Source organism: Lynx canadensis, chromosome A1, assembly GCF_007474595.2.
Source record: "Lynx canadensis isolate LIC74 chromosome A1, mLynCan4.pri.v2, whole genome shotgun sequence".
Classification (NCBI taxonomy): domain Eukaryota; kingdom Metazoa; phylum Chordata; class Mammalia; order Carnivora; family Felidae; genus Lynx; species Lynx canadensis.
Genome location: NC_044303.2, coordinates 231,775,441 through 231,917,980, shown reverse-complemented (window position 1 = coordinate 231,917,980; position 142,540 = coordinate 231,775,441). Strand labels below are relative to the sequence as shown.

Genomic DNA, 142,540 nt, shown 5'->3' with positions numbered 1-142,540 from the left:
AAGCATCATGGTGCCAGTAGCTGGCACACAGTGGGTACTTAACAAATGTTTGTGGGACGAGCGTTAATGAATAACTGAATGAAAAGCGCTGGCAGTTATGAGGCCCTAATTAAAATTGTTCTAATTTAACTCTCCCAGCCTGGACCAGCTGTGCTTTCCAACGTCACCCGTGCAAGGCGCGTGCTCGCTCGGTACCTGGATTTGACCATAAGGAGGGAAAAGGCAGAATAAGGGACAGGCTGACGCTGCTCACCCGCCTCGGGCAGCTGGACCTGCCCGTCCCGGCCGGACGTCTGCCCCCCCCCCCGCCCCCCCCCCCCCCCCCCCACACCCGGGGCCTCCTCACCATCGTCACCGGCAGGGTCCCAACCCGAGGGCCAGGGGCTCCGAGGGTCTTAGAATGAGGCTGTGGAATAACAGAGCAAACTCGTGCCCCCCTTCACCCAAACAGCACCTGAGTGGCAGGCGTGGCCTCTCGGGGACGCCATCGCGGGTGACCTCACCTGGTCATGGGCCCCGCGCGCTGGCAGCTCCTGAGGCCAGACGGGCTGGGCGCCCAGCTCGTGCACTGGCGGAGCCCGTCGTATTCCACCCCTGCGGCTTTCCGGGCAGGCCCGCTTCTTTCCAGTCTCCCGTGGGAATTCTTCTGCGCCTCCAGGAGCTGCCTGGTGCTCTGCACGCCTCTCCCCCCGGGGAGGGTGGGCCTCCCCAGCGTGACCGGCCTCGGGCGGGCGCCACCGCCTCATCCGCGGCTGGAGAGGACACATCATGATTATGCAACTGATCCTTCACAACCTCCCGGTCCCCCACATCCCCAAGAGGAGTCACCTTGAGAAGCGAGATGCAGATTTCAGCGTCCGTGATGCTTGAACTGCTTTCCCACCTTGTGGCAAGTTGTTTTGAATACATTCCCACCAAAAAAAAAAAAAAAAAAAAAAAAAAAAAAAAAATCGAAAACCTTCAAACTCTAAGGGTTGACGCCAGAAGAAAGCTGAGTCACTCAGAGCTGAGTCCGGGAAGCGAGGTGAATGATCAAATTTGAATAAAGAAGGCATTTTTAGGTGAAAACCGAGGGCTGCCTTTAAAGAATCAAACTGGTTTTCACATGGGACTCCTAACCCGAATTTAGTGAGTACCTCATAGGTGTCTTGGGCAAAGACAGCTGTAAAACTGAAAAGCACTCTTTCCCAAGATTGCCCACAATGACTTCCACTGAGATGGGCAAATGTGGGTGTGTTCATTTATTGCCACAACAAATACTGTCTGAAAACAAATCTGAATAAGCCAGGATGGTCAAGGAAGTGTGCCCCCAGCAGGTATCAGACCCCCCCCGTTCTGCAAAGCTGTCCTGGCTTTTGAAGCTAAGAGTTATTCTGTGTGTCTGTGGACTGTTTCCCACTTTCTTGCCTTCGGGTCTCCACAAAAGTCACAGGGGCCTCCAGGACGGGACTAGGCCTTAGTCCCTAATATCCCACCGAGGCTCCACACCAGGCTATTTCCAGCCTCTCTCCTGAGTGTCTACCCCCAGGTCATTCCGAGTTGTTATGACAGACCCAGTAGCAATGTGCCCAACACCCATCCCTGCCCTCTGCCTTGTTGGCAAAGAATCGCCATTCGACCCCAATATACATCCTTCTTGCAGCCGGAGGCCCACTGCATGAAAACAGAAGTCACCTGGCTCTTACAAAATGTTTAGCTTTCTTTTTTAAAAAAATTTTTTTGATGTTTATTTATTTTTGAGAGAGAGAGAGAGAGAGAGAGCATGAGAGGGGGAGGGGCAGAGAGAGAGGGAGACACAGAATCCGAAGCAGGCTCCAGGCTCCGAGCTGTCAGCACAGAGCCCGACGTGGGTCTCCAACTGATGAACCATGAGATCATGACCTGAGCTGAAGTCGGATGCTTAACCCCCTGAGCCACCCAAGCGCCCCAAAATGTTTAGCTTTCCTGATGAAAGGCCCAGACGTGGCCACAGCCTCCTCTTGTCTTCCTTCTTGCTGTCTTGAAGTTAACGTGATGTCTGGGGCCGCAGCAGCCCTTTTGAAACCAAGAGGAAACGAGCCTGAGGATGAAAAGGCAACTTGATAGGGATGGGGGTGAGCCTGGGTCCCTGATGGCATTGTTCAGCAGTGAAAGCAAGACCAGTGACCTCAGACTTCTGGGCTTCCCAGCATCCAGGAACCACACGACCATTTGCTACGGCAGCCAGGCTCTCTGTTCCTGGGAGCAGACACAGCCTGACCTAACACACCATCCCTTTATTCAACAAAAGACGTGGCGAACACAGCTGTGCGGCAGGATGGAACATTCTTGATGGAACATCGAGCCTGATGATTCTGGTCTTGACAGAATTCTGGAGTCAATAGTTGTAACACAAATTTGGTTTCTTGTGTAAAGTGCCCTAAAGCAATTGTATATTAATAGTTTGAATTCGCAAATGACTCATGTGCTTGGGAGGCCATAATCTTTAGTGGGTGGCGGGGGGAGGGGATCGGATGCTGTTAAGACCCTCGCTCAGGGGAGAGATGAAAGGAATCTGGTGTTTAGCCTGTGCTGCTGTGTGCCCACGCTGTACCACAGACTCCGCCTACATCACTTCATGGAGTTCCTACACCCACTTTGACAAGGAGGTCTTATGCTCTCTCTTTTATACATTTTGAACACGAGTCTCAGAGAGGGTGAGTAATCTGCTCAACGACACACAGCCGGTAGAGCAGATCGCAGGCATGCCTCACCACGAGCAGACTTGAGTCACAATTTCTTGATAGAGATCTATCAGAGAAGAGCCCAGTCCCAACCTTAGAAGCATCCAGTTTCTTTGGAGTGAGTGGGGAGGCGGGTACAAAACTTGTAACTTTAGAGGCTCCTGAATTCCTCTGATGCATTAGCCTAAGGAAATTGCTGGGCTGCTCTCTGGCATGTTTAGAGAGAATGCGAATTAAGAACTGTTGAGAGACACATTAATAGATGTGAAGTTTTTGTCATGATTTAACCAATGCCGTGTTCGTAAGAAACAGACCGAGGCGCCCATCTGTGGAATTCTCCTCTCTTCTTGCGAGGATACAGCGGAAATGTGATTGAGTCACCCAGCCTTCCTCCTGTCTTCTGTGTGGAAAGATAGCTCAAGGTCGGTGTCTCAGGTATTGTATATAAATATCCCATGACCCCACACTTTTTTTTTTTTTTTTAAGAGAGAGAGAGAAGGCGCACACATGCTGGGGAGGGGCAGAGAGAGGGAGAGACAGAATCCCGAGCAGGTTCCACGCTGCCAGCACAGAGCCCGAGGCGGGGCTCGAACTCCCCAACCATGAGATCGTGACCTGAGCCGAATCAAGAGTGGGACGCTTAACCGACTGAGCCCCCCAGGCACCGCGCCTCCACAATCTTTCCAATCAGCTTCATTTCTACCAGAAAAAATCCTCGAGGTCCTACTGCAACTGAGTGAGGGCGTCTGGGGGACAGTTGGTGCGCAGACAAGGGCTGAGCACGTCTAAACTTACGTCTTCTCACGCCACCCTCCCGAATAACCCGAATAATCTGGAGGAAGCAGCGGGGTGGGGGGCGGGGGAAGAAGATTAGGCTGTTCCAAGTTATGGGCTGAATTTCGTGTCCTCCCCCCCCATTCATCTGTTGAAATCCTAAGCCCCACGACCTCCGAAAGTGACCTTACTTGGAAACAGTGTTGTTGCAGATGTACTTAGTTGAGATGAGGTCATGAGGGCGGGGCCCCAACCCTGTAAGACTGGTGTCTTTCAGACAAGGGGGGGGTGAACTGAGTCACGGAATTTGCACTGGGAGGTGGGCACACGAAGATAAAGATGGGGATTAGGGTGAAGTGTCCACAAGCCAAGGAACACGAAAGATTTCCAGCACGTCCCCAGAAGCAGGGGAGAGGCGTGCAACAGAACGGGGTGCATACGTGTGTGCACGTGTGCGTATATACATGTAGATGTGTCTATATGTGTGAGGGTGAGTGTGCATATGAATGTATATATGTGTGTGCATACGTGTGAGTGTGGATGTGTGTGTATATGTGTATATGTGAGTATGTGTAGGTGTATAAATACGTGTGTAAGTTTATATGTGTGTGGATGCATGGGTGAGTGTGCTGGCAGATGAGAATGGTGTGGATGTGCCTGTGTTCCTGAGTGTTTGTGAATGAGTGCCAGCATGTGTGTTCGTGTACATTTGCGTGCACATGTATGTGAGCGAGTGAGCATGTGGGAGACAATGAGTGCTGTGTGTGTGTGTGTGTGTGTGTGTGAATATGTACATATGTGAGATTGTATGTGTGGGAGTGAGTGGTGTGGGAGATGTCACAGTAAATCTGTCTGAGGTTTTGTCATCCGTCCGTCTCCTAGTAGAGTCTGAATTCACCACTAGAGAAAAGACCAGTGAAGGGTTCCCGCTGTCCCTGGAGAAAGTTTGGGTCTCTGATCCCCACTTGATCCTTGGTGCCTGTAGACAAGGGTGGTCCTAGGCCCAGATTCCCAGGACCCACACCACAAGGAAGGGAAGAGGCCGGTCAAGCCAAAATTTTCACAGGATGGGAACACTTAGGAACACCTCGTTGGCCCGCCCTGGGGATAATTAACGGCACAGCACGTGGCCATTGAAAAGTAAGTTCTCAAGAGTTTTTAATGCCCGTGAAAGCTGCTTGTGATGGATGAAAAACACCAGGGTTCAAGAGACAGCTGTGGTGTCATGAGACTCAGGAGCCTGGCATACTTCCTGGGTTCAAATCCTGGGTTCAGAGTCAAGGTCGCCATTTCCTAGCTGGGTGACCTGAGCAGGTAGCTTCCTTCCCTCCCTGGGTTTCTTCATCGTAAAGCGGGAATGACGAGAGTGCCAACCCCTAGGCAGTGGTGTGATGTTAAAGGGGCTCCGGATGCAAAGCACACCCCAGATTTGTGGCACTGCTGAGTTATTTTGGGAATCCAGGTTGCCCCCGCTATCCAAACGTGGAGCATTCCTATGAAAATGTTCATAAGCCGAAAAGCAAAACAAAGAAGCGATGACCATTAATTGATGTTAAAATTTTTTTTTTTTTATAATTTTTTTTTTCAACGTTTATTTATTTTTGGGACAGAGAGAGACAGAGCATGAACGGGGGAGGGGCAGAGAGAGAGGGAGACACAGAATCGGAAGTAGGCTCCAGGCTCCGAGCCGTCAGCCCAGAGCCCGACGCGGGGCTCGAACTCACGGACCGCGAGATCGTGACCTGGCTGAAGTCGGACGCTTAACCGACTGCGCCACCCAGGCGCCCCTTGATGTTAAAATTTTTTGAACCATCCCAGACCGACCTCCGAAGTAACCTCTCTTAGGCTTTTCTAAGCCCTGGGGGCACAGTGCTAAGAGATGCATAAAATACCTGGAGATAGGGTCCAGATGCTCACGGATGGACGCAGTTCAAAGCTCCGGGGGCTGGGCGCTGAGACGCTGGGTGTGGTTCTGGGGAAGGAGCTGGGTGGTACCCCTCGAGGCTGCGATGCACGCTGACACCAGCTCACCTCGCTGTGAAAGCAGCGCTGGCCGCTGTTGCTGTGTTTCCCCTGCTCTCGTGAAGGTGACAATCCTCTTTGGGTATCTTTCGGTCAGCCCAAACAGGTACTAGCAGAGGTCTCTCATAAAAGCGAAGCGAGGTCTTTCGAAACACAAATTTTCGACAGGTGGGAGGTACCTGTGCTGCCATAATGGCCAATTTCAAGCTCCAGATGGTTAACGACCGACTCACGAAATTCTTGAGAACTTGAACTATCAACTTCGCAAGCCAGGTGAGGTGAAGTGGAGCTGAAGCCAGCAAACCGCTGCTGGCGTTATTGCAGGGAATCAATGCACCTGTGTGCTAAACGCCTGCAACAGTGCATAGCACAAAAGACAAATACCAGTCGTCCTATCAATGCTATCATATTTTGAAACGCAGGACAAAATAAGCCAGCAGAAAGAGCAATGCATATTCAGGTGACACCGTGTGACGGATTTAGGGCGACGATTAACCCAGTCCTGTACATCTGAGGTCCAAAAAATAAGTTTTGTTTTTGTTTAATGTTTGTTTATTTTGAGAGAGGGAGAGAGGGAATGCGTGCACGAATGGAGGAGAGGCAGAGAGACAGGGAGAGAGAGAATCCCAAGCAGGCTCTGCACTGTCAGCGTAGAGCCTGACGTGGGGCTTGAACCCACAAACCATGAGAACACGACCTGAGCCGAAATCAAGAATCAGATGCTTAGCAAACTGAGCCACCCAGGTGCCCCCCCCTCCAAAATAATTTTTAAATACATATATGGCTAAAATGAAGTTCACCAGCATGCTGAGTGGTGGGATTGGGGCAATTCGCATAGGTTTGAGGATCTGCCCAAGGTATGCACCATTTGCCCATATGATGACGCAATAATTTTTTTTTTTAATTTTTTTTTAACATTTATTTATTATTTTTGAGACAGAGAGAGACAGAGCATGAACAGGGGTGGGGCAGAGAGAGAGGGAGACACAGAATCTGAAACAGACTCCAGGCTCTGAGCTGTCAGCACAGAGCCCGACACGGGGCTTGAACTCACGGACCGTGAGATCATGACCTGAGCCGAAGTCCGACGCTTAACCGACCGAGCCACCCAGGCACCCCTGATGACGCAATAATTTAATTGAAAGGTGGGAGAAGTCCGGAAGGAGAAAACATTATCTCTTGGGAGGAGGTTGTAGAAGCTCAACCGGGGCGAGAGAGCCCATGGAGGCCCCCCCCCCCCCCCGGGTGCAGGGACCTCAGCTGCTGGAGGACCTGGCCCCTGTCACCTCCCAGTAAGTGGCTCAGTTTTCACGACACCTGCCTTCTTTCGGATCTAAAGGGTTAATGTTCTCAGGGCTGCTCCTGCCTCTCAGATACAGTGAGAGAAAACCAGCCACCTTTCTATGTGGGGCTGTGGGCATCGCTGTCCCGTGCACCAGGTTGAACAGTGTCCCATCCCACCCACTGCCCAAGTCATGTCCGCCTGGGCCCTCAGGATGAGACCACATTTGCAAATAGCCTTTGCAGATTTAATTAAGATGAGAGCATTCCAAGTCCTAAACCAAGGTGACCGATGTCTTTCTAAGAAAGAAGATGGCCATGTGACGTCAGGTGCGAAGATGGGGGTAATACAGCTGCCAGGGAACCCCAGTGATTGCCCACAGCCACTGGGGCCTGGGAGAGAAGCAGGGAACGGATTCCGCCTCGGGCCTTCCAGAGACGATCAAGTCGGCTGACACCTTGGGTTTGGAATTCTGGCCTCCAGGACTGTGAGAGGATATATTTCGCTTCTTTTAAGACAGCCAGTTTGTGGCACTTGGTTACAGAGGCCGCCCCCAAACCGATACACTGGGGCCAAGGCCGGGAAAGATCGCACGGTGGGGCGCTTCTCCCTGCCCGGCCGCCAGGGCGGCGCTGGGGAGCAGCAGCCCCAGCTCAAGGCCGCCCCCAGCCCCGCCTCCCAAGCTCCGGCCGACACCCCAGCCCCTTCCCCCCGGCTCGTCAGGGCGCGATCCGAGCACCGAGGTAAGTCCTAGCCCAGCAGCTTAATAGTCACTGCAGAGCTAGACCGGTGGAAGATTAAGGGTTGCTAATTTGGAACCGGGGACTGATGTTCTATAAAAAGCAGAGGCTTTGGGATCTGTTTGGTTTTTTTTTTTTTTTTTTTTTTTATAAAAGTAAGCCATTTTAGAAACTCTTCCTACACAAAAATGATGAAGTCAGAGGAATTAGTCTGCTTTCCTCACCCGTTTCTTCTTTTGCGCGTCCTCTTTTCCAGCTTCCTGTCCAGCCCCCCAGCCCCCCCCCCCCCCCCCGCAGGTTGCCCGTGCCCCCAGCTCGGACGCACATCGGGGCCCCTCCAAACGGGGTCTGCGCCTGTCAAGACACGTGCACAGCCTTCCAGGAGTCTAGGCGCAGAGAGAAAGATTGGAGAAGGGGCCCCTCCGCGCGGTCCTGGGGTGGGCGGTCCCGGGGAAGACAGAGGGGATGCGTGGGAGTGGGTGACCCGCCCGAGGGCCCACGGGACTCGGGACTCGTGGTGGCCCTGCCAGGAGTGTCTGCATTTCAGAAAAGCACCGCGGGGGAAGAGCCCTTGGGAATGAATTGCTGTCTCGTTCAGGGGAGTGGGGCAGGAGGGCATCCCCGGGACCCTCAGATCGCACTACAGAGGCCCCGTGGCAAGTACCCTGAATACTTGCCCAGGACGGACACGCACGGGAGCCGTGCCCTTCCCGATGCCGGCGTGAGCGGGGCCCGGCTGGCGGCAGAGCCTCCCCGCACTTCGCGTGCAGAGAAAATCGAAAAAGGAGGCAGCTCCGCGTTGCAAGAAACCAGAGCGCTGAAGCTGGCGAGGAAAAGGATCTTCACTTGGCTTCGTCTCTGTATCCATCAGAGAGCGACTTAGCAAGCGGAGTGTCGTGGGGGAGCAGCTGTGTGAACACACACACACACACACACACACACACACACACACATCCTGAAGAGGACACGTCTCCAGAAAGCAAATTATGGAGAATCTGGGAGCCTTGAGTGAACCAATTTCGGCTCCTCTCTGGTGGCAGAGAATTTTTTTCTTTTTCTTTCTGAAATTCGCCCCTCACCTGTTTTTCTGGCCCCTGAGAAGCCCTTCAAGGCAGAAGCCCAGCCAGTCCTCCCTGGAGAGCTCGCTGACTGGGAAGAGGCCTCCACGTTCTCAGGGGGAAATTCCAGGACATTTGTTCGGTGGCATAACATCTGCTGTGTGCAGCCACTGAGAGAAATTCATTGTGAAATCATGAAAAGTCCCAGGGCAGGGCGAAATGGAGACCGAGTTTGGGAAGCGGGGGCTCAGAGTTGCCCACGGGACCCTGAGATGAGTAGCCGTCAGCGTCCTGATTGGAGGCAGGGACTCCTGGCTGGGAGGGGGGACAAGATGGGAGGGAGGCACAGCCTTGGGACAGCCCCGCCTCGGCCAGTGGGAGACTTGAGGCCACCTTGTCCCCTGGGACACAGGACTGGGAAGGTCCCCGTCAGAGGGTGGGGACGGGAGGTCACAGAACCGCAACGGCAGGACCCAGGGAGATGCTTGCAGGTTTCCTGCTATTCTTCTCAGGGAACAAGGAGTTGTGGGGCTTTCCAGAAGCAAATCCAGGGCTAACCCAGCTGCCCTGTGGGTGAGGTGTTGGGCTCTCAGAAAAGGCACCCACCCTCTGCCTCGGATGTCTTCTCTTTCTGAGCCAGTTCAGTGAAGTGTAACACCGTGTCTATATTGTGTAATTTATACTTTTTTAAAATGTTTATTCATTTTTGAGAGACAGAGAGCTTCAGCAGGGGAGGGGCAGAGAGAGAGAGAGGGAGACACAGAATCCGAAGCAGGCTCCAGGCTCCGAGCTCTCAGCACAGAGTCCGACATGGGGCTCAAACTCACAAACCTCAAGATCATGACCTGAACCCAAGTCGGACCCTCAGCTGACTGAGCCTCCCGGGCACCCTTATATTGTGTAGTTTATAGAATTATATAATGCTAGGGGCGCCTGGGTGGCGCAGTCGGTTAAGCGTCCGACTTCAGCCAGGTCACGATCTCGCGGTCCGTGAGTTCGAGCCCCGCGTCGGGCTCTGGGCTGATGGCTCAGAGCCTGGAGCCTGTTTCCGATTCTGTGTCTCCCTCTCTCTCTGCCCCTCCCCTGTTCATGCTCTGTCTCTCTCTGTCCCGAAAATAAATAAACGTTGAAAAAAAAAATTAAAAAAAAAAAAAGAATTATATAATGCTAAAATAGAATATTGCATATAGTATAATGATTATATAGTACAACTTATATATTTGTATGTAGTGTTATATAGTATAATTCATACATGATATAAAACACATTTATATATAATATAATAATTATATAATATAACACAACATGGTGTTATATGATTTATATCATCTACTGGGCTATGATTTTTGTCAGATGTATACAGTTGGGAAACCACCATCGTAATCAAGACAGAACAGATCTAACACTTCCAAAACTCCCTGTATAGTGACACCCCTTTGGAGGTGGCCTTCCCCCTAGCCTAGTCCCTTGCCACCCCGTCTGTTTGCCGCCCCATCCTGGAGGTCTCCCGAGCCTCCTGCCCGCGCCGGGTGCTGGATCTCAGGGGTGCAGCTTTCTCAGTGACCTCACCTGTCCCCTGGTGTTATTTTCAAGTGTAAGCATTTCATCAGTAGCCAAATCAGACTTTATTGTTACCTTCCAGGCTCTCAGGGAAGCAAACTCAGCCCTAATATATGAAAATATACCTCTTATATCTCGTTTTCAATTGGGAGAACTGCCATGTCAGACAATGAGTCACGACCTGGTAAATAATTGTTGATTCACGTCGGCCTACTGGCCTACTGAAATGTGTTTTGCGGGAACGCCCCGTGACTGGTATTATCTAACACAAACGAACAAACTCACAAACAAAAACGCCTAAAACATGAAATCCCCTCCCAAACTTAGATCAGGTGGCAAACAAAAGTTCTGAAATGTCTACTGTCTGTCCATCCTGGACGGGACAAGCCAGGCATGAGTAAGTAGCACAGATCGCTGTTACCAAGCTGGCCCCTGCCTGGGAGAGGGCCCCTCGGCCAGTGGGGGTGCCGGAGTCCAAAAGAAAATGAAAGATGGCACATGTCAGACCAAATTATAACCAACAGGTGCTCAGGCCCCCCATCCCTGCTGACGTGTCTCCTTTGTCTCTTTATTTCAACGTTTTTTTTGTTTTGTTTTTTTATTTTTGGGACAGAGAGAGACAGAGCATGAACGGGGGAGGGGCAGAGAGAGAGGGAGACACAGAATCGGAAACAGGCTCCAGGCTCCGAGCCATCAGCCCAGAGCCCGACGCGGGGCTCGAACTCACGGACCGCGAGATCGTGACCTGGCTGAAGTCGGACGCTTAACCGACTGCGCCACCCAGGCGCCCCATCTCCTTTGTCTCTTTAAAGTAAACATGTGCAGGACGCAGCCTGTCCATGGGGCCACAGGCCCGTCAGAGGGGCAGGGCCACGGCCCATCTCTGGACGGGCACCTGGTTGTGGCATGGGCGCAGCAGGCGTGTGTCCTGGGCCCTGCAGGCCCCCTCCCTGCTGCCCTCAGGCCTGGGCTACTGGCCAGTTGGGGGGTGACTCTGAATCCGTCCTCTCAGGGAAGGCCCGGCCCAGGCCTTGACGGACGGTTGGAAACCAGCAGGGCACCGCAGGGGTGGGGGTCCTGGGGGCTGCTCTTGGTGTGGACACCCACTTCCCATGGACTATGGTCCCACCCACCCCCAGCCCACTGCCCACCTTCTGGATGGCCTTCCTGGAGGCCCTCCCGTCATTTGCAGGAAAACTCAGGCAAGCTGAGGTCAGCCTCTTCTGTCCTTTCCATACCTGTCCTGGGCCCAGCTGGGTTGAGAGGAGGGAGGTTTGGGTGACGAAGCCTAGAAGGGGAAAATTCCAGGTGGAAGGAACGTTCAGATGCTGGTGACTCAGGACGTCTGGAGGAGCAGCATGAGGACTGGGGAGGAGAGGAGAGAGGAGGGAAGGGGAGGGGGGAAGAGAGAGTGGAGAGGAGGGAAGCGGAGAGGAGGGGAGGGGAGGCCAGTGCTGTGAGCTGGGCCAATTTGGAGATAGCTCTGGGGTCCGGCTGGAGACTTGAGGCGTTGCCCACGTCAGTCCCTATTCCTGATCCTTCTTTTTATTCTCTTGTCTAATGGCTAAGGATGATTTCAGGAATAGAAGGTTTCAGGGGAAGAATCTAAACCCTAGACATCCAGTACTGAGGGCCTCAGACCAGGTGGTGGCCATGAGAATGTTCCAGAAGGAGCCTAAAGGAGAAGAAAGTGCCGACTGACCTGCAGTCTTGCGTAGAAAGTTCTGGGGGCCGGGGGGGGGGGGTGTCTCACCTGTGCCTGCACGTGTGTGTGTGTGTGTGTGTGTGTGTGTGTGAGCCTGCGTGTGGACACGGCCCCCGGTCAGGGGCAGGAGCTCTGCTGTCCCCACCTCCACCTGGGAGAGCTGGCTCCTGTCCAGGGCATTCCAGGCCGCTCTCCCACCGGGGAGCAGGTGGCGGGCACACGGACTCCATGGCCACGCCCGCAGTGAAGCCCTGCTTCGAAGACGAGAATAAATCACTTGATAGAAGAACATGCTGTGCAAGGTGGAAGGGAACAAATAGAAAGTCCCCACGCCTCCCACGCCTGTGGGACTTCTGGCAGGGAAGGAGGATGACGGAGCGCGGAGGCAGAGGCACAGACAAACCACAACTGCACTGCCTGTTATTCAATTCGTGCCGTCGCTTCTTACTTTTTATGTCGTGCTGGTTCCAAGGAGTCCCTGTAAACACTGGCTTCGGGATCACTTTGCGCGCCCCCTCCCCCTTAACACACAGGGCCGCCGAAACCGCTTGTTCACATACGGACAGATAGCATCCGGCCTGCAGGTGATTTTATAAAAGCCTCGTCTGGTGGAGCAGGTTGAACCGAGTTAACTTCTGCCCTGGGGAAACCGAGTGGGGACGTGACGTGGAGTGGAAGTATTTTCAGGCAAGACCTCATCATGTCTCACCACGCTGCTTGGAGGCCACCCTTCTGATTTCTCTAGATGATTCCGAAACCTCACTGGCTGTGTTTCAGCTGCAAATTAGGCAAGGCTTTTTTTTTTTTCTTCACATCTTTGGGTTGACATGGAAACCCTGCTGGGCATGCCACAGCCCCATCTCGGGGAGCTTGTCCCATTCCCAGGTCCTGCTGGCTGCCTTCTGGGACTCAGCTGAGTTGGCCAAGGGTATAGGGTGGACTGCTGGCCCAAGAGAAATCCATATGGCAGCCTGCAAGACAGACTGGTGCAGAGAGTCCCGTGCAATAAGGACAGGGCTGGGCCCATCAGCTTCCGGGTCTTGAGAATTCATCAAGTAGGAGCAGAGGGTAAAGCTGAAGTCATCCTCAGCAGGTGCAGCGGGGGTCATGGGTGATCACAGGTCCATCAGAAGTGGAAGATAAGATGAGTCAGACAAAAGATGTGGGGTCTCGAGTAAGGCAGCCAGTGGATGGCCAGGCACAGCCCAGGCAGAGATGGCCTGACCAGCAGCAGACACCCCTCGAGCCCAGGTCACCATGCCTTGGACCCTCGGGACACCCACTTCCAGCATTGCCAAATCCTGGCCCACCCATGTCATGGCTTGGACCTTCAGGAGAGTCTGGACCCCATTACCCCCATGATACTCCATCCCCTCACTTGCGGGGCCTGGGAGAGCCTGGCCGTGGAGGGAGAAAGAAAAAGCCACGTCACCAAATCAGTCTCTGCTACACAGGATTTTAAATTCATGATGAGTCAGGGTCATGATCAGAGCCCCAGGGCTTGGCCGCTCCTGTGTGTAGGTGCTCCCCAGCCAGGCCACTGTCTGCTCCTGCAGCCCATACCCTCCTTCGCCTACCAGCATCTCAGGAGCCGTTTTATTAGCTATCAGGCGAAATCCAATTCTGTTCCTAGTCTGTGAAGATTGATCAAACGGCCGCTGCATGCAGGGCAGTGCAGGGGGGACTGTGCCCGATGCACCGGATGGTGGAGATACGATGCCGACCTTTCGTCAGGAGAAGCACGGGAAGGAGGCGGGAGGGGACGAAGGTGTCCAGGAGTCCCCAGGCTGTGTTAGTGATCACAGCATGTTTATCTCTTGCGGCTCTCTGGTCTGCTGCTCTGGAAATACACCCAATAAAAGTCCATCAGTGCACAGTGGAAGCGGGGGAAAGGTAGCGTTGTATGGGAAAAGCCTGGCCGATGCCACCTTGGCCAAACAATCAAGGTCAACACCAGCAGCGATGAGTCCGGTTGAAAATGTGGCCCCTCGATAGGGTGTGATGAATATGGAACTTAACCTCTATGGTCTTTCTGTCAAAACCGATTGTCTTCATCTATTTGTGAGAAAAACACCAGGCATATTCCGATAAAAGAGCATTCTACAATATTCCTGACACTCTCCTGAAAACTGTCAAGGTCATCAGAAACAAGGAAAGCCTGAGAAACTGTCACAGCCAAGAGGAGCCTACGAAGACATGACTACTAAATGCAATGTGGAGTCCTGGATGGGATCCTGTGACAGAAGAGGAATATTAGGTAAAAACTAAAGAAATCTGAACAATCTTTGGGCTTCAGTTAATAATAATGTATCCGTACTGCTTCATTATTTGTAGCAAATGTACCGCACTAATGATAGCTATTAATAATAGCAGAATCTAGGTGCAAGGCACGTAGGAACTCTCTGTGCTACCCAAAATTGTTCTAAACACATAACATCTATTTAAAAATAAATTAAAAAATCCACCTGCGGCGGTGAGATTTGAGACGGCCGGCCCGAGAGCCAGAATCTCTAGTTCTCCATTTTGGCGAGTTATCCAATGTCTTTCCTACATCCATTTTCTACTTAAGCCAGCTGCTGAGAGAGTTCTGCAGTCCTGTGCCCAGGCCAGGACGCGCAGCCCCAGATTTACATGCAACATTAAAAAAAAAAAAAAAGAGCGGCAAGAGATCTGGTGTCATTTTCGATTTTGAGTTACAGTCATTTTAGAAAGGCAGGATAATGTGTTTGAAGCACCTGGGGACAGAATCGGGGCTAATGAGATAATATCTGCAAGATGCTTTGGGTTCCCTGGAAAGGCAAGGTACACGTATTATTATTAGAAAAAACATGCTTTGAAATTTCGGCAGGAAGGCGGATATAAGTGGAAATCAGTTCAATTACTCTTGCTTTTCAAAATAGAAAAGTTCTATAAAAGTTAAAGTGATTTTTTTTTTTTTTTGTAAATCAAATTCCTCCTTCCTTCCTGTGTCAAACATTACTGTTCTACCATCTCTCAATTATTTTCGGTCGGGCACCCTTTGACAACATATCCAAGTAGCTTTAGCTTCTCTGCTTTCAGATTCTCTGGCTGGATATTCTCGTACTTTAAAATCTATCCTCATTTTGAGAAAAAAAAAATCATATGCTTTCCTTGAATGTTATTTGAAATTTCAAAACAACACGATTACAAACAAAGCAACGCAATGGTAATAATAACAGAAAATGATTATTTCTTTTCCTTTAAAGATACATTTAGGGGTGCCTGGGTGGCTCGGTCAGTTAAACGTCCAACTTCAGCTCAGGTCATGATCTCACAGTTCAGGAGTTCAAGTCCTCCATGGGGCCGTCTGCTGTCAGTACAGAGCTGGCTTGGGATCCTGGGTCCACCACCCCCTCCCCTCCCTCTCTTTCTCTCTCTCAAAAATAAATAAACATTAAAAAAGTAAAGATACATGTAAAAATATTGTCAACTCATACAAAAACACTGGGTGAGCTTGGGGTTTACGTTTGACCCCGTGTATTAGAGGATGAAAATGGTCCCTCCCCTCAACATCAGCCCGATGTGCTGTTTGGTTTTCAGAGTCCATCGTGAGGAAAAACCAAGCACGTGTGGTTAAAAGTTGCGTAACTCTAAGAATGCCTTCCTTCTCATTTGGTAGAGAGATATTTTACCTAGAAACTCTCCAAAGTGATTGTATCAGTTAAGACCCTGTTTGAATTAAGGAACTGTCAGTTCTGATCGCACTTCAACCCAAGCAAGCTAGGTTTTTGGGGTTTTGTTTTTAGTTTTTTGTTTTAAATCTTACAAAAGATCACAAGAATTAGCTAACACGTCTGGAACATTTTGTACCAAGACCTAATACTATCTTGGTAGACACATGGCCTATTTCCTAAGATGTAACTGAAGACAATTTAATTAACCATTTTGCAAACATGTAGCAAGATTTGCCAGTTTCAAAACCTGCTAATGGTGTCCTCACTGTTCTCCAGGCACTTCAGAATTTTACAGTTTTTTTTATTTGCCACACCCACGCCCTGGCCTCAAATTCAGTTCAGCAAAGATACCTGATGCGGCAAGTAATTAGGAATCCAATTTAAATGACAAAGGAGATTCGCTGGCTCCCATAATGGAAGCCAGAGGTGGGCAGATTTCCCAGAAGGCTGATGGATGGCTGAGTTATGTGATATAGAAACCCAGGTTCCTTTTGTATAGATACTTTTATTGTGGACCTGTAGAGGTCAAAGCCACCTACTTCCTCCTCAACATCCAGCAGGACACAGACAGCTGGTCTGTCTACAAATCCCCAAGTGTGAGGGTCACTTGATTGGACAGTTCGCACCACATGGTCATCCCTGGACCAGTGATGTGAAGGACACTGGGCACCAGTCAGCAGCAGCTCAGCCCCTGGAATAGGGAGGTGGTATCACCTTCCCCCCAAACTCTGGGCTTCCCCAGGCAGTGGGGGGTGCACCCAAATGAAAATCTGGTTGCCCTTAGGAAGGGGGAAATGTCAACAGATCCTTCCAGCAGACCCCCCTATAGGAGGGACCTCTGCTCTGCAGTGATTTTCTGAAAGTTACCTTTGGTAAAAGTTCAATTGTCAAAATTTCTTCTTGAGCACAGCTGGAATATTAGGGGGAGAGGGGATTTATTGATAAGCTCTGAAAAGAGATTTTTCAGTCATGACATCTAGAAAATAGTTCCTAAATTCAGCCTATACACACACTAGATACAAATTTATTTTTTGAAATTCTTGAAATAAACGAAATTCTTTTTTTTTAAATTTTTAATGTTTATTTTTGTGAGAAAGAGAGAGACAGAGCATGAGCGGGGGAGGGGCAGAGAGAGGGAGACACAGAATCAGAAACAGGCTCCAGGCTCTGAGCTGTCAGCACAGAGCCCAACAAGGGGATCGAACCCATGAACTGTGAGATCATGACCTGAGCCGAAGTCGGATGCTTAACCGACTGAGCCACCCAGGTCCCCTGAAATTCATGAAATTTGTTTCAAGACCTTTGTCCTTGAACGTTTCAATTTAAAAAAAAAAAAGTATAAAATGACAATTTTAGCAAATGATTGCCAGCATCCATGGCTTGATTTGGGCGCTAAATGTCTTCGTAATAAGGGGAAGTGTATATTCAAACTTCCAAATATAGTTGTCAAATATGATAGGCTTTGCTGAAACACATAATTTTAAGAAATTTACAGCTGTAGATCTTTTCTCCAGTATTTCAAAAATAGGACACCTGCCTCTTGCAAGAAGAGAAGATGTTTATTTCACTTTGCCAGTCAACAAACCTCAGTGGAGCAGAAACTTCTGACTGGCGTTCAGATCTTCACGCAGAGCAGAGTGAATCATCTGGGGGCTGACGCATAGCTTTTCATGTAATTGATTACCGTTAGTTGTGGTTTTCTTATCAATTCCTGAACAGTGTGCTGAAAGGTATTGCTGATGATGCATGACACAATGTGTTCCAGAAATGAGTGTCTCCCTTTGATTTTCACTCGGTATCTGCAAAGCCCAGCATCTCTGGAGCATCACCAGGGCAGAAACCCGTTATTACTTTTTTTTTTTTTTCTATTTGGCCAATTTACTTTGAAGAATTTTCACACTGCTTCAAAAATATCATCAGCTTCCTCTAAGACCTGAGAAAACCACAGTTCTTTCCCAACAGTGTCTTGAGCCATTGTGCCTCATCAGATTATGAAGCTGCATTTCCTCCATGGGTCTCTTTATCACAAGTAGTCGGGAAAAGAGGGGCATTAAGTCAGTCTTTTGCAAATAGGAAGTTTGATGTCCTAAGCAAATTCAGCTAATCATTATTTGATTGAAAAACTGGACTGGCTTAAACCACAATATCTAGTTTTTTTCTTTTGTTTTTTAATTGTCTCTCAGATTCTTCTCCAAAGAAAACTTTGGCAGTTTTCAGAATGCAAATGTTCACGTAAGTTTCTCCACCACGAAAGGGTGACTTTGCCGTTCCTGCTGTTCCTCCAGTGTTGTGATGTTGAAAAAGCTGAATCATGCAAAACCTTCAGCACTTTGTAGATTCCTGATATGGTGTTCTAGTTCTGTCCAGTCTTACGGGCAGCCGAAAATTCTCTTTTGCAGGAAAAAAAACGAGTGTATAAACATACAGAAAGTCCTCTTGAAAAATTTTGGCCAAAGTATCATTTAAATCAAGAATTTCTGACACAATTACGGATTTATGGAACTCCAACATACCGGGGAAAAAATACTCCATCCTTTTACCTGAATCCCTATAGGACATTGCCAAACATTTGTGATGCCAGCTTCAACTACCCGAAAGAAAAAAAAATGTGAGTAAAAATGAAAGGTTTGCTGTTTCCGATTCTGTGTCTCCCTCTCTCTCTGCCCCTCCCCCGTTCATGCTCTGTCTCTCTCTGTCCCAAAAATAAATAAACGTTGAAAAAAAAAAAAAAAAAAAAAAGGGGCGCCTGGGTGGCGCAGTCGGTTAAGCGTCCGACTTCAGCCAGGTCACGATCTCGCGGTCCGTGAGTTCGAGCCCCGCGTCGGGCTCTGGGCTGATGGCTCAGAGCCTGGAGCCTGTTTCCGATTCTGTGTCTCCCTCTCTCTCTGCCCCTCCCCCGTTCATGCTCTGTCTCTCTCTGTCCCAAAAATAAATAAATGTTGAAAAAAAAAAAAAAATGAAAGGTTTGGACATACACTTCTGGTCCTGCATTTGTAGAGTGATGAACGGTGTGGTGTGGTGGCTGGTCCAGACACCTGTGATGCTGAGACCGCCTTCGGTTTCCCAGTCCCGTCCTTGGCCCGAGCCCACCACGTCTAATGGCACTGTGGCAAGAGGCAAATCCTCTCTCTCAATAGTAATCTAATGTCATCCTTGCAGGGTCAGGACACGTGCTAACCTGTACAGACCAAAGATGCTCCCAGCGTCTATTTTATAACTTTATTACAGTATATGATTATAATGATATAGTCCAATGTTATTTTAAGGATATATGTATCTTTGTATTTAAACAGAAAGCTCAAACACTGTGTGGTAGGAAATAGCAGAATGAATTAAATTTTATAGACCAGGTGAACACAACACGTTATATGAACACGTGAGTTTCCTCTAAAGGCTTTTTTGCTTGGTTTTCTACTTATCCCCACCGTTCAGGAATCTTGTTATTTACCCTTCGTAGTTTCTATGTAAAATAAATAGGCATCTTTGGGGCGCCGCGGTGGCTCAGTCAGTTAAGCGTCTCACTCTTGATTTCAGCTCAGGTCATGATCCCAGGGTTGTGAGATTAAGCCCCGTGTCAGGCTCGGGACTGAGCATGGGGCTTACTTAAGATTCTCTCTCTCAGGGCACCTGGGTGGCTTAGTTGGTTAAGTGTCTGACTCCCAATTTTGGCTCAGGTCATGATCTTGCAGTTTGTGGGATCAAGCCCCAAGTCGGGCTCTGCACTGACAGCTCAGAGTCTGCTTGGGATTCTCTCTCTCCCTCTCTCTCCGCCCCTCCCCATGCATTCTCTCTTTCTCTCAAAATAGGTAAATAAACTTAAAAAAAAAGATTCTCTCTCTCTGCCCCTTTCCCCTATTTGTGCACTCTCTCAAATAAATAAATAAATAAATAAGCAAGCATTTTTAATTTTCCAAATATAACTTTAGATTAGGATACTTACTGTGTTTCACTCCTGCCATCCATATTCTGACATCCTCTCCTACCAAATCCTTCCACACGAAGTACGTAACGTAAAATGACCCAGCCATGAATCTCCGAGAAGCAAGAGTGACTTTGTGAAACTCAACTACACTGAGTTGCTCAAGCGGGCGTGAAACCAAAACACTAAAGTAGGCAGTCCTCAGGTGACGAACGGAGGTGTGTATTAAAATGCCGTGTGTCAGTCATTTATTTGGAATCTGGAATCACGGCTCCATCAAACAAAATGTTCCAAATGGTGGCTCAGCCATGTCCCATATCTGTAAATCGAACCAAGTGACTCATGATGGATGTCGACGTGCCACAAACCGAGCGGCTTAGAGCCACAAAAAATTTATTGTCTCGTAGTTGTAGAGGCCAGTAGTCTGAAATCAGGGGGTCACCGGGGCTGTGCTCTCTCTAAGGTCCTCGAGGAGAGGACCCTTCCTCACCTCTGCCAGCTTTTGTAGGTGTATCAGCTGCGCGCTTACTGCTGGGCTTGTAGTTTCTCAGCCCAGTCCTCGTGTGGATGTCTCCCCGTGTCTGTGTCCAAATGTCTGTCTTCCTATAGGGACACCAGTCACATTGGATTCAGGGCCCACCCTCGTCCAGGATGGATGACCTCATACAAAGATCCTACTTCCAAAGAAGGTCATATTCACAGGTTCTGGATGGACACAGATTTTCGGTGGTCACTACTCAGCCCAGTACAATAACTGATAACAACACAAAATAATTCTGTCCTGTTCAGGAGAGGTTCAACTGACTTTCTCCCTCTGCCCTTGGCCTTTATTGGCACAGTGTGGCCTTTATTGGCACATTCATCTCAATATGGTTTTTTTTTAATGTTTATTTATTCTGAGGGGTGGGGGAAAAGCAGAGAGAGAGGGGGACAGAGCATCCGAAGCAGGCTCCGTGCTGACAGCTGCAAGCCTGATGTGGGGCTCATACCCACAAACCACAAGATCATGACCTGAGCGGAAGTCGGACGCTCAACCGACTGAGCCACCCAGGCGCCCCTACAAGCGCTCATTTTTATATCTGTATGAGAGTCATTATTTTACTTTAAAAAATAATTATCTTTGGACAGTGAAAAGGAATACACAAGGAAGGAAAAGGAATGCACAGGGACTTCCCTTCCCCTTCCATGGGCCTTGGGTGAGCCCTGAGCAAACTGCTGAAGTAGGTCAAGGCTACCTTGAACCCCCTCTGCCTTCCACTCAGCACCTGTCCAGTCTCCCAGGAGACGTCTTCTTAGGTCTGTCCTGCACCCCAAGTGGTTGGAACCCTCACATGGGGCCTGAGCACCTGATACAAATGTTTGCTCATAAACCCAACCCACCTTCCCCATCCAAAGGCCTACTGTCCTCAGTGGCTCCTGTGTGAGCTAGCTCCCAGGGAGTAACTAACCTCCTGTGCCCCCCAAACACCTTCACCTTCTTCTGCTTTTTAATTTTTTTCTAATGTTTCTTTATTTTTGAGAGAGAGAGAAAGAGAGCACAAGCAGGGGAGGGGCAGAGAGAGAGGGAGACACAGAATGCGAAGCAGGCTCCGGGCTCTGAGCCGTCAGCACATGGCCTGACGCGGGGCTCAGACTCACGAACCATGAGATCATGACCTGAGCCGAAGTCGGTCGCTCAACCGACGGAGCCACCCAGGCGCCCCCCAAAACATTTCTTTTTAATCTTAACGTGCTTATTTTTTGGAAATGGGCAATTGCTTTAAAAAATTTTTTTATTTATAAATTTTTCTGTTCCCCCCCTTGGTAGGTGATTTGGTCTAAATTTTCAAAAGTGTAGAAACAAGCATATAAATAATTCCACTTATAGTAATAATTTAAGGATTTAAAGATATTTTTATGCAAGGATGTGCATTGCACTCTCCCACAGGAGATAAATTAAGGGCTCATCAACATTGGATTGTTGACGTAAATTATGATGTGACTGTGTCATTCAATGCTATATAACCATTAAGGAATTTGTAGATTAGGGGATGCCTGGGTAGCTCAGTTGGTTAAGCATCGGCCTTCGGTTCAGGTCGTGACCTCATGAAACGTGAGCTCGAGCCCTGCTTAGGGTGAGCCCTGCTTCTCTCTCCTTCTCTCCCTCTCTGTCCCTCATGAGACTCTCTCTCTCTCTGCCCCTGGCTCACTTGTGTCCTCTCTCTCTTAAAAAAAAAAAAAAGACATTTGTAAATTAGATTAGTATTTGTTTCCATTTTGCTGTGGCTGGTATAACAAGGTACCACAAACCAAGTAGCTTAAAAGAACAAAAATTTGTTTTGTCACAGTTGGGAGGCTGGAAGTGTGAAGTCAGGGTGTTGGTCAGGCCGTGCTGTCTCTGAAACCTGAGGGAGAGGATCCTTTCTCACCTCTTCCAGCTTATGGTGGTTGCTGGCCAGTCTACCTCCGTCTTCGCATGGCCTTCTCCGTGTCGTTTCTCTTCTTTTCATCCTTTTTTGTTTTTTGGTTCTTTGTTTCTCTTCTTAAAAGGACACCAGCTGTACTGGATCAAGGTCCAGCCTACTCCAATACAACCTCATTTAATTTAACTAATTATATCTACAATGACCCTATTTCGAAATAAGGTCACATTCTGAGGCACTGGGAGTTAGGACGGCAACATATCTCCTTGGGGGACAGAGCTCAACCCATGACAGCATGTGAAGATATCTACAACATATTCTTAAGTAGAAAGAACGGATGAAAAGATATCGTGCATAGGACTGTCTCATTTAATTATGGAGCAGGTTCTGATGGAATCCCACAGGTTGGTAGGGAAGTATGTGTCAACTTCCAAGGTCAACCAGAAGCAAAGCTGTACTTTTTTTTCTTAAAAAAATTTTTTTTCTAATGTTTATTTATTTTTGAGAGAGAGAGAGAGAGAGAGAGAGTGCAAGCGGGGAGGAACAGAGAGAGAGGGAGACACAGAATGCGAAGCAGGCTCCGGGCCCTGAGCTGTCAGATACGGCCCGACCTGGGGCTTGAACTCACGAAATGTGAGATCATGACCTGAGCTGAAGTTGGATGCTTAACCGACTGAGGCACTCAGGAGCCCCACAAAGCTATACTTCTTAAGAACTGGTTCTGACTGAAGAGGAGACATGAGCCGTTGAAAGTTAGGTTTTCAACGTTTTGTGGCATTCACCCAAAAGAGTTGAAGTCAGATAGATGGATTTCAGGTTTGGCAGGTTTCAAAGATTTAAATAGTTACTCGAGACCAGGGAATATCCATGGCTGTACCTTGGGTGGCTCTTCTAGCTTCAGGATTGGGAAGTAGCCCCTCTGGCAGGAAAGATTAGGCTTGTCCCAGGAAGGGATTGGCAGGGGGAAGAGGAAGCTTCCAGGAGACCAAGGTGTCCTACTAAAAGCCGAGTGTGAAAGTTCAGTGGAGCTTTGACATATCATGGCGGAAGGAAGTTGGCAATTCCAGATCAGGACAGTCTGTAAATTTCTGGAAGCTTTTCTGTGCTTGTTGTTCCCTCGTTCCTGTCCCAGGAGAGAAGGCAGGCTAATGGGCGGTGACCGTGTTTCACCGCATAACTGGAGAAGGGCCTTAGGCGTGGAAGGGCTACTAGTTGTTGTGTTAAAGGAGGACTTGCTCAAAGAAGAAGGACGTTGCTGCCACAGCTGGTGGGAGGCTGGGCAGTGACCTGGGAGATGGCCCAGGATGGGTCCACCAATGCCTCGGCTTTGTGGCACCTAGTGGCCCTGGGGCTTTGGAGAGTACGATGATCATATCCTTGCCTGTCGTCTTTACCCTCTTCACTTTTTAATCTTCCAGAATGACACCAGGTCTCAGGTGGCTGGTATTCTCCCGTGTTGCACCCTGCTTCTCCTGTGTGTTTTTCTGGAACCTGGTATAACCGGAGGCTAGTTAGAGCAGAGGAAGACGAGGGCTCAGACTTCAGGACAGTTAAACTGAAGAAACAATGTGCTTGTGTTCTAAAGAACAACGGTGATGCCAATCCCAACACTTACGTAATGCGTATTATGTGCCAGGCTCTGTTTTAAGCATTTTACATAAACTAGCTCATTTAATCCTCATTAACAAAACTGTGAGGAAGACACGATTACTATTGTCATCTTTATAGACAGAGAAAGTGGAGCACAAAGAGGTTAAACAGTAGCTGAAAGACTATTCTACTCGTCAAGGAAAGCTCACGTCTTTCTGAGAATTACATTAATCATGTCCCCCAGAGAAGGCTGATCTTGAAGAATGGTGGGTATTCTGGTGAGCTAGTTGGGGACTGGGGGCTACTGGCACATTCTTCATCTTCAATGTCATTCTTTGGGTTAAAATGTGCAACAGTAGATCTGAGGGGCACACTGGGTAGACATTCCAGTCGGTGATCTGGCCATTGGGAATTCGGGGGTAAACAATGATGTTAGTAATGGTTAATTAAGTTCCTGAGCCAACCAGAAATGTCTAAAACATGAGTAAGCCTAGAAAGGATCCCAGATTCCAGATCCTGAGGGGATTTGGAGCCTGGACAAGCCCCTCCTCGCTCCACTGGGTGGGGTGGGGGCAGAAATTCCCTTCTCAGAGGGGGGTTGGAAAGGGGTGGGTGCCCCTCCAGAGGGTTTTCCTTTGTAGAAGCAGGGCCTCCAGCTACAGGGATTAAGAGAATTTTGGGGGTGGGGAGAGTTGGGCTTTTGTTTATCTTTCCCTCCAGGCAGGTTCACTGAGTGCTAATGAATAAGAATAGCTAATATTAATCCAGTGTTTATTCAGTTAGTTTCCATGTTAAACCTCTTTGTAAAGTTTTCCTGTCTTCCCTCATCCTTAGAGAGGGATATTTAGTATTAGAGGGGTTAAATAAATTGCCCAAGCTAAAGAGAGTTTTAAGATATTTATTGAAGTGTGGTCAACATTGGGAAGAATCGTAAGGGTATAGATTGATGAATCATCTGCAGTCATCTGTCAGGATTATGGATAGGACAGGACATTCCACATGCCCCAAACACCTCCCTGGCTCCTTTCCAATCACTGCCCCTCCTCCTCCCCAAAGGTAAACATTATTCAGATTTCTAGCAAAAGAGCTTAGTGTTCACAAAACAAAATCCAACCATTTGAAGACCTAACTGGTTTCATTAAGTGGTTCATGAATCCAGAGGCCTTCCGTGGAACAAGTAAAAGAGAGCTTTAGAAGTCCCGCAAAATGGAAGGTAGTCTGTGTTTTTTTGAAGTTTATTTATTTTGAGGTGGGGGAGGGACAGAGAGAGAGAGGGAGAGAGAGAGGGAATCCCAAGCAGGCTCCGCACAGTCAGCACGGAGCCCGATGCAGGGCTTGAACCCACGAACCGTGAGATCATGACTTGAGCCGAAGTGGGGTGTCCAAATGACTGAGCCACACAGGCACCCCCAAATGGAAGGTTTTTATAGAAAGTTATTAGCAAAAGAATAGAAAGGAGAAAGGATTGGTTTAGGTAATATCACTTTACCTTAAGGGGGACTGCAGGGGTCTTATTATGCCAGATTATCTCATCTCCCTTGTGATGGGGGTGGGGGGTTGACCAATGGAGGAGACTCGGATGACATATTCCTCATGGGTGCTGATCCGACGATTCCTAATTGACCCCATAAGACTGCATTTCAAGGGGAGGCTGAAACTACAAGGAGGCTAGGTATTAAGTCCGGATTTAGTGACTTGGCTTAAATGACACCACTTAGGGCCTGTGTGTGTGTGTGTGTGTGTGTGTGCGTTTAAATGTTAGTTTTGCCCTATGTTCAACTTCTTATAAATGGAACCATACACCGTGTGTTCTTTTGTGTTTGGCTTCCTTCGGTCAACATTCTGCTGGTGACATTTTTCCCTGTTGCCCAGTGGAGCCAAGGTCATGCATTTCCACGGCACTGTGATGCTCCACTCCATGATTGGAGCGCCGGATAGGCCACAGCAAATGGATCCAATCCCTTCTTGGCCAACATTTGTTTTCTCTTCTTCTAGTTCTCGCTTTCTCTTTCTCTCCTCCTTCTTCCTCCTCTTCCCCATGATGAATGAAGCTCCTGGGAGCGGCCCGGCCCACATCTTACTGGACACGCATATACATTTGTGCGAATGACTGAGTCGTAAGGCTGGTGCCAAGTGGGATCTCGAACCACACGTGTCAACTTTACCCCTAACAGTTGTGCCATATGCCAACATGTGCCACGGTCGGCGTCAGGCTGGGGATGTGGAGGCAAAGCCGGAGACAGGCATCCTGGGGAGACACCTGATGTGGCAGTGGCAATTGACAGGGAATGGGGGGGAGTAGCAGAGCTAGGAGACCTGGAGGTGATGAGGAGAAGGATCTTGTCTCAGGGTTGATGCTGACGTCAATCAACTTGAGGTCAGAGAGGGGAGCCAACTTGTGGGAGAAAAATGTGCGCTCTGTCTGGCCCACCGGAGTCCCAAGATGCTGGAGGGACCTTCAGGTGGCGTTGTCTCAGGCGCAGTATGGCTGTGCTCCTGACGCTTCCCTCAGGAGCCCTTGGTGTGGGGCCAGCCTGGGAGGTGAGCTTGCCAGGGGAGGGTGGTCACAGAGTGAAGAGCCTGGTGGCCCCTGACACTGGAGGGTCAGGTGGTCTTCTATGACCAAGTGTGGTCAGGGGAAGACAAAGTGGTAAGTGTCTGGATAGCAAGAACCAAGAATGGGCCCAAGAACTGGCCAGTGGCTCTGAGCACCTCCCAGGGTGGGGACCATACCCACTTTTTTAGGACCCTTCTCTTTTAGTAGGGTGGGCTGGAGTAGGGTACGTTGAGAGAACGCCTACAGCCGAGAGCCCTAGGAGTGCTGGTTCGGGGAAGAAAGAAACTCAGTTCGGTATGAGGTATTTTGGGGCTGATAGAGTTCAGAAATGGTGCCATTCCCCTGATGACCTGGAGAAGGGCCCAAGCACCTGGGGCTCAAAGAGCAGAGTCCGACATGGTGAGCGGTGACAGGCCGTTGGTAACAGAGAGCCAGAGAATTAGGTGACGTCGAAAAAGCCGCCATGCTATGTCCTCCTAGGTATGTGTTGGGGGACACGATCCTGCCAGGGAGAATGGGGACCACCGGAGCCGCTTGGCCCTACGTGACAAGACAACAGTGACACGGGCAACCTCACTGCACCTCTCACCCGACACACGCACCCCATTAGGTTTGAATGGCCGAATGTGCTGGCACATCCCCTCAGCTGACCACCCCGCGTAAGGACTCCGGTCAAGCTGTTCCCCTCAACAGACGAAGCCTTTCAGCTTGCCTCCCCAAATTCAAGGACGTTGTCGCGGGCCTGCTCTCTGTGGGGACATCGTGCAACCCTCCCTCTGGAGTGACCCCCGGCCCCGGATGGTGGCTCTCGGGGACACTGACCGCCTATCTGGTGAGCACGTGGGCCGGCACCCGCGTCTCCTCCCCAAGTCTAGCGGCTGCTTCACAGAGGGGGACCAAGCTGGAGTGCTTTTCTATCCCTCCCATTAAATCAGCGCTAAACTTACAAACACTGTCGAGGATACCTGCTCGAGGGATGGGAATCTGTGCTAATAAGGAAGAAAGCAGAAGCCAGGTCTCAAAGGGGAGCCTCTCCCTGAAATGTCCTTGCAGTCCGGTGAGGGGGACCAGCTGCCACTGCAGGGAATGTGGGCATGAGTCACTGGTGGCGGGGGGGGGGGGGGGGGGGGGGGGGGGGGGGGGGGCTCCGTGGAGGAAATCTATGATGAAATGTGCATATTGAGACATTGATTGTACATCTGCCTTGCTCAGTAAACCAGTTGTCTGAATAACTCCAGATTGGGGGGGAGCGGGGGAAGAATAGAACTTTGCGATTTTATCATCTTAAACTGGGGGGATATGTTTGGTCCAAGAATGGAATACCAGAGTGCTCTGGTGAACTCTGGAGGGAACTCAGTTCACTGTCCTTCAGCCTTGCCCCTCTCCCACTGCCTTCCCCTTCCTGGAGTCCTGGGGGCCGCGAGTAAGGGGCATCCCTGCTTCCCAGCTCTGCCTTGAGGAGCCGCGGGGACCACCCTGTGGGCAGCCAGAGGGAGTCCAGGCGACCCTGTCTGTGTCTCCTCTCGGGGGCCACAGTTCAGTCAGAGAGCCGTGTGGAGACGTTGACTTTGGGTCAGAGCTGGAAATGTCCATGAAGAAGCCTCCGCAGGTCCCCTGGGGAAGCAGGGGAGGGGAAGAAGCAGATGACAGACATTCAAACAGTAACAATGGCGACCGAGAGGGGAGACATCGTCCTCCCACTCTGTGGACTCAGAGTGCTTGGAGGCTTTTCCAAAAAAACATGTGACTTTTGTAATCTTCAAAAACACGTTTTTAGGGTGGCTCAGTCGGTTGAGCTTCTGAGTCTGGCTCTTGATTTCGGCTCGGGTCGTGATCCCGGGGTCGTGGGATAGAGCTCCTTGTCGGGCTCCCGTGCTGAGCATGGAGTCTGCTTAAGATTCTCTCTCCCTCCTTCTCTCTCTCTCTCTCTCTCTCTGTCTGTCTAAAAAACAAACAAAAAAAGCCACATTTTTTAAACGAGTAACTGAAACACGAACACTGGGGCTTGGTGAAGATTTATCTTGCAGAAAGTTCGTTTGTGAAAGCACAGCAGGATGGGGGAGGCGGAGGGGGAGCAGAATCTGTTTTAAGATGCAGATCCGAAGCGGGTTGTGGATGGCCAAGGACAGGTGCCGCATGACATATGAGGACCCTGACAGGGAGGTATTAAGAGTCCCCAGGGAGGAGGGCGCCGGATCTGGCTGTGGGGGAGGGAGCCTCTTCACTGGCAACTGAGAGGCGACAAAGGCCAGAGAGGCAGATGAGTGTCAGCGAAGGTGACTGTGAGTCCAGAGGAGATTGGTTTCATCTTCTGTGTGGAGCAGGAGGAGAGGGCTCTGAGGAGGGCGGTGGGTTGGGCTTGAGGGCAGTGAGGAAGGTCTGAGAAGGCCCCTCAGGTCAGGTTGTGGGTGTGAGCCCCACGTAGGACTCTGTGCTGACAGCATGGAACCCGCTTGGGATTCTCTCTCTCCCTCTCTTTCTGCCCCTCCACCGTTCCTTCTGTCTCTCACACACACACAAAATAAATAAATAAACGTAACAAAAATTCCTGATATTAATCTGGCTTTACGGGGAACCACAGAAGGTCAGAAGCTGGCACATTGCCCTGGACGTTGCTCAGGGTCCCAAGTCCTCCCACCCAGGTGGGAATCCCAAGTGCACTGTTTTTGTTTTTGTTTTTTAATTCCTGAAGAAACAGAGACTTGGAAGTACAAATGGCTAAAGAAAGTTCAGGTTCCTGTGCTCGATCGCGTATAAATCCAGAAGGTTCCCAGACACAGCTGGGGCTGGCCTAGCAGCCCTGCCTGCCCTCTCCTCTAACAAGGACCCATTGAGCATCACTCAAGACGGCGAGGTACCCGCTTAGCTGACGGACATCAAAAATACTAAGAGTTGATTTTGAATTTGGTGAACCCTCGGGTTTTAAGGAGGATAGTTCTGCAAAAATTACTTGAGAACGGGGCTGTAAGAGCTATTCCAGGGGTGTGAACAAAGAAGCAGTGATGGCAGAAGGGCAGGGGTGGGGGCTGCGGGGGGCATTTGCCCTGTACTTGGGGTGGGAGGCCAGCGGTCACGGAGAAGCCTTCTGTTGTGTAAGTTGCTTAACAGCTTTTGACATCAGATGTCACTCCTCGAATTGGCCTTCAGAATCATAACCTCGATCTTAGAAAAGAACCAACTTCATTCAGGTGAAGACCCAAGGCCTTTTGTCCTTGAGTCAACATGGCGTCCCTCGCTATGCCCCGTTACTGCTAATTCCTTGTCAAGAGCAGGAAAAAGGAAGAACTGGCTTCAGGTGCCCTTCCACAAACATCTTCCACATATTTACCCTCCAAGGCAGAAATCCTCCCTAAAAGCAAACGAAGCTGTTAAATGGTTAGACCCACTCAGGTCACAGCGAGAGCGGGCTCTTGTGTCCGTCAGTTGAAAGGCGTTAGGGCCAAACAGGAGGTAATCTCTTCAATAAGGAGATCCAGAAATACACACAGAGACTCTTCTACTTCTAAGCAGCTCAGAAAGGTAAGCTGGTCTCGTCATTCTATAGATTGATTTCAGGATACTCTAGGTTGCTTCCCTCCTTGTCATCAACCCAGGGAAATTTGCAAAAACTCCAGACCAAAGGATTCTGGTTTGCTTAAACTGTTTTCAAAAAACGAGTGACTGAAAGGTGTCCTGTCTCCCGTCACTTCTTCCTCTTCTCACACAGGCAGAGGGGAGCTTGCTGGAGCCCGCTGCTGACCTTAGAAGGCCGTGTGCGTCTCCAAGCTCCGTCTGGAAGTTGCGTTCCGAGGGGAAGGCGGGAGCAAGAACAGGCAACTTCTCAGCCTTTTCGCGAAGCCAAGCCTGTGGGCTCCTCCACGGCCCCAGACCCACCCCGAGACCCCGTTTTCTTCCTTCGACACCAACCACAGGGACTGGCCTTATTCCCCTTTTAACTGTGCCTGTCATTCAGTCCGGACCCCAAGAAAGCAAGACGCAGGCCAGCCCACGAAGCTCCCTCCCAAAGCCCAAAGCCCAAAGCCAAGCAAAGAAACGTTTTCATGTTAATGAGCTTTATTGCTACCGGCCCGGGGAGGGGGAAGGGCAACAGGGTTAACAAAATTGATAAACACACTGCTTTTTCTTCTTTATTTGCAAGCATCTCTCTCGATTCTAGTGGGGAATCATTTGTAACAGGCAGCAAAATTAATGCGTTCCCTATAATTAGTGTTTTTCTCCCATTTGGCTTAAAAAACCTTCCCCCCCCCCGAATTAATGTTATACCCACAGTATGCCTGAGTATATCCACAGTAATACACATTCAAAATGTAGAACCTTTGGCTTCCAATTCAGCAGTGGTGGAGTCATAACAAGAAGCCGGGTCTGGTATCAGAATCTGCTCTTTACCCCAAACCACAATGCCTTTCCTACGAGAAAATAAAAAATAAAAAACATTTTTCATTCCCCTCACATCGGCTAGCTCTCTGTGCCCACGGGGCAACATATTTGGAGAAGCAGATCCTTCAGAGCCGTTTATATCATCAAGACTTATGGTTATCTTAATTTTAATAACAGGGTAACTTCACAGTAATCGTGTGCTGAATTCCAGACGGACGTGCAAAGGTTTAAAACCACTCTCCCAGTCCATCCTCCCTCCAGCCCTGGTTCTGAACGGTGGGGTGGGCTTCGTCTTGGATCCGATACAGTTTCTCAAAATGTTGCTTTATAGTTATCCTGGGTGTGTTGGCAGCTTTCATAAGCTACTTTCTCCTTGCTCTGCAGATCTTGTACACGTAACGTGTAAGTGTTGACTTTATTAAAAATACATATGCCTCATTTTGTGTTCTTTTGGCGACACTGAGAATCCATTGTCTTTGTGGTGAAAGGGGTGCGTTTCTAAAAGGGTTTGAAAACGGTCAGCCCGGATTGGGAGTCTGGTCACTGGCAAATGGCCAGCTAGTTCTTACTTGGAGTAAACGGCTCCACAAATTTATCTTTCAAGGGAAAACCCCATCCCGGTGCTATTTGGATCCAAATTTCTAAGAAAGAAAAGGAGGAAGTGGTGAACTCTGAACACAGGGCCTAAGTTATGTTGCTCAGTAGTGGGGAGATGAGGGCCACGGGGCTGCCCGACTCCAGAAAAGGGTGCGTGGGTTCTGGGGCTCCATCCATCAGGGACCCCGCCGCAGCCCGCTAGAGTTCTTTCTTTGAAACCACACGCTGCCTTACAAGGTTGGGAGGGGAGGGCTAGCCAACTCAACCCTGACCTGGGATGGGGGTGGGAGGGCGGCATTTCAACTTGTAAATCCCCTGACTGTATTTGACGGGCCTCTGGAAACGCTACCACCACTGGCGACCCTGAAAAGGGGGAAATTCCCAGTGGGAATTTATGTAAATGTGGCCAGTTACAGAAAAAGGTGAGAAGCAAACCATGACTTGGGTATTTTTGACGTCGGAAAGAAAGTCCCGAGTACAGAAGGGAGCAGGGCACCTGAGTTCACTGCTAGCTCAGGGAGTGCTCAGGCGTGGATGCGTCTTCGCCACAAGTCGCTGTCCGCCGCCCCCCCCCCCCCCGCACCCTCGTGAGCCCTGCGGACGCTGGGTTCTGAGCCGGCTCCGATGACACTGAAGGTCCGCGTGATCGCCACGGAGGGTCTCGCCCAGTGAGACAGGCTCACGAGGTCTCGCAGGTCAACCTGGCTCCGGCCCCACCGCGCACCCAGGGCATTTTTGACCGTGTTCCCTACTGAGCCCCTCCGCTCGCCCTCCCAAACCAGGGGTCCTTAAGCTAGCCCCCCCCCCCCCGTGGTTTCGTCTGCCTGGTCGCGTCCACCTTGGGGCCCCGGGGGCCTTGCCCGGGCCTGCCCCGGGTGGGCACGCTGTCAACAGCGGTGGAAAGGGAAAGGAGGGAATGGGGGGGCAGAGAGAGGCGTGGCTGTGCCCCTCGCGGGACCCGCATCGCCCCCACGACCCAAACGGTTTCTTCTGCCAAAGGGGCAACTCTTCCAACCCGGGCTCACCGCAGCGCCCTCCGCGCACAGCCTCTTCGCGAGGCTGTGGCCCGCCGCACACCGTCTTCCCCGAGGTCGGGGGCTCCCCGCGGCAGACCTCCACCCCCAGGCCGGGGCGGCGGCGCCCGACCGGTCCGCGGCAGTCTCCCGCGGCCCCGCTCTCTGCGTTTGGCAGCCGGCCGCCGTGTCAGCGCCCGGTCGCGGCCTCACGCGGCTCTCTGTCTTCACTCCGCAGATCCAGGCGCGGTGACATTGGCTAGGAGTGGGGGAGGAGGGAAGCCTCACAGCCCCGGCCTGGAGCCCCCCCCCCCCGCCCCCCAGTTTCCACCAAGGCCCTGAGACGCCGCCCTAGGGTGGCTCTTTTAGGAGCACCCTGCCAGCCACAGTGGGCCCGGGGGCTGCGCGACCGGGGGACTCTGCGGCCCCTCCCCTCCGGGAGCTCTCAGTTCAGGGGGGCGCGACCCGCCGGGCAGCTCCGGCCCCGCCGCCCGTGCACCCACTAGTCCTCCGCGCCCCGCGGCGACTCCCCGCTTTGAGCTCGGAGTGGAGTCGGCCCCCACCCCGAGCCCCGGCTCCCGGGGACGCGGAAAAGCGAGCTCAGTGGCTCCGACGCCGGGAAAGTTCCAACCCCGACCGGGAGGCCTGACGCCCCGGGCGGTGCCGGGCCACGGCGGGTAGGGGGGGGCGCGGGGGAGGGGTGTTGGAGGCTCCCGGGGCGGGAAGCAGGCTCGGCTCGCGGGGTCCCCCGGCCCCCACCCTCGCCCTCCTCCCCGGGGCCGCCGAAGGAGAGGGCGGGGCCGCTCGCCGCCCGAGGCGCCGGCGTCCGGGCTCCCGGGGCCTTGCTGCTAGTTGTCGGGCGCGTGCGTTTCCGCGCTCCGGCGCCGGGGAGCCCTCGCTGCGCTCCGAACTTTTGCCGGGCGCCGGGGCGGGGGACCCGGGTCGCGCGCCTCCGCCCGCGCGGCCGCCCCGCCCTCCTCCCCCCCGCGCGGTCCCCGCCCGCCGCGCCCGGAAAGCCCCCGCGGCTCCTCCCACCCCCGAGGGGCTTTTCTCCCGCCTGCGGCGACTTTAGTCTTCGAGCGCGGCCGCCGGGCGCTCGTTTCCGCCGGGCCGGGGCCCGCGGAGCACGGCTCTTCTGGGGCCGCGGGGGACGAGGGGCGGTGACCTCGGTGCACGCCCCGCGCCCCGGTCTCCCGGCCCGCGCCCCGGCCGCCGGCATGGTGTTGCTGGCCGGGCCCGGGCCGGAGGGCGGCGGGGCGCGCCGCGTGTCTCCGCAGCCGCCGTCCCCACCCCGGGACGCTCAGGCCGGGGAGGACCCTGCCGACTACGAGGAGTACGAGGACTTCTCGTGTCTGCCCGACACCCGCAGCATCGCCTCGGACGACTCCTTCTACCCTTTCGGAGGCGAGGAGGAATACGGCACCGCGAGCGCGGAGAGCGTCCCAGAGGGCGTCCCGGAGGAGGCGACCCTCCTGCGCGCCGCCTGCGCCAACGACGTGGGGCTGCTGAGGGCGCTGGTGCGGCGGGGGCCGAGCGCCGAGGAGGTGCAGGAGACCGACCGCAACGGCCGGGTAAGTTGGCTTCTCCGCAGGGTTCGGATCCCTCCCTGCCATTCCGCGCCACCCCGATCCCGGCTCTGCCCAGGCTCCCGCGGCGCCTCTGCCGCCGCCTAGAGCGCCTCTTCGTCGCTGTCTGGGCGTGCGGCGCGTGCGGCGCCGGGGGTGGCCTGCGCATCCCGGGCCGGGGTCACGGGCGGGGGCGGGGTGGGGGGCGCTGCCCGAGGTCACAGCGCCGCGGGAGACGCCGCTAATCTCGCGTCCTCGCCGCCTCCTGGTCGCTTCCCGCCCCCGGAGTCCTCCTGCCCTTGAATTCCCCCCCCGCCCCCACCCTCACCCCCGGGGGCCCGCGCTCGGATCCAGGTTGGACACCTCTCGTCGGGGCTGTTCGATCTGGGCTCCCCCCGACCGTTACCCTTCCTCGCCTGCAAGGAAAACGGTTCTGCCCGGAGCCCCGCTGGCGCCCCTCGGTGACCTTGCCCTTTCCCTTCTACGCCCGAGCGCGGGCGGGCGCCTCCAGGCCCCAGGGATTCGGAGTTGCTTCCCGGAATGCCTGCCGCCCACCTCCCCCGCACCCAGCCCCCGGCCCTGCTGCCCCTGGTGACCCGCGTGGCGACCTGCGAGCGTGATCTGCATGGTCACCGTCAGGAGCCAGGGCCAGCCGGGGGCCCCGGAGGCAGGTTCCGGAAGGGCAGTGGAGGGGCCGACACCCACCAAATAGGGCCGGCAGAGGTGGAGGTGGAGAGAGGCACGGGGTATCCATTAATCACGTCAAGACTCACAGATGGCAGGGCGCATCTAGAAAAGGAAAGAAAAAGTTGGCTTTCGAAGACTTGAGAATGACTAGAACAACCCAACACACGGAGGGAAAAACCGCACAGCGACCACAGCGACCAAGTGCCCGTTAGCCTGCGCTGGGTGGACAGCGGCAGCTTCTCACCTGACTGTCACAGTCTCCAGGGGCGTCTGCAGCCTCAGCCTTGCACAACTCTGGAGTGCAGGTGCACCTGCTCCCCTGCCCTAGGTGACAGGCCGCGATTTTACTTGTGCGCTGTGACCCTGTGTCTTTGGCTTATCTCTGGAGCAGGGTGGTTTGTCTCTGCCTGTGTTTTGGGCTCGGCTCAGTCAAGTTGGGACCCGCTGGTGTCACTTTCTGCCACTTGGGCGGCTCACTTGACTAAGCGTGTGAAATGGCAGAAGGGACTGTGCTTGGTGTAGCCCTGAGCCCTCCGTGGCCTTGTGACTCAGGACAGTGCCTGTATCCCAGCTTCCCTCCCCCCTCTCTGGGAAGGTGCGTGGGCCGCTGGGGCCCTTTCTGCACCTCTGCTTTGGCTATTACTCAGGTGAGTTTTCACACACAGATGTGTACAGGAGAACTCTCTTTCCTGAAGGAGGCATCAGGCCCTGCTTTTAAGGAAGCCCCACAGGGATCTGGAAGAACATGGTGGGGGGCCGGTAGGTCCTGTGTCCTGGGCAGCCTGGGGTCTCCAGTGGGCCCGGGTGGGCAGAGGCCCAGCCTGGCTTGTCCAGCCCCCACTTCGAGGCTCCCCTGGGCTCAGCTTTATTATGTTCCCTTCGGGGGCAAAAAATAAAAGTTTGGGAACGGCCGCCTTCAGGCCAACTGAACGATAAGCCGATGCCAGGGGAGTTGGGCCTGACCAACTGGGTTTCTGGGCTACTTTTGAAAGCCATTCCCTCAGCATAGCATCGGGGGAGGACAGTAGAGATGGACAGCGGAACAGGGTCCAGCCTCTCTACCTCGGTTTCCTAGTTGTACCTCCTGGCGTGGTGAGTACGCGACCCCCTCATGCACACGGCGCTCTGACATGGCCCTTGTTTATTTTTTTATTTATTAAAAAAATTTTTTTTAACGTTTATTCATTTTTTTTAGAGACAGAGACAGAGCATGAATGGGGAGGGATAGAGAGAGAGGGACATATAGAACCCGAAGCAGGCTCCAGGCTCGGAGCTGTCAGCACAGAGCCCGATGCGGGGCTCGGACCCACGAACTGTGAGATCATGACCTGAGCTGAAGTCGGATGCTCAACCGACTGAGCCACCCACGCGCCCCTGACACGGCCCTTGTTAAGCATCTTGTCTGTTTCTCACCAGCCTCCTCCGGCACTTTTCTCTTCTGCCAGGCAAAGCTCTTTTTCTCTCGGCTTTTCCCCTTGATTACAGAGTCTCTGTTTGTTCCTCTGCATTGAGTCTCCTCCTCTCTGCTCCCCTCCAAATCAGGATGGAGAAACGGTACCCGTCTGACAGACTGCAAGACCCCTGGGCCCCTGTATCTTCTCATCAGGAGCAAGTCCTGCGTTAGGTGCTTTGGGGGAGGAGGGAGGCCAGAGCTTCCGTTCTTCCCAGTGGCTCCTGGATTCTGTTGATCAAACAGCCTCCCTCTTCCTGTGAAAACTGAGAATTAAGTGTTGTAAAGTGCAAATACACGACCAGTGGCAAATGGGGTAGCGAGTCATTGCATAGCGTTTCTTACAGACGTGTTTTGTGCCAGGCAGTGGTTAGGTCCCGTAGGAGACGCGGAGAAAAATCAAACAGTGCTTGTCTTTACGAGGCCACCTTTTATTTGAGGAGAGAACCCAGAGAGTAATAGCTCCTGGTGCTTAGAGCCAGAGGCAGGGCCCCCGAAGGCAGTCTAAAGAGATGTGGGGCTAATGTGTCCGATGCAAGCAGCTTGTAGCATCCCGGGAGCCCAGGGGAGACTTGGGGGGAGTGGAGGGAAGATGTTCTGATCTGGCTGACCGAGCCAAGGGGGTGTTGGCAGGGGCAGTATGGTTGGTTGTGGGGTGGTACAGAGAGGGGGGGATGTAGGAGCCCGAGCTGGAGAGGCCAACCTGGGTCAGGTGGGAAGAGGCTGGCCCAGGGCAGCTGGCTAAGAAACAGGAGATTGGGAAGCCAGCTGTTTTCAGCATGACAGCGGTCAGCCTTGGGGCTGAGGTGTGCCTCTCCAGATGGCCGCATGACTCGCTCACCCACTGCCTTCAGGTTCTCATCTCAGGGGCACCTTCGCGGGGATCTAGCCAGCAGCCTCTGGAGCTGGGTAAGCACAGTCTAGGGGTTCAGGGATCGAGAGTGGTCACTTGAGAGAGCAGGTGACATCTGACTAAGGTGTAGAGAAGATAGGTGGGGGAAAGCACACTGGGCAGCGGGCAAAGCAGGTGCAAAGGCCCTGAGGCATGAGCCCTTTGGGCCCGATCTACGAGCTTACCACAACGAGTGACAGTAAAAACCTTACAGAAAGCCCTAGAGAGAGGTTTGGGAGTAGAGGGGTAATTGCGCGAACAGCAGAATGCACAGCTCAGAGTTATTGCCCACAGCCAGGTTTCTAGAAGAGAAATGTCTGTAAAGGCTCTGAAAGGTTTTCTGGGTATACTTGTTGAGCTAATAATCTCCTGTTAGTTAAGAAGGGCGTGCTTCCTGAGCTGACAGACGTTTCATTTGGTTTGAGTAACCAAGGATCAGATGTGTCTTGTTTAAAAACGTGCTCTCTCCTGGCTCCTGAGATGGGTTTTATCTTGGATGTGGGTCAGCATACGGTTTTCTTCTAAAATATTTATTGCTCTGAAAGGATTGCATACTTTAATATGCAACACGTAAATATTTGTCAGATGATTCTCCAGTAACATTCAAACTGTGTTCTTGCTGTCATTTAGATTTATGGTGGTTTTGTTCCCTCTGACTTGGGGACACTGCAAGCTGCCATAATTCTCTTTCTTAATTCTTCTCTTCCACTTATTATCTCCCGAGTTCCACCTTTATGGCTGTGACAGCTCTGGAGACAGGACTGAAGCCAAAGGACGTATTTGTGCTGCTTTCCTTGTTGCAGAACAGCACTTTGCGTGTCAGATAGCTCTTGAACCAAATTAGACCCAATTATGCTAAATTGAAAATGTTGCACTCCCTTTTTTTATTGTTTATAAATTTTTTTTAATGTTTACTTATTTTTTTGAAAGACAGAGACAGAGCGTGAGCAGGGGAGGGGCAGAGAGAGAGGGAGACACAGAATCCGAAACAGGCTCCAGGCTCCGAGCCGTCAGCACAGAGCCCGACGCGGGGCTCGAACTCACGGACCGCGAGATCGTGACCTGAGCCGAAGTTGGATGCTCAACTGACTGAGCCACCCAGGCGCCCCCTTTTTTTTTAATGTTTTAAAAAATGTTTCTTTTTTAGAGAGAGAGAGCACGAGCAGGAGAGGGGCAGAGAGAGAGAGAGAGAGAGAGTGGGACAGAGGATCCAAAGCAGGCTCCGCCCTAACAGCAGACAGCGCCATGCGGGGCTTGAACTCACAAAGGGCGAGATCAGGACCTGAGCCGAAGTCAGATGCTTAGCCAGCTGAGCCACCCACGCACCCCTGTTGCACTCCTTTCTTGCTGTAACTCTTCTCACATATGGTTAACTTCTAGGGACTCTCCAAAGGCCCCTCCGCCCCTTTGTCTCTTGTCTCTCGGTTCAGCAAAGCCACACCTCGGCACGGGCGAACTCTTCCTTCACTCGCGTTTTACACATTTGCAGCAGTGACAGGGCCTTTTATCTTGACACATCCGTAAGGAAAAATTTGGGTTCGATTTTTGTTTTTTGTTTGTTTTTCGAATGCAGCAGGGAGATTTACAAACTTTGGAATCACCTTTCCCCAAACTGAGACTCAGGTGGTTTGGAATTCACACCCAGCCCTTCGGCGGCTCCCAGGCCTCATGCACTGAATGTGCCGAGAGTGGCCTCGCGTTGATGAAAAGTGACTTCTGGCCTCTGTGGAGTTGAGGGCCGGCAGGCAGTCAAGCGCGAGAGCTTGTGGGCAGGGAGCTTGACTTTGCTGTTGGGGATGTATGTTAGTGTGTTATCGTAGATTCTGAAGTGTGGGGGAGGGGTGGGAAGGGAGAACAAGCAGATTAGACCGGAGCCCGAGGGGCGGGAGCAGAGAGGCGGTCAGCTGAAGCCGACACGTGCGTGCGGCAGACAGGCCGACCGATTTGTGCTTCTTCCTCCCCAGGGACCATGCAGGGGTGGGGGCTTTGCTCTGGGCCCAGCATCAGTAGGGAGGTCCATGTGCTTTTCTGAATCTTTGCTTTTATTTTATTTTTATTTTATTTTATTTTATTTTATTTTATTTTATTTTAATTTTAAGTTTATTTAGTTATTTTTAGAGAGAGAGAGGGAGAGAGGGAGAACACAAGCAGGGGAGGGGCAGAGAGAGAGGGAGAGAGATTCCCAAGCAGGCTCCACACCATCAGTGCAGAGCCCGCCGGGAGCTCAAACTCATGAACTGGGAGATCATGACCTGAGCCGAAATCGAGAGTCGGACGCTTAACTGACGGAGCCACCCAGGTGCCCCGTCTCTGATTTTTTTTTTAAGTGTAATTTTTTAAGAACAGTTTTAGATTCACAGCAAAATTAAAGGGAAGGTACAGAGATTTCCCATCGACCTCCTGTCCCAGCACATGCATAGGCTCCCCCATTACCAACATCCGCAAGCAGAGTGTGTATTTGTTACAACTGATGAACCTGCATTGACCCATTAGGATCCCCCAAATCCATGGTTTACATTGGGGTTCATTCTTGGTGTTATACATTCTGTGGGTTTGAACGAATGTACCCATTATTATACCATTAAGAGTCTCCCATGTGTTTTTGATACAACTGTACCAGTTTTCCTTGGACACAAGAATGTGGAATAAGGAATAACTGTGACACCCCCAGGGCGTGTAGGACAGTAAACATTTTGCTAAGGACGGTCCAGCTCAGCTGATCTTGGCTGGACTTGAGACCAGCGGGAGTCTGCTGACGATGGCAGGACCAGGGAGGTCTTATCTGGGGTGACTCTGTCCGGTGGGTTTTCTCATCCTCCAGCAGGCTGGCCTGGGCTTGTTCTCCAGGGCAGGAGAGCGAAAAAGGATCAGCGTCCCTTCTGCTGAAGCAAGTCACGAGGCCAAGCCCTCTTGAGGGTGGATTTGCTTTTGTTTGTAAAAGATGTCATTCACTAACCCTGAGCATTTATTTGTTTATTTTAAACTTAGTTTTTTGAAGGAAAATTTCAGATAGACTCCCAAATAGAGGGTACTAAGAGCCTCTGCCTCCTAACCATCCAATATCAGTAAGCATCAGCTCCTGGGGCACCTGGGTGGCTCAGTTGGTTAAGCGTCTGACTCTGGATTTCAGCTCAGGTCACGATTTCACGGTTCATGAGTTCGAGCCCTGCTTCAGGCTCTGCACTGTCAGTGGGATTTTCTCTCTCTCTCCTTTCTGTGCCCCACTCTTGCTAGCCCCACCCCTCTCAAAATAAATACACATTAAAAAAAAAAAAGCATCAGTTCCCAAAGTCCTGTTTTAATTTAATTTTTCTGAGTTTTTTTACCCATTGTTTTAGATTTTTGAAAAACTCTTTAATGTCTGACTTTATAGTATAAGCTAAATTCTCATATTTGCTTCTATATTTAATCTACTATAAAATGGTCTTTTATTTTATTTATTTATTTATTTTAAAAATAATTTATTGTCAAGTTAGCTAACATACAGGGTGCTCTTGGCTTCGGGATTAAATTCCCATGATTCGTCGCTTACATACAACACCCAGTGCTCATCCCAACAAGTGCCCTCCTTAATGCCCATCACCCTTTTTCCTCTCTCCCCCCAACCCATCAACCCTCAGTTTTGTTCTCTGTATTTAAGTTTGTTACGGTTTGCCCCCCTCTCTATTTGAAACTAATTTTTTCCCTTTCCCTTCTTCTCCCATGGTCTTCTGTTAAGTTTCTCAAGTTCCACATATGAGTTAAAACATATCTGCCTGTCTCTGACTAATTTCACGTAGTATAATACTCTCCAGTTCCATCCACATTGCTGCAGATGGCAAGAGTTCATTCTTTCTCATTGCCAACTAGTATTCCATGGTATGTAAAACCACATCTTCTGTATCCATTCATCAGTTGATGGACATTTGGGTTCTTTCCATACTTTGGCTATTGTTGAAGGCGCTGCTATAAACATTGGTGTGCATGTGGCCCTATGCATCAGCACTCCTGTATCCTTTGGGTAAGTTCCTAGTAGTGCAATTGCTGGGTCGTAGCTTGGGTGAAGGTTTTAGAAATTTAGAAAGACCCCTGTCATGGGATTTTGGGACTGGAAGAGATTTTAGAGGTTATTTGTGCCCACCTTTTTGTAGTTGAAGAAAGTGAGGCTTAGGGGAGAAGGCATCTAGTACGTCAGGAGAGCCGGGTTCTAGAAGGACCCCAGGCTGCTCCCGCTGCTCCGTTGAGCCCCCCATGGGTCTCTCCACTGTGCCCTTGCCTCCTCTGGGTGTCCATGGGGAATGGGGTAGTGGTTGGGGTGATTTTGAACATCAGATTGCTTTTTCATCCTATACTTGTAAGGGAAGACTAAGGCAGAGGCGTTCTAGAAATATGAAATAACGAGGTATACGAACTCCTGGAATACCATTTATTCGTCTGACATTTATATCAATATAATATGCAAGCTATTCAAAGCGATTTTGCATGAGAACTGCTATATATGGCTTTGAGATAGGAAACGCTCTAAGTATTTAACTAATTGTTTAAGTTGCTAAAATCCAAGCCGTCCTGTCAGATGTTTAGGTCAGTAACTCTAATGGTTATGGGATAATTCAGATTTTCTCTTCTTCCTGAGTCCGTTATGGAAATGGCTGTTTTTCTATGGAAGTCTCCTATTTTTTCTAAGTTTTGAAGGTCAATTGTCGGAAGTTTTTATAGAGTTTCCTTTTTAATGTTTGTTATAACTGTCTTCTAGCTGTTTTAGTATATTTTTAAATTTGTGCTGTTTCTCTTTTGTGATGAATATCATACAAAATATCCATCCAATTACTTCTTTTAGAGAGTCAACTTTTGCTCTTTGTTCTTTTTTTAAGTAGGGCTTCAGGCTCAGTGCAGAGCCCAGTGTGGGGTTTGAACTCACGACCCAGATATCAAGACCTGAGCTGAGATCAAGAGTGGGATGCTTAACCAGTTGAGCCGTGCGGGCACCCCTCTGGATCTGTTTCCTCACTATGTCATCAGTTTCTGTCTGTAAAAATATTATTTCCTTCAGGTTTATTAAAGTAACAGTTTTGCTTTTCCTACAAATTGGATATACAGTATTTTCTTATTGTTCTAATTTGCATTAGGATTTTCTTTTCTTCTTCCTTATTTATTTTAGAGAGAGCGCATGGGGGAGGGGGAGAAGGAGAGGGAGAGAGAGAATCTTAAGCAGGCTCCATTTTCAGTGCAGAGTCCAATGTGGGGCTTGAACTCATGACCCTGGGATCATGACCTGAGCCCAAACCAAGAGTCAAATGCTCAACCGACTGAGCCACCCAGGTGCCCCTCTTCTTTTTCTGATCTAGAAGTTATTTAGGATTATGTTTAACATTTTTAAAATACGTATTTTTAAGCTTTATTAGATGAATTTTTTAAGCCTGATTCAGAAAATATGGTCTTTTTATTTAATGTTTATTTGTTTATTTATTTTGGGAGAGAAAGAGAGAGTGCAAGCAGTGGAGGGGCAAAGAGAGAGGGAGAGAGAGAATCCCAAGCAGGCTCCAAGCTGTCAGCACAGCACATATAGACCATACTGAGAATATGGTCTATATGATACTTACTTGAAATTTCTTGAGACTAGCCTTACAGCCTATTGGGTCAGTTATTCTAAATGATAACCAAGTGATAGTCTATGATTTCTCCAAAGTAAGTAGTTCCATACATAAAATAATATGTAATTCCTTTTTTTAAAAAAAAATTTAATGTTTATTTTTGAGAGAGAGAGAAAGGGAGAGGGCCAGAGAGAGAGGGAGACACAGAATACAAAGCAGGCTCCTGGCTCTGAGCTGTTAGCACAGAGCCCAACGCAGGACTCGAACTCATGAACTGCAAGATCATGACCTGAGCTGGAGTCAGACACTTAACCAACTGAGCCACCCAGGCGCCCCTGTAATTCCTTTTAATTAAAAGAAATAAGAAGGTTGTAGAGAAGTTGTTAACATATGTGAACAAAGAAAGTATGTTTCATTCAAGACAATTGGGAAGTAATTTTTTTAAATTTTTTTTTTTTTTCAAATTTTATTTATTTTTGGGACAGAGAGAGACAGAGCATGAATGGGGGAGGGGCAGAGAGAGAGGGAGACACAGAATCCGAAGCAGGCTCCAGGCTCTGAGCTGTCAGCACAGAGCCCGACGTGGGTCTCGAACTGATGAACCATGAGATCATGACCTGAGCCGAAGTCGGCCGCTCAACTGACTGAGCTACCCAGGCGCCCCTCAAGTGATGTTCTTAAGTTTGAAAGACAATTGAAGGTGAATTTTACTTATTTCTACCAAGACAGAGATAGGAAATTACAGTAGACATGAAATCTCGAGTGACGGCTCAGTGGCAAAATTGGGTTGGAGTCGTGGGACTGAGAGCAATTTCAAAGTCACAAAAACAGATGTATGCTTCCCAAGGTGTATTCATGTCAGCTCTGAATAAGTTCAATCCGGAGTAGGCAAGTGATAGGATGTGGAGTCAAGCATTTCTCTCTTGCTTCTGTTTCTGGGATTTAACTGACTCCTGGATCAGATACAGCACCTGCCGAGCGAGGGCCATTCCAGCGGAGAGAGGCCGGGGGGGGGGGGGGGTGGAGAGGCGAGCCCCTTGAAGAGGCAGGAGCAGGGTGTTACCGTAAATTCAGGGTCGCACATTTCCTGAGACGACGGAAGGTGCAGGAAGTTGATTTAAACATAAAGGAAGGTGGGCAGTTAGGCTGTGTAATTCCATTTGTGTAACATTCTTGAAATAATGCAGTTGTAGCAATGAAGACCAGCTTATGGGTTGCCGGGGCTAGGGTTTCTGAGAGAGGAGGAGTGAGGGCCTCCCTAACGGGGTGGCAGGCGGGGGCCTGTGGTGACGGCCAGGCCTGCATCTGGACTGTGGTGGTCTACACGTGGGTTGAAATGGCAGAGAATCACCCCACCCACCCCACAGCTGAGCGAGCTCTGTGGATGGTGGCCATGTGCATTTCATGGTGGTGCCCCTGCCCCGTAATTCTGTCACATGTCGACACCGGGGCGGGGGGGGGGGGGTTCTGTGAATCTATCATTCTTTTTTTTTTTTTTTTTTAAGTATTTATTTTGAGAGTGAGAGAGAGCAGAGGAGGGATAGAGAAAGGGGGGCAGTGAGAGGGAGAGGGAGAGAGAGGGAGACAATCCTAAGCAGGTTCCTCACTGTCAGCACATGGAGCTCGAACCCACAAACCGTGACCTGAGTCAAAATCAAGAGTCGGACGCTTAACCGACTGAGCCACCCAGATGGCCCGTGTCATTATTTCACGATCGCCAGTATAATAATGAAGGAAGGCAGCCCTTAAAAGTGGTTAAGGTAGAGATATTTTATGTCCATTTTACCACCGCATAAAAATTGGAAAATAAAATGAAGGCATGCGTTACCTTTTATCTGTAGCCTTACCACCAGTAATAGATCAGTTTTAGATCTATAGTTTTTAGAAAAGCAAAGCAGTGTCAGACCTGGTTAATGTGTGGGAATGGCACCCGCTGGGAATATTAGATGTATGAGCCATTGCTACCGTGCACTGGCATCACATGAGAGCTTTTCCCAAATACAGGATCCCAGGCCCTCCCGAGACCTACTGGACCAGAATCAGTACTTCACTCAGGCCTTGATGTGATTGGCACGTACACCCGTTTGAAGAGCTCTGGGACTTTTCTTAGAGCAGCTTGGTGGCCAAAGATGGCGGGCTCAGGTTGGTTACCGTGACAAGTGGACAAGTCACATGATCTTTTCGTCTTGAGTTTCCTCTAGATCCCCAGCCGTAAAATGGGGATGCTTATTATAGAAATAACAACACGTTACAGAGGCTCGAGGCAGAATGCACATCACAGGCACTCAGTAAGTGGAACTATTGCTTCCATGGAGAGTTAATCTCAAGATGGTTTCCAGTACGGCTGTTCCAATCTTAGCCAAGAGAAAAGGAGGAAGCAAGAGAATGGCATGTCTAGTTGGTGATGACTCTTCTGTAACCACAGGAACGTTGAGGGTGGAGCCCATGTTGAGCGTTTATACTCAGCGAGCGGCAGTTGGTGCCATGGGTGCAAATGAAGCCAGGTGTCGGGCTAGATGGGAGGGAGAGAAGGGTGTGGCGCCCCGTCTTGGTGCATCTTGGGAGCACCTGTGATTCCAGATGGGTGGAGACTGAGACGCTGCCTCAGGAAGTGGAGGGGAAGCAGTCTGAGGCTCGGGGGAGAACGAGAAGGGTTTAGACTCCCAACCGATGAGGAAGGAGAGCACTTCGAGGAGGGGAAAGATGGCATATGTGTGCTGGGGAATCATTACAAGCCTTTTTCGTTCTTCAGCATTGTCCTCGAGTGCAGGTCAGTGCGGAGAGCCCTGGAATCGAAGCCCTGGCCCATCGGGAGACTCTCACAGTCTGATGCCACTGCAGCGGGTTTCCAGAGTTTCCTTCCGTTTCTACTTTTCCTTGACGTGGTCGAGCCAGGCATTCCAAAGGGCCTGGCCCTGCCCCTTCTGTCAAGTGGGTCGGTCTGTATGGCTTCCTCCCAGACCTTCCAGCTTTTGTATTTGAAAACACGAGGGACAGTAGTCATGTGCTAAAAACAGCAGCGGTGACTCAGCTCCTGGGTCAGTTTTACCAGCGCTGTGAGTTCGGTCTTTTCTCTTTCGGGTTAGATAATGGGTGGGTTTCTAGGAAATCACGTCCATTTATAGCAGTGCCGAACTGCACCGGACTCCGCCGAGGAGGCTTTGAAGCCGGGTTGCCGCGCCGTGGGGTCCTTTTGTTACCAGGAGATGCGTCTCCCTGCTGACTGTCCTGCCTCACGGGATCCAGATCTTTGGGGGACCTGTTTCGTCCGCAGTGGAAAGGGACATAGGCACCGAGGAGCGGGGAAGGAGCATCTTGTCACCGCACATCCTCCTCTGTTGAAGGGTGCGCTGGGACAGGCCACCTCGGATGTCTCTGGCACAGCCTCCCTGCGTCGTGATGGAGTGGGGAGGCCGCCTTCAGCGGGCACACGGTGGCCCCGCGGGGTTATCATCCTGCTCCGTTGCATCTGGGAGTTTCCTGAGGCAGCCCTGGAAGCCCAGCCTCCTGGGAAACCCCTGTGCCCTGGCAGATCCAGTGGTCGGTCACCCGTTGGGGCCACAGACGAAGTGTCCCCGAGGGAAGCTGAAAGACCTGCTGACCACAGATTTCCTCCTTTAGTGGCACCTGGACTTCTTATCTTGGAGGGAAGCTGTGGTGTTAATTTATATTGGTGGTGGTGGGGGGGGGGGTTGTCCCTGGGAGGGAAGCATTTACCTAAATTTAGTTGCTCAGACTGTGTTTTTGTTTTACATTTATTTATTTTTGAGAGGCAGAGAGAGCACGGATGGGGGAGGGGCGGAGAGAGAGGGAGACACAAACTCTGAAGCAGGCTTTAGGCTCTGAGCCGTCAGCACAGAGCCCGACGTGGGGCTCGAGCCCACGAACCGTGAGGTCATGACTTGAGCCAAAGTCGGATGCTCAACCGACTGAGCCACCCAGGCGCCCCTGTTGTGTTTTGTTTTAAAATAGATTCTATGCCCAATGTGGGGCTTGAACTCATGACCCCAGATCAAGAGTTGTATGCTTGACCGACTGAGACAGCCGGGCACCTCTGGGCTGTTTTTTGTTTTGTTTTGTTTTGTTTTATCATGCTACAGCACCCACGTGGGACACATGACAGGTGTAGCTTCTTGAGGGTACTTTTGGGGGGCAGGGGAGCCCTTGATCAGGAAGGGCCCTCGGGTGGGTCCTGGAGAGGAGGGTTGAGTCTCCATTGCCACACGTGAAAAGTAGGATAAATACATTTCCCTAAAATGCACCAGGAACTCTGAGGTGAATTTGAAATTTTCTTTGGTGTCAACAGATCTAAATCCATTGGTTTTAGAATGAGGTATGAGTGAATTGAGTTATTTTTTTTTTTTTTTTTAAAAACTGGAACTGGGGCTCCTGGGCGGCTCAGTCAGTTGAGCGTCTGACTCTAGATTTCCACTCAGGTCATGATCCCAGGGTCATGGGGTCGAGCCCTGTGTGGGGCTCTGTGCTGAGCATGGAGGCTGCTAAAGATTCTCTCTCCCTCTGCCCCTTTCCCCTGATTGTGCTTTCTCTCTCTCTCTCTCTCTGTCTCTCCCCCCCCCCCCCCATCGTGCTCAGTAAGATGCTGTTAACTTAATTTTGAAAGGATTCCCAGTGGGAGTGCCTGGGTGGCTCAGTTGGTGGAGTGTCCAACTCCTGACTTCAGCTCAAGTTATGATCTCACGGTTCGTGAATTCGACCCCAGAGTCCAGCTCTGTGCTGACAGTGTGGAGCCTGCTTGAGATTCTCTCTCTCCCTCTCTCGCTCTGCCTCCCGGTCACTCGTGTTTGTTCTCTCTCTCTCTTTCTCAAAAATAAATAAATAAATAAACATTTTAAAAATAGAAAAATAAAGGGTTCCTAATGTTAAATCAATGGAGGGGCCCTTTGAAAAGAACTAAAAACTCCGTTTGCATTGGGCTGTTTCCATGTACCATTTTGCAAATGACTTGATTTCGACCTAAGAGCTTTGGCAAATACGTGGGGGCTGTATTTCCTTATCAGCAACATGCGTACTTTAGCAAAAAGTTTCTGTAAAAAAGAAAAAAGCTCTTTTTTTTCAAAGGAGTGGCTGTTCCTGAATGTTGGCTGTTTAAAACATGTTTTTACCCCATTTCAGAGTTCTCTGGGGTCTCTTTTATCGGGGAACTAATCTCATCATGCAACTCCACCCTCCTGACCTCATCACACTCCAGAGGCCCCACCTCCTAATACATCAAGTGCTGAAGAATTTTTTAAAAATGATTTAAAATATTTTTCTACTTGCAGAGGAGGTACGTAGTTTATTTATATAATATGTGGAGAGAACCACAGGTACCCGACTTTCAAAAAACCCAAGGGGGTCCACCTGGAGATTTGGATGGGTTCACATGAAGACAGTCTCTGTGTCTGAAAGGGTAGAATTCTATTGTTCTGTGATTAAAAAAAAATGTTTACATGAGTAAAATTAAGTCGTCATAGGATGTCCAGGAATAGAAAAAAAAATTTTGTTCACAGGAAAGCTAATGTAAGTCTTTAAGGTTCGGAGTGATGGGGAATCCCCCAAAGGCAAACTCGAAGGAAGTAATGCGAAGGGGAAAGTGAAGGAAAATGGGTGTGTTAACAGCAGCCGCATTGGTACAGTTGAGAGGACTTGGGGACATTCACAGACGAATGTCCGCATCCCCTCTGAGAAAACTTGTACCTCCAACTGTGACCCTCTATCCCAGCCTACCCTTTAGCCACAGGCAGCCACTAATCCGTTTTAACCATTTACATTATTTGCGAAAGGAAATTTATGAAGGAAGAACCAGATCCCTGTCACTTTATGGCAAGACATCGTGGCATTTGACTCAATGACAGAACGCAGCCTTCGCTCGGCTGCAGGAAACACCGGCCGCGGGCGCGATGGGGTTAACATGATGGGGTAACATGTGCTGGTCCTGCCTTCACGCGTCTTAACCATAAACTTCCTAGACGTTGCGACGTATGAACAGGACCGAAGTCTTTACAAAAGGGTGCCCAGCCCCAAACCTGACCCGTTTCACACTGAGCATCAGGCCGAACTTTCCTCTTGGGCATCCCTCCGTCGTCTTGCTGACTGGTCACTGAGGTCCTCAAAGTGCCCAGCAGCGTCAGCAGCAGCTGGGGACGCGCTCCTGACTTGTTGGATCCGAAATTCTGGGGTGGGGTTGGCGCCCTGTGGTCAGCGAACCCTCCAGGACATTCTGACGCTCAGCTCTGAGAAGCCTGATGGGTTGCACGTGTATCTCCTGGTCGGTGTTTCAGTTCAACCTGGGAGGCTTTCTGTCCCTCCCAGGCGCATCCTGGCTTTCTGTTTTGAAGAGAAGAGGGAGGGAGTGTTCTTCAAGCTTGTTACCCCCACCCCCTTTTCCTTGATCCTGCATCAAGGGATAGCAGTGTTTCCTTGGGCTGGCCAAGCTGGTTTTGCCCTTGACCTGTGTCGCGACAGGGACGGGAGCAGGGGAAGTGCTCAGTCAAGGCCAAGGACACACAGCTGCACTGCGGTCACCCCTGCTCTCGGAGCACGAAGCCCCTCCCTGAGTGGGTCTGGACCCCCTCAAGCCCCCGCTCCTATCCACTCATTGCTGTCTGCCCAGCCTCTTCCGTCCTGCCCTCTCTCTTTCCCTTCTTGTTACAGTGGACTTGGAACCCTTCTCCTAAACAAGGGAAAAAGAATCCAAAACCAAACAAACCCTAATCTCACCTGCCCCAGTGGATCCTGAAGTCCTCTGCTTTCCAAGGCCAAAGGCACGTGGGGCGGGCGGGTCTGTGCCCAGTGCTTGGTGCCCAGCCGTGACCGTGGGGACTCTCTCAGGACCTCCGCCTTCTCTGGCTTTGCAACTCTCCTCGTGGCTCTGTGGTTGGGTGTTATGAAAGCATCTGTTCTGGGGGCCCAGACTGACTGTTGTCAGTACTGGAAAATGACATCCCCTTCTGCATGGAAGGTGGGGGATAACACAGCTTGGCTGGGCTTTGGAGCCCCTTCCGTCCCCTTTGGCCAGGTGCCCCTGGTCTGAACGGTCTGCTGCATGATCCTAACAGTGGCCTGACCTCGGGGCACCCCCAACCCCCCGAGCCCCTGTGAAATGCTCTGCAGCTGGGGTCACACACACACTGAAGCCACCTCCTTGGACCCCATAGGCTTCTTGTCCCCTGCTCACTTTCTGGTTTCACCTGGACTTTCTGGTGTCCATTTCTTTGCCCATTTCCTGAGCCTCTTGCCATGGGTTTGTCCCTCCCCTCCCTGTGGTGGCTGTTTTTAGGCATCAGCTTGGGCGAGGCTATAGCACCAAGTTACTCAGTCACACACTGGTCTCGGAGTGCTGTGAAGGTACTTTGTGGATGTGGTTACAGCTACAGTGACTCAAGGAGATTGCCACCACTAATGTGGGTGGGCCTAGTCTAATCAGTCGAAGGCCTTAAGAACAAAAACGGACTTTTCCGGGCGAAGGAGGAATTCTGCGTCAAGACTAACATCAGCCCCTGCCTGAGTCTCCAGCCTGCCAGCTCTCCTGCTCGTATGACCCGTTCCTTAAAATACATCTCTCTGTGTCTACATCTCCTGCTGGCTGTGTCTCTCTGGAGAGCCCTGAGTCACACATTCCCTTAGGAAGACTGGCTGCTGGAAGAGCCCCCTCAAGACCTGTTCTGCCGATGCCAGCCCTCAGCCCTGCACAGCACTCCCAGAGTCATACCCGCATTCGGATCGGCCGCGGGATTTCTTGCGCCAAACCTTCTCCCAACGTCTCCTACTTTACGTGTTTGCAACACGGCTCGTTGCCACCCTCCAACATTTGGCATTATCGCCTCTGCCTTCAGGGCTGGTGTTGTGGGTGTGCAACCTGTGCCACGCTCTGGGCCTTGTGCTTAAAAAAGGCCCCCCGTGTGGTGCAATGCTCTGCTGTCGCTTTCTGGAAATTCTTAATGATTTTGAACCAGGGCCTGGCGTTTTCATTTTGCACGGGGGCCGCAAATCGCAGGGCCGGCCCTGGTGGTCCGCATCCTGGGGCAGGCCCGGCCTCCCCCATCACGTCACTTTCTAAATCCCGGACGGGCCCGGGACGGCCTCCCCCTTGCCTTTGGGGTTTCACACCGCTGCTCTAATTTGGGGCTCTGCGACATCTCCCTGAAATAGATGCCATGCTTCCTCTCTGGTCTCCGCCCGCCCGTCCTTGCCACTTTCCGCTCTGTTCTGCTGCTACTTCTGGGTTTGTTTTCACACACGTGGCTTTCAGTACAGGAGCAGCATCTCCGGAAGCGCTTCCTTCAAGGCCCCCTGCAGGAAAGCTCCAAATGCCTGGCTTGGTACTGCTGCCCTTGCTGTCGGTAAGGTGACAGCACCGGCTGACTTGGTGTCCCCCCAGCCACGTGCCGTGCCCCCTCCGTGCCACGGCAGATCCTTACTGTCCCTGGACCCACACCCATCCCCTCTCTCTACTGCAGGGCAGTCTTAGATATCACTTTTTTTAAAAAATGTTTTTATTCACTTTTGAGAGACAGGGAGAGACAGAGTGTGCGTGAGCAAGGGAAGGGCAGAGAGAGAGGGAGACACAGAATCCGAAGCAGGCTCCAGGCTCCGAGCTGTCAGCACACAGCCCGACGCGGGGCTCGAACTCACGAACCGCAAGATCATGACCCCAGCCGAAGTCGGACGCTTCACCGACTGAGCCACCCAGATGCCCTCAGATGTCACTTTTGCAGGGATCTTTCTCCGACACCTCCTCACACCCTGGCTTCTCTCTGGGGTTCCCAGCACGGTTTGCAACTTGTTTACAAAACCCCTCTGGCTTTGCTTGATAATGCTGGGTCAGTATTTTCTGTCTAGGCTTGGTCAGCTCCATGTGGGAGGGCGTCAGCACCATTCAGTTTATGTCCCCTTCAGTCAGGCAGAGTTGGCCGCACATGGTAGGCGGTTTGTATCTGCTTGTTGAATAAAATTGGGCGCCGTGTCTGGCTGTCAGTTACATACCTTGATTTTGAAATACTTAAAACTAAGGCTTCAGGGTCATATATTTCAGTTTTTTAATCCACTTCGAGTTGATTTTCGTGGCCGGCGTGAGATAAGGATCTAATGTCATTCTTTTGCAGGTGCATATGCAGTTTTCCCGGTACCATTCATTGAGGAGACCATTCTTTCCCCGCCGCGTGTTCTCGGAGCCCTTGTCGAAAATCAGTTGACTTTACATGCTTGAATCCTTTTCTGGGCTCTATTCTAGTCCGTTGACCTGGGTGTCTGCTTTCGTGCTGGTACTATACTGTTTTCATGACTACAGCTTTGTGATATCATTTGAAATCAGGGAGGGTGATGTCTTCAGCATTGTTCTTTCTCAAGGTTGCTTCAGCTCTTTTGTGGTTCCATACGAATTTTCGATTCTTATTTCCCTATTTCTGTTAAAAATGCCGTTGGAATTGTGATGGGGATTGCACTCAATCTGTGTGTTGCTTTGGGTAGTGTGACTATTTTAACAATATTAATTCTTCCAACCCGTGAACACAAGATATCTTTCCATCTTTTTTTTTGTACTTTCTTCAGTTTCTTCCATTAATATTTTACAGTTTTCAGTGTACAGATCTTTCACTTCCTTGGTTAAATTTATTCCTAAGTATTTTATTCTTTTTTGATGGTATCATCAATGGAATTGTTTTCTCGATTTCCTTTTCAGATAGATCTTGATTGGTGTAAAGAAATGTGACTGATTTTTGCATGTTGATTTTGTATCCGACAACTTCACTGAAACTCGTTATATTATTTCTAATAGTTTTTTGTGCCGTTTTTAGGGCTTTCTATATATAGGGTTACATCATCTGCAGCGATAATCTTCTTTCTTTCTTTCTGATTTGGATGCATTTCATTTCTTTTTCTTGTCTGATTGCTCTTTCTAGTTCTTCTAGTACTGTGTTGCGTAGAAATGGTGACAGTGGGCATTCTTGTCTTATTCCTGATTTTAAAGGAAAACTTTCAGTTTTTTCCTCATTGATGAGGGTGTTATTTGTGGGCTTTTCATAAATGGCCTTTATTATATTGAGGCTTCTCCACCTTGGCATTAATGGCGGTTGGGACCAGGTAATTCTTTGTTGTGGGGATCGTCCTGTGCACTCTGGGGTTGAACAGCGTCCCTGGCCTCAGCCCAGTAGCATCTCTCCACCCCCCCCCCCCACAGTTGTGACCACGAAAAATGTCTCCAGACATTGACTAATGTCCCCTCAGGGGACAAAGTCACTCCCCAGGGGACGATCACTGAACTAGAGGACAAAAGGAAGCGAAATTGTTTTGAGTTGTGAATGCTGGTACCTATTTACATGGAGAAATTCCTGAGGTCTGACCCAGAAAAGTCTATAGCATTTGGCACATCTGGCCGCTCTCTCCTGCCTCTTACTGACCAAACGTTTCGTGAGGCGCTTTTAAAACATCCACGGCTTCTTTGGAAAGTTGTGTTTACCAGCTCCTGTGCAAGGGCCTGGTCCACAAAATGAGCTGGTGTCCTCAGTGCAGTAGACGCGCCTCAGTGTCTCAGGCGGACTGTTTGTTGTTGTTAGAATCTGAATGTTATACTTCATTTTCCTCTTGGAAAATACTCATAATAGGACAAGTTGTGCTTTTGAAAATGTAACACGAGGAGATGAGCCTCAAGAGGCATGACGCATCCACTCAGATTTCCCAGAGTTTGTCTTCAGTGATGATCATTCCGGCTTCATCCGGTGCTCGGAGAACGTGTGACGTGTGGAGGCGGCCACCACATGCTCGTGGATATTTAATTGATCATGAAGCTAATGAGTAGCCAGAGACGACCCACATCACACCTGGCAAGACTGTGATGTGCCTTCTAGCACGTAAAGCCCACATTTGGTTTTGATTTCAAGGGGATTTTTATTAACCAGTCGCACTCCAAGCAAACCCCGGGCTGCAGTGCTTCCTTTAAAAAGAAACACCACAAACGCCGTTTGCATTAAATATGCTTCTTGGTTTTGGCTCCTGAGCTTTGAAGTGACTTTCTCCTCAGTTCGAGGGATGCGTTGAGTTAGCACGTGTTTATTGAGCAGGTGCACCTGTCGCAGGCGCTGTTCTCGGGACCGGAGTGCTGAACAAAGTCTGAAATCCCCACTCGGATGGGGCTCGTGGGCTCTTGGGGGAGAGAAGCAATAACCTAGGCATTTCAGTAAAAGGCATGAGACCGCTAGCATGGGTTGGAGCACGGGGTGCCGAGGAGAAACGGTAAAGCGGGCGGGGTGTGAGCGGACGGTGCGGGGCAGATCTGAACCTTGGAGCAAAGGCAGGAGAGAAGTCAAAGTCTTGGCTGTGCTGCTGTCTAGGGGAAGGGCAGTCCAGATGCAGCAGCAAGGGCAAAGGGCTGTGTGGTGGGAACACAAGGAATGTTCTGAAACAGCCGGAAGCCCGGAGAGGCAAGAGCTGAATGGAGAGGGGGAGCTGGCAGGAGAGGTCAGAAGGGACTGATGAGATCACTTAATGAGCGAAGACCAGTCTTGGGCGATGAGAGTTAGAGGGGAAGGAAAAATACCCGGTTCCACTCCGTAGGGAAAGTTTCAGTAATGTCCCATTGAAACACGGTGCTGTTTCCAGTGGACAGAACACGTATTTGGGGCCACAGGTCTGTAAGGACTGGTGGTGGTGAGCTGGTCTGTTAACATCACACTTAACTGGATTAATGTCTTTTCAGCAGTCATGTAACTGAATCGGGTGTTTCATGGATGCACGTTGGGTTGGCAGCCGAGGTCCCCAGACGTTGCCCTTGGTTCACAAAGCTGTGTTTGGGCTGCTCATGTAGCGTCCTTGAACTTCAGCTTTTTTAGGACTGACTTCAAGTCCGTGTGGCCATTTCCCCTTGATGCAGGTTGTTTGAGAATGTGCTTGTGCGAGTCCGTAGGAGCTCTGAGGCTTCACTCTTGGGAAAGGAGACCCTGAAAGAAATCCTAGAACTGGAAAGCACTTTTGGGGTGCTTGCGGCTTCCTCTGTCAGCCCCCGTGGCCTGGCTGCCCAGGCACTTGCTGCAGGCAGGTGTGCGGGGCTCCCTCCCACGGAGAGGTAGCTGCGCTGTGGTGTTTGATGGGTTTCCATGTGAGGTTGAGGGCATCGAGCGGGACATGCATGAGGCAGAGCCAGGGTTCTGGGGTGAAAGACAGAGGACGGAGCCTCACCGCCACGCCCAGCACAGGGCCCAGTGCAGGGCTCCATCATAGGAACCTTGAGATCCTGGCCTGGGCCGAAATCAAGAGTTGGGTGCTTAACTGACTGAGCCACCCAGGTGCCCCTGGACGTTATCTTCATGCGTAATTGAGGAAGTTGCTGTTGGCCTCCCCGTGTCACAGTGGATTCAGATGAGGAGAGATCTTGCTAGTGCAAATGTGGGCCTTTTGCGATACATTCACGGCTTTATTCTTGTGTTTCCCGGGTCTCAGCAGCAGTATATGCTTGGAGTTGGGGGAATCTTCTGCTTGCTGACGTTCCAGGTGCGGTGGAGTTGGAGCACATGAATTTTCATCGCGGCAGAACGTTTCTGATTTTAGTGACTCGTGAAGATCCTTCTGGGTGGAGTCTGACTTCCCCTGTCAACGATCATAGCACCCTCCGATCCTCATTCCGATACTCTGACATGTAGCAGTAATATTTATTAGATATTCCTTCTGCTTCCAATGTAAGTATTCAGGTGCGGAAAATGAAAACAAAACAAAAGCAAGGCAAGAAAGAGCCACGTACAGGGGCGCCTGGGTGGCTCGGTCGGTTAAGTGTTCGATTCGGCTCAGGTCATGATCTTGTGATTCGTGGGTTCGAGCCCCGGATCCGGCTCTGTGCTGACAACTCAGAGCACGGAGCCTGCTTCGGATTCTGTGTCTCCCTCTCTCTCTCTGCTCCTCCCCAACTCAGGCTCTGTCTGTCTCTTTCTCTCTCAAAAATAAATAAACATTCAAAAAAATAAAAAAAAAATAGAGCCACGTACAAAGAAGAAAATATAAACACGTCTCATCGGTACCCGGAGATAACGAAGTCAACGTGATCTGTCCGTCTGTTTATCTGTCTCTAAAGTTTATCCTGTAAATACAGGATATCCTTCTTTTTTCACTTATAAGCATAGTCTGAGCTCATTTCTCTATTATTATTATTTTTAAAGATTTTATTTTTAAGCAATCTGTACACCCAGTGTCAGGCTCAAGCTCAACCCCGAGATCAAGAGTCACGCGCTCTACCAACTGCGCCAGCCAGGCACCCCCATTTCTATGTTAAAAGTACTTAAGAATCTTGATTTTTAAAAACCTGTTACTGCGTTTATCATTGTTTATTTAATCATCTGTTGGACATTTTCCTTGTTTCTGAAATTTTTGTATTTAGATAATGCTCTGATGAATGGATGTCTTAGTATATCTTTTATTGGCACTTGGAACGTTGCTTTTTATGTCAAGTTTTAGGAGGCATATTATAGGGTTTAAGGCTTTGAGCCTTTTCCGGGACACCTGGGTGACTCAGTCAGTTAAGTGTCCAGCTCTTGGTTTCGGCTCCCGTCATGATCTTGCAGTTTCGTGAGTTCGAGTCCCACGGCTGGCAGGGTGGAGCCTGCTTGGGGATTTTCTCTCTCTCTCTCTCTCTCTCTCTCTCTCTCTCTCTCTCTCCCCCTCTCTCCGCCCCTCCCCTGGTCGTGCTGTCTCCGGATCTCTCAAAATAAATAAATAAACTTAAGAAAGGAAAAAAAAGAAGAGTATGAGCCTTTTAAAGGCTATTTTGCTTTCTAGGAAGACTACTGATTTCTCCTTCCACCCGCATGTTTATGAAATTGCCTGTTTTGCTGGATCCCCGTGACACCGAACATTTGTTGTTAAAAATATCGAAAGGGGTTTGTTGGTTTCTGAAGGATTGAAGTCACACAGTCTTATTGTGAAATGTTCAGATAAATAGAAAGGCAAAATGCCAAATCCGAAAATCTCTGATCTAGAGATAATTACACGTTTTAGGTTTAACTTCAGTCATTTAATATAATATGGGACATATGATCTGCTTTCCTGAGTAACTTATTGAGGACATCTTTTCATTCATCAAGTACACACCGTTATTTTATTATTATTATTTTTTTATAAGTAGGCTTCCGATCCAGCGCAGGGCCCAACTCGGGGCCTGAACTCATGACCCTGAGATCAAAATCTGAGCTGAGATCAAGAGTCAGGTGCTTAACCAACCAACTGAGCCACCCAGGCACCCCACATGTCATTATTTTTAACTACAGCAATATAATCTATTTTCTGTATGTTTTCAGTGATTTAGCTTATGACGTCCTGGTGGACACTGAGATTATTTCTAGTTTGTCCTTTATGAGCGATATGGCGGTTTACATATACGTTTGCATTTTGATCCAGTTTTTGTTTTTTTTTTTAAGGAAATCGTTAGGTCTTGAGTTTGGATGCACAGGCTGGGTCCTATTATTTCCCCCCCAAATTCCACCTCTCCCTGGAGCATGAGTAGGCTTCTCTCTCCATAGCATTACGCTTGGCCATCGCACTTACTCTGGCAAAATCAGTGTCATTTTTGGCCATCAGTTTAAGACCCATGGCATATGGTTTGCCATACCCACTTGTCCCTCTGTGGTGAGACTCGAAATATTCTAGGTAGAGCCTCCTCCACGAACCCGAGTCCTGGAGGGAAGACAGCATCAAAGAGCCACGGCCCACCTTCAGTGGATGTGTCATGTGAGCAAGTAGACATTTGTCATAGGCCACTGAAATTTTGGGATTGCTTGTTACTGCTGCACAACGTAGCTTAACCTGACTGATACTAACAAATTGCCCACTAGAATCGGCTCATGGTTTTAGCAAGATAGAAAAGTACCTTTCCTTTCACTCACCCTTCTAAATCTTTTCTAACTCGTGGTAAGAAAATGACACCTCACTTTAACATGAGTGTGTCTGATGATTAGCGGGGTCAAAGCATGTTTCATATAACATCAGCTTCTTCATATCTATCCTTTGCCCATTTTTTTATGAGTCTGTGTTTTCTTCTTGAGTTCTAAGAATTTTGAAAATATGCTAAAGATGTTATTTGTCTAGCATATGTTCCACATTCTTCTTCCAGTTTGTATTTATTTTTTAACTATTTTTTAAAATTTATTTATTTTGATAGAGAGAGGGAAAGAGAGAATCCCAAACAGGCTCTGTGCTGTCAGTGCAAAGCCTGATGTGGGGCTTGATCCCATGAACCATGAGATCATGACCTGAGCCGAGACCAAGAGCCAGATGCTTAACCGACCGAGCCACCCAGGTGCCCTTGTGTTTATTTATTTAAAAAATATTTATTTATTTTTGAGAGAGAGAGAGTGAGAGAGGAGAGAGTGAGCACACAGGGTAGGAGCAGGGAGAGAAGGAGACCCAGAATCCAAAGCAGGCTCCAGGCTCTGAGCTGTCAGCACAGAATCCGATGCGGGACTTGAACTCACGAACTGTGAGATCATGAGCTGAGCTGAAGTTGGATGTTTAACCAACTGAGCCACCCAGGTGCCCTCCCTGTATTGATTCTGTAAGTCTTCTTTGGAGTTTATAGAATTGCTTGAATTTATGGCTTGATAGCTTTGGTCAGTTCTGGAAGATCTTCAGCCACTATTTTGCCACATATTGTTTTGTCCCATTCTCTTTTTCTTCCCATCGTGTGACACCAGATTCACACATATTAGACCTTTTCCACCATCCTCCATGTGACTCGTATGTGTTTTTTTCTTATCTTCTCCATCCTTTTTTTTCCTGTCCGGGCATTTTCAGTTCACCCATCTTTCAGTTCACTAATTCTCTATGTGGCCTAATCTGCTTCTTTACTCCTTTTTAAATTCTTAGTCTCAGTTACTTTATATTTTATTGCCAAAGTTTTAATCTGACTCTTTCCTTACATATTCTAGTTCTCTGCTGAAACTCTCCATTTGTCATTATTTTCTGTTACATATTAATCACACAGTTACTGTAAAGTCTTGTAACTCCAATATCTGTATCTACCTGGAGATGGTTTTTTTTTTTTTTTTTGGTCTCTTTTTCTTTTGGTCCTGTCTCCTGATATCTTTGGTAAGTTTTTATTTACTTTTTATTTATTTTATTTAATTTTTTTTTTTTTTTTTTTTTTCTTTAGAGAGAGAACGGCAGAGAGGGGCAGAGGGAGAGAGAGGAGAGAATCCCAAGCAGACTTCATGCTCAGTGGGGAGCCGGACGCGGAGCTCCATCCCACAACCATGAGATCATGACCTGAGTGGAAACCAAAAGTTGAACTGAACCACCCAGGCGCCCCAGTAATTTTCTTTTTAAATGGTAGACGTGGTACGTGAAAAACTGAAGTAGTATCTTCCTCCAGAATAGATTTAATTTACTTCCGGCACAGTGGGGCAGAGATGATGATCGCAGAGGCTAGGTTGTGGTCTCTGTGAGGTCTGGCTTGCCTTACTCCCAGGGGCCAGACTTGGCGCTTGCTACAGGAAATGTGGCCTGTGTAACAGGCCTGTCTTCCTTGGCAGCCCGTGAACTCCCGCTTTGTGTCCTTAACGCCCGAGACTGATAGACTTTGCCTCATGCCCCTGACCTTTAGCTCCTGTTCCCTCCTCGGTTTCTCAGTCTCTCAGCCTTACGAATCTGCAGGTACCACGGGCAGAGCGCGGTGGGGGGAAAGGAAGCTTGTCTCAGGGCTTCTGCATTCTTTCTGGGATACTGAGCCTGCAGGTCCTGGTTGTTTCGGAAGTCCGATGCTTCCAAATAGATTTTTTTTTTTTTAATTCAATTTCACTCGCGTTCTCGGCGGCAGAGTAGATGCGATTGAATCTAGCTTTTTGTCGCTGAAGGGGGACGTTCTCATCGTTTGTCTTTTTACTTTGTTTATTCTGTTGTTTTGCTGAAGAGGTGTAGATTTTTGAATAGTCAGATGTATCTGTCTTTTTCTTTATGGTTTCTGGCTCTGCTGTTATCCTTCAAAATGCGTTTTTAAAGCCAAGTTTATAGAAATCGTCATCTCAATTTCCTTCCAGTGTTTTTTTGGTTGTATATTTAATGATTCATTCTGGCATAAGCCATGAGGTAAAGATCCAATCTTATTTTTCCCATATGGCTAAGGCATTTGTCCAACACCATTAACTGAGTAATCCATCTTCTGTGAATAACTGAAATCTAATCTTTTTTGTTAAGTACATGGTGTCTCATTAATATTTTAATTTTCACTTCTTTCTTATTAGTGAGGTTATATGTATTTCACATTTATTGATTCCTTGTTTTTCTTCTGATTTTTCTGTTCTTTATCCATTTAAAAAACTGTACTATTGGTGTGTTTAATGCTGATATTTAATATATTTCTGTTGATATTTAAATAATCCTGCCATTAATTTTGGTTGTTGTTTTTAAACTTCTATTAAATTTGCTTGCGCTTTTTGAAATGTAAATCAATATTATGTTTTCGTGCAAAGTAAATTTATATTTTTATTTGTTATTTGATTCATTATTATTATGCTTTTGAAGCCCTTCCTTGTCTTATGATCAGTTAGCTGTTTTAGGACATAAGTATATGTATATATATTTTTTGCTCTTAATTTTTTAATCCTTTTGATCTGTATTTTGATATATGGTGCATGTGTATAAACTTTTTCTGCTTAATAATCAACTTTCCCAGCAATGTTGGTTAAATAATCCGTCCACTTTCCATATTATTCCTTTAACATGCCTCGGCCTTTAAAGACAAGATTCTTATTCTGTGCCATCTGTTCTATTTGTTCCCATTAATGTACCTTTTTTTTTTTTTTAACGTTTATTTATTTTTGAGAGACAGAGAGAGACAGAGTGTGAGCTGAGAGGGGCAAAGAGAGAGGGAGACACAGAATCAGAAGTAGGCTCCGGGCTCTGAGCTGTCAGCACAGAGCCCGACACAGGGCTCGAACCCACTGACACAAGTTCATGACCTGAGCCAAAGTCGGACGCTCAACCGACTGAGCCACCCAGGTGCCCCTATTAATGTACTTTTTAATTCTTGTTAGTATTCTATTCTCTTCCTCCTGTTTTTTTTCTTAAATGGAGATATAACTGACATGTCATATTATGTTAGTTTTAGGTGTGCAGTGTAATGATTTGATATTTACGTGTATTGCAAAGCGATCACTGTAATAACTGCAGTCAACATCCATCATCACCATCATCCATCACGAGAGTTAACAGCTTTTTCTCTTGTGATGAGAACTTTTGAAATCTACTCTTAACAACTTACAACTTTCGAATAATGCAACGGGGTATCATTGACTATAGTCACCGTGCTGGATGTGACACCCCTCTGGCTCATTTTATAACTGGAAGTTTGTACCTTTTAACCCCCTTCACCCATTTTTTTTTTTTTAAAGTAGTGCACTTACTTATATGCTAGAAGATAGATTCTTGCTGGTGAGCTTGTACTGAATGCACCCCAGACCTTTTCTTCTCTGTCTGCTTTCCAGAAGGGGTCACTTTGAATCATTCCCACTTTCTTCTGGTGGTCACCTGCTGGCTGATGGACAGCTTGCTCATAATGGGTGTCTTGATTTATCCATTTGGGACAATACTAATGACTCCTGCAATGACGGATGGATGCTGACAAGACTACTTCCCTGCCCTCTCCAATCAGTATTTCATGTTTATTCTAGTCCCTAGTGGTTTTGTGTTCTCAGCCTATCAGAGGTGACTCTACCAGCTAGAACAGCTTGGGGCACTCACCTGGGCATTTCCCCAACCAGAGCCCATGTTGTGGTTGGATCGGCCCTTGTGGTTCTCTTTAGGATTGCAAGATGCCCTCAGCAATAGTCATCAGGAAACTGAAAAAACAAGGTTTATTACTGACAGATCGGGAAGATACACAGCCTGTCTGAGGTCATGGGACTGGTTGGGGGGAGGGAGGGACGGAAGGAAGGGAGAGAGAAGGAGAGAGAGAGGCGGGGAGGGAGAACACTCAGGAGCCTGGGGTTCTGCCTTTATTGGGGTTGAGGGTGGAGCCTAGGGTGAACTGGTGAATTCAAAACCTAAAGTGGGAATTAACGTGTGGGAAGAGGAAAGCAAGCAGTCCATCAGTCCACCGTGAGGTATGTAGGTCACCCAGGGCTTTCTAGAAAGGGGAGCGTCAGGGGTGGGGCTGCCTGGTCCCTTACCTAGTTGAATAACTGGCCCCGTGTCTGTTCATTCAAGATGGAGGTCTCTGAAATGGAGGCCTCAAGAATCAAGACTTAATGTCAGGCACTTACAATTGTATAAGCCAGTCATTGGGTGCCTACACTACACTATATATTGTATTTCAACCTTGATTTCTTTTCCATAGTTGTGGTCAATATTTCTGGGCTTCTGTGTTAGAGAAGAGCATTCCTCACCTTTCCCTCCTTCCTCTCTCCACACCCTCCTCTCAGTTTTGTTCTCATTATGTTTTCACGGACAAGATGAACATCATTTGCTCTGCTCTGTAATTATGCCTGTGTCTATCTCGATTTTGTCTATTCTTTGATTCCAGCGCTTGAAAACAATAACTTTCATATCACTCTAACCAGATGGCTGCCATCAGTTGAAGAATCAGCCAGTGTGCTGGCCCACCCTTCCTTTTCTACGCAGTGACACATTTTTAAGCATTGTGCACAAGTGGGGGAGAGGGGGAGAGAATCTTAAGCAGGCTCCATGCTCTCCGTGCAGAGCCCGACATGGGGCTCGATCCCATGAACCGTGAGATCATGACCAGAGCTGAAATCAAGAAGTCGGTGCTCAACCGACTGAGTGACCCAGATGCCCCCTTTTCTTTTTGTAAAGCTTTAGCTATTAACCCAGTAAGTAAGTTCTTAAAAAAAAAATAACGGGTCATAGCTCAAATGGCTCCACTGTTGAAATGTGAGTGTAACAAATTGTGCTGGACATGATTTGAGGCATTAAAACTTCGCAGGTGAAGAAGCCCCTAGTCTTCCATTCAGTTTTGCTGTGAACCTGAAACCACTTTAAGAAATAAGGCCTGCTAAAACAACGACAATAACATTCTGCAGTTGGATGTTTGGAGCATTCGGTCAGCCAATGATTGGCTGCTGATTTGGGAAAGACCGAGAGGCACCCGTGACTCTACATAACAGACCTGAGAATCGAAGGGACTTGTGGTGGCTGTGGTACAAGCAGTGGCCTGAGCCACGGCCCCATCTCCCCGTGGGCTTAGGAATACCCTGCATTCCTGATATCCCTGTAGGGAATTAGATGATTGGATGTTTTAGGGAACGAATGGGAAGCCTAGCGTCCCCTGTTACTGGTATGGGATGGTCTCTGATGGCGTCAGTTGCCCAGATTGTCTCTTTTGGAGGAACAGCATTTATGTCACAAGGCTCTGTTGGCACAGTCCTTGTCCTGTTCATTTGCCTAATCAGCCATATTTTGGCATTCAGTAGAAGCTGAGGTTGCTGGCGGCTGGAGGAATGAAAGCTAAGCAGGTCGCCCTGCATTTCGAGTATTTTGGTGCGTGGCGCGGTGGGATCTTCTGTTTGCAAATGCACCAAACAATTCCTGCTACTTTTGCAGTAGGTGTGACAGACGAGATGCCCGCTCAGGCCAGGGATGGGGGCGGGGGCCAGCCCCGGGCTTTTCCTCCTGAGGACAACTGGGAATTGCGGGAATGGACCCTTCTAAGCAGGGAGAACAGAACACGTGAGTGGGAAGGATGGACAGGAGCCAAGCCAGGAGGCAGGTGACCGGAGGGGGGCTTTCGCTGCCTTCGTGGACGAGCGAGGGCCTTTTCCAAGAGTGGTATCCGAGCAGGAAAGGAGGGGGAAGGTCAGGTGGGGGAGACGCTTGGAGGACACAGGCCAGATGGGTGCTAGAGTGTTGATGTATTAGCTTTCTCGGGCTGTTGTAGCAAATTAACACAAAGTTGGTGGCTTAAACAACAGAAATTTTTCCTCTCATGGTTCCAAAGGCTAGAAATCCCAAATCAGGGTGACATCAGGTTTGTACTCCCCCTGAAGACCCTCGGAGGGGTCCTTCCTGCCTCTTCCAGCGTCTGGTGGCCCCAGACATTGTTGGCTTGTGTCTGTACCACTCTACCCTCTGCCTCCGTTTTCACATGGCCTCTCTGTGTGTCTGTGTCTCATCCCCAGGACGACCTCATCTCAAGATCCTTAACTTGAGTATGTCTGCAAAGACTCTTTCCAAATAAGGTCACATTCACAGGTACCAGGGGTTGGGGGTGGGGGGGCACAGTTCAACCCAGGACAGGTGGTTAGCGGGCAGGTGAGGGAGAGAGGGTCATGGCTCAGAGGCCTGAGTGAAGGGAGCCTTCTCAGAAGTGGGCTCTGGGGAGGCAGGGTGTGGTAGGGGGAGGCCCTGAGCGCCCCTCCAGAGAGGAAACGGATCCTCAGAGATTCATCATTGCCTGCGATGCGTCTTTCTGGGCTCATCCCTGCACCCCAACTGGACATTTTTGTCCCATCTTTTTTAGTCACCGCCATCTGGATGATTTTGACTCTGGAAATCTCTGTCCTTTTTTTTTTTTTTTTTTTTTTTCTTTCTTAGTGAACAGGCAGATGTGACGATATGAACGAAGAGGGAGGCACTTCTGCTAATGCTGTTATTTGGACAAAAGATACCGCCATTCACCGACTCTGGGGAAAGTTTGAGGACATGCTGTCTTGCACGTGCTTTGGGGACATACTGTTTTTCGCATAAGCCAGGCAGACTCTCTCCAGCCAGAAACAAAACAAAACAAAACAACAAATGACTTACATACCCTTTAAAATTGACTGTGCTTTCCACTGTGAACCTTTTGATTCAAATTGAATGTATCTTTTCAGTTTGTGAGATTCTTCTTTTCGCTGGTGTTAGGTTTCGGGGCCTTCGTTTGTTTCCCAAGAGCACTGGAGTTTTCTTGCTGTCTTTCTTTCCTGGGCAGAGAGATGACTTTGATACTCTCTTAGGGGCCCAGGTCAGAAGCCAATCACCTCTTACCTCTCGCCTCGCGTCCACGTGTTTGTTTTCCTGCCCCACAGCTTCTGGCTTTGCCTCCTTTACCCTCCGCCAAGCTGCCCCCTTATTCGGTGACACTGCCTCCTTCTGACAGGAGGCTTCTAACTGCATTCCCGCCTCTGACCCTGCTTTTCCCCGTGCCCTCCGTAGCACTGTCAATACCGTATTTTATAGTAACCGTGGTTCAGTGAGGCGTAATTTACATACAGTAAAGTGCACAAGTTCGGAATGAACAGCTGCGTGATTTTTGACAAACTCATGCACCTGTGCTTCGTCCCCCAGCTTGAAATAGAATTTCCTCTATTTTCTACTCAACCCCCGCCCATCAGAGGCCACCACTGCTCAGATTTCTGTCCCCACGGGTTAGTTCAGCCAGCTCTGGGACTTGGGTGGAATCACACAGTGCGTGCCCTGGTGCCTGGCTTCTTTCCTGCGACATCATGGTTTTGAGATCTGTCCGTGCTATGTATGTGTCTCAAAGTTGCTTTTATTTCTTTTTTTCATTTTTAACAGCTTTATGGAGGTATAATTCAATATATGCATGTATACACACACACACACACACACACACCATATTCTTTGTCCATTTAAAGTATAGATGTAAATGGTTTTGGGTGCACCCAGTTATGACTTTATTTAGTCGTATATATACATATATATCTATATATATATTTACTTATTTATAGTGTGGTGTATATATATATATATACACATATATAGTGTGGTGTATATATATATATGTTTATACTTATAGTGTGGTATATATATACATATATATATAACATAAAATTTCCCCTTTTAGCCATTGTAACGAACACACAGTTCAGTAGCATGACTTACTCTCACACTGTTGTGCAAGTGTCACTGCCATCTATTTTTATCACTCCGAACAGGCACCCTGTAGCCACGAAGCAATGACTCCCCATTCCTTCCCCTCCTCCCCCCCGCCCCCCCCCCCCCCCCGCCTTGGTTCTGGGAGCCTGTAACCTACTTTCTGTTTCTGAGTTTGCCTCTTCTAGATGGCACATAGATGGAATCATAGAGTGTCTTTTTGCGTCTGGCTCCTTGCACACAGCATAATGCCTCCACGGTTCATCTGTGTTGCAGCACGTGCTAGAGTTTCATTCCTTAACTTAAAGAGATAGTACCCCATTGTACATGGCTGCATTTCTCTCATCCACTCATCTGTTGACGGACACATCTGTTGACGCCTCTTGTCGCTCTCGTGAATCATGGCGCTAGGAACAGGGCTGTACAAAGATCTGTTGAGTGCCTACGTTAAATTCCTTCGGGTACATCCCTAGGAGGAGAATTGTTGGGTCACGTGGTCACCCCGTGTTTAGCTTTCCAAGGAGCCACCAAACTGTTCCACAGTGTGGCACTATTTTACCTTCCGACCAGTGGTGCCCACGGGGTCCAGTTTCCCCACATCCTCGCCAACACTTGATGTTTTCTGTTTTTCTTGATTATAGGCATCCTAGCAGATGTGGGATATCTCACTGTGGTTTTGGCCGTTTGTATATCTTTGGCTCAGTTTTTTTTTTTGTGCCATCAGTCCTTCATGAGATATAATTTACACACAGAGAAATGCATAACTCTTAAAGGTACAGCTGAGTGAATTCTGACAAATATATGCATATAAATATTACCCCAATTGAGATGTAGGATGTTTCCATTACCCTGAAAAGTTCTCTCCTACTCCTTCCAATAATCCCCTTTACTGTTTTTTTTATCACCATCGATTAATTTTGCCTGTCCTTGGGTTTCATTAAATGGAATCAAACAGCATGTATTTTGTTACGTCTGACGTTATTTCATTGGACGCAGTGTGTTTGAGACCTATTGCTGGTGTTGGACGTGTCAGAATTTTGTTCTTTTTTGCTGAGTGGTATTCCTAAACTTGAGTATAGCAGTTTCCTTATCCAGTCTTTTGAGGATGAATATTTGGGTTGTTTGCAGTTTTTGGCTCTTATGAATAAAACTGCTCCAAACATTCTTATGCACGTCTTTGTGTGGATGTAGACTTTCTTTCTCCCGGGAATAAACCTGTGAGTGGAATTGCTAGGTCATAAGGTAGGCGTGTGGTGAGTTTTATTAGAAACTGCCAGTTTTCAAATACGGTTTTTCCATTTTACACGCCCACCTGCTGGGAACACGAGAGTTCCGCACCCTCACCAGCATTTGGTATTGTCTTTTTAATTTTAGCCGTTCTGGTGGGTGTATGGTGGTGTTTCAGTGTGGGTTTGATTTGCATTTCCCTGATGACTAATGATATCAAGAACCTTCACATTTGGAAAAGGTTATAATTTAAATTTTTACATTAAAAAAAAAAAAGTCAAGTTAGAAGACATTAATGAACACCTGGAGAACAGGCATCCCAGAGCCCGGAATGTTCTGTTGAAGCCAGCAGCCCTGACAGATATGAGTCAGACAGACAGATGTCAGTTTCAATTACATCTTAAATCATGAAGGAGTTGCCAAATCAGCTTGAAAAGTCGGGGTGGGGGGCGCACATATTTAACGAATATTTTGAAAATAGAAGAAAATGGCAAAGCTCTCCTCTTCCACCCTACCTCTCACCTGAGAGGTGGGTTTTCGGGAATGCACCCTGCCTCAGACCTTGCTTGGTTCTCCCTAGCTTCGGACATGACTCCGGCTCTTCGGCCCTCTACGCCAGCCCTTCGTGATTTCCCGAATGCCCCAGGCGCTGTCAACCCCCCAGCCTTTTGCACATGCTTGTCCAGCACTTGGGACATCTTCCCCACCCCCCCTGGCACCACCGGGCCCCCTGCCTTTGTTTGGCTCAGCCGGGGGGATGCTAACGTCCTTCCCCCAACTGGTTCTGGTCCCTTGTCCTCCTGCAGCCCACTGGGCAGGCCCCAGAGCGGTTGTTTACTTCCCTGTATGCGTCCCTAGACTGGCTGTCCCCTTGGGGAAGGACTGTCTGATTTCAGACTTCACCTTTGCCTTCTCAACACCCAGCCAGGCATATGCGATCATTAGTATCAGCTTGTCGGATGGTGACCAAGTACTCACGGGTCGACGAGTGTTCTGAAAGCAGGGTGACCTACTGGATTTGTTTCGTTACACCATCGTAGGTGTCGTGCCCCTAGACCTATAAGGCAAACAGAAACCATAAAATCTTGCAATCTCAGCTTCTGTCTGTGACCCCTCCATCTCAGCCTGTGACCAGGGATGGCTCAGAGTGAAGGATCAAGGACCGGGGGGGGGGGGCGGGGGAGGGGGCAGGCAGGACCAATTAGGTGGCGTGTGAGAGGATGCTGGAGGCACCCGGGGCCAGGAGGAGGTAAAATCAGAATCAGATCCATGAAAGTTGAATTAAACAATAAGATAAAAATGAATGGGAAATCAGAATAAAGTAAAATCAATGGAAACAAAAATGCACGGGAAAAGCAAGCTGAGCCATATTTCCGGCCACCCAAGAGGGGTGACCGAAGTCTGTATCTTGGGTTCCCAGGTGCAGTGACGGCCATCATCATGTCCATGTGAGAGCCGCGTGCTGCTTTTAGGACGCCTCACACTTTTTGTCCTATGGCCCAGCTGGGGGCTTGTGAAACGCGCGCTCTGATTCACCAGGTCTGGACTGGTGCCTAAGGTTCTGCGACCCTGACCGGCCATCCGGATGCTGCTGCTGGTCCCGGAACCCCCTTCTGAGTGGCCAGGGTTGAACCTAAACCAATCAGAACACAGTAAATAGGTTGTCTGGGGCAATAATTAGCCAAGGTGTTTATTCTCCATTGGTTGGTTGGCACTGTACCGTGTTATGCCACACTCTGTGTGACCCAAGCCAGTATTTGTACATTACAGACTCAGTATTTGTGAACAGAATTGCCCCCCCAAAAGCATAGAGTTTTATTTATCACGAGGAGAATGCAGTGCTGTCCGGGCGCCCACCGCAGGCCAGCTGGGTAGAGCTTTGGAGGGAGGAATGCTTGGCAGACTAGGCTGAATACCCAGCAGGCGTTTCAGCTGAGGATGGAATGGGCAACTTGGATTCCTTTCTTGAAACTTAATGGAGTGTTTTTGCGAGAAATTAAGCTGACGGTAACCCACAGGTCCCGAAAGCGTCGATTCGTTTTTCATTTATGGATTGCTTGCTTGATTGCAAATGTATTTCTACCCTTTTTCACCTCTTCCCAGAGAGGGGTAAGCACCAGGTCTCTTTCATACCAGTTTCTCCCAGTCCACAGGTTTGCTTATGAAATTGAATAAGCAGGAGACTGGGAAGATATATCAGAATTTTTTTCTTCATTAAACATTTTTCATTTTCTGATTAGTAAATAGAAGTAAGTGTTCACTGTAGTAAAAATGGGCTTTTTTACCTCAGAAGAGTCTAAGGGAAAAGAAATCACCTCTAACATCTAGATCTAGAACAATCTAGAATCAATCACGATGGAAATTTTAGTGCATTTGCTTTTAATTTTCTTTTAATGCATTGTTGATCATTTTATAGGCCGATGTATTAATCTTATTAAAAGTATATGATAAAACGTATACCTTATTAAAGTATGTATTTTTTTCGTTTTTACATTATGAGTTAAGACTTTCCTCATGGCAAAAATCCTTCATATACCCCATTTTTATTGATCTTGATAACGTGTAAGATTATATAATAGAAAAATTTTCTTTAACTCTTTTTCCCCCCTAGTTTCAAAAGGAGAACATTAAAAAAATTTTTTTAATGTTTATTTACTTTTGAGAGAGACAGAGACAGAATGAGAGTGGGTTAGGGGCAGAGAGAGAGGGAGACACAGAATCCGAAGCAGGCTCCAGGCTCTGAGCTGTCAACACAGAGCCCGACGTGGGGCTCGAACTCACGAGCCATGAGATCATGACCTGAGCCCTGAGCCGAAGTCGGATGCTCAACTGACTGAGCCACCCAGCCCCAAAAGGAGAACATTTTTGAGAAAAGGAAGAAATAGCATTGTGTTCATGTCTTCTGAGAATATAGTGAGTTCTGATGTAAGCCCAGATTTACTTAGCTGATTTGTGGCATTAATTATATCTCCCCGTACCTAGCATAATATCAAGTAGACTTTAATGGTTGGTTATTAAGGAAGTCCTAGTATAATGATATACTTCTTTGTATAAATGTATATTCAACCTTAGTTCAAGAATCCAGGTCTTACGGTGGGGAAACATAAGTTGTTCGTGTGTGCGGGCCGCAGAAGGTTATGCACGTGTGTGTGTGTAGAGCCTCCCCCTGTGACTCACCAGTGTTCATCTAATGCCACGTAACATCATCTCAAAATACGGTGGCCGGAAGAACAATCGGCATTCGCATCCGCTGCCAGTGTCTGTGGCTCAGGTATTGATTGAGCGGTTCTGACTCAGGATCGTGCATGAGGCTGCAGCTGGGCCTGGGCCGTGGTCTGACGGCCCGACGGGGGCTTGGGGGGCCCGCTTCTGTGGGGTTGCGGCGCACAGAACCCTTCCCTGCTGGCAGGGTGGTCTCTGTGCCTTTCTGTTTTGTGTATGTTGCCCTTCTAGTTCTTCTCCCTCCTTAAAGTTCTCTCTGGAGCTTTGTGGATCTGTCATAAAAACTTGGGGATAAGTGGCGAGAGGAACACGTCATTATGATGGAAGGTCGCTGCCGGCAGGGCATCTCTAGGGAACCGGGCCTGGTTTTCTCTCACGGAATGTAAGATGACTGTGTGAAAACCATTGCCATTATTGGGGAAATTAGACAAGCCTGATACATATATAATGTATAATACATATACTGGGCATGTTATGTGCATAGTGGATTTAAAGAAAGGCTTGAGTTGAACAAAGTCATCTCCTAAAATGACTACCGTACTAAAATTATAAGTCCAAACTAGAGGTTTGGAGTGGTGATAATTCACATGGTTCGCAAAATTTAGTCTAAAGGGAAATTGTTTTGAACTATGACAACTTTGGATTTGTCTGTTCCTCATCCCAAGGCATGAGCCCTGACTCTGAAAGAGTTTTCCGGTTATATTTTATCCATTTGAGCCACAGTAATGTTCGTTTTGGTTTCCTGATTTAAAACAATTTATTAGGCATCTCTTTAGTTGATGCAAGAAAGCATGAATAAAAATATAAACATAACCTGGAGCCCCATTGCCAGAATAACTTTATTTGTGTACTCAAAAAATACGTGTGTGCCTTGAGAGGACTTTGAACCAAATCCAAAATATGTCATAAAACGTCTAAACCTCCTTCTTACAATATGTGCCTTCAAGGAGGCCAGTTAAATTTCTTTTATCTCCTTTCAGAAAAGTAAAAGATCTCTCTCTTTTTTAAAGTTTATTCGTTTTTGAGAGACAGAGAGAGCATGTGAGTGGCGGAGGGGCAGAGAGAGAGGGAGACACAGAATCCGAAGCAGGCCCCAGGCTCCGAGCGGTCAGCACAGAGCCTGATGCGGGCTCGAACTCACAAGCCTTTAGATCATGACCTGAGCCAAAGTCGGACGCTCAACTGACTGAGCCACCCAGGCGCCCCAAAATAAAAGATCTTTAATGAACATAGACATTCCAGGAGTCACGTCCACGTTTTAGCAGGTCCCCCCGGAAGAGGTTGTATCACATGCCCTGTCCTGACCCGTGCTTACTGTTACTTTTCACCAGTGCCTTCCCTTGAGGCTCCTGCATTCCAACCTCATTCCTGTTGGGGGCGACAGAGTGTCCCACAGCCGGTGTCAAATTAGCCCATCGTCCCTTGATGTGGATTTGGGCCGTTTGCAGGCTTTTGTAGTTACAGATCTTTATGCAGAGCTCCTGACATACCGTTGTTCCCCTTGAAGTGAGTTCCTCACCGTGGAATTCTTGAACCTGCTTTCGACTTCTTTGCGTTCGGCTGTTGCTTTCACGGCTGGGTTACTCAGCTCCAGATGTGGCGGCATCGGCCTAGAGTGCTATTTACCACTCTAAAGGGAACTGGGTTCTTTGAGGTTCCCTGGGACCTCAGGTAATTTCCTTGCTTGGATGCGTTAATAAGTTAAAAAGCTCAGGAGCTTGTCACCACGTGTGAGTGCCTCAGTGGAGAGTCAGCTGAGCATATGTGAGCTGGGAGGTACTGAAACAGTCCAGGGGCGTTTCATTCATTCCACACATGCTTTCTGGGTGTCTTGCGGACGTCGGGCACTGGGGGAACAGAGTCAGAAGGATGCGGTGCTTCTCGGCTTGGAGCTCGCTTCCGGTGGGGAGTGCTGTGTGCCAGGCAGCCCAGTGAGAGCACGAGCAGATGGGTGTGGGGGGGGGCTGGCCCAAGAAGGGCAGAGGATCGGACGTGTGCCTGGGAGACCAGGCGACGGTGGCTGTGAGCGGGAGGAAGGTGTCCCAGGTGGAGGCCACCGCAGGTGCAAAGGCTTGGAGGCATGGCGAACTGAGTCAAGGTAGTGGCGGAGGTCGGCCCTGGGGACTTTGTGTGGCCGCGTGAGAGGTCAGAAGCCCCGGTAGCGGCACGCGCAGGCGCTCAGGTACCATTTATGGCACCGCGTGGACCAGTGGTTAAAGGCGGGAGGACGGGCCTTGTGTAAGTGGTTTTGGATCATGTGGCACAATGTAGTTACCCGGCTTTTATTCTGCAAGCTAAGAAAGAGATTAAACATATAAACTCTATCTCCATCATATTGTAAGTGAAAGTACGTTTTATACCCAGTCAAGTAGCAAAGATAATCTGAAAAGAAAGGATGGTTTTTCCCAAGGAAAAAATAAATAGCAATACTATTGACACATGTATAAGTGTACATATGGACATGTTCACTGTGCGTGGGTTTGTAGGTCATGTTTGGATATGGTGTGTTTGCTGTGGTAAAGAACAACCCCGAGTCTCTGGGATTTAAAATAACAAAGGTTCGGGGCGCCCGGGTGGCTCAGTTGGCTAAGTGTCTGACTTCAGCTCAGGTCGTGATCTCACGGTTCATGAGTTCGAGCCCTGTGTCGGGCTCTGTGCTCTCAGCCTGCTTCGAGTTCTGTGTCTCCCTCTCTCTCTGCCCTTCCCCCCCTCACACTCGCAGGCACGGGCTCTCTGTCTCTCTCTCAAAAAAATAAACGTTAAAAAAATTAAAATAACAAAGATTCGCTTCTCATTCGCTCATTCGTGCTCTTCTGGGTTGGCTGGAGGTGGCGGTGGGACTCAGCTCTCCAAGCCCTCGCCCAGGCCCAGGCTGAGAGACGTCCCGTCTCTGAATTTCAGGGAGCGTCAACACAGAAAGAAGGGGATGTGGCCCCTGATGCCCTGTGTCCTGAAACTTCTGTCTGGAAGTAACAAATGCATTTCACTTACGCCTTGTTACCTAAAGCAAGATCGGTTGAGTCGGACTTCTAGAACCATGGGTGCATGCAGTTCTACCAAAATGGTTCTGGCAAGACGAGGAGACAGTGTGGGGACAGCTCCAGGGACTCCCACAACTGGATTGCCCTTGTTTTGTGTTTTGTTTTGTTTTTCACGGTTTTATTGTGTACCTTACCAATTCCCTCATGGACTGTCACCCACACGTGGGTGAGTGTGGGCCTTCCGCATGTAGATGACAGGAAAAGAGGATGAAAGACGCCCATCAGGGCGTTTTGTGTTTTTATTTTATTTTTTAATGTTTGTTTATTTTGGGGGAGAGAGAGACAGAGTGCAAACAGGGGAGGAGCAGGGAGGAAGGGAGACACAGAATCCCAAGCAGGCTCCAGGCTCCGAGCTGTCCACACAGAGCCCGACGCGGGGCTCGAACTCACGGACCGCGAGATCAAGACCCGAGCTGAAGTCGGATGCTCAACTGACTGAGCCACCCAGGTGCCCCCATCAGGACATTGTGAGGAATGCTGAGGGTTACTTGGGACAGCAAAACACCATAGGTGGTAAGCTTCCAACCACTCGTTTTTCTGCTAGACTCTCAGTGCGTTCACCTTATTATTGATAGCGCTGACAATGTTGAGTCAACAACTGTCAACGACAACTTCCTTTGCCCCTTTCTAGGAGATGCAGCAAAAAGCTCATTTCTGGCAATTTCAGTGTGACTCGGGGCTTCCTGTCAAGACTTGGGTCTCATTAATATCTCATCAAAATTTTTAATGTTGATAATGTGTTAAACGCGTAACGTATTTGGGATATGTTCGGTTAAGTAAAATGCATATTTAAGATGAATATCCCGTCTCTTTTTGCCTTTCTGAATGTGGCCACCAGGACATTTACAATTAATATGTGGCTTATATTCGTGGCTCCTGTTATATTTCTCACAGTGCTGACTCTGAATCTATAAAGAACTCAGACTGATCAATAAGGAAGAGAAGCCAGTAGGAAATGGCCAAGAGTGTAAATCAGTCCTTCACTGCAGAGGAAAAGCAGATGACCAATAAACGTGTGGAAGACCTTCAATCTGGCAGTTGGGAACCCAAGCTAAAATTGGTGAAGAAGAAAAGTTGGGGGGAACCTGGGTGACTCATTCAGTTGACCACCCGACTCTTGGTTTTAGCTCGGGTCTTGATCTCATGGTTCGTGAGTTCGAGCCCCATATCGGGCTCTACGCTGGCATCATGGAGCCTGCTTGGTATTTTTCTGTCCCTCTCTCTCTGCCCCTTCCCCTCCCCCCTTTCAAAATAAATAAATAAACTTAAAAAAAAGAAAAAAAAAGAAAAGTTGGTATCGCTTACAGTATTGGATATTGGTGAGAATGAAGATTGTAACTTGGATATACCAGTGGTGGCATTTAAGTAATTACAACCACTTTGGGGAGAATTTTGGCAGATTCTGCCTATGTATATAGGTATTTCTTGCCTGGGGATGATTTTGCCCTCCCCTCCCCGGGCTGGGGGGTATTTGGCAATGTCTGGAGACATTTTGGGTTGTCATTAATTGGGGGTGAAGGATGCTCCTGGCATTTAGTGAGTAGTGGCCAGGGATGCACTTAAACATCCTTCAGTACATGGCTCACCTCTCACAATAAACGGCTACGGGGCCTGAATATAAGTGGTGCTGTAGTCGAGAAACCCTGACTTCTAGATGCCGATTCCAAGGTAGAGCTCTAGCTGGTGTGCGTGAGGAGATACAGACCAAGGTTTTCACTCAGTGCTCCATATTTACAGTTGAGGAACTTTGGAACCACTTTAAGTGTCTGCCAGTTTGGGGGTATAAATGACCGGCGAGAGACCCATGTTTGAAGATGATACATCTCACATCTAGCGCCGAGGAAATCAGGGTGCGTGCTTGTATATCCATGGAAATACAACTTTTCTGTAAATATTTAAAATACAAACTAACAACTCTATATTTAACCTATTGCTTATGGACACATGCATTGGTAATGAAAATTCAAAAGGCAAGTCAGGATACATATCAGCGCAGAAACTGGTTGCCTCTGGGGAGGAAGGATACAAAAGGAATGTCAGCTCCTTCTGGAATGTTGACTTCTCACAGGAATGTGGAGCCATTATGAGAGAATATTAGCCTTTGTTCATGTAGCTGAGTGACGAGGGTGTTTGTTACCTTACTGACTTTCTACTTTACTTTTCTCAGTATTTGGAATGAGTCTACAAGGAACACTCTTGCATACATCCCGGAGATTGCTGCTGGGTGTAGGGGCTGTCTGTGCACAAGTGGATTGTCAGGGGCTATGCTGATTTCTGCCTGGTTCCCTTGCGTCCCCCAGCGTTGAACTGTGCCTGACACAACTAGGCCCTCAGGAAGCGTGTGTTTGCACGCGCTGTACACGGAATGTTCCATGGTGCTCGTTCCTGTGAACTGCCTTCTGAGAGGTGCTGGGGTTACACACTGCAGTGGGAGGTGCCCTTGGGACCTGCCTGCTGGCCAGGTGGTCACCCCCAACCCCTTTCCACCAGACCTGGACATCTCTTTACCCTCCAAACTTCTGACAACACATCGGAAGAAGTAATCCGGCTCCAGATACTAAAAAATCACACCTAGGAAGTCTTACAAGTGTGTGTCTTTAAAGGAAAATAGATGTTGTATCTTAGAAATTGCACGCTAACGTGCATTCTTGGGGAGACGCTTCAGAGAGGAAGTTTGCTGCCTGGGCGGTTGAGTTCATGCAACTCCCCTAACACAGGCAGGCAGGGTTTGCCTCGAGCCACAACCGTTTCTTAGTTTAATGAAGAATTTAAGAGGAGCGGTGCCATTTGACATGCATCATCGGGCGTCTCTATAAGACGGCTCAGGTCAAGGATCCCCTGCCGTGCAGGTGCACAGACCTCTCCCACGCCCCTTCCGTGTTCCGGGCATGGGAAGCATTCCTGCCTGCGGGGCTGGGCTTGTCGCTTCATCACTCACCTTCTCTCCATAATATATGGAAATAATGGACTGGTGTCAGGGGAAGACTTTTATAGAATACCCAGCCCCTTCCTTTGGGAACCTCGTTGAGAGAATAGGTTAATTAGATGGGAAGGAGGTGTTTTCACAAGACTCTCAGAGTAGATCGTCTGTGTCAGTCTTCTGCTTGCACAGGTCCGAGTGTGTCTGCTCTACTGTGTGGGGCTGAACCAGGAACCCGTCCCTCGCAGGGACCTCTCTTTTCTCGGGCCATTGTCTTTGCTGCATCCAGTGGTCTGATTTATTTTTATCCTGGATTCCCACCTCCACCCTGCAGTGGGCCATTCTTAGGCCCTTGATTTTAATTCACATCATCTTGGACGTTAACAGAGGAACACTTTGCTCTGATTTTAGTTCTAGACGGCCAGCCTAGCATCTGTTTTATTAACGTCTGTCTGACAGACTTCCAGGTGTGCACACAGCGCTTCCCCCGAGAGTATGGATTTTCCTGACCATCCCCCAACAACTGCTCCCTTGACCTAATCAGCCATCCCAATTGTGAGCATGTCTCAAGGGAGCAGGAACCGCTTCTCAGAGTAAAACATCTCCTCACCGAAGCTGCAAATGTTTTACGAGGTGCGAAACACAAAAGCAACGTTTTACAAAGTGATAGTTTGGTGAGGAATGTTTAACGCCTGCAAGCTCAGGCAATGTGAGGGTGATCGTAGTTGCTGGATTTTTTTGCCTTCCGAGCGCGTGTGTCAGGAAGGGCATGGGCCAAGGTGGGAGCAGCAGAAGGCTGACGGTAGACACTGCCCGCTGTCCAGAGGGTCCTGGCCATGCCCTTGCCATCAAAATGTGGTAGCACAAAGGCCAAATCCATTTGCCCTCTGGGAAGAAGCTGTTTACTAAAATTCCTAGTATTCATTTATTTGTTCAACAAGTACGTAACAGCTCGGCATCGTTCTTGGAGCTGAGGACGCGGCAGTGACCGACATAGATCAAATTCCCATCCTGGGATTTACTTTTTCATCATGGCGCCCATTAATCATAAATAAGATTGTTGAAACTGTGCCAAACACAGTATGGCCAACAAATCACACCCACGCTAGCCATAACTCATGGCATCTTCTAGAAATAACAGCATATCTTTAGAGGACTGAGTTGCTTAAGTTTATTCCTAAAGCTGCATAAACATTTCCTGCTTCCTGCCGGTGGTATCGTGATAGAGAACGGAGAGGTGTTTTATAGACACGGGTTTTCGAGTAACTCTAGCTAATTCCCTTGGTACCAAACTTTAAACGGTTGTACTATGAATGATGGAATTTTGTTCTCGCATCAGAACATGGGCAATACCCTTTTCCTTCTGGATAGGGATCAGGATATCCTTCTGATCAGGATAATTACTGTACCTACTTTTGTACTATATGGCTGTGGGATTTCTATGGGCTTCTTGGTGTCCCGGTCTCTTCACTTGGCTGTTTGTCATCTCCTGCTTCGTCTGCCCGCTGCCCCTCCTCCCCTCCTCACAGATGGTTCTTTCCTTGACTGTTTACAGTGGTGGTTATAAAACTGTATTTCCTGGGGCGCCTGGGTGGCGCAGTCGGTTAAGCGTCCGACTTCAGCCAGGTCACGATCTCGCGGTCCGTGAGTTCGAGCCCCGCGTCGGGCTCTGGGCTGACGGCTCGGAGCCTGGAGCCTGTTTCCGATTCTGTGTCTCCCTCTCTCTCTGCCCCTCCCCCGTTCATGCTCTGTCTCTCTCTGTCCCAAAAATAAATAAACGTTGGAAAAAAAAAAAAAACCAAAAAAAAACTGTATTTCCTAATGAGAATGTTATGAATGTAAACATCATTACTTGTACTTGTTTTTCATTGTGAATTAAAATCGTGTAAGTTCCTCACAAACACAACTTTGTTTTAAAGAATGTGAGCTGTACAAACATAACAAAAAAGAGGAGGGGGGTGGTGCCTGGGTGGCTCAGTTGGTTAAATGTTAAATGTTCAGCTCTTGATTTTGGCTCAGGTCACGACCTCACGGTTTGTGGGTTTGAGCCCAGCATCGGGCTCTGTTTTGACAGCACAGAGCCTGCTTGGGATTCTCTGTCTCCTTCTCTCTCTGTCCCTCCCCTGCTCGTGCTCTCTTTCTCTCTTAAAAGTAAATAAAGAATAAATGTAAACAAAATAAAATAAAGAATGTGAACTGTGCAGAAAAATAAAGAGTAAAAAGAATAAAAAGCAGTTCTTTCAAAGTGTTCCTTTCCCACACCTACCTTGAATTATTCTGGAGTCTCCAGAGAAATAGACCAACAGAATCTCTGTGTGTACCTGGAGATCTCTATATATCTCTGTGTGTCTCTCTATATGTATTTATAGCTAGATACACACACACAGATATATATCTATTTAGCTACATATAATTATATAACAATTACATGTAACTATGTAGATGTGTGTATATTTGTGTGTTTAAATGTTAGTCTCATTAAAAACAAAGAAACAAACAAACGAAAAACCCCAAAAAACAAAAAAACCTCCTTCACAGAAATACCTAGAATAATGTTTGACCAGATACCTGGGTGCAATGTAAATTTATGACACATCAACTTAACCATCACATGCACTCTATTCCCATTCCTTCTACAGAGGGCATTAATACGTTGGTGTAATTCATCTAGATGTTTCTTGTGCATTTTCTGGATGTTTGTGTGTGTGTGTTGATCACCTTTCTTCTTCCTGCCTCCCTCTCTTTATTTGTCAACATAATAAATGATGCTGCTAATATCCTGGTGTTAGATCCTCCTTTCTTCCTGCAAGGAATGGGGTCTGCATTTGTTTATTTGTTTTTTTTCCATGTACTAACCCTTACAATTTTTAAGCAGAAGCATCTCAACCCATTTTGTTGTTGTCCTTCCAACTTTTCTGTGGTGTGTTGGCTTCAAAATTAAGCTTCTGTTTGGAGGGACTAGAATTTCCTGCTGATGTCCAAATGGGAACTTCCACTTGTAGGTAGTTTACTTATTTTTTTTCTTAATAATATTATTTTATTCTCATGGACAGTTTGCTTATAATTAAAAAAAAAATCCTATATGTGGCTTTAGGAACCATCCACAAATGGGCTTCTGTCATTAGAGCAAGTGGTTAATATTTATCTGCCTTTTTAAAAAAATGTTTATTTATTTTTGAGAGAGAGAGAGAGAGAGTGAGCTGGGGAGGGGCAGAGAGAGAGAGGGAGACACGGAATCCGAAGCAAGCTCCAGGCTCTGAGCTGTCAGCACAGAGCCCGATGCGGGGCTCGAACTCACGAACCGTGAGATCATGACCTGAGCCGAAGTCGGATGCTCCTTCGACTGAGCCACCCAGGTGCTCCAATATTTATTTGCCTTTGTGATGAGACTTTTGTTGCGGTTGGTCTTGGGAAACCATGGTCTGAGGGGGCCAAGGACTGTACCTCCAACGTTCCTGTCAAGGGGCACCAAGGGGCCCCAGTTTAAACAGAGTTTAACCTGTAGTTAAACACTAACCTTACACAGGGAAATATCAGACTTATGGGATAGACTCCCAGGGGGCAGGGAACAAAGACAATTCTTTTTAATAGTAATGTAAGTCAGTCTCTGCTGGGAGACTAGATATATCCCTTCTGTTTCTGATACCATCTTATCCTGAGCCTTCCAAGTTAGTTGTCTCTTTTTCCCCCGACACTCTTCATTTTTGACCTAAGGTCGTGCCAAGATTTCCCCAAGGCTACTGCCAGCAGCAGCGTGCTGACGGTTTGGGAAGTCTTACATTAGGTGGCTGGAAGGGGCTGTAGGTCCAGAGTGGACCCTCCCAGTGGTTGTGGTAGCAAGGAATGGAGGTGAGCATCTCAAAAGAGAGAGCTGAGCCAAGAGGCGGGTGCACGGGAGCACTGGAGAACATCCATTGCTTCGTTATCTGCCGACGGAAATTCCTCCTTTTAACCCGGAGTCCTGAGGTAACCATCGGATGGCCAGACTGGCAAAGGTGGACACCCTTTGGGATATTTCTGAAGGGCAGGTTTTCAATATGTGGTGAAAGCTTTCAAGATACCCCTTTACTACAGGCCAGAAATACTGCTCTGAGAATGTCTCCTGAGACCGTAAGGAATGAGATGCATGACGGTGTGGTTCGGGGGACTTCCACTGCAAATTTTACTCATAATAGCGAGAAATAGGAATCAATCTCAGTATCTAGGAGTGAGGATTCATTAAATAACTATGAATCGTTATTATATAGTAGATACTATTGTAGATATATAATGGCTATTGTATACTAGATACTACTGTGCTGTGTTCTAGAATATAATGTTCCGTGTCTGCTGGAGATGTTGACACGGAGTGTTTTTATTGATTTGAAAAGATGTTGCTCATATATTCCTCATTGAAACATAATAGCAGATAATCCTATTTTGGCATAGAAAAAATGTGTGTGTGTGTGTGTGTGTAAGATTGTGTATGTCTGGGTAATTTTTTTCTTCTCTGTTTTCAGATTTTTTTTCTGTAATAAATATGAGCCTCTTGTGTAATCATGTAGAAAGGAAGAGGTTACATTGTGTCCAGCATGCCTTGTTTATAAGTCTGCAAATTGTAGACCACTTGAGAAATACCTCCATCCAAAGAAGTTCAAAATGAGATTTTGGCACTTGCCAAATGGAGTCACAAGTTTTCCAGACCCTTTATGCAGCAGTGAGCTGACAAGGTGGGTGGGGGGATGTGGATGTTGGTGGCAGTGAACTCTAGTTATCAGAGAAGCTGAAAGCTTTAGCAGCTTGTAAGCCTGGGATCACTTGTGCTCTCTTCTCTTTAAATTTTTCTTTAATGTTTATTTATTTTTGAGAGAGAGACAGAGAGAGAGAGAAAGAGTAATGTTTATTTATTTTTGAGAGAGAGACAGAGAGAGAAAGAGTAATGTTTATTTATTTTTGAGAGAGAGAGAGAGAGAGAGAGAGAGAGCGAGGAAGGGAGAGAGAAAGAACGAGACATAGAATCTGAAGCAGGCTCCAGGCTCCGAGCTGTCAACACAGAGCCTGATGCGGGGCTCGAGCTCACAAACCGTGAGATCATGACCTGAGCCGAAGTCAGATGCTTAACCGACTGAGCCACCCAGGCTCTCTCTTCTCTTTAAAATTATTGTGAAACGTTTCACTCTGTAGACAGAATGACTTAGTGCAAAGAATGTAATAAGCCGGGGCATATTAAATAGCCTTTATTATAGTCCCAACATTATCGAGATCCTGGCATTGTAGAGCAGGTGTCAGTATTTAAAAAATCTGTGGTAGTCTCTAAGACGAAAGATTCTAACATTTGTGATTCGCTCTTCTCTTTTGGGACAGCAACTAGGACCTTATTGAGATAAGCCGGTGGGAGCGCCCCTGCCTCCTCCTTGTTCCGCGAAGAACTGCATTCTTGTTAAAAGTCTGGCAACAGTAGAGCTGGGTCACCGTGGAGTGGCTCCAGAATTAAGCTCTGCATCCCCCGTGGGGTGGTTGTGTGTGGCTGGCGGGGCTCAGATCATGCGATCATTAACTCCAGATTGACACGTCTTTCCCTGGGCTGAGTTTTTGCACATGCCGCTGAATCCACGTGTGTGAGGAGCCTTCGATCGTTTTCCTTTGTTACGAAGCGTTGGGTCAGCTCAGCTCAGCTGCTGCTGTAGCAAAACACTGTAAAGTGGATGGCTTGTCAACAGCGGGAATTTGTTTCTCACGGTTCCGGAGCCTTGGCCATCTGAGACCGGGGTGCCGGCACGGCCGGGTTCTGGTGGGGGCATGCTTCCCGGCTCACGGATGACCGCCGTCACCGCTTGCCCAGCATGCGCGGGAATCCCCTGGGACGTCTTTTTTCTGACACCGGATCCGTGTCGTTTCTCCATCCCAGTTCTCCAGCTCTCTGACCCCAACAGGGTCTCCAACAATTAATTCTGACACAGAGTTAGCACAGACCCCACAGGTTTTGGACGCAGGCCCACAAGACTGCCCCCACTTTCAGACTCCGGTGTCCACCCACGGGCCATAAAATTTGGGGATTCCCCCGCCCGCCCTCCACCTTCATGTTCGATAATTTGCTGGAATAACTCCCAGAACTCAGGAAGGCCCTTGACTGACTATCCCTGGCTTATCATAAAGGGTGAAAGTCGGAAACAGCCGAATGGAAGAGGTGCTCAGGGCAGGGTGTGGGAAAGGGTGTAGCGATCACATGCCCTTCCTGGTGTGCCACCCACCCAGCACCCCAGCCCCTCGATGTGTCCACCCACCCGGAAGCTCCCCAAACCCTGTCGTTCAGGAGTTTTTATGAAACTTACGTTAAGCAGACATGGTTTGCTCTAGCCGTCCAGTCATTGGCTACTGGGTGATCGCACTTGGTCTGCAGCCCTGCTCCCCCCACAGAGGTAGGGTTGGGTGATACAGAGCAGTGACGAGATCCGACCTCCAACGTACATGGTGGGTGGTCTTTCTAGAGACTGGCCCCCCTTTGGAAGCTACCAGCGCCCTGTCCCCGATGTGCGTCATCTCTTCTGCGTGTAAGAAACAGTCGTTTCTGAGGGTTTTAAGAGCTGTGCACCAGGAACTGGGGACAAAAACCAAATCGTTTGATTTTTATTACACACCCCCTCCCAACTGGTCTCCCCGCTTCCACTCTGGTCTCCTAGCGTATCTCCGTCCAGCGGCCGGCCGGGACGCTGGTACTCGGTCTGAGCACTTGTGCGGTGGCCTCTGGGTCCTGATGCGCCCTTGACTTCCTCCTTCTGGTTCTCACTGCTCCAGCCCCACGGCCCCCTTCCCTCACCTCCTTCCCGTCTGTGTCCAATGACGTCTTCCCAGGGAGGCCCCCGCCCCCCACCTCTGAGCATCCTACCTGAGACCGAGCCACGTCCCCCCTGCACTCACAGCCTCTCTTACCCTAATCTACCTTCTAACCGTCATTACCCGTATGTTAGGCGTAGAGTTTGCTGTTTTTCCTCCCGCTAGAAGGCGAACCACGTAGGGCCGGAGTCTTGGGTCCCTGGTGTTTTCCAGGCACTGTGCCTCCCTCGCGGTCAGCGCTCGATATTAACGCTGGAGGACGAGAACATGGCTGGCTTGTTCTAAACTGCCACCCAGAACCTGGACTCAGGGTTCTCTGTTCCCACCACTGCTCGCCCAGCACCCCCCTCCCTGCCCCCAGGGGACGGTACACGGCACACGGGGCCTGCAGGGGTGATGCTTGGGCTCTGCCCCTCTGACCCGCTTCCCTCTTCACTTCTAGACCGGCCTTATTGTCGCCTGCTACCACGGCTTTGTGGATACTGTTGTGGTCTTAGCAGAGTGCCCCCACGTTGACGTCAACTGGCAGGACAGCGAGGGGAACACGGCCCTAATCACGGCTGCGCAGGCAGGTAAGACCCAGCTCTTCCCTCCCAGAGCCGAGGCTGGGGAGCAGCTACCGGGTGGTGGGGTTGAGGGGGCCCCCCCCGCACATGCACTCAGCTCGCGAGATTATTGTAAAGACGGGAATTGATCAGAAATCCGTTCTCCGAGTAAGAGGTGCGAAAAACTGCTGCTCAGTATGCAAACACATCATTGTAGTGCATTCGGGACGATGCAGAGTTTACTTGTGCACAGCTCAGCGTTGGGCGGACCTCACCCTGACGCCCGAACGTGACGCTGCATCGGCCACCCGGCCTTGTCATCCTTCACCTAGAGCCTCGCGCCCCACCGGGTCCTTGGAGCTGGGGTCCGGGAGAGGCTGGTGGACTCCTAGCTGAAAGAGACACAAGTGAGAGTTACTGTATCAAATCGGCGTATTTACAAGGTCACCTGACACTTGCCTGCAGCGTGAAGACGAGCCAGGAGCTGCCTGCTAAGGGTGTGTCAGGGCAATGAGGCAGGACTGTTGGGGAGACAGCTCGGCAGGTGTGCGTCCCACTGAGTGTCCTCCGGCCCAAGACGGTCATTGCCAGGAGTGGCACTTCTGCTGTCCTCTTCTAGCATCATTTGTGGGAGACAGACGCAAAGCTGTGCTCATCCCTTCAGAACCATGCGTCATTTGTAACTGTGGTCTTGAGTGGGTTTGTCACTCGACCACTTTGTGGCTACTTTGTGGCCAAGAGCCAAACTCTTGGCTTCCGAGAGTAATCTGTTTCGTCAGTCGGGCTGTCAGTCGCAAAGAAGCCCTTCCCTCTGAGTCGGGAAGAAAAGGCGTTCGCTTATTACAGGAATGTAGGACCCCTCACCGTGTCACTGGGAGCTGCCGAGTGTTGGACTCGGGGCTGGGAGGCTGGCAGAGATAGCCCAAGCCATGCCGCACATTGATTCTGGAAACACAGCGTCTGCTGCTACCACCGTAGCGAGACCTCTCAGTCCCGTATTTTGCATCACGAGCGCCTGGGTCAGAGCCAGTGTGGGTGACTCGGACCCAGGGAGCCCAGGGAGCCCGCAAAGCCTGCATCTGGCAGTTCCATTCCCCGTAATGTAGCAGGAAGTAGTCTGTACGTGCTGCTTTTCGGTCGAGGTGGGTGAGCGGAGAATTCCCCAAACGTAGGGGCCAGGCTGTGCGAACACCCGTTCGCCTCAGCAGGTTTCAGGGTTTGAAGCTTTGCCCTCTAGAGGCACCCCACGCTTTGTAAAGCCCAGGTCCGTAGTGTCCTGAACGGCAAAGGTGTAAGAGGCTATCGTGAGGCATTCAGTGATCGTGGCTCCTTATTCAACCCCTCCCCCTGGCCGGGAACCAGGGATGCCAAAGTCAAGGGCAGTTCTGCCCTCAAGTAATTCTCCAGCTCGGTAGGCATCTGACGGCAGGTGCACTGGGTGGTGTGGGCAGAATGGGCCTGGGGGTTCAGGATAGGGGTCGGGCAAGAGGGGGGCTTGAACTGAGTGCCAAGGAACTCAGAGGGAGGCCGTGGCAGGCGAGGCATCCAAAGGCGCGGGGCCAGGAGGGAGCCCGGCGCTACTCAGGCACTGTATGTGGCAGTGGGATTGAGTGTGACTAGCAGAGGTGAGGGGTGGTCCCGTGAGGAGATGGGGACCAGATCATTAAGGGTCTAGGGACCAAATCCGTCTGGGTGCCATGAGGCTGGGTGTGTGAAGCCAGGGGCTGACCAATCCTGGGAGTCCAGAAGCGATTTCAGAGGCAGAGAAGGAGCAAAAAAGCTGCCCGGCGGAAAGTGACGTGTGATGTGGATGGTGGAGGGGAGGTGGCAGCTGGGGTGGCCTCTAGCCTCGGGACAGGGGATGACTGATGCAGAGGGGTACACGGAGAGCAGTAGGTAGGGAAGCACCGGCCCCATCTGGCACGCAGGCCTTTGAGACGTGGCACGTGTAAGAGGTCCCCACGGCAGGTGGACGGTCTGGAGCTCCAAACTCCAGTGCTCCCATGGGGGACAGATCGGGGCGTCAGGGGTGGGTGGAGAGTGGGGCCCACGGCACAGACCAGGCGTGAACACTAGGAGAACGTGCAGTAGGAAGAGATTTCCTTTCTTGCTGATTGGCAAGAACTCTGTGTGTGTTAAGGATTTTGGTTGTGGTTTAATACCCGTGAGACACCTTCTGAATTCTTGCCTTTTCAAAATGTCGCATTGGGACGTCTGGGTGGCTCAGTCAGATAGGCGTCCGACTTCGGCTCAGGTCATGATTTCGTGGTCTGTGGGTTTGAGCCCCACGTGGGGCTCTGTGCTGACAGCTCGGAGCCTGGAGCCTGCTTCGGATTCTGTGTCTCCCTCTCTGCTCCTCCCCCGCTCACACTTGTGTGTGCACTCTCTCTCTCTCAAAAATAAACATCCAAAAAATTTTTTTAATTGAAAAAAGAAAATGCATTTTGTGTTCACATAAGAGCAACAATCTGTCCTTTGCCCTTTTCTTCCCTCATTGAGTGTTGCAGGGGAATCAGTGGGAGTCCAGCCTGTGTTTGTGTCTTTGTTGATAACCTGGGTATTGCTGAGACTTGGAAATATCTCCCGTCTCATCCTTGACATTGAAAACACCCCCTCCCCAACTATCCTACCTCTCAGCTCCTCTCTGTGCTCGTTTTGACTTATATTAGGTATATTTTTACTGCAGGAAACACTTTTCTGTTAATCTCTTTGAAACACTACCCGCCTTGTTTTGTTCTTTCTTCCTGAGATTCCCTCTTAGGGGGAGAATAAGTCACCTGGTCCTGCGTCACCGCTTTCTCTCTCCTTTTTTTCTTTTCCCTATCCTTTTAAGCACTGGGTAAATTCTGCATATTACTTCAGTAGTTTATTTTCTGCCATTCACTGGGTTACATTTACTTTATTCGTCTTGAACATGTGTAGGGTCAGTCTGTTCAGCCGTCTGTAACAAAAGTCCCAGAAACTGGGGGGTGGGGATTAAACAACAGAAATTTGTTTCTCCGAGTTCTGGAGGCTGGGAATCCAGGATCAAGACGTCAGGGGATTTGGTTCCTGGTAAGGACTCTCTTCCTGGCTTCTTGTACATGGTGCCTCCCTGCTGTGTCCTCACTCCGTGGAGAGAGAGCGTGAGGTCTCTGGTGTCTCCTCCTATTTATTTACTTGTTTGTTTACTCATTTTGAGAGAGAGAGAGCGAGCGAGCAGGGGAGAGAGGCAGAGGGAGAGAGAGAATCCTACGCAGGCTTCGTGCTCAGCACAGAGCTCGACTCGGGGCTTGATCCCATGACCCTGAGATCATGACCTGAGCCCAAATCAAGAGTCGGACGCTCAACTGACTGAGCCAGCCAGCCGCCCCGTGGTGTCTCCTCTTACAAGGACACCTGTCCAATTGGATCAGGGCTCCCCTGTGACCACATGGAACTTTAATTATTTCCACAATGGCCCTATCTCCAAATGTAGTCACACTGGGTCTTGGGGTTTCAACGTATGAATTGTGGGGGGGGGGGGACATGAACATTCATTCTGTAACACCCATCCTTATGCAGGGACCGTGCTTTTCCTGAACTGATGTATTTTAAGTCGAAGATGACGTAGGCCCTCTCAGGGTTAGAGAGAGGCCCAGCAAAGGGGGGACTGCTGAGCCTAGGCTCAGGGCCCATGGCCCTGCAGTGCAGGCAGAGGAATCGGAGGCTACACGCAGCCCTGGTTCGTCCCTGCGGTTTCATTTCCAGGCTGCGCGTGGTGGGGCAGCAGCCCGTGTTATGAGGACGAGCCCCCACCATCACGTGCTCGCTCTGCGCTGGGACCACCAGGGACTTCCTGTCCGGCCTTGTGTGCTGGGTGGGTCTCGGTGCCCCCCCCCCCCAGCCCACCTTTCTTTCTGGCCCCGCCCTTCTCGTTTGGGCCGCTGCTGACTTTCCCAAGGTCTTGATGGGCTGCTTGGGGCCTCCCCTGCGTCCCACATCCGTCTCCACCTCCAGCGGTCCCTTCGTTACTCCTTTGGTCACCCGTGGGAGGCAGGGAAGGGGACGAGACTCGTGTGTTCATGGCCCCCCACTCTGACCTCAAGAGAGCTGGGGGTCCCTGCTGGAGCCTCTCCTCGGCTTGGGTCAGGTTGCAGCGTGGTTACATCACTAGGGATGATCCAAGCATGGCCGGGGTGTATTTAGTTACATGGGCACCACGGGTAGACGAGTAGTGGGCAGGTGCCCGGGCCGTGGCCCGGACTGGGTGGTCCAGCGGGATGGCTGTCCTGGGCGCTTTCTCCGCCTGGCACCGGGGGTGTGCCACTCAGTTGAGTATAAAATAGAACACACAGTGTTTGGAAGAAAACCACATAAGCAGCTGAAGGTCAACACAGAAAGCCAGTCGAGTTCAGGGTGAAAATCTCCTAGCTCCTCCCTCACTCCCAGGGCTCCAGCTCTGTTGTCTGGAGGTAGCTGTGGTTAATTTGATGTGTACATGGCTTTTCTTCTATCTTCTTAAACAATAGGTATATCATTACAATCTATTTTCTTTTCTTGTTTTTTTTTTAATGTTTATTTATTTGGTTGGAGAGAGAGAGTGAGAGAGAGAGAGAAAATGAGCAGGGGAGGGGCAGAGAGGGAGAGAGAGGATCTCAAGCAGTCTCGGAGCTGTTGGCACAGAGCCCGACACGGGGGCTTGATCTCCTGGTCCATGAAATCATGACCTGAGCCGAAATCAAGAGTTGGACGCTCAACTGAGCCACCCAGGGGCCCCGCTTTCCTTGTTTTTAAGTTTTCTCTTTCTGCTGGTGTCCGTGATCCTTAACTTGCTTACTGAGTTGCTCAAGCCGGGAATGAGGCCACTTCTCCGGCCCCACCCTCTTCTCCACCTGGCTCCCCCTCCCTGTTCCTGGGCTCTGACGCCTGGGACATCCGCCCCAAGCCTGCTTTAGAACTGACTAGTTTGGGGGGTGCTGGGAGGGGAGGGTTTTTTTTGCCACCTTAAAAAATCTGACTGAAAAGCATTTCCTTGTTTGTCTTAATTGCCTCAAAGGAGGAAGTGATTTTTCCCTAATTTGTGTCTGAAGGTGGCGAGGGGACCTCCAGGGGTTGCCCCTCTCCCTGTGAACATTGGGACCTTACAACACAGCCTGGTTCTCATCACCAGCCCGGGGTGGGTAATCTGTGTTTTGATGCAGGTTTGGTTAAAACAAGGATCGCCTAGCTCTGCCCCCAGAGTTTCAGATTGAAAAAGTCTGGGGAGGGGCCTGAGAATGTGCATCTCACTAAGTTCCCAGCCCATGCTGCTGCTGGTCTGGGGATCCCACGGGGAGAAGGGCAGAGAGAGGGAGACACAGAATCTGAAGCACGCTCCGGCCTCTGAGCTATCAGCACAAAACCCGATGCGAGGCTCGAACCCCCAAACCGCGAGATCATGACCCGGATGCTTAACTGACTGAGCCACCCGGGCGCCCCAGGGAATTGAGGTCGTGGAGGCTGTCATAGCTTGCAGTGACTGGGGACGTCTCTCGGTGGGCATTCAAGGCTGGGGAAGCCACGCGGCCCGGTGAGATGTCAGAGGGACGCAGAGGCGTCATTAAAGCGAGAATAAAGGAAAGCAGCGGAGAATCTGTTCGTGCCTTTCCCCGCTGTTTTAGGAAAGCGGCTATTTGAGCTTTCAGCTGAGACATGGTCGTGTCCCATTTTACCCCAATTGCATAACCAGTTTTATTTATTTGGTGAGTTCTTAATTCCAAAAGATGCCTAGTGATACGTGCTTACAGTAGAAAATCACCACGGAAGTATTCTTTTTTCTTTTTTTTCTTAAAAAGGTCGTGTTCCCCTCTCTCACATTCTCTATCTCACAAATCGACCAGCCGCCTACACTTCCAGACCTCAGCGTCTCCCTTTCAGACCCACACGTGTGTGCGTGTGCGTTTTATTTACGTGCGTAGGATAATTCCATAGAGACGTTGGCTTTAATTTTTTCCACTTCGTAGATCCAGGAGATCTCTTCATATCGACCCGTGGACCCAAGACTTACCTTGCTCTCATTGCAGCACACTCCTGAGTACGATTGTGCGTCTACGGCCGTGTCCCCCGTGTCCAGTAACTGTGAGGCAGTTCAGGAAACTGTAACTCACCCATTCTCTAGCAGATCCGCTCTTAAAACAAATATTTATTTAGCAATCACTTGACATCCAAGGGCTACCCACAGTGAGCCAAAGCACACAGAATCCAGCCTCCCAAACTTTGAGTGTAGTGCACGTGGGGTCTAAATTAGCCTGTTACAGACAGTGCTGTAGTGAAGTCGTTTGTGTCTGGGGGCGCATTTAAAAATATATATATATATATTTTAATGTTTATTTTTGAGAGAGAGAGCATGAGCAGGGGAGGGGCAGGGAGAGGGAGGGGGACAGAGGATCTGAAGCAGGCTCCGTGCGGACAGCCGCAAGCCCGATGTGGGGCTTGAACTCTGGAACGGTGAGATCACGACCTGAGCTGAAGTCAGATGCTAAACCGGTGAAGCCACCCAGGCGGCCCTGGGGGTGCGTTTCTGAAGAGGGTGTATTGAGCAACAGGTGTTGTCAGATGGCTGGAGTGAGGAATTGTAAGGGGACTGTCTGCAGAGGCGGGACCCCGGGAGAGTGACCCAGGCAGAGGCCTGCCCCTCAGTTCATTCACCTGACACTGCGAAGGGGAAGCTGGCAGTCTGTGGGGTGGGAGGGGGGTGGGAGGCAGGGGTGAGTACCCCCGTCTCTCCTTCTGCCGCAACCCCTGCTGAGCCACACCAGAGACCTCAGGGCTGAGAATGGGCAGGTGCCCTTTCTGGAGGCCAGCCTCTGCGCCCGAAAGCAGGGGCAGAGAAGGAAGGGGAAGAAATGCACGGGTAGATTCTTAGAACTCAATTGCTCGGTCAGAGGACACGCACATTTCCATAGCTGCTGCCAAAGGCCGCAACAATTTATACTTTCCACCAAGTTCCCAAGGGCATTCTTGCCAACCCTGGGAAAGATCAATCTTTAGTGTTTGCCAGTCCCTGAATTATGGTTTGCACTTGTGTTTGCCTGATTCCCACGGCAGCCCAGGATCTGCTATGAGGTTTCTGGGCGCAGTTGACCGAGCACCCAGTGAAACAGGGCTTCGATGACGAAGAAGCTGCCTTCTCTTGCAACACGATGTTTCTGAAGGCCGCGGTGATGCGGTTGCTTCATTGAGCGGCTCCGAGAGGCCAGGATCGGGGAGCCAGCTTCTCGGAAGTGCTGTTGACCTTTCCCTCGTGCTGCCAAGACTAACACAGGGAGACTTTGGGAGGGGGGAGCAAATCCCTGTCTGTGTCCTATTCTCTAGGGCAGGAAAACATTTCCAGATGCCTCCAACAGAGTTTTGTTTATATCTCACTGCCAGGGTTGTGTTACATGCCCCGTGCCAAAGCAAGTCACTGGCAAGGGTGACAGAATGACCCCAGATGACTTGGTCTGGTCAACGTTGGCCCCAACAGGATCCGTGTGGTTAAGGAAAACTTTAAAGCAACCAAATGTTTATATTATTTGATATCACAACTGAACTGAAGGTCGAGGGTCTTGGCTTTCTACTGCACTCAGCATTCATGAGTATAAATTAAGACGCAAATACCTTTGATCTGCCTGTTGAATGGTTCTCTAAGAAGTCTAACCTCTTCAGATACTTAATGCATAATAAAAATCCCACTGAATCTGTGTTAGGCCTTTACAATGGAGAGAGTGTATGAAAATAAATCCTCAAATAATCCCTAAATCTCATTTAGCCAGCAATTTCAACCTCTATCCCGCCCCAACAACAACAAAAAAATATAAAGTAAGGTAACCAAAGAAATGAGTTAGTCTCAGGAATGGAGTTAGGCATTTCCTTTCTCCGTTTCTCGTTCCTCTTTGACAGGAGTGTGACAACGTGAGGAAGTAGCAGGCGTCTTTTTGAGCTGGTGACACTATAGAGTTGGTTGGGTCTAAGTAACCTCTGGCGTCCTTGAAACTTGTTATTCCTTGAACTTATTTTTACAGTTCTGAAGGAAATGCACTGAGAGCTGGCCCGACATTCTGTATGCCTCTTACTGCAGAGGGCAGGGTGGCAGTGAGGACTGGGGCTGGGGGTGTGTAGGGGGGGATGCTCAGGCTGCCCGTGCAAGGCCTGGCTCATGTACCGGATTTGGGGAGGGCCCCTTTCAGAGGAGAATGCATGACTCGGCTCGAAACCGGGAATAAATGCCTCTTCAGTTTATTTATTCTGTTATCACCTCCCACAGTCATGATTTTAGTCTGACTTCATTCTGATTTTTCTTTTTAGTTTTTTGAAGTGTTTTCCTTTTTCTTGGTTTCTGTGTGTTTTGATTAAGAAAGTAGAGGTTGGCAGGTTTCTGGGTTTTCCTAGCATTGCCCTGCCTTTTCCTGTAAACTCCTGTTTCCTGAGCCCTTCTCTCTGGCCACTGCAGTGCCTCTCCAGGCAACAGCTCACCCTGCTGTTCATTCAGACACCTGCCTGCCCCGCAGACTGAGAGGAAGCCCGTCAATGACTTTCTCACACTCCCTTCTCGGTATCTCCCCACCCTCCCCACCCCACTTGGGGAGCATCTATTTGCGCTTGTAGCTGTGGTTGGATGTGACATTTCCAAAGTCAACAGTTCCCTCTACTGGCCTGATTTGGAAATTTGGAAGAGTACATTTCAAGTACCTGGAGTCAAACTAAGTCAAATCTTTGGACAACTCAAACCCTGTAACATTTTCCCATTTTTAGAGGAGCACGGGTTTATTGTCTGTTTCCTTCCCTCGAATAAAGGAGTAAACAAGACTCTTAGCCCAAAACTGGTATTCAATAAAATGTTGAGTTAATCAGCAATTAATACTTGTGATGTCCATGTAATTCTTACACAATGTAATTCCATGTCCTTAATTCTTATGTGGGTTATAGCTTGGTGATTAACCTTTTTGATAAGTGAATGTTTTCCAAGAGAGAGATAGTAATCCTTGAGCCATATCACTTTCCAGATATATATTTATTTTGCTGTCAGTTGGAAGTTTTGGATGTATGAGCACGGTCATGAGGGTTGTAGTGGTGGTGGGAATCCACAGCCACATGGAAATGTGGGTCTGGGATACAAGGATGGTTCATGTGCCTAATTCAGGCTTGGAGGACCAGCAAAGAGCTTCCATTGGAAGAGATGGCTTATCAAGTAGCTGGGTAACAGAGGAAAAACAAGTTTATAAACATGTATATTTCATGTACATACAGGAGATAACCAGGGAAAAATGAGTAACTCAAAGAGGTGACTTAGAACTCCAGCTTCTATGGGATCTTGAGCAAAGAACAAATATGCGGAAAAATGACAGGACAAAACAAAGTAGTTTTAGGCTTCCAGGGATGGTACTCTGTGGGAAGGTAAACTAATGGTAGCTAAAGTCTAGAAAGTTTGTCATGTAGATTTCTCTGGGGCCTCTCCAAGCTGATAGGATCTGCAGCTGCCTCAGCAATTAACTTTTCTCTTCCTGGTACAAAGAGAAGGAGGGACTCTTTTGGAAATTTGTGTCCTGCTTTTAAGCAAATGGGAGAGGGCAGGGAGCTTTCCTTGTGTCTGCCTTCAGTTTAAAATAATATATGTCAAAGTAGCATAATTTGGGGTGGCATCTTCTGCTACCTTTCAGGGAGCAGGGCCAGATTAAAAGGAGCTAGGTATTTATTTTATTTGTTTTTAAAGTTTTTGTTTATTTATTTTGAGAGAGAAAGGGCGAGCAGGGGAGGGGCAGAGAGAGAGGGAGAGAGAGAGAGAATCCCAAGCAGTCTCCGCACTGTCAGCACAGAGCCTGGTGCAGGTGAACTCACAGAACCCTGAGATCATGACCTGAGCTGAACTCAAGAGTCCGATGCTTAACCAGCTGAGCCACCCAGGTGCCCCAAAAGGAGCTAGCTTTCTAAAGAGTTGTGAAGTAGTAGAACCATTAAGGGTTTTAAGTGGTAGTTTTCTTGATCAGAAGAATTTCTTCTTCGAGTTATCATATTGGTAATGTGGAGAATTGATGAGAAGGCAGAAATGGAACTAAGGAGGACAGTTAGGAGATGGGCTGTAGCCCTTGGGGATGTGATGGTCCAGATCAGGGAGTAGTTATGGGGATGGGGAGACAAGAATAGACTTGCAAGATATTTAAGAGATGGGGTTGGCAGAATTGCATGATACTTTGGATGGGGGAAAAAGTGAGGGAGGGCTGAAGACGAAGCCCAGATTTCTGGCTTGGACACCTAGGTGATTGGTGATGTTCATCACTGAATAAGGAATGTGAGAGAGAGGAACAGGTTTCGAAGAAACCTGTTTTGGGTTTGATTTGTTTGTGGGACACTCAAGATGAAATATCCATTAGACAGATATTTAGCTAAGAAAGTCACGAAGAGGAACAGAGCTAGAGATAAGCAGTCTGGGAGTTCTAGAGTGATATCTGGATCCAGGAGAACAGATAGGTCACCGAGGAAGAGTGTATGGATAAGAGGAGGGCTTAGTTTTGCATCTGAGGCACAATAGCATTTCAGGAAGAAGAGAACAGAGACTCTCATAAAGGAAATTGAGGAGTGGCTGGAGAGATAGGAGGAAAATCAGAAGGGTGAACTATCAGGATATCCATGGAAAAAGAGTGTTTCGAAAGAGTGGAACAAGACAAGGGGTAAACTATGAAGACGTCAAGGAAGAGGAAAACTGACTGATAGCCATTGGGTTCCCCTACAACATGGTCATTGGGGACTGATGGAAAGTACTTTCAGGAGGATTTGGGGAGTGTAAGTAGCAAGAGTGAGAGTGGATGACTCAGGAAGTTGAGCTTAGAAGTCAGATGACTGAGGGTCGGGGCTGGAATGGGCAGACAGGTTCACAGGATTATTACTGGTCATTGCAATGGACTGGATGTTTGTGTTCCTTCCAAACTTGTGTTAAATCCTGACCCCCAAGATGATGGTATTATGAGGTGGGCTTTTGGGAGATGATGAGGTCATGATGGTGGAGCCCTCATGAATAGCATTAGTGCTTTTAGAAAAGAGACTCCAGAAAGTTCCCTCCCCCATTCCGCCATGTGGGGGCACAACAAAAGGCAGCTGTCTATGAACCAAGAATCAGTTCTTACCAGAGACCGAATCTGCTGGTATCTTGATCTTGGACTCCCAGACAATAGAACTGTGAACTATAAATATTTGTTGTTTGAGCCACCCATTCTATGGCAGTTTGTTACAGCAGCCTGAATGGACTAAGACAGTCATATGTATGTATGAAATTTTTTTAAGATGGGAGACCCGTTCACATGAACATCCAGTTAGCTATTGCTGCGTAACAAGCAACCCCAAACTCTAGTTTAAGATATATTTGTTGTTCATGCATCATTGAATGGACTGGGGATCAGATAATCTAGATTACTTTTGCTCACATGTGTGTGAGTGAGCTGGACCCTGTTCTAGAGTGTGCTTGTGTACTCCAGCTATGGTAGGTCTGCTCCATGGACTTCCTGTCCTCTTCCTGGGACCATCAGGCTGGCTTGGGCATGTTTTTCTTATGAAGATAGCTAAGGCACAAGTGCGAGAAGGAGTTTAGCCAAGTAAGTGCGTTTCAAGCTTCTGCTTGCATTATGCCTTTTATTTTATTTTATTTTATTTTATTTTATTTTATTTTATTATTTATTTATTTATTTTAACATACTTGGATTTTTTAAAATATTTTATTCATTTTTGGGAGACAGAGAGAGAGAGAGAGAGAGAGAGAGAGAGAGAGAAACCATGAGTGGGGAATGGGTAGAGAGAAAGGGAGACACAGACTCTGAAGCAGGCTTCAGGCTCCGCACTGTCAGCACAGAGCCTGACGTGGTGCTCGAACTCACAACCTGTGAGATCATGACCTGAGCCGAAGCCAGTCACTCAACCGACTGAGCCACCCAGGCACCCCAGCCAGTGTTTTTCTTAACAGAAGAACTGTGAAGTCATGTGACAAAGGACAAAGTGAAAAATTTGAGCCATCAGTGCAATCTGATCAGAGTGGATTTGCTAGGAGGGAGAGGTTGAAGAGAGAGGAGGTCATCAGTAGCACAGATATTCCACAGAAGTGGGCAGAGAGTGTTTTTAAAGCACTGGAAGGGGAGGAGAGATTGGCATCTTTAAATAGAAGAGTCACCCTTCTTTTTTCGTAAGGAGGGAAGGACGAGAGACTGCTTGTGGATGTGGGGAAGTTTGTGGGGGTGGTGAGGGAAAGTCGGGGGGTTCCCTTCTTGTGGTTTCTGTTCCCTCTGTGAGGTAGAGGGTGTGTCATCTCCTGAGAGTGGGGTTGGCTGGGAGGTAGGTGGTTTAAGAGTGCTCGCCTCGGCAGCCACGTGCTCAAAGCGGAGCGATACAGAGATCGCCTTGCCTCTGTGCAAGGATGGCATGCGAATTCGTGAAGTTCCACATTAAAAAAAAAAAAAGAAAGAAAAAAAGCAGTGGGAGAGTTAAAAATTTTCCACATGGGACTTGGGGGATAGTCAGCTGGGAAACAGCATAGGTGGGCTGGGTGGGGGATCCAGGCGACCTTTTCCATCCATGGGCACCACGGCTGTCATGGACTTCCACCCTCATACACTCACTCTGCGGTGATGCTCTTGGTCATCCATATTGGAGCCAGAAACCTGGCGGCAGGGCGATACCAGAACTCAGCTTCAGCTTTTGAGTCTCTGCTCCTGGCTCAGCCAGTCATCAAGGCCTGTCCGGTCAGGTCTTCAGGGGCCCTCAAAGTCAGCCACGCCTCTCCACCCGCCTGCCCTCCCAGGGCTCATTGCCCACCCACCGCCCAGGAAGGCTTGGGCGCAGCGGAGAGAGGATCCACACCCAGCTGCCCACCCAGAATCATTGTCCTGACCTTGTATTCTTGTCGAGTGGCCCCATGCTAGATCCCCCTTTTTGAAAACACACTTTTGATTTTACAACAGTTGGACTCACGGAAGAGCTCCAGAGGTGGTAGAGAGAGTCTCTTATACCCACACCCGGTTCCCCTGTGGTTAGATCTTACATTAGTGACATACGTTTGACACAGTGAATGAACAGTATCGATGCTTTATTAGCATTCACTCACGTCCGTTCTTTACTCGGACTTTATCAGCTTTTCTCCGATGCCCTTCTTCTGTTCCAGGTCCCGTGTGGGGTTCCACGTTGCATTTAGTTGTCATGTGAGGCTTCTCTTGTCTGTGATGGTTTCTCATACTTTCCTTGTTTTTGTGACCTTGACGGTGTGGGGAGTACGGGTCAGGTAGTTTGTAGAGTATCCCTCAGTTTGGGCGTGCCTTATGTTTCCTCGTGGTTAGACTAGGGTTGTAACTTTTGACGGGGAGGACCACGGAGGAAAGTACTGTTCTCGTCACATCTTACCAAAGGTCCTGTTTAAAAAAAAAAAAATGCAGTGACAGTTGTTAAAGATGGCGAAAGACTTCATTCAGGACCATTGAGATAGGTACAGGGACCGCTGCCATGGGATTTTGCAGATGGTGGAGGGGGTTTGGCTCCGCTCCCAGTACAGCATGGGCAAGTGGGAATTTATAGCCAAGGAACAGGGTGAGGGACAGCAGGTGGAAAATCACTCAGAAGAATATCCGGGGAAAAGGGAGTTCTGGCTAAACTGATGTAACAGGATTCTTGCTGAAGACGGGACAGGGTGATCTGTCATTCCCGGGGCAGGGGGGCGGTATGGAGGGTGAGGACCGTGATCAGATATGGAGGGTGGTGCTGGTCAAAGTGAACGGAGTTCTTGCTAAAACTAGATTTTCTAAGGAAATGCACAGAGGGGCCAGGGAGAGGGTTCAGGAGCCCAACCGAAGTTTGGTGAAGCACAGAATCTTTGTCAGTACGGCCGTCAACATGACTTACCACCATGGATGTTCACCTTGGTCACCTGGCTGAGGCTGTTGTGTTTGACAAGTGTCTCCACTGTCCCCTCCCTGCTCACCATAGTCTCCTTGAAAGGAAGTCGCTCTGCAGAGCTGCGTGTAAGGAGTGGGTTGTTACGTTTCACCGCCTTCAGAGGGTAGACCTGCATGAATTATCTGGAATTTTTCTGCAAGGTACTTTTTTTTACACACACTGTCTGTAATTTTCAAAAATGGTGAGGTCGATATTATCTCCCATTTTCTAGAAGTGGAAACAGAGACTCGGTGAAGTTGGCTCACCTTCCCAACGTCACCCACCTTTTCAGTGGCAGGCTGGGACTTGAACTTGGGTGTTCTCGTAGTCAGCTCTTCTAAGCACTAAGTTCTCTGTCTACGCTGTTGCTTAATCATACCGCTGAAGTTAATTCATCCAGAATTCACTTAGCCCCTGGGTCACTTGTGCCCTTCTCTTAGGCAGGGTAAAGCTCATGGGGGTTGCTTTGGGGGTCTCAATGGAGAGCCCATCCTTTGAAAGGGTTTCATCCAAGGACTTCAGGAACTAAATGGAAACCCAGAAGGTTGGACAGGGCTCAAACTAGATTTCAGTATGGTGCATGTTCTGGTTATGTAAGCAAGGCTGTGTGTGTTTGTCCTCTGTGTCTATCTATCTCTATTACTCCAACTCTTGATTCCAGCTCAGGTCATGATCTCACGCTTTGTGGGATTGCGTCCTGCATTGGACTCTGCCCTGACAGCATACAGCCTGCTTGGGATTCTCTCTCTCCCTCTCTCTCTCTGCCCCTCTCCTGTTCGCTCTAAGATTCCATTTCTGGGAGAGCCAAACTGTAATTAAAAACTGTTTGGTCACTGAGGACTTAGCATAGTGATTCCATTTTGGACCTATTGTCTTGTTATTTACAGAAGACAGGTTAATATCTCTATGTCCTTAGAAGCATCTTGTCCACTGTTGATTTCATTGAACAAGACCATCTGTGTTAAAGAGGGATTATTCTGATATCCTGAGAAAGCCAGTGGGGAGGTTGGATGGATTTCCTGGGTCATTGGAAGCTCAGGCCTGGGTGTCAGAAGGCGTCAGCCACACGTCGATTTTTCTGAGCTCAACATAACAAGCAGAACAGTTCTGTGTAATGGGCTGTTTGCAGTGTGGATTTTCAGATTTTCCTCTCTCCGCCTGTTCAAAGCGTTTAGGATATATTGGTGCAAAGGACATCCTGGTGCAAATCACGACAGACACGCATTTTAGAAGAAATGGCTCGGAACGAATTGCAATTCGTTTCACTTCGACCCTGGCTAAATCTAAGTGACAGGTGCCGCAGAGCGTTCAGCTGGGTGACAAACCTGACTGAGATCAAAGGACCCTCCCGTCCCTGACAGTTTAGAGCAATTAAGCTGCTCTGGGCACCTGGCGGCTGGCATCATACCCTCCCCGGCACCTTTGATGACAACGGAGGGCACAGTGAGTCGAAGCACGAGCTGGTCGGAAACCGTGAGTCACGGCTGGTGTGTGGCACCCATGTGTTTCTGGCTTGTTCCCGGCAAGGTCGTGCTGCTAGTCAGTGTTTCTCTCTCAGAAAGCTTCACGGTTCACCTTTCAGTTTTTGCCATGAGTTCAGGAGATGGGCTGAGGTCCGTGGTAGGCGGCCAGTAATGCTTTTAGAAGAGTCTGCACCCCAATTTTTGTCGAGAGTGGGCAGCCGTGAGTCCTCACCTCCTCTGCCACATCCCATATCTCATGCAGGGACTGTTCTAGAGTCAGCCAGTGCGGGGGGGAAGTGGCCTCATGGGTCTGGCATCTCCATGGTGCAGAGGCCTCCCTTGGAGGAGGAGGTGATAACCACTTAACCTCAGAGAGCACTGGAGTGTCCACGAGGCCCCGTGGCTGCAGCCCGACAGTGGGGGTTCCCCAGGAGCACATGTGCGCTGGAAAGAATGGGGGGGTTCGGAGAGCCGGAGGCCCAGGAGATGGTGTCCCGCAGGCTCTTGCCGTCTCCAGCGTAGGTTAGCTGAGTCAGCAGGGGCCGGGGTGCAGATGGCAGCTGCGGGGAGGGTCTGCGGGTGCAGGGAAGGGTCTCGGGGTGCAGGGGCCCAGGTGAAGGGGAGGTGGAGAGAAAGCCATCTCCCACCTCCATGCGTTTGGTCCTCAAACTGTGAAATCTGAGCCCCTAGGGCAAGAGTTGTGAACAGGAGGGATTTGTCCAACACCGGGGATATTTGGCAATATTTGGCCACTTCCCCCCCACCGCCCTCCAACCCTGGCTGACTCTAGGACAGTCGCTGCATGAGATCTGGGATGTGGCAGAGGAGATGAGGCCTCATGGCTGCCCGCTGTCAACAAAAATTCGGGTGCAGACTCTTCCGGTCTTGGTTGTCATACCTGGGCAGGAGGACAGATGTGGATGCCACTGGCACCTAAGGGTGGAGACCAGGGATGCTGCTAACCATCCTACAATGCCCAGGGCAGTCCTACAACAAGAATAATCTGGCCCCAAATGTCACTAGCCCCAAGCTTGGGACCCTGCCCTAGGTGACTGAAGTGGAGGGACGCAGGGTGTCATTTCACACTAGGACTTCAGTATAGCGGTGGGCATCGGGCAGCATGTTTATTTGACCCGAGAATCTCTTAATGTGGCCCTGGTAGCTGTATTTGAGGAGCTCCCCCCTCCATTTTGGTTTTCTGGGGTTGAGCCAGGAGAATCCTTGGAATAATGCTTTTTACCTGGCATTCTCCTTATTCACCCAGATCCAAGAACTTGTGGGCTTTTGATGAGCCCCTTTGGGAATGAGCAGAAAATCGGGTCCTTTTTGGAGGTGCAAGGTGATAAAGGGGAGAATCTATATGCTTTTTTTGGGGTGGGAGTGGAAAATCTGTATTCTGAAATGAATGTTCTTACCAGCTTAGGTTATGGCTGGGTCTGGGTAGCAATCTTTCCCAGTTCCCTGTCTGCCTGTTCGTGTGTGTGTGAGAGAGACAGGCAGACGGACAGATAGACAGACACGGCTGAGTGGTAATGGACAGTGACAGCATCAACGGGCGTATCCTATTGGTGTGATGGTGACCTTCTCTTTGGGAGCGCTGAGAAATGGCTCTGAGGTTCCTTTTTCGTTCTGCATCTGTTTGCCTTGGCATCTCCTGCTGGGAGCTGACAGCATCCGGAACCTTCCCCCGACCAGCCAGTGTCGCTGGAGGCTAGTTCAGCTCAGTTTCCACCCCCACCCCCACAGCTCACTGGCTCCCCACGCTCCCTCCTTACCAGTTTGACGGACAGCTGAGCCCTCAAGGGGGCGGGCCAAAGAGAACCAGAGTGAACCAGGGTGGCTCCCTGTGTCTTCCTGTTTACCGGACTTCATGAGAATTATTTCTTGTGTCTAAGAGGCAACCCCCACCCCCACCCCCCGCAAGTGGGCTGGCCCGGGAGGTCGACCATGGGATGTTCTCTCTCTAGGAATGCTTCACTGGGGTGCACACTCCTTGTGGAAGGTGGTCAGTAAACGTGTGTAATTCTCTTTGCAGGACATGCCACCATCACCAACTACTTGTTGAACTATTTTCCCGGCCTTGACCTTGAAAGGAGGAACGTGTTTGGGTTCACGGCCCTGATGAAAGCCGCCATGCAGGGCCGGACGGAATGCATCCGAGCCCTGATGTTGGCAGGTATGTCTCTACCTGCCCTGTGCGGTCCCAGGGGTCTCAGGAAGTGCTGATTTTGGCCCTTGAAAGAATGTGTATTGACGGGGCACCTGGGTGGCTCAGTCGGTTAAGTGTCCGACTCTTCCTTTCCGCTCAGGTAATGATCTCATGGGTTCGTGAGTTTAAGCCCCACATCAGGCTCTGTGCTGACAGATTCACTGTCTCTCCCTCTTTCTCTGGCCCTCCCCTGGTTGTGTTCTCTCTCTCTCTCTCTCTCTCTCTCTCTCTCTCAAGATAAATAAGCTTATATAAAAAAAGAATATGTATCGAGAGGAATCAGTTCCATAGAGACTAAGCCTAGCAGATGTAGCCAAGAATGGTTTCTTTGAGGTGTGCAGCCGTTATCCTCTGAGTTGAAACAAACAAAAAGGAAAGCAAAGCCCTCAGGGTGGGGCGGGAGGTCACAGCACTTGTCACCCCATAGCAAACCCCTCCCTGCTCCCTGATGAGCTGTGCTTCACCCTTAGCTCCTTCCTGCCCATATTTGTTCGTCTTTGTTTATTTTATTTCTTTTGAGAAACGGTGGGGAGGGGCAGAGCCAGAAGGAAAGAGAATCCCCAGCAGGCTCTGTATGGTCAGCGCAGAGCCCGATGCGGGCTCAAACTCCCGAACCATGAGATCATGACCTGAGCTGAAATCAAGAGTCAGACGCTTAATGGACCGACTTTTTTTTTTTTCAAGTTAAGTTTTTTATTGGAATAATTTAGATGAATGGAGAGTGACAAAGATAGTACAGAGTCCCACCTGTTCCTCACTTGTTTCCTGCACATTAACGTCTTACTGGGGGGCCAACGTTGGTCCAGGACTCTTAGCTAAACCCCAGACTTTACTCAGATTCCACCCATTCTCCCATTGCTGTCCCCTTTCTGTTCCAGGATCCCATCCAGGCTCCCACATGTAACTGCCACGTGTCCCCAGTGTCCTGTGGTCGGTGACAGTTTCTCAGTCTTACCTCCCTGCTCATGACCTGCCTGGCTCCAAACTCGCCCTTATGGTGTCCTCGGCCTGTCATTTTCCTTGTGATTGGATTGGGGTTATACGAGTCACAGCTTCTTTGGATTTTTTTTTTTTCTCCTGCTTTACCCTGAGGGTTTAGGAGAAACTGGAGGAAAAATAAATCCTGTAAGTGATGGCAGGCTTCCAAGAGGAAAACTTTCATGGAAATAAAAAAGATCATAATTAGAATTAGTCCCATTGATTGTGCTTTTGACTCTGACAGTTTCGTTTTTGAAAGGCGAGATATAGCAGTTTCAGACGAGTTTAGGCCTTGCCTGTCCTATAGCAGCAAAGAGACGCTTCCTCCTAATTAACCGGTGTTTGTGATGCTCTTGTATTTGGGGGAGGCTTCGTCTGCTTTTACTGCTTCTGGAGCTTAGTTATAACTGAGTGTAGGTTTTTAGTAATTTCCTTTTCTACCCAAGCATTTATGGTGTTAATCACATCACTTCATTTTTCTTGATGAATTAATTTGAATTACAGGCCCTTTTGTTCTTAGGTCAATTGCCTTGCCATCACTCCGGAAAATGCCCAGGTGTTGGCTGTCATTCGGCTTTTTTTCTGGGTCTGATGGAAGTTTCAGGCGTTCGCTAAGCATTTACAGGATTGCAGAAATGCCTCTGGGGCCTCTTGAGGGATGGGCCTGCTTCAGGGCAGCGCATCCAGGGCCTCGGTTATGGATAATGAATTTGGCATTAGGTTTCATGGCGTTAGGTTTCCTCCCCCTTGCCTGTGCCCTCCTCCTGGGCCCTGCGCATCGGAGTCCAGCACGGTTCTCACGGGTGCAGACCTGTGGTCCACCCGCCCTGAACTGTTCCTTGTCTGAGCAGAATGGTCAGCAGAACTGACTTGGAAGCCAGGACCCCTGGTTCTTGATTCCAGTCCCTTCGTTTATCGTCTCTACACCTGGGCCAGTCACCTAACGCCCTGGGCCTCTGCTGGGACGGGACGTGAACGACTGTAGGAAGTCGTAATGGGGACTGAATGAACTCCCATGTGGAAAGCCCTTGGGTGTATGTCCAGCGTGGAGGAAGCCTCTGGTCAATGGCGGTTGTTATTATTATTGTTACTTGTGAATTCATGTGCTCAGTAATTGTTTGTCACATGAATGAAAAGCAGTGGTATATTTTTCCCCCTTGAAAAATATCCCTGTGGTGAAATACTTAAACATTCCTGCCGAGGGTCGTGGGCACATAGCTCGCAGCTTCTGAATCTTTTTACTGCTCTCATTTGGTGCTGGATAATTCTTTGTGGTGGTGGGGGGTGGGGGGCATCCCCGGAACTGTAGGATATTCAGCACCTGCCCTGGCCTCTCCCCACCAGGTGATGCTAGCACCCTCCCAGTCAACCAAAAATGTCTCCAGACATTGCTAAAAGTCCCCTGGGCGTGTAAAACGGCCTCTTGTTGAGAAACAGTGACGTCAGTAATTTAAGTGGGAAAGGACAGAAAAAAAGAAGAGAATCTTTTCCTTCTTATATGCATTCCTCCTTCCAGCTTGTTCTATAGTCCTTCTTAAAATAAAAATCTGACAGCTCTTCGGAGGGGTTTCTGAACTGCCCTCTAAGGTTTTGGTGTTTAACTTCTCGAAGATCTTAATTTTCTACTATTACCTCTGAGGTGGCTCACACTTCTTTTCCCCAGGAAAATGCGTTACACTTTCCTTTTACAGTAGATGTATGCGTGTGTTTTAAAAGAAGAAAAAGTGAGGAGCACCTGGGTGGCTCAGTCAGTTGAGCGTCTGACTCTTGGTTTCAGCTCAGGTCCCGATCTCACTCTTGGTGGGTTTCAGCCCCGCATCGGGCTCTGCACTGACAGTGAGGAGCCTGCTTGGGATTCTGTCTCTCTCTCCCTCTCTTTCTGCACCTCTCTCTCAAAATAAATAAACTTTTTTAAAAAAAAAGAGAGAAAAAGGGCGCCTGGGTGGCTCAGTCAGTTGAGTGTCCGACTTCGGCTCAGGTCACGATCTCACGGCTCGTGAGTTCGAGCCCCGCGTCGGGCTCTGTGCTGACGGCTCAGAGCCTGGAGCCTGCTTCGGATTCTGTGCCTCCCTGTCTCTCTGCCCCAACCCACTCGCATTCTGTCTCTGTCTCCCTCAAAAATAAATAAACGTCAAAAAAGATTTTTTTAAAGAAAGAAAAAACATGTGTGATTGAATGTCTTTCCTGGGTTGGATGGAGAGCAGTGAGGATACTTGTTGGGATGCCTAAAAATTTGCACAGGTAGTTTTAAGTCTTCTTTCGTTTAATATGTCAATATTGAGAAAGCCTTTAAAGATACTAACGCATGAGTGTTTCTTGGGATTGACACTTGAACACAGAGCATGTTTAGTGTAGCTGTGGAAAGTCCCTTGAGAGATAATCAGTGGTCATCATGTGATCATTTCAAAAGCAAAAGGCACGTGCACTGTTTTGCGTTAATGGGTAGAAATGCATATATCATCCCTCTTGTTCCAAGTGCAGGCTTTCTCCTGCACCTGAGTTGAATTTCCCAGTTGCAATTTCATTATATTCAGTAGGAAGCGTCTCCTTTGAGAAATGATGGATCATCGAATTGGATGCCCTGCCAGCACTGTTTAGATTTCCCAGTAGTTCATAACATACAGACACACGTCAGCTCTTATCTTACCTCGTCAGGCAGAACGAAATAACGTGGGAATTATCAAAACTTTGGATTTTATTAAAAATGTAACCGGGGTCTGGGAAGCTGATTTATTGGCTCTTTGGTTTTCGGCTTCCCCAGGAATAGCGTCCGCTCTGCTGATAAGAATCCCAAGTGGGGCCGTGGATTCTCGTTAATTCAGTGGAATATTAATGCCCCGAAGTGACAGGTCTATTTAAATAAGTGGCCCTGAGAAGCCATAATGAGGATGCGACTTTCTCTCAAGAGAGGCAGAACTCAGTGGAGGTTGGCAAGCTCTAGACCTGCTTAGGCTTTTGTACCTGAAGCGTGGTGTGGTTTCTGTGGCATTTGTGGCATTCGGCCTTCGGGAAGCGGAAACAGGCAAACCCCTTCACGCGTCTGTGATCCCCAGCAATGATGCAGACATCCGGGAAGGTGTAGGAGGCTTGCTTAACGAGGGCCACTCTCCTCGTTGGTCCTGTGGTCATTCGTGTCCTAGGCGAGCCCCGACTGTGTGTGCTTCTGCAAAGCCAAGTGATACAACATCACAGCAGAGGTTTCTTTATTGTTTATAAGGATAACAGGAATCTCTTGTGAGCTGAGAATTTGCCAAGCTGGAATGATTTCAGATTAATTTGTAGAGAAAGGGCTAAAAATCAGGCATTCCATGTCACCACAGACAGTGTCTTAGCTTGGGCGCTTAGCTTGACGCAAAAGGAAACCTTGAGACAGGACGTGGGGACAATTAGTTTGTCTGGAAGGTGAGGGAGCCGGGTGAAGGATAGAAAGGGGAGACCCTGTGGGCAACTGGGACTCAGCCCTGCTGAGACTCCCTGAAGGACCAAGTACAAGGTATCTCAGAAATGCCTTTGGGGGTGGGGCAGGCTAGAAGGAGGTGCCCCCTCCCCCACCCACCAAATCAGGGCTCTTTCCTGAGACCCTGTGTCCCGACTGATCGTATTGATTGATCCCCAAGATACAAGCCGGGATGGCACATGGGAGGAAAGCTGCAGGAGCTGGTCCACAGGCTCCTGTGTCCGGAGAAAGGCCTCTTGCTGGGAGGGGACCAGAGACGGGCTTAGAAGGGTAGGTGATGTTGGGGGGCTGGCAGAGAATTTGGAAAGGAAGTGATGTGCCCAGGCTCTGTCTGCCTTCTTCTAGTCTGGCCATGACTGCTGGGGGGACAGTATCTGAGAATGAATGACGGAAGGTAGCTTCTTTTCCTTTGGCACCTGTTTGGGATGCTTTCTGCTTCCAGGAACAGACATCCTGACTTGATGGGGGCTGAAAGCAAACAAGCCTCTGTTCCCCCCCCTCACCAGAAGTCTCAAGGCAGGCAGTAGCTGGGCAGAGCTGGCCCTGGGCTCCATGAGGACATCCCAGAACTGGGTTCCCTTTTCTGTTCACCCAGCACCCCTGACTCACCCAGCACCCCCATTCTCCCGGCACCTCCCACCCTCCCCACCCGGTACCCCCTCCCTTCCCACACAGCAGCACCCCTTCCTCCATCCAGCACCCCCTCCCCAGCACCTCCCATCCCCTCCCCCAGCACCCCCTTTCCCACAGCACCTCCTATCCCCCACCCAGCACCTCCCCTCCCCACACCCAGCATCCCCCTCCCCCAACACCTCCCCCCCACAACCAGCACCCCCCTCCCCCAAGCACTTCCTATCCTCCCTCACCCAGTACCCCCTCCCCCCCACAGCACCTCTTTCTCCCCCCAGCACCCTCCTTCCCCCATTCAGCAACCCCCTCCCCCCACATGTTGGCTGGTTACTTCACATTGCACCAGAACTCTAGGCTTCAGATCTGTGTTTTAGACAGAAAGCGGCACTACCCACAGTCATCACTTTTATCAGGGTGCAAGAGCCTTCTCTTTGGGGCTCACTGACCCTTGTAAGAGAGGCTAAGGAAAAGGGGAACAGGACTGAAGTTACTGGGTTAGACCAGTATCCTCAACTGGGGGTGGGTGTTGCCCCCCCAGGGAACACGTGCTAATATCTGGGGAAATTTTTGGTTGTCACAACTGTGGAATGCTACTTGCCCCCACTGGGTAGAGACCGGGGTTGCTGTTAAAAGTCTTAACGATGCACAGGACGGCCCCCACAACAAAATGATCTGGCCCAAAATGTCAGTAGTACTGACATGGCAAAACCCTGGTCTACGCCAGTCATGATGCATTGCCCAGAACTAAGTATGTTGCTGCCTTGAGTGAAATCGAGGACTTTGTGTAGGCAACTCACAGCACTCAACGTGGCAGCAAATGGACACGTGGGTAGGAGCCCGACTTCTGTCTGCATGGCTGGAGCACCGGGTGAGACAGCAGGGGTAGGGAGTGAGGGTGCCAGTAGGACCCGGGTAGAAGATGCACACACCGGCCTTTCAGAATCCTCTGTTCTCTGAAACGTTCACTTATAGAGTGGTGACCATCGGTGCTGGCCTCCCACGGGTTCATCGCTCTGTCTGGGCCATTAATGTTGCCCTTCTTCATGACATGAATCCCAGACGTGTAGCATGGCTCAAGTCCTCAGGCTACATTACCATCAGAGTGGCCTTTGTTCTTTAAAAGTGTGTGGTTTCCAAGATCATTTTGAAGGGTTGTTGTTGGGTTTTTTTTTCTGTTTATTTATTTAGAGAGAGATAGGAGGGGGTCAGAGAGGGAGGGAAAGAGAGAATCCCAAATAGGCTCTGTGACGTCAGCGCTAGAACCCAGTGCAGGGCTCGAACCCAGGAACCGTGAGATCACCACCTGAGCCAAAATCAAGAGTCAGACACTGAACTGACTGAGCCACCCAGGCGCCCCTTCCAAGATCATTTGGGAAAGGCACGAAAACAGCAGGAAGCACTGAACTACCCTTCGGACAGCTGCTCCTTTAGTTTTCTATTAGCTTTTGAAAAATGTCTCTCTCAAGCCACGTTCATTAAGATTTTAATTTTGCAGTTTGTTCCTTTTTAAGTGACGTGCAATTAATTAAGGCTTAATGTGTCATCTATTTTTTGCGATGACATTTTTACTGCCCCCTTTTCATTTTTGTCAGTTTATAAATTGTACTCTGGCTAATGAGTTCCATCCCGATTTCCAGTTCCAAATAATTATCACTCTCCGAGTACGTCTATTCTTTAATGTGCCACAGAATTAAGCACATTATGAGGCAAGCCCAGGTGAGCGGGCCTGCCTGTGCCAGGGGGCCGCTGGAGGGGCGCCAGGCCGGGGAGGCTGCTGAGCCCCTCCTCGCCTCCGTTCAGCACGTACTGAGCCGCCACCACATGTCAAACACCTGGGTCCGCGTGAGACATAAATGCAGAAGCCTCTGCCGGTCCCGGTCCCTGGAGAGCTCACAGACTAGATAATTGCCCTAGTTCTCCACACTGCTTTGCCAGTCAAAGTCTGACTAATGGGACCTGAAATCCTGAATGATTTTTAACCGCGTATGGGGCTGAGATTGGACCAAGATTAATTGAACAGCAATTCCTTCTTAATTTCTCTTATACGACTGCGCTGAAATTTATGAACATCTCATCAAGTTGAGCTGAAGTTTAAATTTGCAGTATTAGGAGGGGGCGGTGGGTGGGACGGGGGAGATTTAGTAAGGAAGTGACTAGTGTAAGGGAGACTGAGGATACAGGAGTCAGGATTCTCCAGAAACACAGAACCGCTGGGAGATACATGTTAAGAGATTTATTTTAAAGAATTAGCTCATGACCTTGGGGGTTAGCAAGCCCCAGATCTGCCAGGTCATCAGGCTGGAAACTTGGGCAGATGTTAATGCTGCAGTCTTGAGGCTGAATTCCTTTTTCCCCAGAAGTCTTTAGCTTTTGTTCTTGAGGCCTTCAACCGATTGGATGATGCCCACCCACATTATTGAGGGTAATCTCCTTTACTCAGACAACTGACTGTGGATGCTAATGGCATCTACAAAACAGTTTCACAGGGCACCTAGATTAGTGTTTGTTTAAATCCCTGGGGTGCCATAGTCTGGCCACGTTGACACAGAGCACTAAGTGTCATAGAGGAAGTGACCCTCCCTGACGGGTGGGCAGGAAATACACACAGATGAGACCTTCTGTTGGCAACTTCGATGCCTCAGGTAGGTCCCTTGGCCGCTGTGACCACCATCCATTTTGTAGCAAACCTTTATGAAATGCACGCCTCCCACCAGCCAGGATGATATGTGTCGAGGAAACCAAAATGAGTAAGATGGGGGCTCTGTCCTGGAGAAGCCCACGGTCTGGTAAAGATGATAGACCCAGGACCGACCAACTCAGTACAAGAAGTGAAGGGCCACACGTTTCCTGCACAATGGGACCCTCACAAGTGATTATTCCTTTTGGCGTTCTAGAACATTCTGGTGACATCATTGAAGTGTTCACACGTCTGTCTAGTCATCTCTTCGTTGCTGGAAAGCCATGAAATCTTATTTCTTTAAAAATCCCATGATTTAGGGGCGCCTGCCGGTTAAGCGTCCGACTTCGGCTCAGGTCATGATCTCGTGGTTCACGGGTTCAAGCCCCACGTTGGGCTCTGTGCTGACAGCTCAGAGCCTGGAGCCTGCTTCCGATTCTGTGTTTCCCTCTCTCTTTGCCCCTCCCCCACTTGCACTTTGTCCTTCTCTCTCAAAAATAAATAAACATTTTTAAAAAATTAAAAAATTCCATGACTTAGGTGCTGAGTTCAGGTGGTTTTATTTAGGAAAGGCAAGCGATTAAATTAGGAGCACTTAAAGCTGAGTTGTGTTACAGTCGTACACACAGTAAGTAGTTCATGGTCAGATGCAGGCTCATCCGGGTGGCACAGTTCCAGGGAGTCTGTTACTAGGTTGTGGAAATTTTGCCTTTGATCCATTTCACTGTCTTTCATTTTCTGCCACTGGACGGGAAAGGTTCTCGAGGCATTCTCCCATTACTGTTTGCGTTTGGTTTTTTTCAGGGGCGGATGTCCATGCCCGGGACCCCCGCCGTGGGATGTCCTCCCAGGAGTGGGCTGCTTACACGGGACGGTTGGAGGCCGTCCGCCTCATCCAGAGGCTGCTGGAGCGACCCAGCCCCGAGCAGTTTGGGGAAAAGTACAAGCCAGAGCTGCCGCTCCCCCCGGAGGCCGTTCTGAAGCCCACGGGCTCCAAAAACTGCTTGCAGAGGCTCGCCGAGTTTGTGCGGTCCGCGCTGACGCCCCGCTCACGCCACGGCCTGGAGGATGGGGGCGTCCTGGACCATATGGTCAGGATGACCACGAGCCTCTACAGCCCCGCCGTGGCCATCGTCTGCCAGACTGTGTGCCCCGAGAACCCGCCCTGTGTGGGGAAAAGGCGGCTGGCGGTGCAGGAAATCCTGGAGGCCCGGGGGAACCCGGACACGCACGCCCCGGAGAGCGATCCGGTAGAGGGCGCCGAGCGGCAATCCCGGACCCCCCAGGCCGCGGGGGTCTCCAGAGAGGGGGCCCCGAGAGCCAGCCTCCCGTCTCCGCAGCTGCCAGGCGCCCCGCGGAGGGCCAGCCTCCTGCCCCTGCAGCTGCTGAGGAGGACCAGCGTGCGGCCCGGCGTGGTCATCCCCAGGGTGCGCATCAGCAAGGCGCCCGCGCCCACCTTCCACCCGGAGCGGGCGGCCGCCAAGGGCAGCACCAAGGACAGCGCCCACCTGCAGCTCCCCAAGTGGAGGTACAAGGAGGCCAAGGAGGAAAAGAGGAAGGCGGAAGAGGAGAAGCAGCGGGCGGCGGCCGCGCAGAAGGAAAGGCGGGCGCCGTCCTGGAGGAAAAGGACGTGAGGGGTCGGCTGCCTGGAAGCGTGTGCGGCGGGGGAGGAGGCGCGGGGGAGGAGGCGGCGGGGCTCGGCGCCGGGAAGGATGCGCCCCCCGCCCGCCCTCCGCCCCCCGCCCTCGCCCCTTCCGCCGCGCTGCACAGCCCCGCACGTCGCCGCCGCACATCGCCTGCAGACAGGCTCTCGGGGGGGGGGGGGGGGGGGGGGCAGAACGCGCTCCATATTTATTCAGGCAGCACCCTAGAGTGAGTTGGGCAGGGCACAAGAAGATTAGCCTAAAACCAGTTCCCTTAGCAGTCAGTACACCTAGCGGGCAATTTGCCAAAAAGCCTACCTTTAGAACCTCACTTGAGGAATTTTTAAGACCAATGTATCAAAGGGCCTTTTCGGAATAATTTTGTATTTTAATCATGATCAGATTTGCCTTTTACTGGTCTTTGTATTTAAGACGTCATGAGTACATTTGCCCGAAGACCTTTTGTTTAAAATACTGTTTCTAGCAATAATTATTTGTGATATCTCTATGATTTCATACAGAATTTGCGGAAGCCTCCCCTTTCCTTGATGTTTGCTCTGGTCTTTGCCTTTCCTTCTCATCGTAGGCGTGCATGAGCTTCGTACGTTCTTAATGATTTGATTAAGCGATGCTGAATATTTGTTTCTATTTGATGGAGGCGTTTACTTTTACAGCAAAATGATGAAGTGAGACAGGGGGATCAGAGTTCCTTGCATCTTATTTTTAAAGCTCTTATTTATACAGTAATAATAATGAAGAAAAACCTGTTGTCGAAGTACGAAACCGTGCATAGAGAAGCATGTATTTATTGCTAGAACTAAACATTTTAAGCAAGGGACTTCAGATAAACTGGATGCGAAGCCTTTAACATACTCAAAAATAGATAGGAGAAAAACCTATTGCTTAATAAAATGGGGGCAAATGTGATAAATTTTTAGTAGAAATACAAAGTTAAGTTCTATGTACTCTTACAGAAATTGAGTTCAGATATCCTTAAAACGTAAAAAAGATGCAAAAGAGCAAGGCGCCAGAGTCATACAAACCACTGAAAAGGGGGAGAGGGGCTGGCGGAACAGGGATCAGGACTAAACATTAAACAAACTCATCTTAGGCAAATTGTCCTGGCGTGGGCTGGGCCGCTCCCTCCTCCAGACTCCGTTGCAAAGACTCCCTGGTGTGGAGTTGCTTTTATTTTTCCTTTGATGACTCCCTGTGATGTTCAGTTCATTCTCATGCTGGCTTTGTAGAATTTCCAAGATATGGGGACTTCGGCAGAGCATGTATGCGATTTGCCCTGGGCTCTGAGCTCTCACTGGGAGTTTCCATCCATACTTTTTATCTCTGAAGCACTGAGAAATTCTAATGACTCTCTGGCCATCTGGGTTGCAGAGTATCTGTCATATATATATATATATGCACTACCGACGGCACTTTATTTAAAAATTACCCTACTTGGAAGCCATAGATTTAAAGTAGTAGAGACCGACCCTGGATTCACATGTCAGATCGTGCTGTTCCCTGGCTGTGTCGCGATGTGCACCTGTCTCATGATGTGGACTGGGGTGGCGCTGGCCTCTGCCTATCCTCCTGTGATGCTCGGCACCATCGGGCATTGGGCAGTCTGGGGTCTCAGACTCACCTCTCCAAAAACCTCAACCAACGGTCTGTTGGGCAGCACCAGACTGATGGGAGAAGGTGCGATGCTAATGCTTTCTTTCAGCATCGCTGATATTAGGGGGCTGCAGGCCACCCTCGTGTGTGAGTCGGGATTGGCCAAGTGCCCTCGGATGAGATGGGGACTGGTCCCCAAGGTGAAGAGAAACACACCTGAGCTCCCTGACAGTCCAGTCCGGCATTCTTTGAGATAATTTTCACGTTCATGTATTTTCATTGCTTTGAATGGCTGGCTGCATTTTCTAGCTGAGGGTCACTCTTTGTCACCTGGCTTCCGCTGTAGGTCGGGGGCAGGGGCACTGATGGGCAGTGACCTCCTTCTGCTCTCCACATGTCCCCACATTTGTTCCCTGTCATCTCCTTTGCCTTCTCTCTTCCTTTGCCTGTTTTCTTCTCCACTTTTGGCTAAATGCCCTGATCCTCCGTGGCACCACCACTCTGAGGTCTAAAAAGGGCAGAAAAGCAAGGCGATCGTGAGAGGCAGTGTGGTGTCCCTCTTGAATTATCATGTAGTGACCTCCACCTGCCCAGTGAATGAACTACAGATTTCCCCAGCTTCTTTGCAGTTGGTTTAGGATTTTGGCACGGTCCGCTGTGCCCTTTTACGGGCAAGAGACCTCGTTTGCTCTCCTGACAGATGATAACAGCACCACCCTGCTGTGCGGAGCAGGGAGGACCCCGTGTCTGCTTGCACCCCTGATGCTTATTAACTGTAAATAGTGAATTTCAAGTTGACAGGTACCTTCTCAGGGATTTATATATAAATATAGTTAGAGGAAAAGATGAAGTATATTTTAATACTTTTTAGCGTTTGAGTGAATTCTGATCACACCAGACAGAAGAACTATTTCCAAGACGGTATCAGTGCTGCTGTTTTCCAGGGAGCTGTCCAGAGGCTCCCTCTGTTGAGATTTTCTGGTTATTGGAGACCCGGGACTTTGGCAGCTGAAACGGCTTTGGGGGTAGATGTGAGGTCACCTCGGCACCTCTCAGTTACCTCTTGTGGATGTGAACCCTTGTATTTAAAGCAGATTCAGCCTGTATGTAAGCAGCGGTGGCTGGGATAACAGAGACGGGCCATTCGTCACTTTTACCTCTAGAACTGGTTCCTCCGTGTCTGCTGTCGGGGTGCATGCCGTGGGGATGACAGTTTCTTGTCCTGGCTCATGTGGACCCATGTTCCACGGTCATCCCGGTGTGCTGCTCACCACTGGGGAGGCAGAGGGAAAATCTGGAAAGCCAAGGGAAGTCCATCTGGAATGGCCTCAGTGTTAAGAGGCATAAGCTGTCGCGTCTTTGGCCATACTAGGGACACACGGCCCATAGCATCACGGACCTTCGTCACTGTCTCTGAAGCATCTCCCAACAGGTTCCCGGCAGCGCGTCAGGAACACGGAGGTGGGAAATCGCAGCTGGTTCCTTGTCTCAGCGTCGGGTCCTCCCGAGACACCAGGCTCGTTCTGCAGGGGACAGAGATTCATGATGTCCGCTGGGACGCGGGGCCTGCATGTGCGGAGAGGCGGTTCCAGACGCCTCTGCCCACTTCCTTCCACGCTGTCAGTGGTGAGCGGGTCTCCGGGGGCCCGGCGTCTGCGTGGAGACCAGCAGTTGGTGTGCGAGATAGAATCCCACGAGGCGAGGCCGGACCCCGTCCTGACAGGGATGCCAAGCCCGTGTTCCACAGGGAAGAATCAGGGTACCACGTTAGGAAGAAAGGCCTCCCTGAGAGTTAACTTAATGAGCCAAGACTCAGAAGGGGGCACGGTTTGTCCCTTGTAGCCTCTGGCAAGAGCACTGCCTTTCCCCCCTCGTCCACACTACAGTCAGAGAGGAGCCTGTCTCTCCCTAATTTACCTAAGTTTGTTCTAGGGAAGGCGCTCTGATGGAAGTCAGGGGTTCCTCCTCCCCCAGGCTCCCCTGGACGTTCTTGCTTGCTCCTTTCCTGTCTCCTACAACACCTGTCTGCCCCACTGCGTGGAGACTCATCATGACCTACTGTGAGCTCCAAGTCGCCGTCTTTCATGTGATCAAGTGCAAGCATTTGTTCTTCTTTACAGTATTTGGGGAAGTTCTGACACGCTGCCCGGGTATTTGCTCAGCGCCCTTTCCGGCCCACGTGGGTGACCGGGCTCTGCACTGTCTGTGGGTACTCCGCATGCCAGGTCCTCGTTTCCCGCCACGGCGGCCTCGCACCAGCCCCCTTGAGCCAGGCCGACGGCCTAGAGGACCACTATCCTTCAGGGAAGGGAAGGCAGGAGGTCCGTCACAACCGGCCCACGCAGAACGATGAGGTCGCGTTCATGATGGCAACTGGAATCCGGCAAATAATCCTCACCGTGGGGGTGCTGTTACCCACAGAGAACTTAGGACAAAACCGGTCTCCCTGAAGTGCTGATTGCCCTTTTCTCAGCTTGACACCTCGATGCATCTAGAACTTGTTTCTTTCGTCTGTGTAACTCTTGAGTCAGCTGCCCATTTCTGTGGCCTCGAATTCACCTGTTTCTTCATTAACATTGAAAACAAGTGGCTAAAAAAATTCCTCTGGAGGCTGGTTTTGGGGGGGAAAAAAACCCGAGACAAACAGAAAAACACGAAACACAAAACTTAACCACTACCCGAACTGATTTAACTGGTTTTCGAGCAACTCGGTTGAATGCCCGTGCCGTGCGCACAATTTCTGCATTGTGTCCCAGCCTGAAACAAGACTTCTGAGAGAGGCACGGTCCCTGCAGCGCTCTGATGGCCCTCGGCTGCAGGCCGAGCCGGAGTGCGCGGTGTGTGATAAGGTGTGAGTGTGCCCACACGCACGTGCACGCGCAAATGAACAACTAAAGGAAGAGCAGGTCCTGTGTTCGCAAAGGTGATGGCTGCGGTGGCTCTCGGGAAGCGTCAGGCGTGACCTTCATTGATGTGTGTGTTCAGGAGGGTTGGACGGTCCAAGACCTACTGGAAACACTTCATCCAGTGGGGCGTGGAACACAGCTAGCATGTCGTAACCCGGATCTTCTCGAAGTGGAGTGTTGGGCCAGGCGCCTCATGTAGGACAAGGTCCAGTCGCCGAATCGGGGACATCTCTCTGCCTTTGACGCGCGTCCTCTGCCTTGAGAAGCAAAAGCCGGAGAGGACCCTGCTTGGGGAGCTCCAGCAGACTTTCAGCTGTGGCCACAGGGTGGGGACTGAACTTCGAATTTGGTGCCAGGTTAGCCCATAGAATCAGCATCTTACCCCGAGGAAGCACTAGGATTTTCCCAAATCCCAAGTATGAAGTACTCTAATCAAAGCTAACACAACTTGGGTTTTGAGAGGCGTCAATTCTTCATAGTATTACAGCTTTATATTGTTTTTAGAGGAGATGTAGGTGAGAAACAAAAATGAAGCTGGTAGGGCAGTGACCTGTGTTGACCTGACGCCGTATAATGTTTTGGGAGCTTGCATTGAAGCACTTTATTAACACCAGCTCTTGAGCAGAAGTTCTCGAAGCTGGTTTGGAACTGCACAATTATGGACGACTGGATGAAAACCAAAAAAAAAAAAAAAAAAAAGCTGTAAACCTGGAAATGTTACCAGCAGCTCTCCGAGCCTGTGGTGGCGTCCTCAGGAATTTGAATGATACACCCCTGGTCAGTTGAACAGAAAAAGGTTTCTTTGGAATTCTCTTCATTGAAATCATTGTCCTGCCTTGTCATGTTTTGGGTGTCTGAGGATGTGTGTTTAATAATGGCAACTTTATGGCAGTCTGAGAATCGAACAGGCTTCTGCACGGGGTACCAGATTTCAAATTCTGTCATCTTAGGATAAGCTCTGTTTTCTGAATGTAAAGTTATTTCCATTGTCATTTCTGAAAACGGCTGTTTTGAAAATGTTGACCGGGGATAGCATTGGGTGCATTTCATAGCTTTTTATTTTGAAGGTGAGTTTTGTTACGGTTTATAAAAGATATTTTCCTATTTAGACCTCAGGGCTATTTTGGGACCTACAAATAAATGTGTCTCCCAGCAGCGTCCAATTGTTGATACCGAAAACGTTAATAATCTTTACGTTAAATATGGTACATTATTCAGCATAAAGAATGTGTCTGTTCCCTGTCACCTTCTAACAAATTCTGTATCTAATATTTAAAAACGCTAGACAAAAGTAATGTAAAAATATGGGGGGATTGTGGCTACGGGATTAAAAAGCGCTTGTGAAATAAACTGTACAGGGGTGTGATATTTGACGTGTGTAGGAAATGAGACAATTAAATATGTCACGTATTTTTAATGTCACTTCTTTTGATCGGGATAGATGTGCACTTTCTTTTTCTGACACACTGTTACCTGAACACGCTTTACTTTTACTTTCGATGGTAAGGTTTTTAAATTAATGGTTTATCCAAGAATATTTTCACTTACGTTAAAATAACATCGCTGCAGCCCACCCACTAGGAGGTGGGCACCCTTCAGTCGTCTGTCCATGTATCTGCACACATGTGTCAAAACAAAAATACGGTTTTTATTTTAGGCTTATTTATTTTGAGAGAGGGAGGGAGCATGAGCGGGGGAGGGGCAGAGAGAGAGGGGGAGAGAGAGAATCTCAAGGGTCTTGATCCCTGGAACTCCAAGGTCATGACCTGAGCTGAAATCAGGAGTCCGAGGCTTAATGACTGAGTCCCCCTGGCGCCCCAGGTTTTGTTTTTCTGTGTATTCTTTTACCTAGCTGATACAATGTAAATGTTGTTCTTTGGTTTCTTTATTTAAAGCATGCTTTTTTTTAAAGCATGTCCTTGAAAAGCTTTCTAAAAACTCTAAAACTAATTTGATTTTCTTTTAATGGCTAAAAAAGGAATGTAGAAACACAGAAAAAATGAACCAAATGCCGTGAAAGGGTCTCAGATGAAAAGTCCCTGACCCTCCCTCGGGGCAGTCCCTCAGATGAATTACTTAGGCATCCTTCTAGAAATATATATATACACGTATATATATATATACACACATATATACGTATATATATATGTATACGTATATATATATATTTTAAAATTTTTTTTTTCAACGTTTATTTATTTTTGGGACAGAGAGAGACAGAGCATGAACGGGGGAGGAGCAGAGAGAGAGGGAGACACAGAATCGGAAACAGGCTCCAGGCTCTGAGCCATCAGCCCAGAGCCTGACGCGGGGCTCGAACTCCCGGACCGCGAGATCGTGACCTGGCTGAAGTCGGACGCTTAACCGACTGCGCCACCCAGGCGCCCCATATATATATATTTTAAAAAATTTTAGGATGGGGCGCCTGGGTGGCTCAGTCGGTTAAGCGTCCGACTTCAGCTCAGGTCACGATCTCGCAGTTTGTGGGTTCAAGCCCCACGTTGGGCTCTGTGCTGACAGCTCAGAGCCTGGAGCCTCCTTCGGATTCTGTGTCTCTCTCCCTCTCTCTGCCCCTCTCCCACTCACACTCTCTCTCTCCTTCAAAAATAAATAAACATTAAAAAAAATTTTTTAAAAATGAAAAAATTGTAGGTTTTATTTAAGTAATCTCTACACCCCGCGAGGGGCTTGAACTCGCAAGCCTGAGATCAAGAGTCGCATGGTCTTCTGACTGAGCCGGCTGGGCACCCCCGAGAAGTATATTTTAAATGTTTTCTCCCCTTCCTGCGTCATCTAGAGGAGTTCCTGTAGTACGTACAGCTGCTCTCTTGTGTTTTGGGGAGAGCGCGCTTGGCCCCTTCGCTCGTGTCGGTGGCACCCAGAATTGTTGGACACAGGTGTGCCGTGGCTCACTTAACCATTTCCCGGTCCCGGCTCGTCGTGGTGGTTTCGGCTCCTACCATACGCAAGTCGTGAGGAGCCTTGACCTGACCTGCGTGCACGAGTGAATGTTTCTCCGGAACAGGCGCGTAGACAGGATGTGCCGGATCGAAGGGAAGGCCGATGTAAATTTCGGTAGGCACGGCTGTGTTGTCCTTTCCAAAGATTCCCGAGAGAGCGAGTGAGGGGATTGGCCCACCCGCAGGGGACGAGAGGGGCTGTGCCCCTCCCGCAGCAACACCGGCTGCTCCTCAGACTTTCGGATGTTTGCAGTCTGATGGTTACAAAGTTGTATCTCATTTTAATTTTCGTTTCCCCAATTATGGGCGAAGGAGAGCCTCTTTTGATGTGTCTTTTGACCATTTTCTTTAAAAAAAAGTTTTTTTTATGTTTTATTTTTTATATTTGAGAGACAGAGCACGTGCAGGGGAGGGGCAGAGAGAGGGAGACAGAACGTGAAGCAGGTTCCAGGCTCTGAGCTGTCCGCACGGAGCCTGATGTGGGGTTCAAACCCACAAACCACGAGATCACAACCCGAGGCAAAGTCCGACGCTTAACCGAGTGAGTCACCCAGGTGCCTCAAATTTTATTTTTTTTAAAGTAATCTCTACCCCCAACATGGGGCTCAAACTCCCGACTCCAAGATCAAGACTCTCACACTCCACTGACGGAGCCAGCCAGGTGCCCCTGGGTTATTTTCGATGAGACCGAAAACAACTCCTATTTATTTGGGAAATTCAGCCCTGTCTTTCGAAGTCTGAAGTCTGACACATTAAAAGATCATAATTCTACTCCCTGAAAATCATAATTATTAAGGAGGGACCTAACTGGGAAGTCACATTTTAAATAAAATTGTCCAGGCCACGATGGTGATTGGAGACTATTTGTGTTTGTTGTTTGTGGAAACACAAATGAGGTGTGCATGTGTTGGGTAGAAATATTAGTAAATAGGAATATGTACGAGGGATAGTCCTTTAGCACAGTGAAAACTGGGGCGTGAAAAGTGAGGGGGGTGGTCTTGCCCCCGCTGTTTTCCTGACTGAATCTGCTGGGAGACGGTGAAGCCCCAGGTCCCCGCCCACTGAGGCTAAGGGTGCAGTGGGACAGGCCTCAGGAGGGTGCACCCCGGGGTGCCCTCCCCCGTCCGCTGGCTTCCGGAGCAGCATCTCCACACGGGGCAGTCGTGTGGTCAAGTACGTCATCCCCCGAGGATCTCAGGACGGCCACCTGCCTGTAGCCCGGGTTCCCCTTCCCCAGGAGGGGTTGCTGGCTCCCCAGGGTCACTCCTGCCCTCTCCCTTGGTGATGTGTTAGCTGGTTTGCAGCTGGGGGGGCGGGACAGGTGGCCTCGGTGGCCTGAAAGCCCCCGGTCTGACGACAAAACAACGTTCGATGTGCAGACGGCCCAGGTCCTTGGTGAGCTGGCCAGCAGCTTCCGATCCTAGGGGTCACCACCTCCCCACCCCCCCTACATCAGGGTTGGCAAGGTCACAGCCGTGGGCGGCCGCCCCCCAGCACTGCCCACCTCAAGACCTGTTATCCTGCCCGAGCTCATTCTTGGTCTCACTTAAAAAAAACAAGCAAACAGGGGCGCCTGGGTGGCGCAGTCGGTTAAGCGTCCGACTTCGGCTCAGGTCACGATCTCGCGGTCCGTGAGTTCGAGCCCCGCGTCGGGCTCTGGGCTGATGGCTCAGAGCCTGGAGCCTGCTTCCAATTCTGCGTCTCCCTCTCTCTCTGCCCCTCCCCCGTTCATGCTCTGTCTCTCTCTGTCCCAAAAATAAATAAACGTTGAAAAAAAAATTAAAAAAAACAAAAAACAAAAAACAAGCAAACAAACAAACAAAAACCTACAAAATGTTAATACATTTTCCTGGCAAATAAATAAATAAATAAATAAAATGTGTAAATCAGACTCTAACCTGCCTTGATATTTTGAGAGCGGTATTTACAAAACAACACCAAGAAATTCAATCGCGGGGATATGATTTCAACTTTTCTCTAGCTCTTGCTGAAAAAAAGAAAACAAAGGGAAATTTGTCAGCGTCGAGAGCCTAGGTGAGAAGAAGCTGGACCCCGGGAGCCGGGGGGCTCTCTCTGGGCCACCAGAGAGACAGGGGGGTTCCGGATTGTCGGGGGGGGGGGAAGTTAGCTTGTAGCGGGAAAGGTTGCAAAGTGTCTTCCCTCCCTGGGCAAAGGAGCCTGGGAATCCCGTCCCCCTAAACTCTGCACGCTGAGGGACCCCTTCCCGACACTCGCTGTCCAGCTGTCTCCCACCTTGCTGGCCACTGGTGTCACCGGCCCCTTCTCCTCGCTCGACCCCTGAAGGCGAGAAGCCATGAGGGTAGAGGCCACGTCTTTGGGGTTGAGTGCCGTCTCACAGCATCTGGAACAGAACTCGGCCCATGGCAGCTGCCCCAGGAGTATCTGTGGACTGGCGAGCTGGACTCTGGCCTCCTGACTCGGGACCGAGGCCACGAGCAGAGTTCCGCTCTGTCCCTTGGGCGGCGGCACAGTGGACCCAGGAGCGCACGGACCCTGGGTCCACCCTACGCCCTTCTGGCTACAGGGCTCCGGGCAAGGGGCCTGCCTCGTGCTTCCGCGTCCTCGTTTTTGAAGTGGGGACCTTCCTGGTTTGTAGGGTTTTCAGGAAGATTTAATTAAACGACACACATTGTACCGAGCTCTTTATCAGGGTGTACACGGAACTGGCAGCCAGTAAAAAGTTGTCTCCTTCCTTTCTCCGCTTCAGTCCTCCAGACTCCATCCCGGGGACAGTCCCAGCGACATCTGCTTTCTAACTTGAGACCAGACTCCCGGGCGGGTGAGTGGAGCTCTCCACCCTGCCCTCCCCCCACCGTCTCCCACATACGTCTGCTCACTTCCCCCGGCTCTGAAAGGTCCTTGACTTCACGGAGGCCACATCCGTGACCTACTGGACCTTTCCATCCTGACGCTGGAAGGACGGCCGGCCGCAGCCGGCACCTGCACCAAAGGCACTTGGGGTCCCCCAGACAGAACCCCTGCATCCCACAGAGGCAGGAGGAAAGAGAAGAAGGCCTCGCTTCCCTCTCCGTGCCTGGCCCCGGGGCAGCCTTGAGGGCTGAGCTGGGGCCCCCATCCCGGAGTCATTCCGGGCTCTTCCCCGTCTGGGCTGCGCTGCCCTCTGAGCTGCTCTCCGTGTCCTCTGCAGAGGTCATTCACAGGGCCGGGGCTGTGTTCCTGGAGGGGGGTGGGGTGAGCAGAAGCCGGGGGCGGTCCCAGGCACACCTCGGGGAGCCACCAGCCTCCTCATCTCGTCTGCCCAACGGTCAAAAATCTGACCTGCCAGCAGCCGCTTCCTGCCGGCGGAGGGGGGAGTGGTATCGCCTCTGGGGATCCGGCTGATGAGGCCGCGTTGATGAGGGTCCTGGCCTCCGACAAGGACCGTGTTCAGCGAAGACGGAAACCAGCGAGATCGGCTCAGCGGTAACCGCGCTGTGGAAAACACCCAGCTTTCCTGGATCCCGCCTGGCTTTTCTCCCAGAGGAGCAGACGGGGAAGAAGATGCTTGGCTTGCTTAACGAAACGGAGTGACGACATGCAGATTCTAGGCGGTGCGGGGCAAGGTCTTTGGAGACGGACAGACGGGTCCAGTCCCGGCTTCACCACACGTTCTCGTTGTGAGCCCGGCAGCGCTGGTCATTTCCGTAAAGAAGAGTGAATCTCTGAAGGAAGTCTGCACACCCGGCCTGTTGCCTGGACAGAGTCTGGGGGCCACTCTGAGCACAGGCTGTGCACCAGTTGCCTCGACAGACTGTCCTCAGGGGGTGGCCCTCACTTCTCTGCCTCCACGGCCCCCAGGTGACCGGGAATGCCTCTGGAGAACCCTCGCGAATCCCAGCGGAAGGTAGGCCAGTGCAAGCATGGCCTGCGGCGGGGAGGCGGTCAGGCACGTTTGAAAGGCCTTCTGCGTCCTAACAAGCTCCATTAGGAGAGAGAGAATCTGGCCACAGCTCTTCAGCCCCAGGCCCTGTGTGAGTCCCTGCAATGGTGAGCTGCCTTGGATCGTGCATGGTTGCCAAGCGGCTGGAGAGGGGCCCCAGCTCCTCGGTCTCAGGGCCGCACCGCCAACTGTGGGCAGTCGGCCCCGATCGGTGCTCGGCTCAGCGGCTGCGGTATCCTCAGGGCCAAGAGCAGCATCCCCGGCCATCTGGGTCAAGATCTTTCCAACCACCGTGAGAAGGAAGGAGGGAGGGGGTAGGAGGCTGCCCCCCTCCACCCCGAGAAGTGCATCATTTCTCCCCAGAGCCTGCAGGGGAGCCCCGCTAACAGGCCCATCCTCGGGCCTCCTGGGAGCAGGGGTGCCCCCCGAGGTGGACGGTTGCTGCCAACCTGCCCTCCGACCATCCAGCCACCTGGGATTAGAGAGGCAGGCAGAGAGACAAGCGGGCTCGTCTGCTCTCAGTCCCAGGTCCGCACGTCAGCACCCAGCGGTCCTGGCTCTGGCCCGTGCTGCCATCCGCAGCGTTAGAGCTCAGGGCGGTGGAGTCTGCCCCTGCGCCGGGAACCGGAGAACACAGCCAACAAGGTGTTTAATTACTGTGAGCTCCTCTTCTCTCTGCTATAAGCAGGTAGAAACTATGCTGCTTTCCTGAAGGACTTATGGACACAGGATGCTTCAGGAAATCAGGACAGGAGCGCACGCGAGGAGCCTGGCTGGTGGTCTTCCTGTAGGTGTCGGAGAGGGTGGAAGGGGGGCCGGCCGCGTCGAGCGTCGTCCCGGACAACCTTACCCACTCTCCCCAGTTCGGATGTGCTCCCACGGGAACCTCATCCCTGCCCCGTCGTCTCTGGATGGTCTCGCCCCCTTCCTTCCCTCACGCAACCTTGATATTCTATTGCGTCCTGCTTGTATGCCGACCCAGCAGATACGAGCCCGGTAGTGGGCTGGACGAGTCATTTACCAGGCTGGCCATGACTGCCCCAGGGTGCTCCTTCCCGGGAACTGGCCTCTGGCTTTCCTGGAGCAGCTGCTGATGGAGGTTGAGGAGGGATGTCGCCTCCTTTGTTCCAGGGAAAACGCACTCCCGCTCGGCCACGGTGAGCATTCGTGTCAAACAGGATTAGGTTCAGCTGCACATGGGAGAAAACTCAAGAATGATCATCGTCGGTGTCACTAGTATCAATGACCATCATCGTCATTACGATTCATATCACTGTCAAAGCCTACTATGCTACTGTGGGCCAGGCGCCCAAAAACCCTGGAAGAGAAAGTCTAGTTAGCCTCATTTTACATATGGGGAAACTGAGATAAGGAGAGGTCAAGAAACCTATCCAAGGTCTCAGGGCTAGTGAGAGGAGGAGCTGAGATATACTCAGTGTGTGCTCTGAACTTTGCTGTTGTGGCCAAAAAATAGTGGCTTAAACACTCGAGTGCTTGTTTTTCTCTAAGCGAAGTCTAGAGGCAGGTTGGGGCTGGCATGGTGGTTCCATTGTCATAGGGATCCAGGCTCTTTCTGTCTTTCTGCTCCGTCACCCTTGGCGACAGCGTCCGTTCCCTTGGTTGCCTCATAATCCAAAGTGGCTGCTGGAGCACAGGCCATCATACCTGTTTTCCACATAGGAGAAAGAGGTGAGGGGCAACAACAGGCAAATCTTCTGGATGATCCAACTCCCTTAAGACACCCCCCACTTGTATCACATTCACCAGAACTCTGTCCTGCGCCACGTGTAACTGTCAGGTTGCAAAACGGAGCTGTTAGAAGTGGGCTCGTTGCTTGTACATCTATAATGGGCTCCATTCCCAAGAAGAGGGGGGAGAGGGCCCTGGGGAGAAGCTGGCATCCCTGAAGAAAAGCGGAAAGGTCAGTGTTTTCCTTTGTATTTTCCGCTCTCGGTCAACTCCCAAGGGGCAAGCAGGGGGTGGCCCCAACCTCTTGTCCATCTGATTTTGGGGGACGCTCACCACTGTAGACCAGCCCTCCCCATCGGCTCTCCTTTCGAGCTCCCTGCCCCAGCCCCACTGGAGATGAGGACCCTCAGCATGTCCATAGGGGGGGGGGGTCCCATTGACCGCTGGAGGAGACGGGGTCTTGAACTTGGAGTGGGAAGCTGGACTTTAGTCTCTCATGATTTCCTCCCTTTTGTTCTCCGTCTCAGGAGGAATGGGGTCCAAATTTCTCCTAGGTTTACCCATCCTGGGAGCAGGACCCAGCGCCTGTCGGGCTCCGATCCAGATGTTTGGCAACCAGAGGACCTCACTGTTGTTCCTCCCGCTACTGACGCCTACCACCCCTGGGATGGCTTCTGTGCATTGGCAGAGCAACGTCTGCCCTCTTCTGTGGGGAGACAGAGGAGCCTGGCGACCGTCCGGGTTGTCAGAGGGTAGGGGATGGATGCAATGTGGAAACGGCAGTGGAGTGTTCTGCTCCTCAAAGATGGGTGATGAAGGGGCGCCCAGGTGGCTCGGTCGGTTAAGCGTCCGACTTCAGCTCTGGTCACGATCTCATGGTTTATGGGTTCGAGCCCCCTTGCGGGCTCTGTGCTGACAGCTCGGAGCCTGGAGCCTGCTTCGGATTCTGTGTCCCCGCCCCCCTCTCTGTCCCTCCCCCGCTGACGCTCTGTCTCTTTCTTTCTCAAGAATAAATAAACCTTAAAAAAAAATTAAAGACGGGCGGTGAACAGCCTAGAGCCTGGTGGTCAGATCAATGTCACTTTGCCACCTTCTAGCTGTGTGAGTGAAGCAAGTTATCTACCGCCCTGTGCTTATGGAATATCAACAGTGGCAGCGTCTACCAGGTAAGGTTGCCGTGAGCCCCTGGCACATGGTAAGTGCTCAGTAGATGCGAGGAGGAAGGTGATGGTGGCGGTGATGGTGAAGATAATGGTGGTGGAGGTAGTGGTGGGAAACAGGTCTCCTTGGATGCCTTTGTGATTCCTGAAACACAGTGTAACTCTGGTTAAGTCTCTAGAGTTGAGACAAAGCAAGTAATAAGTGCTCCGTTATCATTTTCTCATTCTGTTCAGATTACCTAATTGTCCTTGAGGAAAATACTTGTTTATCAAACTGATGCTGGTTCTCTTTCTTAGACATTGTGATGGTTTCTGCCTCCGAGGTAATCATCTTCCGGTTGTGGTGGTGTTTCCTGGGATGACTTTTGGGGGGGGGATCCTTTTAAGACGCTAAGGGGCTCTATGAGGATAGTTCAAGAACCTATTAAGTTGACAAAAATTTGTTTTAAGGCAGGAAAAAAGCTTCAGCTGTGAAACCCACACAAGTACATGAAGGGTTTCATTAGTTATCTTAACTCACTTAGCATCCTCCCGGGGCCGTTAGAGGTATATGACGTGACATTATATGTCATCTGAGGGGGGTTCCTGATTATGCTTTAAGGAAATCTGATTTAGGATTACTCCAAACATGGTTTCCTAGGTCCGTTGGTTTGTTTGGGTTGTGATTTTTGTTCACAGGTCCTTTCTCCTCCAAAATCTGCTCAATCTACACGAGTCTGAGAGCTGGTGCTGGTCAGGATGTGGGTTTCTCACATGGGTCCTACGGGCAAGGATGGGTGTTCACCCACCGTGCTCTGCTTTCCAGGTTGCAGGTGCAGAAGATCCAGGGACCACAAACCCTTGGGCTGCCTTTCTGGCTCTGGCCTGACGCCAACTCTGATGTTGGGTAATTCTAGGGACTGGAACTAGGATGAGTCTTAACGTAACGGAAAAAGCTGCTCGTTTGTGCCGAATGACTTCCGCAGTCACACAGGGCTTCCCCGGTTACTGATGTCACCCTGGCAGATAGGGTTTCTAGAAGTGACTGAACCTGAAAGTCTCTAATCAACTGATGTACAGAGGCTGAGGCATCATTGGCACCGAAGGTGGAGACTTTTGTGGTCAAGCACGTGACTTTTGCAAATGCCTGTTCCGTCTGGCACCCGGAAACCTGTTTTCCAGCCACCTTGTGATGTCATCCAGCTGTGCATGTTGTGGCTTAAGAGTAGAACCAACTCACTGGACATCCTCACATCTGAGGGGTAGAAAGGATGTCAGCATCGCACGCATGGAGTTGTGGGTCAGAAGCGGCTGCCTCCCCACGAGGTCACAGCTGGTCTTAGTCCTTCTGTGACAGAGACAAGGGCTTGTGGAGGGTTGCTGGTGGGTGTTGGAGGGTGGGGACTCTGCCAGGAGACGGGGACATAAGGTGTGGCCGAAGTCCCGCCTGAAGGAGAGCTTCACCTACACAGCTTTCTCTTCCCTCCACATTATGCTCCGAGGCTGGCTCCGTAGACAGATGCCGTCTTCCAAGTTCACCCTTCACCCCTCTGCCGCGTGTACGGACTCCGAGGCTCATCAGCTTGAGCCATACGAGGTCCATTTTGGAAAATAGGCTGCAGTCATTTGGAAAGAGGTTTCTAGACCTTCTTATGAGAATCTTTATGTAGCTGAGCCAAAAGCCTGTGTGTCTGTCCTGCCTGTTCTAGGTGAGTGTGCTGAGGGAGCCACGGGGGACATTAATCTCTGCTGTCCTTTGTATCGGTGACTGAGAAAACAGCCGTTATGCTGTGCACGCTCCCTGAAGGAAAGGGCTTGCTTTATCTAAAATTTTCCATTGCATCCAGGAGCGGATCTGAATCAGGGTGGTTTGCTATTTTCTGCTCCAGGGACGGAAAAGCACACAGAAGTTCCAGCTACATTAGCTGCCTGTACCAAGCATGCCCTTGTCACTGAAACACATGTATTTCTTTTTCAAGAGTCCAGGATGAGGGAAATTTGCCTTTAATTATGTAATTTCATTGTGAGAAGTCATGGACTTCTAGAACAGGACCATTGAGGTTTCTCAACCTTGGTATTGTTGACATTTTGGTCTGGATGATTCTTTGTGGTCGGGGCTGCCCTGTGCATTGTAGGAGTTTGGGTTGCACCCCCCGCCTCCACTCGCTGGATGCCACCCCTAGTGCCCCTCTCTTCCTTCCTAGTCCCCGGCTGGGACATTGCCAAAGGTTCTCTGGGGGTAAGATGGCCCCCCCGAGTGAGGACCACAGTCCTAGAGATAATGAAGACTTCGTTAGTATCCAAGTACATTCTGTGTTCTCACTACATAGAGTCAGGATGGTTCGTTTTTGCCTGTCCTCTTGGCTGGGCCACGGGGCCTAGATATTTGGTCGAACGTTATTTTGGATGTTTCTGTGAGGTTTTGGTTGAGATTCACATTGAAATCGGTGGACTTTGAGGGAAGCAGAGTGTCCTCCACCATGTGGGTGGGCCTCATCCAGTCGTGGGAAGGCCTGAGAACAACGAAAGACTGGCGTCTCTCAGCAAGAGGGAATTCTGCCAGCAGATGGCCTTTGAACTTGAACTGCACTGGCTCTTCTCTGGGTCTCGCACCTGCTGGCCTACCCCGCAGATTTTGGACTTGCTGGCCTCCGTAATCATGTGAGCCAATTCCTTAAAACAAATCTCTTTATTTCTCTGGCTAGCTATTCTATCTATCTATCTATCTATCTTCTATCTATCTATGTATCTATTGCCTATCACCTATCATCTACTATCTATCATCTATCTATCTATCTATCTATCTATCATCATCTTCTACCTATCCATCTATCATATCCATCTATCATCTATATCTATGGTCATCTCCCATCGTCTCCCGTTCTGTTTCTCTGGAGAACTCTAGCTAATACAACTATTGAGGAAATTTCAAGTCCTCAGAGTTTCACAGCTCACCACCACCACCCACTCACCCCTTCTCGACTTCAGGAGCATATGGCCGTAGACGCCTCCTGGGACGGTTATGAAATGCCTGGGATTTTTTGGTTTGGTTTTGCTTTTGTTTTGTATACTGCAGAGGTCAGCAGGATACAAAGTCTCGGGGGGAAAAAAAAGTTTACTTTGGGGTTTGTAGAAAGAAGCACGTAACCAGCATGGCAGCTGTGACGTTCGAAAAAGCTGGAGAACAGCAGAAGGGCACCGCCGGCCGCTGAGGCAGGAGGCAGATGTTTTCGAACTAATTCATTAATTAAAAACCTGCTGGGTCTGGCGATCTCTTTCGTCTCCTTCCAGGTCCTCCCTCCAGCCCTGCCCTTTCTTGGGGTGCCTGAAGGCGGTAATGCCCGGGCCGGGCAGCGCCCTCCACTTTGCCGGTGGTCGTTCCACTGTCTCCAGTGGTTTCCACTGTTTCCGGCTGCTTTTGTTCCCGCCGCGGGCCTGCCCCACCCTGAAGCTTGGCTCCCAGTGGGTGCTGGCTCCCTGCGCCCGTGCCTGGCTTGTGAAAGAACCCGGATCAAGGATGGGGAGAGTGTTGTTCGGGTTTGGGCATGTGCTCGTGCCCCCCCCTGAGTCGGCATTGGGGGGTCATAGAGCATGGGGTTCTCGAGAGGTCTACAGCAGGGCCCCACTGCCTTCGCCCTGTTTCTTCGGCCTCTTAGTGGTGTTTGCTTTAACCGGGCAGAGTCTCATGGTGTCTCTAGTCTTGCGTCCTAAATAACAGCCACCGTGATAGTGATGATAAGTTAAGATCGACTGAGTGCTCACCCCTGTCACACGCACACAGCCTCATCTGGGAAGTTCAGGAAGGTTCCCTTTGGCAGTGATAAAGCCGAGGCCCAGAGAAGAAAAGTGAACTGCGCAGGTACGGAGTGGAGAGTGGCACATGACCTCAGAGGGCCCACGCTTGCTCTGGGCTCCGATGACGGCCGGCACAGCTCCATCAGGGGCGGACCGTGGTTTGAAGAGTGGAGTCGAGGCGGGCCCCCGAGTAGATGGGCATTGGTGCCACCGGCATGCACCTGAGGACGGGACAGGGTGTAATATGGCCCCTGTCTTCCTCCCTGGACCCAGAGAGGGACTGGCACAGGAGGGGATGTGTTGAGAGTGGGGAGCTGGTCTCCCCAGACCAGGCCAGGGCCTCGCAGGTGATCCAGAAGGGCCCAGAGATGGGGTGGGGGGCGGGCGGGGGTCTGCTTCTCTACACCAGGGGAGAGCGCAGGACTCTGGCTCCGTGGGTGCCCCCCCCATAGCCTCTTGTGTCTTGAATCAACCCAATAACACTTGTGAAAGTCACAGGGGGATTTCTTGCTGAAACCAGTCAAGGGGCTGAGCTTTGTACTAGGGAGACATGAGCCCAAACAGAGCACCGGGCACAGCAGGCAGGAGCTAGGGGCCAATGCAAGCCTCCTTGACCTCTGGGTCACGTCTGTCCTAGGGGGTCCTCAGGGTCCTAAGGCTCTACCCCTCCCTGCTGTGCTGATCATTAACCGAGCCTCTCTGGCCTCCTCTCTAATCCCAGACACCGCCTGGATTGGCACCGATCCGGCCCTCCTTTTCTGCAGTCTTCTGTCCCTGCTATCCAAAACCTCCACGCCCTGCCAGCACCGTCTGCCCATGTTGGGGGCTCTGTTCTTTTGAAACTGGTATTAACCAGCTATCTAATGGAACTGGTATCTAATATGACCATAGATGTACCAGTATCAATGATTTTCTCGTATTCTTGCAAAATTGCGAAACCCCTTTCTCTGCATACACAGCGGCCCAATTAGATAGCTGGAGACCTGAGGACCAGAGATGCTAATTGGAGAACTGGATTCGGCAGGGGCAGCACTGGAACCACCGAGTGTGAGCTCTCCCCCCCCCCCCCCCAGTGCATGGCCTGGCACCCCAAGCCTGCCTCAAGGGCCCCTCACCATCTCTTCATCTCATCATGGGCATGTCTGGGCGTGTCTGCTCCAGACCCGCCTCCTTTAAGGCTCAGCTCAGCACAGGACAGCCGCCCTGCCCTCCCCTTTTAAAAAGGGCAGCAGCTAAGCGAAGCTTCTTGTCCCTGTGGGGTTTTTAGATCAGCATTTGCCCTCCTCACAGCCTTTCTTTCTCTGTGGTTTGCATCTTCTGCTTACAGTCACCCTGTGCCTATCCCAACTGCTGGCATCCAGTAACCCCGGGGGTTCCCCGTCTCCCCGAGGATTTCAGCACCCAAGTCACAATCCTCGGGGACTCAGCATCCAAACCGCCCCCTCTAGGCCATCTCATCCTCTCCACTTTCCTCACTTGGATCTTTGCCATCCCGCTGCCTGGCTCCCTCGAATTCCTCTGCCTGCCAGTCCCTCCGGCCATCCTCAGACACCCCCAAGGAGGCCCCTCCATGGCGTCCGCCCCTCGGGGCTAGCAGGCGGTGGGGTGTGTTACCGAACTTACCCTCTGTGCTAAAACTTCCCGCGCCCACGTCCGAGTGTTCCTGGGGTCTTGCCTTGTCTGGCGATCGGTGCGATGCCGCGGTCCGCCTCCGAGGCGGTCCAGAGGGTGCTGGTGGACAGCGCGTGGGAAGTGCTTACTTAGCACAGTAACGAACACCCAGCTTGAGTCAGTGGCGACCTTCCCTGGGCGGAGCCCACGCTCGTCTAGCTGGCTGGCTCGTGGGGTGGGAAAGCACCTGCATCCTGTGACGCGTCCTTGGCCTTGGCCCCCATCTCCATCTTGAGGGCAGGCAGCCTCCTCTTTCTCCAGTTCCTCCCCTTCAGGGCTGGAGGAAGCCCTAAGTTGGGCTGGAATAATTCCACTACAGACCCCGGCGTGTGTGTGTGTGTGTGTGTGTGTGTGTCTGTGTCTGTGTGTGTGAACCACTCTTTCTGTGGCTCGGAAACAGGTTTCGTCACCTTTAACCCTGTGCATCAGCCACCCCGCCCTTCACCGCCCTGTTCTGCACACGACATCCTCGCAGGCTTTCCTGGTGGCCGAGTGCCCGCGTGTGCAGTGCGAGCTCCAGCTGTCCCCCCGACTCCGCGTATTCTGCTGGGTCCGCGTGGGTTCTGTTCCCTGCCCCCACCCCTTTCTGAGCCTCCTGCTCCGGCCCTTGCCTGCACTCCAGCACCTGTGCCATCGGCCCCCGTGGGCCCCGCAGGGGCTTCCTCCGCAAGCACGGTCCAGTAAGTCCCCCGGTCACCGGTCACCGGTGCCGAGCGACTCCTTCCCCGTCAAACCTGCTCTCCCACCAGCTGGGCTCCTTGAAGGCTGCTGCTCTCTGATTCCTGTGAAATCTGGCCTCTGTCTCTCCTCCTCCCAGACACCCCTGCTCCCGGTCAGTGAGGGTGATGGAATCAGTCACCTGCTGACGTAGCTCCTCATCCTCCTCAGTCTCCGTGTCCTGCCGGCAGAACTCTCCAGAACCCACGCCCACGCGGCCCCTGGCTTGCCTCTCTCCGCCTGCCTGGCACCTTGGGCTCACATCTCCATTGTGTCCCCAGCGGCCCGTGCCCACTGTCTCCGTCCCCAGGCCCCACTGTCACCCCCACCCTGGCACCACCACACGCCTCGGCCCCTCCTCGTCGAAGCCCTGCTCAGCAGCTCTGCACGGAGGCCCCACGTGGTCTGCCACCCCCCCTCACCTCTTCTCCGTGATGGCACCTGCCCCATCATGCCGTCCAGGCCCCCGACGGCAGCACGGTCCCCTCCTCGTGCCCTCGGCATCCAGCCACGCCTGTGGTCCTGTCTTGGCAGCTCCCTTTCTGCGTGGGATTTCTGTTCCTCGGTCCGGCGAGCACCGCAGAGTGGGGCCCGATGCTGAGGAGGCCGTGGCCCTGGGGTCAGAAGGATCTGGAGTCCAGCCTCAGCTCTGCCACTTGTTAACACGGACTTAAAAAAAAAAAATCATTATCGAGATACATTTCCCACACCAACAATCTGTCCATTGAAAAAAGTGCACAATTCGAGGGGCGCCCGGGTGGCTTAGTTGGTTATGCGTCCAACTCTTGGTTTCGGCTCATCAAACCAAGGTCGTGATCTCACAGTTGCGTGGGTTTGAGCCCCGCGTCGGGCTCTTTGCTGACAGTGTGGAGCCTGTTTGGGATTTTCTGTTTCCCTCTCTCTCTGCCCCTCCCCCGCTCACGCTGTCTCTGTCTCTCTCAAAATAAGTAAATAAGCTTAAAGTAAAGCGCACAATTCTGGTTTGGCATATTCACAGACGTGTGCAAGCATCTTCTCAGTTGACTTTTGAGTATTTTCATCGCCTCAGGAAGAAACCCTGTTCCCTTTGGCTCTCACCCACCTCCCTGTCCTCCCTGCCCCCACCAGCCCAAGAGCCATTGTCTCTAGATATTCTCTCGTCTGGGCCTTTCCTATGAACGGAACCACATAATACATGGTCTTCTGTGGCTGGCATCTTTCACTGAGCATAATGTTTTTCTTTTCATTTTTTAAAGTTTATTTTTTGAGAAAAGAGAGAGAGAGAAAGCACAGGCAGGGGAAGGGCAGAGGGGAACAGAAGATCCAAAGATCCAAAGTGGGTTCTGTGCTGATAGCAGGGAGCACGATGTGGGGCTCGAACTCACGAACCGTGAGACCATGACCTGAGCCGAAGTTGGATGCTGAACTGACTGAGCCACCCGGGCGCCCCTGGTTTTCAAGGTTCGTCTGCCTTTAACCTTTTTATGACCAAATATTCTGTTGTACAGATATACTACGTTTTGTTTATCTTCAGTCGATGGACATCGAGGTTGTTTGCACCTTTTGGCTATTAAGAACAATGCCACTAGGGGCGCCTGGGGGGCTCAGTCGGTTAAGCGTCCAACTTCAGCTCAGGTCATGATCTCACGGTTCGTGAGTTCGAGCCCCACGTGGGGCTCTGTGCTGACAGCTTGGAGTCTGCTTGGGATTCTCTCTCTTTCTCAAAAATAAACATTAAAAAAAAGAATCGTGCCGCTAATAAGTGTTTGTGTACACACATTTGTGTGGACGTATGTTTCCATTTCTCTCCGTGGCTGCAACCGTTTCACATTCCCGATAGCGCTGCACGAGGGTTCTGATTTCTTCACATCCTTGCCAACACCTGCTGTCCTTTGACTCTGTTGATTTTAGCCTTCCTAGTGGGTGCGAGGTGGTCCCTCACTGTGATTTTGATTTGCATTTCCCTGGTGACCAATGATCCCCAGCATCTTTTCATGTGCTTGGTGGCCATTTGTATATTTCCCTTCGACAAATGTTTGCTGACAGTGGCTTTTGCCACTGGGCACTGGGCTTCAGTCTTCCTGTCTGTGAAATGGGACAGCCACCACCGATGGAAAACTCTCATAGGGAAGAAGATGTGGGATTTGGAAGCATGTGGCTCTGGCCTGAGGACATGGGCAGAGACAGCTGCAGCCTCACAAGCCACGGGGACCAGGGGACAGACAGCCTCCTGCGGCTGGAGGCACCAACCACACCCACGCCTCTCCCCTGCCTCCTGCAGACGGGCTTTGACTGCTCCCTGGCCGGTAATCTGCAGCGGGTAAAGCATTCTTACGGCTAAGTTTATTCAAAAAAGTGATTTACAAATAGATAGTCAAACAGTGTGAGCCGGGAGGGAGGTTTCTGGCTTTTCAGCACATGGTTGATGCTCTGGGTTGAACTGTGATTCCCCAAAAGCTATGTTCAAGTCCTACCCCCCAGCATCTGTGAACACGGCCTTATTTGGAAATAGGGTCTTTGCAGATCAAATTCCTTACCATGAGGTCATACTGATTAGGGGGAACCATTCAGTGGTTCAAGTGTCTAAGGACGTTGTTCAATGATGGTGTCCTTAGAAGAAAGAAATGTGGACACAGATGCACAGAAAAGATGTCCACGTGACGACGGGGACAGAGATTGGATTTATGCTGAACCAGCAATGCACGCCAAGGAATGCCAGCAGCCATCAGAAAGGGAAAGAGCATCACCCAGGGCCTTCCCAGGGAGCAGGGCTGGGCTGACATCTCGATTTCAAGCTTCTAGACTCCAGAACCATGGAATAATAGATTTCCATTGCTTCAAGCCAGCCAGTTTGTGGTATTTTGTTAGGCAACGATGTGGGGAAAACGTAGGTCACAATGATGTTAATAATAAAGGCCTGGGGACAATTCTGTCCCATGTTGGTTGTGTGTTTTGCATTTCTGTCCACCAGCGTTTGACAGAGCCCGACTCCCTGCCCGGTGATGCTAAATATGTGAGACCCTCATTTTGTTCCCAGTCTCTTAAGACGAATGTGCTAATGCAAACAGCGGCTCCAGAGGGGACACGAGGGCTAAGGAAAGGCCAGGCTGGTTGGGAGATGCCAACTCTGGCCTGTCAGATGCCTGACACTCAGGTCCTCACCTGAGGGAAGAGGAGGCCCCGGGTGGGGAAACTTCAGGGGACCCTCCCGGTTCAATCCCAGGGTCTAACAGTTGTGCTCTCCTCCTCCGCACAGGGTTCCCGGAGACCTCTGGAGAAAGGTGAATGTCTTTTTCACCAAAAGCTGCTCACAGCCACCCCTGGGCTTACTACTAATTCCTTCTTAAGTCTGTCCCGAAGGGCCTCCCTAGCATAGGGCCAGCTGCTGGGCTCAAGTAATATGTTTTAATCAGCTGCATTAAGCTTTCCCATTTTCAGACATTTTAAAGTAGCTGATGAGACTCAAGGCGTCAGCCGTCCAGAGGGTCGACTTTGTGTCTGGGCAACAGTCTGTGAAAGTATCCATGATGTGGGCATGTGCCTGATTCTAGTGAAAGCGTCGGGGAGCCCCTGTAAAATGTAAAAGAAAAAAAAAAATCTCTGAAATATAAGAAAAAACAAACCATGAGAAGAAATGCGGGACTTTTATTGCAATTGTGAATAATCTTGAGGTTAACAATTGAACTCATTCAGGAAAATATTTTGCGTTTAATGATTTAGAGCCCAGGGCTACATGACAGAAGTAGCTAAAAGTACACGAGAAAAAATGCACCTTGGGAAACAGCCCGGCACCCGGGGCCGCAAAACGAAAAAGTATCAAGGAAAAGGATGCGTCTTAATTTCTGTAGCAGACGGTACAATGGTCCGCCCAGGCCTGACCCGGCCCTGGGAGGTGGCTGCTTACTCACTGTGCTCTGAGACATATGCCCCCCACCAGCCAGCTCCCCCCCCCCACCGCCCTCCCCCCCTAGTCTGCAGCCCTGCAAGCCCGATGATACCAACATCTCCGCGGCTAAGAAATACTAGATGTGATGACAGGGCACCCTGAGGGTTATTCGCTGGCCCTCAGCAAATCAGCGAGCAGAGAAAGCAAACCTGCCTTTAGAAGGTGAAGCAGCGCTGGGCTCCCCCCTCGGGGAAGGGCGAGGGGCGGGTCTGATGAGGTCACGGTTCCCAGTTGGCAGGTGCGGCTTTGGTAAGGACATCGGGCGGCCGGCGGCACTGGCCTCCGGCAAACACGGCCGTCGGCGGTGGCCGGTCAGGGCCCGGACGGCACAGCATCCGAGTGGACCGGCCCTTTGGCTTTTCGGAACAATAAAGCACTCGACCGCCGTGAGCCCAAGAGCCGTCCAGGGCCGCTCCGGGCAGGAAGGACGCGCTGCAAGAGTAGGACCGTCCGGCTCGCGCAGGTGAACGGGCCCGGCAAACCGCACGCGGGCAGAAGAAACTCAGGGCAGTGGGATTGACAGGTATTTTCTAGCTCACGTGGAACACGGTGTTTCTACCTTTTTCTAGGCAGAGTTTCATCTGCTCTTTCCACAACGCTCTTGCTTTGGTGTTCCAGAACTAGCTTTACGTCTACTCCTCCACCGGTCGGTGGTCACTTCTAGAACTCAAAAGCGGCTCTAGAGGGGATTACGAGAAACGCAGGTTTGCCTGATTGCCCCGCTGGAGGCGGTCTGGATCGGGGCCGTGCCGGGTTTGGGACGCACACGGAGATCTCATTCTGGAGCTGTTCCCTTTGCACAGACGGTCTACGTTCTCCTTCTCCAGAAGGTGGCTCCTGGGATTAAAAAGCCATTTCAAAGACGGGAGCTTCTCTTTGGCTTTTCCCAGGAGTACCTGGTGTCCCCCTACAGCGACCCCCTGTCACACGGGAAGGAGAATTCAGTAACGCTGGTGCCACTTTCAAAAGCCTGCCTTGCCCTGCCTTTCTGAAACGCGCCCCTGTGATTCCGAAATGCGTCCCCTAGGTGTTAAGACCCGTTGTCCTGTTACTAAAAAGCATGAAATGGTCCACTTTCCCTCCAGCCTTAATCTCGTCCTCCCAAATCTGCGCCCTCGACGACCGCTGACGTACACGTAAAGCTGGGCTTTGAACACTTCACTTAGGTCTCGGCAAGTTCTGCTAAAGGCACGTACAGGGGCACGCTGACCCTCAGATGACATCAACCAGGACTCCCTGCAAACGAGGTTTGGGGTCAGATCCTTTCTAGTGTCAGACACGGAAATTTAAGGCAAAGGACGGGGCACTTCACTTTGTCTTAGATTTCCCAGGGGAGCAGCGGGTTGAAGAAAACGCCAATCGTCTCTGCCGGGGAGATACCAAAGGTCGGGATATCGAGGCACTGCTGGTGGGGGCGCTGGGGCCTCGCCGTTCACTTGCGAGGCTGCTGGATGTGCTGGGTTCTCGGGGAGGGGTGCTTGTCCATGGAGGCGTGGGGCTTCTGGTGAGCCACCTGGGCGGCCGCCGGTGGGAAGTCTTTGTCGCCCTGTCAGGAGACAGAATGCACCAGCTCACCAACACTGAACAGCGGGGTAACGCAAGAACAAAGCCCCCGACCCCACGTCCTCTGGCTTCCCCGTAGGGTGGGCAGTGGGCTGGGGAACCTGCTGGCAGGTAGAAGGCTGTCTCCTGGGACCGTGGGGGTCCTCAAGCTGTCTGGGGTGCTGAGGGGGGCACCCAGAGGGTGACAATGCTGTCTGCCCCCCTTGCCGTGAGCTCAGGTCTCCATACGACTTGCTCAGGACTAAGCCGGTATTGGGTGGCTTTCTTCTGCGAGAACTGTGACCTCTACATCCAGGGACAAAACAGAACCAAATCCAGTGTCCTAATTCTGATCTGCTGCCACGGCCGAGTCAGGGCACTTGTTGGGAAGGAGACACAGCCAGGGCAGGGCTGAAAGCCGTGAGATGAAGCCAGATCCAACCTGCGGAGTCTCACAGAAGGCACCTGGCTGTCTGTCGGGAGGAAATGCCTTCTTGAGACAACAGTGCATGTGTGATGGTGGCTGGGGCCCAGACCACGGCAAGCAGGCTGGAGCCCTGATGTGCAGGGGCTGAGCTGTCACCATGGGGTGACTCTGGCCTTGTGTCGGCATTTAATTTTCTTTTGTGTATTTGAGGAGCCACCTGTGTGTCCCCCGGGGTCCTGGGGCTCCGTGGTCAGCTGTGTCCAGCAAGAGCATTTTCTTAAGTCCTCACATGCTAAGGGCTCGGATGTACTATGAGCCACAGGGCTATGGTTGGCACTGCTGTGCCCTCCCTCAAAGGAGAGTGTGCTGCTGGGTCATTAAAGGAAAATGTTGGGGGACACCTGGGTGGCTCAGTCGGTTAAGCACCCGACTTCGGCCCAGGTCTCGATCTCGCGGTTCGTGGGTTCGAGCCCCGCGTCGGGCTCTGTGCTGACGGCCCAGAGCCTGCCAGCCTGCTTTGGATTCTGTCTCTGTCTCTCTCTGCCCCTCCACTGCTCACACACACTCTCTCTCTCTCTCTCTCTCAAAAAATAAACATTAAAACAAATTTTTTTTTTTTAAAGTTGGGTTTCACCAGAAGTGGGGCTCTTGAAAAGTAAAGGGTGCGACAAAACCCCCGTGAGTTTAGTCTGGGGGCGGCAGACATTTGTGGTAACGGGCCAGAGAGTAAATATTTCGGGCTTCGTGGCTCAGCTACCACGGTAGCAGTAAAGCAGTGTAGACACGCATGAATGGGTGTGGCCGCGTGCGGCTAAAACCGCACCCACGGCTAAAAGGCATCCACGGACACCGGGATGTGAATTTCATGTCATTTTCATGTGTCACAACAGCTAACTCTTATTTCGATTCTTATTAAGTCTTGTTTCGCTGGGGAGCAGCCGACCCTGGTTGAGTCGAAAGAGAAGGGGGAGCACGAGGAAGGCGGGGGGCAGGCAGCTCCGGCTCCTCTGTGTGAGCCCTGCTGGCAGTGCTCGCCGCACAGTGCTCGCCGTGGAAGCGCTCCACGGACACGACACAGCCCAGGGGCCTCTGGGCCCCGACAGATGAACGAATGGGGTCTAACAAAGACAGGAGGAGTCCCACAGTGCACCGAGGGTTTGGCGGAAAGGCTCTTACCCGGGCGATCACACCGGAGATGAACACGGTCGGTTTGGGCGGGCTGCAAGACAAGAAGGGAAAAGGCGATTTCAGGGAACAACTCACAGAAGTGGAGGGAGGCAGGCAGCACGAACTGGAGGAGGTGGGTTTGGGGGAGTGTAACAGACGGTGACCCGGGAGGAGGGAGGAAGGGGCAGCCGACCTCCTCTAGTATCGCATCCCACCCCCCGCTGGCCATTGGGGCCCTTCTCCCGAGGCTGAGTTCGGGCAGGAGCGGGAGACCAGCAGGCAGCAGGTGAGGCCTGTGCTTTCTTTTGTTGTCGTTCGGGGGGCTGTCCCCAAACTGAGGCTAGGGGCAAGCCCAGGTGTTTTTGTTTCAAGAGACGATGGACACAGGTGCTTCCTGAGGCAGGGAAGAAACAGGGTCGCACTGGGCTGAACTCGGAGACCCCCACCAAGGAGGCATTCATCCGGGGCCCTCGCAAGGTGCGCGGCTTCTTTCTGGCAGCTTCTAACGGGTGAGATCCCAGGGCCGATGCAAAAGCTCCTGGCCCCTAGGAGACCCAAGTATTAAAAATGCAGGGTCCTTGAGAAGCTACTGTCATTTCTTAACATCTCAAGTCATATTGAGCTCGCCCACCTGTCCGCAAGACTGGGGAGGTGGGGGACAGGACCAAAGCAGTAACTGTGCATTGCTGAAATGCAGACAAGTTCAAACGTGCTGAAGTCAGTTGTCATTCTACCAAGTGGAAATGATCGCAGTTAATAGATGGATATCCATCCTGTCTTTCTTTCTGTGGACAGACACACTTGTTTTCGTATTAAACTTCTTACAAAAGAGTCAGGTTGTTTTCTGTATTTGGGATACGCCGAGCATACTTTCACGTTCGCATACACTCTCCTGTGCATTTTCAAAAGTGGCCGCACGTCATTTAAAAGTGGCTGCCATCATTTAAAAACATGAGAACACAGTTCCAGGGAGTACACAGGTGTGCACCCCCTGAATGCCTCCACCAGAGGTGAGGGGACCGGGGAGCAGGAGGTGAATACAACGCCAGCCTGGCAGGGAGAGGGTAACGGGGGGTGCGGGCGGCTCCGGTGGGTGGACAGCCTTGCTGGGCAGACAGAGGGGGGTCCATCCCGTGAGCTGCCCAGCTCGCCTCCCACCTGCTCTGCCGGGCATCCTGGGAAGGAAACCACTTGTCTTAGCTTTGCTTTGCCGCAGGCAAAAGTCCCAGTATTCGGTAAGTTCACTGTTTATATCCCCAACAGTTGAGCTAAAATACCCCAAATTCCCCCAAGTGATTTCTGTCACTTCAGGAGACTAAGAAACTTCAAGTCTTACTAAGCAGCACAGAAACGTCCCCTACGTGACTGGTTTTCTTTCGCTTTTGTTGTGTGCTTAAATGGGTTGATTTTTTTTTTCTTTTATTACACATATGATTTGGCTACAGGATCAATAGCCAACCAGAGATGAATGAGTTCAACGCAAGTGTGAGTCCCCCACGTAGTGTATTTGGATTCTAACATTTCATAAATGTTTTAGAAAGGAATATGGTCCTGGCACCATAAAACTTTCTTACATTTTGAATGTTCCTTTAAAAATCTAGGAAGAGGGGCACCTGGGTGGCTCAGTCTTCGGCTCAGGTCATGATCTCGTGAGTTCGAGCCCCGCGTCGGCCTCTGTGCTGACAGCTCAGAGCCTGGAGCCTGCTTTGGGTTCTGTGTCTCCCTCTCTGTGTGCCCCTCCCCTGCTTGTGCTCTGTCTCTCTCTCGAAAATAAGATTAAATAAACATTAAAAAAAATTAAAAATAGATAAAAAATAAAAATGTGGGAAGAGCCTAAAGCAGGGACGGTTCCATTTCGTCAACTAATCACGCGCCATCACCTTCCAGGGAGGCACCGCCATTGTTTTGTACCAAGAGTGTATGATTGCTTGAATCATCTCCACTTTTCTTGGTTTTGTAACCTCAGTCAAGGCTCTTAAAGGCAGTAGAGACAGCTCCCTCCCCTCAGCAAGAACTGGGTGAGAAAGTCACCCACAGAGAGTGAATCTAGTCAGAGTAAATACACAGTAGAGTGGCTTCCCTGGTCCAAAGTGAGCCCCAAAAGGTGGCCGAGGAAGCGTGAGCCATTATCTATATAGAACACGTATGCCTGGGCGTCCGGGTGGCTCTGTCGGTTAAGGGTCCAATTTCAGCTCAGGTCATGACCTTGCAGTTTTTGCGTTCGAGCCCCACATCGGGCTCTCTGCTGGCAGTACAGAGCCTGCTTCAGATCCTCTGTCCCCGTCTCTCTGCCCCTCCCCTGCTCGTGGTCTCTCTCTCTCTCTCTCTCTCAAAAATAAATATTAAAAAAAGCCCACATATGCCCCCTCTCTCTCTCTCTGTCTCTTTCTATACGTGTATGTATACATTCGTTATTGAAAAACGGACAAAAGCAGACAAGACAAAAAGTTAAAATCACGTGTAATTCTAGCCGACTATGTGTATAAAACACACAGATGCACATTTACGCCCCGAGCCAGACTATAAGGAAACTGCAGCCACATCCGCAGGTTACGCTCCTGGGGGAGTAGCACCTGGTTCTGGACAAAGGAGGTGGCCTGTCGCACGCAGAGTGCCAGCCTGCAGTCGGTCCCACGTCCTGAACCCCTGGAACGCCTGGCCCCCTCCGGACGGCAGTCCCTGCCCGTGGCTCCTGGGATCTGGTCATCGGCGCCCGCTCCCCTGTGTGCGTGGAGGAAGGGTCTCCGGACCCTAGGAGCCCCATCACGGGGCCCCACGCTTCCACCCGGTGGCCCCCTGACCCTCCTCCGAAGTGCCCTTCAAAGTCTGGGTATTTCCATGCGGGTCGGTCCCTGTGTGTCTCCCACGTTAAACACGAGGGTGGGTTCCAGTCCTTGCCTTGAGAGCATCGCGGGACATGTGTGTCAATGATCCTCGGAGGTCACTAATGGCCCTGGTCCAGCCGCAGCATCAGAAAATGCACGTGGAGGGAGGGAGCGGCCGTGCCTGGAATCTGGACTTCCACAGGCTCCCTCCAGGTGAGTCTCTCAAAGAGACCTCCCCTCACGACAGTAGAGCGTCCAGAGCGACTCTGGGGACTAACAGAGACCCCCAAATAAGAGTGCCCCCAGCCCGGCTCACTCCCTAGGGCGTGTGCAGGGGCTGTGGGCACAGAACCTGAGGATGTGCAAAATGGCACTCCCCTCGCCGACCCCCGTCTTCCGGAGGCACCTGCGCCTTGACGAGTCCTTACTTAAGCTGTTGGGCTTTAACGGCTTGCTGGATTCGGCTCATAAAGGGAAAGTGTGTCCGTGAAAAGCAAGCTGGACTCAGAGGAAAGAAATACGCTCTGAGAACAGTCTGGGCGATGGGTGGGAAGACAGCCGGGTGCTGGTGGCTCTGTACACCAGAGTTTTAAAAAAACTTTTAATATTTATTTACTTTTGAGAAACAGACAGATTGGAGTGGGGGAGGGGCAGACAGAGAGGGAAACACAGAATCCGAAGCAGGCTCCAGGCTCCGAGCTGTCTGCACAGAGCTGGATGTGGGGCTCGAACCCACGGACCACGAGACAACCACCTGAGCCAAAGCTGGACACCCAACGGACTGAGCCACCCAGGCGTCCTGAGCCACCCAGATGTCTTACGGCATGTATATTCCGTACAAAATGGCTCTTTAGGGTTGCAATGGAGGGAGGGGAGTTTCTGAAACATTCTGCTGAAATTCAGGAACCACCTCTGGTTAGGGGTGAGAAGAGGGAACAGGTGACGGGCGCATATACCCCACGGCCCCTTTGGAAAGGAATCCGGAAACGGTGGGCAACCCAAATTGCAGAAGTAAACATTAACATTCCATATTAACAGAAATATTACAAGATAAGTAAATACTAAAAAATTCAAAACTCAAATATCCTCTCTTCCAGCCTTTGGTTTTTGGTGTTGTCTTAAGAAGTACATGGCACCGATCGTGCCTACGCGTATCACAGGCTTCTTGCCGGGCGTACCGGCGGGCACGGGCCCACGGGGTTGCCGAGAGAGCTGTGCAGGGGTGAGGGGTGTGGCCCAGGGAGCCACTGAGGCCACACCACCCCCACGTCTTGGCCACGGCAGGCCCCATTCCTTCCGCCAGGAGCGGGGCTTGTGACCCCCTGTTCAAAGGGACAGGAAGTCGCCCTCTGCGCACCCAGAGGGCCGATCTGGGCAGAGGAGCAGGGGCGCCCAGCTGGCTTCGGTCTGAACAGACTCTGGGGCGCAGCCAAAACTAGGCATATTCCATCCAGTTAAGCCGGCTGGGAAGCGGCGGTGAAGACCTCAGACTTCATCCGGCTTCCCTGTGCTCCCGCGTCTCCATCTGTCGGTGCTGCTAAGAAATACAGCACCGGAAGCCACAAGGGGAAAAGCCCTGCAGATTTTTAGGTAGGTTTTTTCCATGTTTTTTATTTCTTTCTGAGAGAGAGTGTGAGTGGAGGAGGGGCACAGAGAGCGGGACAGAGAATCATCCCAAGCAGGATCCGCACTGGCAGCACCGAGCCCGGTGCGGGGCTCGAACCCACCAACGGTGAGCTTTCAGGACCCGGGCCAATATCAAGAGGCAGACGCTTAACCGACCGAGCCAGCCAGGCGCCCCTGCACTGTTTTAAGTTTTAACAACACATTCAAGAAATGTGCTGTACGTGCACACTCTTACCTAGCCTGCAGGGGAGGCCCGGGCCCGGGCTGGCTCTCGTCAGCGGCAGGTACACGGTGCTCGCGAAGACGGTGTGCACTCTCCCCTCCCCGCCCGGTCTGCTTTAAAATCCCAGCTAGCTCAGCAACTAATTTATTTACCGTTGTCGCCGCTGTAAATCGTACAGCTGTACAATTGAGTGGCAATGCGTTCACGATGTCACACAGCCACCTCCACCGCCACCGCCCGTTTGCAGGGCTCTCGCATCCTTAGGAGACACTAGTAAACAGCAACCCTCAACCCCCTCCCCACCCCCTGCCCACCCTCCTCCCCCAACCCCCTCCCCAGTCTCCTCTCCCAACCCCCATCTCCGGTCCCCTCCCCAGCCTCTTCCCCCAACCCCCTCTTCCAGCCCCGTCCCCACCTCCTCTCCCAGCCCCCTTCCTCATCTCCTGCAAATGCTGTTCTACTTTCTGTCCTAAGAACTCAAACCACTCTGGGCACCTCATATGAGTGGAATCACACAATATTTGTCCTTTTATGCCTGGCTTATTTCACTTAGCATAAGGTCGCCCAGGTTGTAGCACATAGCAGAGTTTCCTTTTTTTAAAAAAAAGTTTATATTTATTTTGAGAGAGAGAGGGAGCGTGGGAAGGGCAGAGAGAGAGAGAGAGAGGGAGAATCTCAAGCAGGCTCCACACTGTCACCTCAGAGCCTGATGCAGGGCTTGAACTCACTAACCGTGAGATCATGACCTGA

The 142,540-nt window shown here is 50.3% G+C and overlaps 1 protein-coding gene across 1 annotated transcript; it reads left to right on the top strand.

The window, feature by feature from the left end:
- Nucleotides 1-33,210: 33,210 nt before the first annotated feature.
- On the top strand, nt 33,211-115,593 carry ANKRD33B (ankyrin repeat domain 33B). The gene is made up of 4 exons (XM_030332494.1): nt 33,211-33,564; nt 82,623-82,752; nt 100,108-100,248; nt 108,828-115,593. Exons 1-4 carry the CDS (start codon nt 33,211-33,213, stop codon nt 109,655-109,657), a joined length of 1,455 nt encoding a protein of 484 aa, XP_030188354.1. The 3' UTR covers nt 109,658-115,593.
- The last annotated feature ends 26,947 nt before the right edge of the window (nt 115,594-142,540 follow it).

Coding starts and splice junctions, on each gene's coding strand:
- ANKRD33B (XM_030332494.1), top strand. CDS start 33,211: ATGGTGTTGCTGGCCGGGCCCGGGCCGGAGGGCGGCGGGGCGCGCCGC. Junction 33,565..82,622: donor AGACCGACCGCAACGGCCGG/GTAAGTTGGCTT, acceptor CTTCACTTCTAG/ACCGGCCTTATTGTCGCCTG. Junction 82,753..100,107: donor AATCACGGCTGCGCAGGCAG/GTAAGACCCAGC, acceptor TTCTCTTTGCAG/GACATGCCACCATCACCAAC.